General features: G+C 40.3%; 1 protein-coding gene across 7 annotated transcripts; it reads left to right on the top strand.

Annotated features, from left to right (window-relative positions):
- The first annotated feature begins 18,028 nt into the window (after positions 1–18,028).
- On the top strand, positions 18,029–105,615 carry APC (APC regulator of WNT signaling pathway). 7 transcript variants are annotated; one of them, XM_062604227.1, is made up of 17 exons: positions 18,366–18,505; positions 51,820–51,972; positions 67,551–67,635; positions 68,567–68,768; positions 73,534–73,642; positions 74,401–74,514; positions 77,596–77,679; positions 80,048–80,152; positions 83,514–83,636; positions 90,543–90,921; positions 92,095–92,190; positions 92,986–93,125; positions 94,392–94,469; positions 96,744–96,860; positions 97,497–97,711; positions 98,154–103,959; positions 104,368–105,615. In XM_062604227.1, exons 2-17 carry the CDS (start codon positions 51,838–51,840, stop codon positions 104,716–104,718), a joined length of 8,139 nt encoding a protein of 2,712 aa, XP_062460211.1. In that variant the 5' UTR covers positions 18,366–18,505; positions 51,820–51,837; the 3' UTR covers positions 104,719–105,615. The 7 variants fall into 7 exon arrangements, with proteins under 7 accessions (XP_062460206.1, XP_062460211.1, XP_062460210.1 ...); XM_062604222.1 differs by lacking the exon at positions 18,366–18,505 and adding an exon at positions 18,029–18,165 and having other exon boundaries at positions 98,154–105,615; XM_062604226.1 differs by having other exon boundaries at positions 18,367–18,505; positions 83,514–83,612; positions 98,154–105,615.
- Positions 105,616–112,578: the final 6,963 nt, after the last annotated feature.

Raw genomic sequence — 112,578 nt, 5'->3', positions numbered from 1 at the left:
TAGATTGTTTTATGAAACTGAATCCAGGACAGAATGTGTACAGGAGACAACCCGTCTACTAAGATGCAAACTACTCAGTGAAAGTATTCAAGAATCATGTAGCAGCTGAGACAGTGCCAGACGTAATTAAACTGAGGTTCTAAAAATAAAAAAAGGTGCACTGCGATGCACCCCATATATGATTTCTCTTCCAGCAGCTAATTATGCAAATTTATTCTGATCACTGTTACTTAGACTGGAATCTTTCTGTTACATATTCCTATCAATAACAAAATTCCAGTCAACTAACCTGTGCTTTGCTTCTGCCAACCTTCTGACAGCTAGGGCTTCTTGTACTGGTTTTGTAATGGTGTTACAAACTAGATAACACCAAGGATGTCAACAGTCAGTCACTTGCGGGGGGAGGAGAGGCCAATTCTCTTGCTCATGTTACCTCCATTTGTTAATGTTTGGTTTCTATCTATTTGGTTTTGCATATTCCAGATCTTCATTTAAGACAGGGATAATGTCCTTGTCCTGCAGTCGTAGTTTGCAGGCAACCTGAACACACAGATGTATAGGCATATATATCAGTGTTTGGAGATATTTCTCATAGGACTTTTAAGCTATAATCACAAACAGCTGTAAACCTTGTTTTTACCGGAACACTTTCAAGGTGAATACACATTCTGCTTCACTTGTAAACAACAATCCTAGTATTATAGTTAGATCCAAGATCATTCGATTTTCTATTTTTCTGTACTTATTAAAGATTTGTTTATTACCTTCTGCATCTCAAAATAGACATGCTTCATAATGGTCAGGAGGTGTTTTTATCTAACTACAGAAAACCACAGAAAAATATCAAAAATGTGATTATTCATATTTTCTGCCTAATTAACTAAAATTGTCCAGGAATAGAAATCTCAAATAAGTATTACTTAGAATATTCAACCGTGATGTAAATATTAAGCCATCTTTAAGCAAAGTTGTTTCAGAACTCTAAAAGTTACAAGTACTTAAATTCTGCAGTTTGATTCAAGCACATTCAAGGTTTTCAAATGGACTTGAAGTATATACTTATTAACTTCGTCCTACTGCACTATCAGCACCTACTGCAGAACTGTAACTTTTACAACATTCCTTAACAGGGACTTACTAACATGCAAATATCCTTGGTCTATCAAGTTCTGCAAGATTTGTCTCCACCAATTCCTTAGATTTCACAAGCATTTAGCATGTTGTCGACATCATCTACCAGGACTTGTGCAAAGAGTTTGACACTGGCTCACATGACATCCTTGTCTCTATCCATTGATGGATGACTTGGCAGGTAGAGAACTGGCTGGACAGCCGCACGCAAAGAGTTGTGGTCAATGGTTCAAGGTCCAGCAGGAGGCCAGTAATGAGTGGTGTCCCTCAGGGATCTGTGTTGGGACTGATCTTGTTTAATATCTTTGTCACTGACATGGACAGTGGGATTGAGTGTGCCCTCAGCAAGTTTGCTGACGACACCAAGCTGTGTGGTTGGGTTGATGTGCTGGAGGGAAGGAATGCCATCCAGAGGGACCCTGACACGCTTGTGAGGTGGGCAGATGCCAACCTTATGAAGTTTAACTGTGCCAAGTGCAAGGTCCTACACCTGGGTTGGAGCAACCCCAGGCACAGCTAAAGGGTGGGCAGAGAAGAGATTCAGAGCAGCCCTGCAGAGAAGGACTTGGGGGTGTTGCTCGACGAGTAACATGAGCCGGCTTCAGTGTGCGCTTGCAGCCCAGAAAGCCAACTGTACCCTGGGCTGCATCAAAAGGAGCATGACCAGCAGGTCGAAGGAGGTGATCCTGCCCCTCTACTCTGCTCTCGTGAGACCTTACTTGGAGTACTGTGTACAGTTCTGGTGTCCTCAACATAAAAATGGAACTGTTGGAACAAGTCCAGAGGAGAGCCACGAGGATGATCAGGGGACTGGAGCACCTCCCGTATGAAGACAGGCTGAGAAAGTTGGGGCTGTTCAGCCTGGAGAAGAGAAGGCTGCATGGAGACCTCATAGCAGCCTTCCAGTATCTGAAGGGGGTCTGTAAGGATGCTGGGGAGGGACTCTTCATTAGGGACTGTAGTGATAAGACAAGGGGTAACAGGTTAAAATTAAACTGGGGAAGTAATTACAAGGGAGAAGTTCTTTACTGTGAGGGTGGTGAGGCACTGGAATGGGTTGTCCAAGAAAGTTGTGAATGCTCCATCCCTGTCGGTGTTCAAGGCCGGGTTGGACAGAGCCTTGGGCGACATGGTTTAGTGTGAGGTGTCCCTGCCCACTGCAGGAGGGTTGGAACTATGTGATCTTAAGGTCCTTTCCAACTCTAACTATTCTACTATTCTATGATTCTATGATTCTATACCTGAAATGAAATGATTGTTTCCTTGAGCTGCTGTCTTGTTTATTTGATTGATTATTTTACCCTTCACATAAGAAAACCCAGAGCCTCAGTATTTCTACTGACATAGCAATTGCAGGGAGACATAGAAGTCACTTTTCCAGCCCTTTCATATTGTGCCTGCTCGCTTAAGAACACATTTTATCTATCAGCATTTGCATTCATTATTGCTTCCTTGCTATGAACAAAATGTCTTTTCTGTGAATAAATCCTGAAGATTAGTAAAGGGAGGTAGTCTCTTGGAAATAAGAGAATGGTATCTGGTATTGAAGTGGGAGAGGGGGATGAAGTGACCTGGTGTACTTAATGAGTAATCATCCATACTCTTTTTATGATATTATGTAATATAGGAATGACATAAAGCACAACGGGTGGTACGTTTCATGTAAAAATTAGGTTAACCTTTCCCAGGAGGAGACCTTCAGAGCCCTCAGAAGTTTCTATAGGTTCTGCTGCTGCTTGGTGGAGTGAGAAAATCTGAGCACCACAAAAGCCAATGCTTTTTATCTTTGGGAAGTGGAGTTTTCCCAGTCAGTGCTGCCTTTTCACCCCTCCTAGACAAAATAAACAACTAAATAAATAAATAAATTAATTAACTGCTCCACCACAGAAGCCTCTAGCTCACACCCCCACAGGGTATATAATTTATTCATCACTTCCATGGTAATGTGCCTCTGGAAGCTTAGCATTGCTTCTCTTCCCCCTGAGTGACTGATTGTTGACATCCTTGGCATTGACATGGTTTAGTCACCCAAGTCATCAAGTTGGAACTTGCTGATCTTAAGGTCCTTTCCAACCCTATTCTATGATTCTATGATTTTCTCTCCTGATGAAAATAAAAGAAACATTGTCCTGGGTTCAGCAGTAGCAGTCATGTTTCTCCTTCATGGTAGCTGGTGCAGTGCTGTGTTTTGACTTCCAGCCTGGGAACAGTGCTGGTGATACCAATGTTTTTGGTTGTTGCTAAGTGATGTTTACCCTGACCAAGGACTTTGTGAGGCTCATGCTCTGCCAGGGAGGAGGGGAAGCCGGGAGGAAGCAGAGATGGGGCGCCTGACCCAGACGAGCCAAAGAGGTATTCCATACCACAGCACATCATGCCCCGGGGGGGGGAGGGGGGGCGTAACTGGGAGTTCCCCGGAAGGACACGGGCTTCTGGGTCGGACTTGTTTCTTGGCCGGTGGTATTGTATTCTCTTCCCTTGTTATTTTCCCTTACCATTGCTGTCGTTGGTGGTTGCAGTGGTGAATTGTGTTGTACACTGGTTACTGGACTGTTGCACTGTTTCGATCCTCCTCACCATCCCTCCGGGAGCGGGGAAGGGGAGAGCCCGGGGGGGGGATGGGGCTCAGTTGCTCTCAGCCCGGCACCACTCACTGGGAGTGAGGGGTTGAGATAACGACAGATCTGACTGGATTAATAGTCGCTCGTCACAATGCTGATTTACTGGCTCTCATGGTTGTTCCTCTTGATCTCACAGTTTCAGTGTATCGTACCTCACTTCGAGCCGGTATTTGCTGTATTAGTGTTTTTCAAGTGTGGGGCTTGGGCTAAGGTTTTTGTCTCATTGTACTTTATGGTAATGACTTGTAATACAATAGAATCATTGATCATGAAACTGATCTGGCTTATGTTCTCAATGTGGTCACCACCTTTATACTTTGGGAGGTATATAATAGAAGTGCTTAGCAATTACACATCTTTTTTCTCCTTCTCGGGTGGTCAACCTGTGAAGGAGACATCCTTTTACCCTCCCAGTCCTCCCCCCAGACCATTTACATTTGAGAGTTTTGAATTTTTTGAATGGCCTTTTAATGCTGTTGAGACTTGTTTGCTGATCGTGATGGGAATCACCATGCTGGCATGCATACAGAGTGTGTTTTGCCCACGACTGATTTCACGAGTTAAGCAGAGTCAGGTTTGGGTCTTGTCTGGGGTCAAACGACGATGTAGGAGGACCAAGAGATTTTCCCTGAGGCTGGACAGCCATGAGTGGCAGGGTGTGTGGGATAGTATGGGCAAGTATCTAGGTCAGTGGGCCCCTCCAGTACTTTGGAATTTCACTACCGAACAACTGCAAAATCCAGAAGAATTAGTAAAACACTTAAATGAGGTGTATGGTCATTCTGGCCAAACCCGAGACGGACAAATCATGGCAACGTGCTGGGGCTTGGCGTACGCTTACAGGGCCTTGTTCAACACTATCCAGCACCTTCAAAAGGAAAAGAATGTTGGCGGATCTGAGGGCAATGCAACAGTCAGGGCAGCTACTCCAGCTCCAGGCACAGCAGCTTCACCACCCCCAGTGACAAGTACAGTCATTACTCAAACTTTGGCTGCAATGAACAGTGCAGCTACCCCAGTGGCAAGTACAGCAGCTGCTCAAACTTCGACTGCAAAAGACAGCGCGGCTACCCCAGCTCCAAGCACAGCAGCTACACCACCCCCATCAACAAGTACAGTCACTACTCAAACCACAGTGATAATCACTGCAGCCAAACCAGAGGACCAATTCGTACCAATATCGGTTGCCCCTGTACGCAAGAGAACAAGCAAAAAGGAGGCAAGAAGGGTGAAGCGAGATGAAGAAACAATTCTTCACTGGGTATTCACCACCCAGTCTAGCATCTGAGCAGGAGTCGTCATCACATGACGAAGAAGAAGAAGAAGAGGTAACTTCTCGACCTCGGACCTCAACCGAGCTACGGAATATGCGAAAAGATTTTACCCGTCAACCAGGGGAGCACATCATCACCTGGTTACTCCGATGCTGGGACAATGGGGCCGATGGTCACGAGCTAGAAGGTACAGAAGCCAAGCAGCTGGGATCACTTGCTAGAGAAGGGGGAATTGACAAAGCAATTGCAAGAGAGAAAAAGTACCTCAGTCTTTGGAGGCAGCTCTTGGCAGCTGTGAAAGAAAGGTTTCCATAAAAGGATGATGTTATGAGTCGTTCAGCCAAGTGGACTACTATAGACAAAGGCATCCAGTCTCTGAGGGAATCAGCCATCGTAGAGATGACCTGTCACATGAATCCGAATAACGGGGATACACCCATAGATCCAGATGAAGTTGAATGTACACGACCCATGTGGCGAAAACTTACATGGAATGCACCGTCATCACATGCCTATTCATTGGCAACAGTAACCTGGAATGACATAGTACCACTAACAGTGGATGAAATGGTTCATAAACTCCGAGAGGTCAAAGACAAACTCACGCCTTTCATCATCTCAGCTGTGGAAAAACTGTCCCAGGACCTCAAACAATTGAGGGACGATCTATCTGATTTATCCAGCTCCTCACGTGTACCAACACACATCTCAGCTATTAACAAAAGGTGTTCGAGAGAGGAGATACAGGAGGTATATGCCACAGGCTATCCTATGGTTTTACCTGCGGGATCACAGAGAAGACATGACAAAGTGGGATGGAGAACCTACTTCAGCTTTGGAGGAACGGGTGAGTGAACTGAAGAGGGCCAAGACTGATAGTCCCATGAGAGCTACGGCTTCAGTCTCTGGTGAGCAGTTTCCCAGATGGAGTGGAAGAGCTGATTTTACTCCAGCTCCTGTGATAACGAAGAATAATCCCTTTTACTACGACTTAAGTGTCCAGCGCTGTGATGACCATTAGAGGGGCCCTGCCTCCAGCCCGGTGGAGGTAGGGGACAATCAGATTTACTGGACTGTGTGGATCAGATGGCCTGGCACATCAGTCCCACAGAAGTATAAGGCTCTAGTAGATACCGGTGCACAGTGTACCCTGATGCCATCAAGCTGTCAAGGGGTGGAACCCATCTATATTTCTGGAGTGACAGGAAATAGACTACCTCAAGAGAGGGTACTTCAAAGACCCAAAAGGGTACCAGTGGGCTTTTGGTATTGCTGCTTTGGAGACTGGGGAAATTGAGCAGCTGTCCACCTTGCCTGGTCTCTCAGAAGATCCCTCTGCTGTGGGGTTGCTGAAAGTTGAAGAACAACAAGTGCCAATTGAGACCACGACAGTGCACCGGCGGCAATATCGCACCAACCGAGACTCCCTGATTCCCATCCATCAGCTGATCCGTAGACTGGAGAGTCAGGGAGTGATCAGCAGGACCCGCTCGCCCTTTAATAGCCCCATATGGCCAGTGCGAAAGTCTAACGGAGAACGGAGACTAACAGTAGACTATCGTGGCCTGAATGAAGTCACACCACCATTGAGTGCTGCCGTACCGGACATGCTAGAACTTCAGTATGAACTAGAGTCAAAGGCAGCCAAGTGGTATGCCACGACTGATATTGCCAATGCATTTTTCTCAATTCCTTTGGCAGCAGAGTGCAGGCCACAGTTTGCTTTTACTTGGAGGGGTGTCCAGTTCGCTTGGAACCGACTGCCCCAGGGGTGGAAACACAGCCCTACCATCTGCCATGGACTGATCCAGACTGCACTGGAACAGGGGCAAGCTCCAGAACACCTGCAATACGTTGATGACATTATTGTGTGGGGCGATACAGCGGAAGAAGTCTTTGAGAAAGGGAGGAAAATAATCCAAATCCTGCTGAAAGCCGGTTTTGCCATAAAACGGAGTATGGTCAAGGGACCTGCACAGGAGATTCAATTTTTGGGAATAAAATGGCAAGATGGAGGTAGACAGATCCCCACAGATGTGATCAACAAGATAACAGCAACGTCTCCACCAACTAACAAGAAAGAAACGCAAGCTTTCTTGGGTGCTGTGGGGTTCTGGAGAATGCACATCCCAAATTACAGTTCAATTGTAAGCCCTCTCTATCGTGTGACCCGGAAGAAGAATGATTTTAAATGGGGCCCTGAGCAACAACAAGCCTTTGAGCAAATTAAACATGAGACGGTTCATGCAGTAGCCCTTGGACCAGTCCGGACCGGGCCAGATGTAAAAAATGTGCTGCACACTGCAGCTGGGGAGAACAGTCCTACCTGAAGCCTCTGGCAGAAAGCTCCAGGGGAGACTCGAGGTCGACCCCTCCGCTTTTGGAGTCAGGGATACAAAGGATCTGAGGCCAGCTATACCCCAACTGAGAAAGAGATACTGGCAGCCTATGAAGGGGTTTGAGCTGCTTCAGAAGTGATTGGCACTGAAGCACAGCTCCTCCTGGCACCCTGCTTGCCATGCTGGACTGGATGTTCAAAGGCAGGGTCTCCTCTACACATCATGCAACTGATGCTACATGGAGTAAATGGGCTGCACTAATTACACAACGAACTCGAATAGGAAATCTCAGTCGTCCAGGCATTCTAGAAGTCATCATGGACTGGCCAGAGGGCAAAGATTTTGGAATGTCACCAGAGGAGGAGGCGGTGCGTGCTGAAGAGGCCCCACCATATAATAAACTGTCAGAAAGTGAAAAGCAGTATGCCTTGTTTACTGATGGGTCCTGCCGTATTGTGGGAAAGCATTGGAGATGGAAGGCAGCTGTATGGAGTCCTGGACGACAAGTTGCAGAAACTGCTGAAGGAGAGGGTGAATCAAGTCAGTTCGCCGAGGTGAAAGCCATCCAGCTGCCCCTGGACATGGCTGAATGCGAAAAGTGGCCAGTACTTTACCTCTATACTGACTCATGGATGGTGGCAAATGCCCTGTGGGGGTGGTTGCAGCAATGGAAGCAGAGGAACTGGCAACGCAGAGGTGAACCCATCTGGGCTGCTGCACTGTGGAAAGATATTGCTGCCAGGGTGCAGAACCTGGTGGTGAAGGTACGTCATGTAGATGCCCATGTACCCCAGAGTCGGGCCACTGAAGACCACCAGAACAACCAACAAGTGGATAAAGTGGCTAAGATTGAAGTGGCTCAGATGGACTTAGATTGGCAACATAAAGGTGAATTATTTTTGGCCTGGTGGGCCCATGACACTTCAGGGCATCAGGGCAGAGATGCAGCATACAGGTGGGCCCACAGTCAAGAGGTGGACTTAACAATGGACACTATTGCCCAGGTTATTCATGAGTGTGAAACATGTGCTGCAATTAAACAAGCCAAGCGGTTAAAGCCTCTTTGGTATGGAGGACGATGGTTGAAGTATAAATATGGGGAGGCCTGGCAGATTGACTATATCACACTGCCACCAACCCGCCAGGGCAAGCGCCATGTGCTTACCATGGTGGAAGCAACCACCGGGTGGCTGGAAACATACACTGTGCCCCATGCCACTGCCCGGAACACTATCCTGGGCCTTGAGAAACAGATTTTGTGGCGACACGGCACCCCAGAGAGAACTGAGTCAGATGATGGGACTCACTTCTGTTATAACCTTATAGATAGATATTTGGGCCAAAGAGCATGGCATTGAGTGGGTATATCACATCCCCTACCATGCACCAGCCTCTGGGAAAATCGAACGGTTCAATGGGCTGTTAAAAACTACACTGAGAGCAATGGGTGGGGGAACTTTGTGAGGCTCATGCTCTTCCAGGGAGGAGGGGAAGCCGTGAGGAAGCAGAGATGGGGCGCCTGACCCAGATGAGCCAAAGAGGTATTCCATACCATGGCACGTCACGCCCGGGGCGGGGGGGGGTAACTGGGAGTTACCTGGAAGGACACGGGCTTCTGGGTCGGACTCATTTCTTGGCCGGTGGTATCGTATTCTCTTCCCTTCTTATTTTCTCTTATTATTGTTGTCGTTGGTGGTAGCAGTGGTGATTTGTGTTGTACACTGGTTGCTGGACTGTTCTTGTCTCAACCCGTAGGAGTTGCACTGTTTCGATCCTCCTCCCCATCCCTCCGGGAGTGGGGAAGGGGAGAGCCCTGGGGGGAGTGTGGGTCTCGATTGCTCTCAGCCCCGCACCACTCACTGGGAGTGAGTGAACAAGCTGTCTGGCTAGGGTTTAAACCATGACAAACATTTTATTTATTCATATATCTATTTTTATACATGGAAGATTCTGTATAACATTCTTTATTTTTAACATAATACAGTCAATGTATGAAGAGCAATGAATTTTTTCAGGGAGGGAACCGATTCTTTTTTAAACTATGAGTGCTTTCATCAGCTTAACTATATCTTTACTTTATCATAAATCCAAGTGTCAGCAGACCACATTTAGGACAAAACCAAAGTTTTGGAACAGTATCAGATCACCAGGACACAGCGGCATTCACCCAAGACCTCTAAAGAAACTGAAGGATATTGCTGACTGACTGAATGCACAATGTCTTTTCAATGGGCCCAAGCATCAGAGGACTGCACAATGGTCAGTATGACACTGACTTTTGAAAAGGCTTACAATGGATATGCAGAAGAGGAACTACAGAGCAATAAACCTGACTTCTGCATTGAGAAATTGGTGGAAGCCACTGAAAAGAATAAAATTAATGGGACTGTTGATAATTCTTGGAACTGGGAAAGAATCAGTAAGAGTACTGTATGTGTATGAATTCTTTTCATATATGAATCCAATGCCATTCTTTGCAGGAATTGGTAATCATGCATTACAAAGGTCCTGCTGATATAGACTACCTCAATTTCCAAACAATGTCACTGTGCACCTCTGTAATTGTAAGGGTAGGCACAGATATAGTGCCTCTGTGGCAGAATATATATATAGTAAAGCTTGAAAATGAGGTATACAAATAGGTGTAAAAGCCATGGTACACCTTCTGTACTATGGCTGACTAGCTCAACTACAACAGTTCACCCTGGGAAAAAAAGATGACTGAAAAGGCTTTTTTGTATAAGAGAGGATTAGTAGAGAAAACTCCTTACTATCTCTCTGAACACATGAACTAAAGGGCTTCAAATAAAACCAGCAGTATCCTTACTCAGAATATACAGAATGGGTTCGCCAGGGTGACCATAACTAAGCCACACCACATTCTTACATTTTTAGTAGATGTGGGTCACTGATTGATTCTTGATTTCTGTGGAAAATATACCATGGTTTTACAAGCAAGCATTGCTTCATAGTATACATATGCAAATGAAATTAAAGAAGATTGCATAGGCAAACTTTAGATTTTGTAATATTTAAGTGACTGTCTTTACAAATCTTTTTTAAGGTTGTCTGTACATTGTGCCTAATAGCTCTTACCACTCTGTGAAGTGGTATATACTGACTTAAAAATTATTGCAAATGACAGCATCCTGATGCATAAGAAACATAAATCACTCCAATACTCCTGCATCATTACACTGCAGTTTTCAACTGTTTCAGAACTGACTTACATTTGTGACTTTCATTCTCCACAAATGCTTCTGTCAGCTGTGCTCCTGCTGGAATTTACAAGTGGATCAGCACTAGTTGTGACCAAACAGTGCCTCAAAATAATCCATACTGTAGCAACACCTGTGAATGTGGAAATACTGTTTCCACTTCATAATCTAGACTCTACTGGCTTGTTGGAACAGCTTTTTCCAAGTAACCATTGGGCAGCTTCCTAGAAATACTAATTTCTGAATTGCAAGTAAAACTATTGCAGTTTATCTTCCATAAAAACATGAAACACATGAGCACAGGATACTAGAAATCTTAGTTGAGCTGAAATATCCTGCCTTTGGCCTATAAAAATACTTGGTTTACTTCTAAAATGAGATTATGATGTATAGGTCTAGAAATAGACCATGAATTTCAAAAGTGGTCACAGATGTGACCTTTTTTGAGGTCTTCCCATTAATGATGAATTCAATAATGCTTATATCCAGAGTTTACCTCTAGCCAAAGATATCTCTTTTTTTTTTTCTTGGAAAATTGCTAAACCCAGCTGGCCTCTACAGCACAAGAACAGTTATGAAGATGTGATTCATCAAATGGGTGCTGGTACAATTTTGAGGGCATAGCGTAACCTAAAACAGTGTTTTCTCCCTAATCTTTCCTAAATTCATACCATTACTCAATTCTTGCCACATGTTTATAAGGGCCCTGCGTGCATCCCCTCTCCTGGCTGGGGCTCCAGACCAACACTGCTAAGCTAAGGGCTGCTGCCCTGCCAGCCAGTGACTTTGGAGTAAGGCTTCTAGGCAGGGCTGAACCCTGTCCCACAGAAGACGCTTTCAGCTGAGGCTCCCAGATAAAGATCACTTGACTTCAGAATAGACAAATGACAGCAACAATCAGAAACATCAACATTTCAAATTTCAAAATTTAGATCTTTTACTCTGTCGTGCCTTAATCCCAGACAGCAATTAAGTACCACGCAGCTGTTTGCTCACTTCCCCCACCCTGGTGGGATGGGAAGGAGAGCTGGAAAAAGGTAAAACCTGCAGGTTAAGATAAGAACAATCATAATAAAATGTGAGATAAGAGAGATAACAAAAAGAGAATCAAAACTTGAGAAAAACACAAGTGATGCATGGTACAATTGCTTACCACCCACTGACTGATGCCCAGCCTGTCCAGAGCAGCAATCAGCCCCTGCTGGCCAACTCCCCCAGCCTTACATGTAGAGCATGCTGCCATATGGTATGGAATATCCCTTGAGTCAGTTAGGATCAGCTGTCCCAGCTATGTCCCCCCTAACTCCTTGTGCACCGCCAGGGTGCCTGCTGGCAGGACAGTGTGAGAAGCTGAAAAGTAATCGACTTGGTATAAACACTACTGAGTAACAACTAAAAACATCAGTGTGTTACCAACATTATTCTCAGACTAAATCCAAAACACAGCACTCACCAGCTACTAGTAAGAAAATTAACTCTATCCCAGCTGAAACCAGGACAACTGTGCACTGATGTCCACCAGTCTTATATTCCTGTGGGTCTGATGTGTCAGGCTACCTGACCCACACAGTCTAGTAAACCTGCCTGTTTGTCTCTTCCACCTAGCTGGAGGCAGGGCCCTCTAGTCCCTGTCATAGGGTTCTCCACCTAGTTCTTGTGAAAACAGATCAGAACTCCTTTCACAGGATCAGGAGTAAGATCAGCCCTTCCACTTTGTCTGGGAAACTGCCCACTGGAGACTGGAGCAGCAGCTTTCTTGGAAGAACCCCCAGTTGTGATTGTTTTTCCTCTGGGGTAGAGGTAGATTTTCCAGCCCACTTCCTATGTCCTCTCTGTAGTCCCATAGGTAAAACCACAGGTTATTCCATGGTGTGTAGCTCCTATATTCTCCCTCTCAAGTGAAAGGATGCTTTCCTTTCACTTTTTTCACAGAATTTAGTAGCTGAGATGTGGCTCCATGCAGTTAGGAAGTAGGATGTATCCTGGTCGAGTCATTGGAAGTTTCTCCACTGCTGAGACAAAAAAGGAAGAGATTGCTCCCATATTCCCAAAGTTAACAAACCACTTCATCCACCCCAGCTGAAACCAGAACATACACAAAATCATCTATGCATGTTGATTCTTACATAGCTTGCTAAAAGTGCATTATCTGCATTTAGTTATTCAATTATTGTATTGGATCTTATGTACTTATATGTGAGACAAGATTTGTATGTTTTCATTTTAAAACAAAAATGCTAGACATTTAAGTCTAAATTGTTTCCTCTAGACTCCATTTATAACCACTGGACAGAAACAGGTAACTCTAGCAGGTTATTTAACTTAAATCTGTAAAATAAGCTAAATTAATTGCCCCATGTTCTATCTCCAGTGCAACTTCAAATGCCAGAGATGAATCTTACATAGACTGTCCAAAAGCATGTCCTGTCCAAACAGCATACTGTATTATCTGCCAAATTTCCTCACATTTCACAGAAATTGAGGCTTAGTATGGAAAGAATTTTTAGTATGTACTGGAGCATAAGCATGTTGAAACAAAGTATGAAGACTTTCACATAAAATGTCATATTCTGGAGAACGCTGAAAAGTCATACCCCATTCGCCTCCTATAGAAGGGGAAGAAAGAAAACTGCAAGTGTAGGTACCAGAAGTGGTAGTTTATTTCTTCTACATAACAACCAATTGAGTAGCATGTCAAGCCCAGACTTTTGCATGGTTGCTTCCCCAATAAAGAACTGTCAAAAGTCATAGCTGATCATGAGAAAAATTTGAGGAACAGAATGGAGGTTTGCTTCATATAGAAGAATCCATAAAAATTTGTTCAGTAACAATGCCAATTCTATAGAGTTTAGGGCTCATTTGAAATCCATATTATTCCTTCTGTTTGCAATAAGAAATTACTTCTATACACAGAAGAACAGAGTCAGATTTTAACACAGCAGTATTTTTCTGGTTTTGGAAATGACCACATAAGCAAATTCATACATCTTTGTAAGTTCAGTTTTAGTCTCTCCACTGTGTAAACTGGTTACCACTACTATTTGTTCTGTGCTGAGGTGTTAGCAAGCAGATGGCTGCCTGTCTTTACTCATAATACAATTTTTGTTAATATGCTTGCAGTAGCTTAGGGTACCATGTGTGATTCTTCTGTTGATCATGGGCAATGTTTTAGATGTAACAGTCAGATTCTAATTCCCCAAAGATTATATCACTTGTGTCCTGGCCTTTAGTAGCAATGGCAGACTTTTAACTAAAATTCTCAAGAGCTTCTTTTGCCCACCTGTTAAGTACCATCTTCTCTAATTTTTTCAGGTCTTTTGAGTAATCCAAGAGGAAATTTCTGTCTGCCTTTCCTACTGAGTGCTCTTCTTGTAAATAAAGAACAATTTAAAAATATTCTAGGTTTAACAGACTTTGGTAGGTAAAGCACATGAACTGGATTTGGTCTTTAGGATCACTCTGTTCTTCCTATCTCCAAAGGGAGCTCACAGTGTTAAAGATGCAGACATCCAGCTTTCACAAAAAAAAAAACCAACTTCTTTCAGAAAGTCAACGATATTATACTTGGAAGTATAATTCAAAATTACTCATTCTCTGGACTAAAAGCCATTTTTCATGAATATTCAAGACCCTTACATCTCTTTTTTTTTTTTTTTCCCTTTAATTCCTGCACAGGAAACTTGGACATATTCCATGAACCTACCACTTTCCAGACTGACAGGTTAAAATTAACTAAAAATTATGTGGCTTTAAGAGAATTCTCTATTTTTAATCCTATTACTCCAATATGGGATTTATTTTCTGCCACTAGTATCTAGGTGTTTTTTCCTTTGCTTTCTTCCAGAACTGTGAACCTTAACATGACTGAAACAACCAACCAATGATTTGTAACATGCTTCATTGCTCCAAGTTCTCTAATTAATTCATGGATGGATACTTAACCACATCAAAAATAATAGGAAAAAAAAAACCAAACCCAAGCTATTTAAGTGGTTCTCTCTCTCTCTCTCTCTAGTTTTACTTACTGAAGGTTCTCTGGACTTGCCTTTGTCCTGAGAGGTAAATATTGCAAAAATGGCTTATACAACACTGCAAAGTTCCAACTGTGAGAAATGTTTCCTCTTCAGAGTGTGGAGAATATGATTCTAATTAATAATACAGTTAACATAATTGACAAATAATTTATTTTTTATGTATTTAATTAAAACTTTAGTCAACAGAATAGCTTTTCATACTGAGCACTTAGCCCCTGCTAAAGCACTTCTGAAAATGGTTCATCTTATGACAAATACCTGTAGGTATCGTCCAATAGTAGAGACCTAAGTAGGGTTTTATGTTTATTGATTGAGGGCAGGACTTGTGTAAAAGCGTCAAACATTTACTGCAATTGAATACTAGCTTGATCATCATCTGAAGATGCTCTGAAAACTAAACTTCAGATAAGTGACTGGTCAGCAGGCTGAAAGACAAGAAAGACTATTTCAAACGCTATATTAAGCAACATATTCTGGTCTGCTACTTTTATGCTATCACAATATACCATATGGCCTTATTCAGTGAATTCCCCTGCGGAAACAAAGGTAAATACTGTGTTTACTTCTGGAATTGCAGCAGCACAAGGAACAATGGGAGGGAAACGAGAGGTCATAGGTAGGGCAAATTCTTATTCTTTTCTAATAACATGTTTCCTTATGCCACACTTTACAGCAGCTATCACCAGGTCACTTGAGAATAGTAACTAGTTACTGTTTTTCTCTCTACAAGCCAAATTAGCTCAAGCGTCTGATACATCGCCCCGCTATTCCTTTCCTGGAAGCAGATGGCGTGTAAGCCAAAGTTCCTTTCTTTGCTACCGGTGCAGCGGGTGTTCAGCTACAGGGGTCAGGGAGGAGCTGTAGCTGCAAAAGCACCACAGCTGCTGCTTGAAATACTCTCAGCATACCTCTGAGCTGTCAGGCAGATTGCTAGGGGACATACTCTCCCCTTTTTTTTTCCTGTGGAGACAGACCTGATTGCAGCACTGCAGCACAAAGGTGCAGCTCTTAGTGAAATACATGTTTACTTTATTATCTCAAGGAACCAAGGCATAGCAAATGGTAAATGACTACTGCTGTTGGTTTATTCAAGTTGTTTCAATTTGGCTTGCTTACAGTTTCTTCAGCAGAGACGCTTTAGGAAATACTGAATAAGAAAATATAAACAGAGATCCTACCTCGTATTGTTATTCTCTTTTCAGTCTCCTTGAATGAGATAATTTTAAGATTAACCTGCTTCCAACAGTAGTTTTCTTTGTATCATTACAACTCTCCATCTAACACTCAAATAAATCATAGAATGGTTTGGGTTGAAAAGGACCTCTAAAGTTCATCTAGTCCATGGGCAGGGACACCTTCCACTAGACCAGGTTGCTCCAAGCCCTTCCAACCTGGCCTTGAACACTGCCAGGCGTGGGACATCCACAAATACTTTGGACAACCTGTTCCAGGATCTCACCACCTTGTCATAATAAATGTCTTCTTTATGTCCAATCTAAAGCTACCCTCTTTTAGTTTAAAACCCAATGCCCCTTGTCTGGTCACTACAGGCCCTGGTAAAAAAATCTCTCGGTATCTTTCATATAAGCAAGTCCCCTTCTATATTGAAAGGCTGCAATAAGGTCTTCCCAGAGCCTTCTCCTTCCAGGCTGAACAACCCCATCTCTCTCAGCCTTTCATATTAGAGAGGTGCTCCAGGGCTCTGATCACCTTCATGGCCCTCCTCTGGACTTGCTTCAACAGGTCAGTGTTTTTCTTGTACTGAAGACTCCAGAGCTGAACACAGGTGGAGTCTCACCAGAGCAGAGTAGAGGGGGAGAATCATCTCCCACAATCTGATGGTTATGCTCCTTTTGGAGCACACATCGGTATGTACATACTGGCTTTCCTAAACACCTGTTTAACACTAACAAACACTTGCAGTTTGACAGCAGCTTGTGCCAAACCCTCATATGATCAGTCCAAGAGGAGTGAGAGAGAGCTTGGCACAGAAATTTCTTTGGTGCTAACGAGGGGGTAGAATTTGTTTATGCCCAAATGAGAACAGAAAACTGTAAAACACTGCAGGTCAAATCTAAGCTGGAAATGAAGAGGACTAAAAAAGAATTTGAAAGGCACCTTGCAGAAGATGCTCAAACTGGTCTTTATATACATCAAAAAGAAGGCAGTTATAAAACTAGTGAGCTCGCTTAATGACAAAAGTCTAAAACGGGGGGGGGAGTGTCAAGGATGGCAAAGCTACCAAGGTAGCACAGAGAGAAGCTCAGAGTTGTCTGTCCTAGACTGCAATTAGGGCTACTGGGTTCATAACCCCACACCTCCTTCACACTGGGGAGACCAGAGGAATAATATCAACTTGAAGTAACTTTATAGGGAATATAAGCCCAAACAGGGAAATGGAAAACAGGGCGTATTGACCTGTCACCTGGAAGTGGAGAAAGTCACTTGAGCCATGTGACAGTCAGCCACAAGTGATGAAGGAGCTTGGCTATCAAACTGCAGAACTACTGTTCTTATATTCTATGTAAAACTCCCCCAGCACAACTTGAGGCCATTCCCCCTTGTCCTATCACTTCTTATTTGGGAGACGAGACCTGCTCCCAACCCAAGCTGTGCCAGAGCCCACCTTGAGGAGAGACTGACCTCTCCCATTGTGAAGCTCAAGCACCTACGGTAAATGCCACCCAGCACATGGATAAATACATGTTCAGAGGGAAGCATGTTATCTTCTGTGAAGTGAAACTGCCTGTCTGCTGGGTCAGGGTGCTACAAACACATAGAGAGTACACCCCACGTTTGCCTTCACTTTCCATGCTTGGCTGCACAGTACATTACTCTGCAGTCAAGCCACACCATCTCTCAGGAATAGAATGAGAATCAACTTGGTTGGAAAAGATCTTTAAAATCATCAAGTCAAACCATTACCCCAGGAGTGCCCAAGACCACCTCTAAACCATGTCACTAAGGTCCTCATCTACAGAGTTTTTTAACACTTCTAGGGACAGTGATTCCACCGCTGCCCTGGGCAGCTTGTTCCAATGTCTGATGACCCTTTTGGAGAATTTTTTTCTTATATTCTATGTAAAACTCCCCCAGCACAACTTGAGGCCATTCCCCCTTGTCCTATCACTTCTTATTTGGGAGAAGAGACCTGCTCCCACCCCACTACAACCTCGTCTCTAGTAATTGTAGAGTGCAGTAAGGTCCTCCTGACCCTTCTCCAGACTAAACACCCCCGGTTCCCTCAGCTGCACCTCATCAGATTTGTGCTCCAGACCATTCACCAGCTCCACTGCCCTTCTCTGTACCCAGCCCATCATGGCCCTCAGCAGCGCAGACTAACAGACATCAAACGCCGAGACCTCTCACTAACTAGCTCCCCACCCGTCCGCCTGCGTGCTACCACCGCGGCAGGTGTACGCTACAGGGAGCGGGCGAGGCAGCTCTCGCCCTCACGCATGCGTGCAGCTATTGCTGCGCCTGTGCAATCGCTTCTCTCCTCGGACAAGATGGCGGCGGGGAGACCAGGCCGGGAAAGCGAGTGAGGGGTGCGGCCGGGGACCAGGGCGGGCGGGAAGAGGGCCCTGGCGCCGCCGCTGAGTGTGTCTAAGGGAGGTGGCTGCCTGGCAGGGGTTGGGCTCTGCAGGAGCTGGGGAGGAGGCCGGGGCTGCCCCGGAGCCTGCTGCGGGGGTGAGGATCTGGGGAGACGGGTCAGGGATTGGTTCCCGCCGGTGAGGAGGGAGAGAGGCTACGCCGGCCCCGCCCGTTGCCTCTGCGCGCCGGCCTGGGAAGGAGGCGCAGCTTTCGGCTCCGCGGACCCGCTCCGGTGGCGGGAGGCATCGGAGGAGTCGCGGCGGCGCTGGCGGGCGGGGAGAGGAAGGCAGACAGGTGAGTGTCCGTCGGCTGGAGCGCCAACCCCGGTGGAATGTGCCCGCTTCGCCGGGCCCCTCTCACCAGTTTCTCGGGCAGCACTCGGTAGCGGCAGCCTCGGGCGGGTCTGAAGCTGGCTAAGGCTTGAGTGCGCCCCTCCTTGAAGCCGCCTGCGATTTGACGTCATTTAGTGGTTTTGTTCTTCAGAATTTGTCTGGAAGTGTTCAGGTCCCTGGTAGTTAAGATGCCGCTTGGAATATGAAAGCCATTGGGTCAAGGCCCAGCAACCAGGTCTTCGGAATGGCTTGGCTGCTATATTCTATGGAAAGATACTTAGTCTTTGACCTGCAGAAGCCTTCCTGTAACTGTTAGATGAGTCTTTAACTTCAAAACTCGGTATTAGCAGGGCTTATTGCTTCCGTTATGTGCTCTCTCTGACCTCTTGTAATGAGGGATGGATCTGCACAGGTATCTGTGACTACAGTCTCACTTTCTGAAGTCGTTGTAGCCTCAGTGGCCATTCATAGCTTAAGGAGTGATGTAATGTAAACTAAAATACTTCAATTTCCATAAATGTCAGCTTCATTGTGTAACTGCAGAGTAATGGAGCAGTGAAGATGTAAATGTGCTAAACTACATAACTGATTTGCTTTTCGTTGCTCCCCCTATAACTATAAACAATATGATGGTAGTGATGTCTAAAACTGGGAAGACAAATCTTTTGGTAAAGCTCTCAGAGAAATCTTCTGAAAAACAAGGTTCTGCAGAAACTGTTTTCATGTACATGCTTCTACCAACTTCTGACTGAACAAGGGAATATTTTGTGCTATGTACCAGTGGAGAAGCACGGCTTTGAAAGCTTTGCTTCAGGAGTACTGCTAACATTCTGGTAAGTTAAGGCTATGAGAGTTAAGTAAGATTAGATCACTAACTGAAATGCAGAGAAACTGAACCTTTTTGTATTCAGGTGCTGTAATCTTATATTTTTTAAAACTATGTTTGAAAAAAGATTGTTTGCCAGATGGGTTCATCCAGTCCTAAACACTCAATATTAGTCTTACTGAATGTCATGAGATCATTGTTATGCTTCAGTTCCAACCTCGTCCATGTGTTCTTTTACATTTAGTTATAATAAAAGCTGTTTATAGAATAGCTCTGTCCAGTGAGAAAGACCTTGCAAATACTTGCTCTCCATTGATGCTTTAGGTTTAAAAAACAAAAACAGCAGCCAACACCCCCCAAAAAAAGAAAAAAAAAAAACAAAACAACAGCAAAAAAAAACAACTCATGTATGAAGACAGGCTGAGAAAGTTGGGACTGTTCAGCCTAGAGAAGAGAAGGATGTGTGGAGACCTCATAGCAGCCTTCCAGTATCAGAAGGGGGCCTATAGGGTTGCTGGGGAGGGACTCTTCATTAGGGACTGCAGTGATAGGACAAGGGGTTACAGGTTAAAACTTAAACAGGGGAAGTTTAGGTTGGATATAAGGAAGAAGTTCTGTACTGTAAGGGTGATGAGTCACTGGAATGGGTTGTCCAGGGAGGTTGTGAGTGCTCCATTTCTGGTAGTGTTCAAGGCCAGGTTGGACAGAGGCTTGGGTGAGATGGTTTAGTGTGAGGTGTCCCTGCCCATGGCAGGGAGGTTGGAACTAGATGATCTTAAGGTCCTTCCCAACCCTAACTATTCTATGATTCTATGAACTCAGCTTATTTGGTAGAAGGTATTCATACTCAGGAAAAAAAACCAACCCAAAATGTGGAAATCCAAATGGTGATATGGGTAAGGATTTATGTGTTGTTTTTTTTTATTTAATTTCTAAATAATGCAATAGGAGACACTGCTTTGCATAAGGACATGTCTTACTGTGTCTGTTATTTCAACGCAATGAAATCCATGCTCAGGTATGTTGAGTTTTGATACCTAGGCATCTGTTGCACAAAATATTCATCAAATAATAACTTCACAACTACAGTTCCTTGAGAATGCTGATGACATTCACTGCACAATGTGCTGTGTCGTATGCAGAGTTTCTGGTACTCTGTTTCATCTATGTTAGTGCTAAACTAACATCTGTTGGCCCCAATGAACACCCACATTTTGTGTTTACAGTATCTTGTGTATGCTTTCAAAAATGTGTATTTGTATATACATACATACCTTCAGTAAAGACCTGTAGATTATTTATTTCTAGAATCTTCTTATAGCTAGATATTCTCTAGAGTAAGAGAATTATATACTTCGGTATTTAAAACTAAATTGCATAGTTAACAACAAAACTTACTTAATCCTGTAATGATCAAAAAAATTTTGATTTGGCTGACTTTATTTTAGCTAGACTCTAAGAAGTCTTTCTTTGAGTAAAAGCAAAGTAGTTAAATAGTTTGAGTTGTTTTATAATAGTTAATTTTTCTTGTTTGTTTCAAACAGTTCAGTAATGATAAAATTATTCACATGGATATATATGCTTTTGGAACTATTTTATGGTAGCAGGTTGTTCAGAAATGTCAGGAGTGGCAAGTGAAAGCACAGTACTGATTTAGGATAGTATGCGTCTTTATTTCCACTTTCAAACTATGCTGCAGAAGTTGTTTTATAGCATTACACAACAGAAATCCATAATTTCTGTGGTCTTCTCTCACCCTTATAGACTGAAAATCAGTTTAAGAATCTTCTTGTTCTTGTGCCTCACATATCCTACTTTGAATTGTCTTGCATTTTGACAGTAGAAAACGATGTGTGCTTTATTTATATCAAGTTATCCTTTTTTCACAGCGTGATTTTTAGTAACTTGTAGAATAGCATGGAATAAGCAATGGTTTAATAAATTGAAATTATTTAGGTAACCAGCTTGGTAATTACCTACATAACTGCTAACTTCTAATGTTTTAGTGCAAGTATCAGTATAGTGAATGTCAAAAGGAAAAAAAAAGAAAAAAAGAGGTGTATCAAGATTCATTTGTTAGCTTCCCTTTCAACAAAGTCTCCACTGTAAGTTTAAAAATGCAGTATGACTTTACTAAATTAATGTATATGGGCTCACCTGGGAAGTAGTTGTAACAGATCCTTAAATGGATCTTCTAGTTGCTGTTCATGTTCATATTATTTTCATAATCATAACAGTATTAGCAGAAAAAAATCCAATTTTACCCTATAGTCTTAGCTTTGAGTCTTCCAGATTCACATATCCAACTTCTAATGTTTTGATATTTAATACCCCGCATTGTTGGCATTTTGCTCCTAATAACTTGAATTATGACTACAAGTATATCTTTATTAAAATAGTGTTAAAATAACCTGTGACAATGATTTCAATGGCAAGTCATGCTGTACTGTTGTAGAACTTGGGTTGTTGGGTGACCACTATTCAGTTTTAGTTCGGTTTGCATCTTACTGCATCCATTGTAGCTGGATGATAAAGCTACTACGCAGTAAGCATTTGCTCAAAATATCAGAGGTCTGTTTTCAGCAGAGACGTTTCAGTGAAGGTTATGGGAGTGGTAGGAAGTTGGCAAAAAGAGTTATACTTGTCTGGTTTTGTTATCTAAAAATGCTACTGTACCAGTACCTCTGTTGGTTGCTGGTCATGGTCATAAGAGTAGTATATGCTAAATTGAATTGACTGCCAAAGATCAGTTTGGTTCCATGAGTATGTTCATTTCAGAGAACCACAGAATCGCTGGAGTTGGAAGGGACCTCTGGAGATCATCCAGTCCAACCCCCTTGTGAAGGCAGGGCTGCCTGGAGCAGGTTACACAGGAATGTGTCCACGTGTGTTTTGAATGTTTCCAGAGAGGGAGACTCCACAACCTCCCCCGGGCAGCCTGTTCCAGTGCTCTGCCACCCTCAGCCTAAAGAGTTCTTCCTCATGTTGAGGTGAAACTTCTTGGTTTAGTTGATGGCCATGGCTCCTTGTGCTGTCACTGGGCACCACTGAGAAGAGTCTTGGTGTCATCTTCCTGGCACCTGCCTTTGAGATATTTATATGCAATACTGAGATCCCTTCTCAGTCTTGTCTCCTCTAGGCTAAACTCACAAGAGAGATGGTCCAGACCCCAGATTATCCTTGTGGCCCTCCGCTGACTCTCTCCAGTAGCTCTTTGTCTTTCTTGTATTGAGGAGCCCAGAATTGGACATAGCACTCCAGATGTAGCCTCACCAGGACTGAGAAGAATGAGGGTCACCTCCCTCGACCTGCTGGCCACACTCAGTGCAGCCCAGGGTGCTCTCCCTTTATTAACGAAAAAAGGTTCTCAGGATCACATGAGCTTTTTCTCCTCTCTGAAATCCTTGCTATGGAGGTCCCACGTTGCTGCTGTTCTATAAAGGGCTTCAGCTAAGAATGTCTTTAGAACTAAGCAGAATTTTTTCTTATATAATAGTGTTTAAAATTGCAATTTACTACAGAAATTTAATACAGAAATTTAGTTAAAACTGGTTGTTACACACTGAATTTTATGACTCTGTTGTGCTTTGCTGCCATTTCTTGGAGTAAGATTTACGCCTCTTTTATATACTATAAATTGAAATTTGGAAGCATTTCCCTCAAGCCTTCTCTGGCCTTTTTTGTTGTGCTACTGGAGTTTGCATTTGGATTGCAAACTCTCTCTTTAGGTAGTGGGGTGTCACTGTCAGTCCAGCCTCAGTGTTGTGGAAGGTTATGGAGCAGACCATGTTGAGTACTGTCACATGGCCGGGACAGGACAACCAGGTGATCAGGCCCAGTCAGCATGGGTATGAAAGGCAGGTCCTGCTGGACTAACCAGATCTCCTTCTATGCCAAGGGAACTGCTTAGTGGATGAGGGAGAGGCTGTGGATGTTGTTTACTTGGACTTTAGTAAAGCATTTGATACTGTTTCCCACACCATTCTCCTTGAGAAGTGGGCTGCTCGTGGCTTGAATGGGTGTATTCTTCACTGGGTGAAAATCTGGCTGGATAGCAGAGCAGAAAGAGCAGTGGTGAATGGGGTTAAGTCCAGTTGGCAGATGGTCACACTTCTTCCCTAGGGCTCAGTATTGAGGCCAGTTCTGTTTAGTATCTGTATCACTGATCTGGATGAGGGGATCCAGTGCACCCTTGGTAGGTTTGTAGATGATGCCAAACTGGGTGGGAGTGTTGATCTGTCTGAGAGTAGGAAGTCTCTGCAGAGGGATCTGGACAGGCTGCATCAATGGGCTGTGGCCAGTGGTATGAGGTTCAAGAAGACAAAATGCCAGGTCCTGTATCTGGGTCACAACAACCCCATGCAACGCTACAGGCTTGAAAAGGACCTGAGATTGCTGACTGATGTCCCAGAACATGAGCAGGTTTGTGCCTGGGCCGCGAGGAAGGCCAGCAGCATCCTGTGCTGTATCAGGAGTAGTGTGGCCAGCAGGGCCAGGGCAGTAATCATCCCCCTGTACTTGGCACTGGTGAGGCTGCACCTCGAATCCTGTGTTCAGTTCTGGGCCTTTCACTACAAGAGAGGCATTGGGGTGCTGGGGCTAGTCCAGAGAATGGCAGTAGAGCTGGTGAATGGTCTGGAGCACAGATCTGATGAGGAGCAGCTGAGGAAACTGGGAATGTTTAGTCTGGAGAAAAGGCGGCTCAGGGGGGCCTTATTACTCTCTACAATTACTAGAGACGAGGTTGTAGTGAGATGGGAGAAGGTTTCTTCTCCCAGGTAAGAAGTGATAGGACAAGGCGGAATGGTCTCAAGTTGTGCCGGGGGAGTTTTACATAGGATAGAAGCAAAAAAATGTCTTCACCAAAAGGGTAGTTAAACATTGGAACAGCAGGGCAGTGATGGAGTCACCATCCCTGGAGGTACTGAAGCCATGTAAACACAGCACTTGGTTTGGTGATAGTCTTGGCAGTGTTAGCTTAACAGCTGCATGTCCAACGTAAGTGATTCCGCAGTTTTAAGAAAATTATTTGAATGCCTGAGTAAGCATGTCAGGATAGAACTTACAGCTGTCACTGAATATTCCAAAGTAGATTTCTGCTCCTTATTTTGTTTTGTCTCCTGATGTGATTGGTATATTTTTTTTTTGGGGGGGGGGGGGGTGGGGGGTGTCTGTGTTTTGGTTGGGTGGGGTGTTTTGTGTTTTTTTTGTTATTTGTTTTTGTTTTATTTACGTTTTGGTGTTTTTTTTTTCTGTTATGTTGGAGTATTTTTCTTAACTGATATTTGGGTGTATGAAAAGGTAGGTTCTAGTGTGACTAAGCATGATGCAGACAGAGGTTCTAATTAGATAAACAGGAAATCATGTTCAAACGTGGTGAAAATCAAGAGTGTTATAATATTAAATGTATCTCTGGCTTTAGCAGAAATTACCCATGAGATTAAGCTTGCAAGAATTTTTTTTTTATGAAAGTTCTGTAAACATCTTTAATCACGGACTTTATATTCAGGTATGTACAACAGAACGGATCTGAATTCATGTTGCTACTTGCATTAGCATTGTAGAAAAAGAATAATCTTCAGAGTGATAGGAGCAAAGTGTTAGCAACATCAGATTATTGCAAGGGCCTTGTTCATCCTACTAATTTTTGCAATGTGGCTTTGTGTCATAATTATTTCCTAGAAATTGAGGGGTATTAACAAAAACAATGAAATATGGCATATAGTGTGCAGAGATTTTTGTTGTTGTGAAGTGTTTCTTGTTTGGGGTTTTCAGAGTTAGTTTTTTGTAACTAGTCTTTGTAATGAATTTGTAGTTTGCTGGGATAGAAATGATGAAGTTCTTCTCTATAATTCAGTCATTATAATGATGGTTCTCCTGTTTATTATAGGCAATTGTTACTGTACTGGGGGTATGAAGTTCTTGCTCACAATGTCTTGCCTTGCAGCTGTTGTCTGTTCTCAGAAATTACTGATTTGCCAAGCCTGTGGAGTTTGATGTGAGTAAAGTTGCTTTTCATGCCAGTTGTGATTGAGTTTGGAGTAGAATATAAGAAAAGATGTTGATGGTAGAAGAGTATTTGTGTTGTAATGAAGATAAAGGAGCATTCTGCAGAGCAACTTAAAATTGAGGTGAGTATGTATAGCTGTACCTAGTTTTGGGGGGAAGAGCAGGGGAAGGTTTTGTTACTCCTTGCAGCACAGACCTGAAAATCAAACTTTCACAGTCTGTCACGAAGCAGTAGTATATGTTGATATAAGAGGAGTACATACGGAAATGGCTCTTTTCCAGATGTACATGGGTTCTTTATTAGGAATAGGATAGTCTTTTTTGCATAGATTGTGTATACTAATTTTTATGTACAAACCACTTAATATGCTAAATATACATTCTAGGAAGTCCTGATGTGTGGTTAACATTAATGTATGTTTGGATATGTTTAAGGCGTATGAAGAATGTTGAGGGAAATAAATTTACCAAGTTTATACCTATTTTGTGACGTTAGAATTTAGTAGTTTGGAGATTAGACTCTTCTAGCTCCTTTTTTTAGAAATGTTATTTCAGACATGGTAACAGTAGTGTTCTGGAATGTAGTAACTTTTGGAGTTAAGGTTTCGTGAGGTTATGGTATAAGAATTTGGACAGATCTGTTCACATTACAGAAGAAGTAGTCATGCTACTTGTAATCCTAATAGAGGGTTTAATGGTCAAGGCTTCTTGTAATGATGTGATATAACAACAGCTTAATATTTGAATGATGATGGAAACACTGAAACATTAAATTGTCATTGATTATATGATGTTTCTATATTTTAAACAAATTTCTGGAGTAAAAATGCCTGATTTATCTTTGATTTATTTTAATAATGCAGTTAATTCCTTGCTGGCTTAAACAATCTTGAAAAGAGGATGTTGGAAAGTGCAGCTCTTATTTTTAGCTGCAGCAGTGTCACTCGTCACTTCAGTCACAGCAGTTGCTTTGTGTATGTATAACGTACTTTGGAGTAGGTTAAACTGTAAAATGACATTCCTTTTGAAAATGGAGCAGAATAATTTGATCAGACAAGCTTATAACCTTACTACATTGTATTTTGTGTGTACAGTATCTAAAGAAACATACTGGGTTCCTCAGCTGATCTTCTTGGACACAGGTTGTGGTAGTGCTGTCTTTATTGATCTAAATTCAGGTACCACTCTTGCAAAGTACTTCCACTTTGCCTCAAGTTCAATACTGCTACTGTCTTACTAGTCTTGATTTGTGCTACTCAGATTGAATATGCTTTTTTTTGTGGTTACTTGTTCTCAGAACACCATCCAAATATCAGATGTGTTTTGAAAATACAGTTTAAAGAAATTTTTCTTGTTGCAAAGTCTTTTGGTACTCATGTTGGTCTTGATTGTTGGTCATATTGGTCTCTACTACTTGGTAAAAATTAAATGCAGTTTTAGTTAAATTCTCGAATTTTAGAAGCTTAAGACCAGCAATTTAGCATATCTGCATTTGTGAACTTTTTTTGTACAATTAAATCCTGACATCTGGTTCCCAAAGCTTTGAAACATTGTCAGAAGCCTGTTTAATGCCTTGTTAAGGGCCTAAGGAAGTGGGTGACGTTTGCACTGCTCTTACCTGTATAGTAAAAGCTACCTTTTCTGTAGCTGATCTACTGCCTGGTTTGAACTTTCAGTACTGTGTTGCAGGCTGCTTATTTCAGTGAAAATGCTGGCTATCTTATTAGTTTGATATTCAATAAAAGCTTCAAATAGATACATAGACACTTATTTCCATGAGAAAAGACAGCTTCTATCCTGAAAGTGAAATTTGTATTTTCAGTCCTGGTTTCGTGCCTTTCCAGTGCCCTTAATGCTTGCCTGAAGGAAGGAGTGTGTCTTTCTCAAGTTTGGCACTTCTTAGAGTAGGACATTCCTATTTATGATGTGCAAAGCATAAGTCAGAAAGGGTAAGTAAGTAGCTGTGGATCTTTTACTATGGTAAAAGGGATTCAAGCCCAAGTTCTTTTGAGCCCAAAACTTCCTTTTGTTGTTGCTGCTGGGGCTTAACCCCCCCTCTCCCCCCCCTTCCTTGTTTTGTTTTGCTTTTTTTTATGATTCAGTTGTTTGAGGTGAGAAAGGGGGAGATTTAGGTATTTGAATTAGATATTCCACAAAGGAAACACTGTACATGCGTTGAGTAGTGGGATTTCTGGAGATAAATGACTGCCTTGTCTTACTGTTTGCAGCTTCTGTATTTCCTGCTCAGAAAGATCTACATTCGGGATTTCTGCTCTTCCTGAGCTGTTTCCCACAGAAATTGTGATCCAAGGACTCATGGAAAATTTCCTTGATTACTCTTCATTAGTCATTAGAGGCATGGGTATGGAATGAAGTTTGGACAAAGCTGTTAGCTGCAGTACACCAGGATTTAGACCAACAAATAAACAAACTGATTATGTTGGAATTTACTTACTTTTGGCGTCAAAACTGTCATTGTCAGCAGTCTGGAGTAAAAGCTTTGGTGCCAGTAACCTTGACACTGATTGGCACCTGTTGCTGCTGAGAAGGTGGTGTCAACAGGCAATACTAAGATATGTGAGAATTTGAGGTTAGCAGAATCTAATATATGACCATATTCCTTCCACATTGTCACTTTATAACACAAACCTAAATTCATATTTTTTTTTAATAACACAACAAAAATTTTGTTTACAGGCATTATCCATACCCGGATTAAGCACAACTCTGAAAACGTACCAGTTCTTGTATGTATTTCTTTGACATTTCTTGGTACCAATCTTCCTCCTCCTTTCTATTTCAGCAGAATGAGCGTATTGGGATTTTGTTCTGTGGTATTCAAAACTTTTAACTACAAGCCTTTCATTTTATGGGACTGTAATTTTAGCCCAGTCTAATGGAGTGGTGACAGAAACTTCTGTAAAATTCTTGTTTCCACAACAGCAGGAACTAAAAAACCCCATAGAGTTCCTGAATTTGCTCTAGCATTTTTCTGTCTTTTCTATTTTGTTGTTACTTCAGTGAAAACTACAGATCTAAATAAGAAATACAAGCTCAAGGGCATTAGCTAATGTGGTTTTTCTGCTTTGGTTCAAAATACAGCGTGTTTGTTTATATGTGTTGTTACGTATGTTTGTGACTTCTTAAAAATTCTATATACTGAATATGACCTAGGGTAAAAATGCCAACATAGAATAATAGTACCTAGTTCACATCTAAAAGTCCACAAATATGCTTCAGAATTAGTTCCAGAGTGGTTTAAGATCAGGACTCAGCTTGGAATCAGTGAAATAGTTTTAATTTAATCAGATTTTTTTTTAATTGCATTCAGGCTACCAGGATGTGTGGAGTATGCCTAAGTCTCAGTTCATACGTGAATGTGGTTATTATATTTTTGTCTTGGAATATCCTTGCTAGTTCAGCATTTGTACACTGTAAATCTATGTCCTTGCATTCAGAAGTTAGACTGAATCACTATTGTGTTAATGCATGCCAGTGCAATCAAGGATCCAGGATATTAGGAGAATTCTTGTTAGTCAGTATAAGACTAATGAGATATTTGAATTGGCATGGAATTAGTTCTCCAACAAAAGGTTTAGATGCTAGTTCATGTGATCGCTCACTAATTAAATGTCTAAATGTCATTGTTAAGACCTTGAGAACTAGACTTGATTCATAAAGCTTTTTCCAAAAAATGTTTCCAGTGCTAGAAGTTGAAAAGAATGATTTGAATGGAGAAAGAGAGCTTGTCTTCCTCTAAAACCAGTGGGTTTGTGTATTGCTTTATTTGCATGAAAAAGTAGTTGTCAGTATGTGACTGTCTTTATACTGTTCAAATCTCTCTTGATTTTACTTGTGAGCAAGATGTCCAGGACTTTTTCTACAAGTGAAATGGTGTCTTGAATGCTGTGAAGGTCTGAAGAGTCCATTTGACAGTCTGGTATGCATGAAGCTAGTTGTAATGACAAAGCAGGTTTGTAATTCACTGTTTTATGTTTTAGAAATCTAAGGTGGTTTGAATGTTTTAACTTGTACAGAAAATAATGGCAAAACACTTACTTTCAACATACCAGGGTTACATAGCTAAGTTTTACAATTGCTCTGCAACTATATTAATTCTTGACTTTAAAGTCAACTGCTTTGAATATAGGTAGCATAGGAATGTATAAATTTGTTACTTAGTGTTTATTGCTTCAGAATTTTCTGACTTGTGACTTGTAAGCAATGAAGCTCACTACAAAGCCAAGTAACTGTTCGTATGGGCAGTTTGCTACCTAGTTTGCTGTTTGAAGGGGAACTGTTTATTTTAATCAGTTAATTTTCTTTGAAGTTCATTGCACCAGCATTTCTAACTGTGGACGGATAGTGCTTTTTGTAATTCTTGCCTCTGTCCTGCATTTCCCAAGTTGTTATGAAGCTACATTACAGGAGTCTCTAGGAGCCCTGTAAGCATCAGAATTGCTTTGTGTTGGCCAAACCTCAAATCCATAAAATTACACTGCTCGTAGCCTGCAGTGTAGAATGTACCAGGCATTTGAACTAGGAAATAAGGTTTTCATGAGGCTCACTATTAGCACTTGCCAGCATTTTACTCTTTGGAAAAGGGAAGGTAATGAACAGTAAATAAACGAACATCAGGAAAGTATCAGCCAGGTGTAGACTAGAAAGCCCCTGCTCTTGTAGCTCACTTGTTTTCAGTGAAATAGTGCTATACAGCCTTTCATGTGAGTGCTTGGACTTGGTGGAGTGGCTGTGCTCCATCACATTACTGAAATATAGGTGTACCCCTTCATGTGATGGGTGCATTTGACTTCCAGTCAAGTCGCTCATCCAGATGACTGTAGTCACATGCGTGTTTGATCACATGATGAATGAGTGCCATGATGCGAATGTCACATGAAGTTTCAATGGTAAGATATACCTAGTAATAAGATGGGGGAAAAAGTCAGGGAAAGTGGAAAAAGTAAAAAGTGAGGCTGATGAACAATTCATTCATCTTAAGTAAGAAAGTATCAGTTACTAACAGTTGTATTTCTGGAGAAGGACTTCAGTTTTCTGTTCATGTCACAATGACGTGATCTATTGTTTCTTCCTTGTCAGAAGACATAATGCCTAATATGAAGATTTCTTGTCATTCTGTTATCACCTGGGATAATTAGCTTGCAAAAATAACCCCTTTGGTGTTGTAAGAAATGCTTAAGATTCTTTGAATCTCAACATGCGTTGATTTGCAGGCACTAAATTTGCCTGCAAGACTACTTTATTTGGAATTCTTGTTTGTTTAGAAAAAAAAAAGAGTTTACTTGGGATCACTCAGTGCCAGGCAAACTTAGAAATCCTAGAAAGGGATTCAGTACTGGATTAAAAATATAAAGTTATAAATGGGTAATCCATCAATAAAATGCAAATCCATGCAGAGGAGGAAGATCTGTGTCAAACACGGTTTTCTCTAAATCTCAGATAGTTAGGGCTGGTGGTTTAGCTGCCTTGCCCTGGGGATCTTTGAAAACACATCTTTTAAGACTGAAGTACTGGGGTTATGCATTAGGAGGAAAAGGAGAAAAGTGTTCTCTAGAACACTTAGCAATGGGCAGTTTTTCTAAATATGGTTGTGATTATTTAAAATTTTGAATTGTACCTCCAGCCTGAGTATTGCAAGAGAGTTGCAATGCTATACACTTTAATCATGCAATTGTATCGTATCGTTCTAAGATTTAATGCACGCAGCATAAGTATTCTAATTGTCTAAGTAGCTGGTGGCTCTGGATTCAAGTTGGGAAGAGAAGCTGGCACTCCAACTATGCACTCGTATTTAGATTGAGGAGTTTAAAAACACTTCTGGCTTCTATGTTTTTGACACACTTAAGGGCTTTTATCTGTTTTGTTACTCCACTGATGCTTTATTTGTGGCATGGGTCTGGAGTGTTGGAATGGAAGGACACTTGCCCTTTGGGAAGGACAGGCTGGTATTTCACCCTCTATGTCAGTGAGTACCTGGAGTGCACAGAGTTCTGCCTGGGGATGGATGAGAAACCCACTGAGAGCCTGGGGGTCAGGATTAAAGGGAGGCCAGAGACAAGGACATTACAGTGTGGGTCTGCTACAGGCCATCCAACCAGGAAGACCTTTATAGACAGATAGGTGTGGCCTTGTGTTCACAAGCCTTGGTCCTTATGGGGGCCTTCAACCACCCCAGTGTCTGTTGGAGGAACAGTGCAGCAGGGCATAAGCAATCCAGGAGGTTCCTGGTATGCACTTATAATTTCCTTCCACAAGTGACAGAGGAAGTATGTGTCATAGAGCACTGTTGCTACAGCTCTAGAGCTTGGTACTGGAAGCAGCTTGCCTAGAGATATAACAGATGCTTCAATTTTGCTTTCCTTTTCTACTGAATTGGTAGGTCAGTTTCAAAAAGTATTGATGCTGCATGAATTCTAAACAGGGCAGCTTGTACTTGAAATTTTGTTTCTTACTGATTATTCAGCAAGCTGAACCTTCATTGTTAGGAGAAAATATCCTAAGAGATTATAGACTGCACAGTTTTTTCTAAAAAAATCCCCACCCCAATGGAAGCAAAAAGTTTTTTCAACCTCACTAGTGTTACAGTAAGTAAGATTGAAGATGCCGTTCAATCAAAAACCGAAAAGAAAAACATAACTCCCAGCACCTGTGAGGATGGAGGCACGGACCCAGAGGTAGAGTGCAAGCTGGATCGTTTATTGCAAAGATTACACAATATTTATATGCTTCCAAGCAATTAGCCAAGCACATCTGTGTTTGCCTTGTGGTTACATCAGGTGAAAGGTCTATCTGATTTTTCTTATTGACATCCTCTTTCCAGTTCTGACATCCTTGTTCCTTGCCAGTTCCAACATCTTCCAAGTACCAGTCAGGGACAGGTCACTCTTAATTGCCTACTATAGATGGTCACTCTTAATTGCCAGCTTTGGTACATTCCAACCCCCGCAATTCCCCCTTCTTGTTTTTGCAATGCAGTATACACATCTTTCAAAAGCTTGGGATAACATTTGCTGCATACATTGTAATAAGCAAGGTACAACGCATATAGTGGCAAAGAGAGCAAGCAAAAAGATCATTCCTCCCTTAACCAAAGTCAATAGCCACCCAGTTATGCCCCAATTAGAGAAAAGCGATGATAACCAATCTCTATCATCCTCCCTTAGCTTCATTACACTGTCTTTTAATTTACGGATATTTTCATGTATGGATTCTGAGTGGTCTGACAAATTCATGCAACACATTCTTTCCAAATTTCGCACCCATGTCCATGAGCTAAGAGGAGAAAATCGATTGCTGCTCTGTTTTGCAAAGTTGCGTGTCTTATAGAGTCAGCATCTGTGAGCAACGCAGAGAGAGCGGATGCTGTAACATCAGTTTGTTTAGCAAGCCAACATCCTAACTTATTCAAGTTGCCAAAGCTTGAGTGCTAGCTACGCTGGGAGCTAAAAATGAAGCAGCTATTATTTCACCTGGGTTCCAAAAATTTGCTTTGTCATCGCAGCTTGGTTGAAAAGCGTGTGTTGACCTTCAAGAACGCAATTTATTATCATAGTGTTAGTAGGGATAAACATGCCTAAAGTCCCTACTGCACACAGGCCATCCTTTATATGGGATAGCACCCTTTGCCAGGCTCGATCTTGTGGCAGCTGAGGCATGGACTCTGTTTCTGGCTACAAACAAAATCCCTTATTGAGTGAGCTTACAGGATTTTATAGTATTCTGCTTAGCGGTTAGTAGCGGTTAGTTCTTTTGGTACTTTTCCATCACAAAATAATTTTATTGATCACGCAGTCTTTCAGCCAACCACATTACTGTCCACACACCTTTGCATGAATAATTATTTCTAAAGATAGTTCTCTGCTATCACTACTCATTACAATCTCACTTCCACTTCCCCTTGGCTACACATTCTTTACCTTGTCTTAAGCATCCTCCTGTTTCCAAATTTACAGTCCTCAGAAATTATCTTGATGCTCTTTCTTTGGTTCCACCTGATGTTCTTTCTCCAGTTCTTCCCGACTTACCCCGTTCACTTCTCCCAAGGTTTGTGGCTGATAAGAGTCCAGATGTCCAGGCTCTGTCCGCCAGGTCTACTGGCACAGCTTCTTGTGCATTCCTCATCTCCCCCTTCCTTATAAACTAACAAAACATTGTTAATAGACTTAGCAAACAAAACGATTTATACAAGCAATTAAACAAGGAAGTTTGATTAAAATACACAGAGATTTTTACACAGGTTAATGCGATGTTAATAATGTTTTTCAAGCATGCACTGATGCCCTATTCTGACAGCAAACTTTCTAGCCAATTCCAGCTACTCTCCACTCGCAACTTCTTAACTCCGTCCTTTAGGTTTTGAATTGCGTCATGGACAGACTCAGAATGATCAGATAGATTCATGTAACACATTCTATCAAAGTCTTTACAACCATGTCCTTGAGCTAATAGCAAAAAATCTATGGCAGCTCTATTTTGAAGGGTAGCGTGTTTGACTGAATCGTTATCTGATGTTAACAGACCATTGCTGTGGGTGAAAAACCTCCGGGGCAGAGGCTGGGTTTCTTCCCGCCTCTCACCGGGACGAGTGAACCCCCCGCCGCCCAGCAGCGCGCATCTTGGCTGGCGCAGCGCGTCCCCGCGCCTGCCGGAGCACACAAAGGCGAGGGGCGGCCGAGTTATCACAGCCCTCTGCCCTCGGGCAGGCAGTGGGGGGAGCCCGCCGGAGCCTGCTGCTGCCGCCGCCGCCGCCGCCGGGCAGGTGACTGAGGTCGCGGCATCAGGGAGGTGGAAGCGGCGCGCCCGTGCTCCGCAGCTCCTTATCCCACCGCTGCCACCAGGCGCAGCCCCTCGGTCGGAGGGGAGCTCCCGCCGCAGCTTCCACCCAGCTCCTGCCGGAGCGCCGTTTTCCTCCCCACCGTCCAGCCCGCGGTTCGCCTCGTGACGGACGGGATGTGGAGCATTCAGGTTGTGGGGCTGGTTCACAGCACCTTGATTTTCCGCTTGTTTTTTAATGTTTTTCCACATATCATGCGGGTCAGGGCGGTAGAGGTCGGGTTCTCTGTAAGGGTCGATTGGTCCGGGATCAAAAGGGTCATCTTTGCTTGGCTCGTTTGCTGTTGCAGCCTGCCGGCGGACATCTTCCCACAGACTGATAAGCACGGGAGGGTGTGTGAGCACCAGCAAAGCTTGTGTCGCATGACAGCCAATGCCAGGATCAGGCGGGAATAGATCTGGCTCGGTTTCTGGGTCTACTGGCCCCGGGTGTAGAGGATCCGGAGTGTTCTCATAGACTGAGTGCCATATGGCCAGCAGTCTCGGGGCCACTGCGTCATCCCGTGTATCTGCGTCCCAAAGGCAGACCCCAATCTTGTCCCATACTCCCTTCTGATAAATATTAGTTGATGTCGCCTCTGGGGCATGGGCTGAGGCCCATATTCATCAGTCTTTCAGTTTATCTTCATTTATAGTAGCCCCCTTCTTCACTAGGAATTTTACTAGTACTCTGTACACCGATTTGTGCTCGGGGGATACTGAGTTTCCCATGTTCCCGTTCCCAGCTGTCTACCTCAGTCAGAGGTATGGGTTAATTGCTGCAGCCTTTCGGAGTTCGGCTGGGCTCCTCACCGGTAGCCAAGTCATGGCTCTGTCTTGTCCCTGTTTGGGTGCCATTTGTGAGGATGGAGGCACGGACCCAGAGGTAGAGTGCAAGCTGGATCATTTATTGCAAAGATTACACGATATTTATATGCTTCCAAACAATTAGCCAAGCACATCTGTGTTTGCCTTGCGGTTACATCACGTGAAAGGTCTATCTGATTTTCTTATCGACATCCTCTTTCCAGTTCCGACGTCCTTGTTCCTTGCCAGTTCCAAGTTCCAGTCAGGGACAAGTCACTCTTAATTGCCTACTATAGTTCCTCCTTCCCATGGTCACTCTTAATTGCCAGCTTTGATACATCCCAACCCCCACAAGCACCCATACCACCACCATCATGAAACCCTGTACTTTGAGGCTGTGGATTTTTTAACTTTAAGTAAATCCACTAAATTGTGTGCTGGGAGAGGGTGGAGAAAATTTTAGTATGCCACCAGTGCCTAGGGGCTTGTGTAAAAGTAAATTCCCTTAAGGACTGAGACCCAGGTCATCCAAGGAAGCCTTTTTATTGTGAATAAATAAGCTGAAGAGAGCAAGAATCTTTCCAGAACAAAAGCTAACTCAAAAATCTGACATAAATCATTATTCTTGGTGATGAATATGGCTGTGTGAAGGAAAACTGCATGCTGGTCAAATGTCTGGGGGTGTGCGCTACCTGGGATTACAGTCCATTCTGCAGGAATGGTGCTTCATACAGCAGTTTATCTCTGCATACACAGAGAAGTTCTGCATTGGTCCTTACGAAAGAGCTGGAGGAGTTTCTAACCTTAACAGACAATCAGCTAAATCTCAGTAGTGTGATTGAGGCTTGGTTAAAATTGTTACAACACATCATGAGCATATGCACATTGTGAGGAATTAAAATATCGCAGGAGTAAATTAATTGTGAACTTCCATGCATTTAAAGCCTGGAATAGATCCCAGCATTATTCAGTATGACCGTTACGTCAGAAGCTACAGAACACTAAAACTAAGGATTTATTAAAGAAATATCTTGTCTCACCGGGTGGGCTCAGTTTCTGTTAAACTTTTTTGATTTGATTAACCACTCCAGGAAATTCAGTTACAGTTTGTGTAATTTCCAGGTGATGGATTTCTTTAAACTTGTGACAGTTGGAAATTTTTTCATATACAGTCATAAAAAACAGCCTAGTTCTTGCTAAATCATCTGAGTTGTACTGCTTAAACCATACAGCATAAATCTTCTTTAACAAATTGAGATGCTTGTTGTGGTCCTTCTCAGAACTCCGTAGTAATTACTGTGGTATACTGAAATGAGGAATTTTTTTATATATTTAAGGAAGACATATGCATCCTTAGATTCCTTGTCAACACTTTTTCTTGTAAAGGACAGGTTTTTTTATCGATTTGATAACAGTTGTCATGCTCTACCTAAGAGCCGCTGAGGCCCAGGCCTTCATTTAAGCTCTTAAAAGATTAGAGTTATGGAGAGAGGACTCACAGCCACACTTTAGCAAGGTCTTTGTGTTTCTAGACCTTGTCACAGCTCTTCTTAATGCAGTAAGCTTTAAGAAACTTGCCTGTGGCTGGATGTGGTTAACACATTGTTTTGTAAAAGCTCTTTGCTTACATGATTCCACAAAAATTGATCTTCCTTCCTTTTCGGTATCTTGAGCAAAAAACTTGATGATCTCTAGCTATATAGATTTTTTTTTTGCACTGATTTATTACTGAAATGTGAGAATGCTTACAAGAAATCAGTTCTTGGATTAAGAACAGGTGGTTCAAACCAAACAAAATGGAAGACTACAAAGAAGATTGTGAAGAAAAAGGTGAATATTTCACTGAAGTGATAGAGCTTCCATTTATCAGGGTGGTGTGGAATTCTGGGATGCTCCTGTCTTAGCTATGAAGTGCTTAAAACCATGTAGCGTGCATTTTTTTAGCAGTGACCTCTGTCATCCACAGTGTAACAACAAACTGATTGTTTATCATGTACAAATGTGAATACTGCAGCTTCTTCTGGCTCATGCTAAAATATTAAGAAGGAAAATAATGCTTTGTCTTGTAATTCAGGCCACTGTACATATTTCAGGTATGCACTCAGTTTCTTCTACTGGGTCTGACCCTTGATCAGTCTGTAAGCAGCTGATGTGCTTATCTGGGTAGAAAGGTACATCAGAGCTGAGAGCTGTGTGACTGCTAATGACAAAGTATTCTAAAGCAAAGTGCTTTGATTACCAGAGATAGCTCTAGTGGAGACCAGGTAAATCCAGAGCCTGGCTCTCCCAAGACACCCTGAAAAACATCAAATTCTTGATCTTTCTCTAAACATTGAATATTTATCTACTCTATGGCCAAGATGGGGAAAAGAGGAGAAATCTGTATAAATCAACAAAGTCCTATAGGAAAAGCTTTTCCTCTGAAAAATAATTCCTTGAGAATCCCTTAGGTATGCTAGACAAGGCTTCTATATAGAAGATACAGTAAAGGATGTATAGTATAGGATTATAATAGTAAGGGATTTAACAAGCAGTTGATAGCTTTTCTGTACATCTCTGTATTATCTGTGAAATAATTAAATAGCATGTATTTCTCTGCTTTTCTCATTTAGCTTATTTTACATGACTTTCCAATAGTTAATTGACCCTTGCAAAAGACAGGTCTTTTCACTGTGTGTGGAAAAACCTTTTCAAGTTCAGGAACTTGTAGCATAGCCTTGGCTGTGAGGTGAAGGGGGAATAAAAGAAAAGAAAAAATATAGAATTTTAGTACATAAGTATAATAGAAGATCTTAAAAGAACAACTTTATTTTTGATTCTCTATTCTCCATACAGAAATTTCCTACTTATTTTTGTAGGATTACTGTCAGAAGACTAGTGTGCTTGTGTTCTGGATGATGCATTAGAAAGAATGACACAGTTCTTTCCTCCATTCTTTTTGTATCTGCACGAGAAAAGATGGTCCTTTAGTTTCTTGATCTGCAGGAACCTTCTTTGTGGTGTTCTTTCTAATGCTCAGAGTTGAAGGTCATCTGTATGGGGAAATAATATCAACATTTCTAAAAGAATCCTGATAGATAACGTAGGAATGCAGCTTTTCATGGTCAAAGCACTGATACTAGTGCTGATGGCAGCAAGTTATGAGTATTCCCAATGTGTGTATATACAAACTATTGCTGATCCTGGTTGCATGGCTAGGACAAGGCTCAAGAGGGAACAAAACACTGCTGTGATAGTGACAGAGGTGAAAGCAACTTCATGATTTCCAAAGAAATGAGAAGCAGAGACCATGTTCAGTTTCACTGATTTTTAAATTAATGTGAAAGGCAGGAGACAATCTTTGGTTATAGCAGCTGCTGAAATATCAAATCCTCTGGTAGAATGAAATTTGCATCTATGTAAAGCAGGATTTTTTAATTTTTTTTTCAGTTTATTTTGTTAATCAAATCTGTTTACACCACCTTTCTAAATGAGGTAAGTCAGTGTGTAAAACTTGTATTAGTAAGTAAAATTCTGAAGGCAAGATCCCTTAATTTGGCAACACATTTCATATTTATGAGTAATACCAACCATAGTGCTCGGCGAAAGAGAGAGAATTCAATTATTTGTTCAACCTGGAGTCTTTGAAGTAGGTAGCACTGTGCATGTGCAATCACTAATAATGAAATATCAATCACTTTAAATATATTAAATAGTGAAAAACTACTAGGGAGAGGGGTAGAGAGTAAGGGTTGTGAAAGCAAAGAGAGCTGCCTCATGTGTGAGCTGGTTTATCTATATCTAAACCCAGAAAACCTTGCATTTTCAGTTGTAATACGCTTGATTTTATGAAGCAGATATGTATTTGGGGGAATGTAATTTATGTTTTTTAAAATGTGGATCTTTATCTGATCGGAGGTTCTATTTAGCCCTACTTTGTGTGTGTTGGGAACATGGTTATGGCAATTTTTTTGGTCTCAAACTGGAGTTTTATAAATGCAGTAAAAGTTGGGCAATATTTAGAATATTTGATGTAATCCATGCACTATGAAAAGATTGCTGATTCCTTTTCTGGAGCCAAATTCGCATTTGGCTGTTTGAGAATGCTGTGCTGGGTAGACTGCAGGCATCTTGTCCAAAATAGTAAAAGTAATTCTGTTTTGAATACTGAAGCTGAGCTGTTATTTTTTTCAATACGAAAATTTTGTGTCCCTGGGATTTGATAGCTAACATGCAGAAATTTCATTCCTTTAATAGATTTTAAAGGTTGAGGGTTTTTTAATGTAATAAGGAGCAGGTATTACTAGATCTGTCCTGGTAATGGTAGTTTTCAAATAATGAAAAAGACATCTTGTTTCTTCTGCCAGGCAGAAAATAACTAACCAAAAATAAACAGTCTAAACAAGACTTTTCTTTGAACAGTTCTTTTCTTTATCTTATTTTTTCTGGAGAGCCTGACCTTTATTTGAAATTGTATCAGGTCTTTTACCAGAATCCAGTACTGCACATAGAAATTGGTTTTGAAAGAAAATAAGAGTGTGTTACAGTGCCATTCACCTGTTTGGCATGCCAACTATTGCTGTAATTAATAGAAGCTTTGTAGCAAAAAATCATATAGCCTGAAACACCCTTTAATACTGGCCCACTTAAGCTGTTGTAGTAAGACATTTCAAATTAAAATTAAGTGATACACCCACTATAGTTTGTCATGCTGATGAAGTCAAAGAAGATTTTGTGTAATACTATGCTGAATGTAGCAGATGACATAATGTTACACATCTCCTTAATCATGAAGACATTTGATGAAAGGTGATCTGATAAAGAGCGTTATTTCTGAGTAGAGTATTATTTCTATGGATGGAAAACAGAGCCACCAGAAAACAGCTGAAATTAAGGTAGTAGTAGTATTTATCTGTGGTGCAATTTATTGCATGCATACACAGGCCTGTAGTGCCTTTGTCTGGTCCCAACCACAAGGTATCATGAGCCTGCTCGTTTCATACCAGTCAAAGAAACTATGATAGGAAGAATGAAATTTCCACAGGCATATAAGAATGTATGTTTTTAATGAGCTATCTAGTCATGTATATGTTCACTTGTATAAGCACGTGGCTCCATAATTTATGTGAAGTGCCACATGGAAAGGTGTTCATTTGCTTTATCTGAGAAACTGTTGTGTTTCTTCACATTCCTTCTGTCAAGCACTGTCTGGATGGACTACACTGCCCACAGACTTATTGAATGCTTCTAGAGGATTAAAATGACTTAATATTGTGCTGTTTCTACCAAGTTGCCTTTCATATTAGAACTGGATTTTTTTAAGCAACATCCCCATAGTACCTGTTGTCTACATAGCCTTTTTTAAATGTGAAAGTACAGACTTCAAACTCAGACAGCTGAACTGTGTCTTAATTTCTGCTGTCTTCATGGTCATAATGTGCTTCTGTGGGGTTTTAAATCATATTCATGCATACTTTCTTATATCCTTATCCTTGGAGGGAGATTAATTCTGGAAGGCAATTTTAAAACAGTTTCATGAATTGATTTGCTTGTTCATCTGTCTTTTGGATTTTCTTTACAACCCATCACTAAGCTGGTACTTAGAGTTTTAATTTGGTATAGCAACAGATCGGATATAGAATCGTAGAATCAACTCTATTGGAAAAGACCTTTAAGACCATCAAGGCCAATCGTTATCACAGCACTGCCAAGTCCACCACTAAACCATGTCACTGAGGGCCTCTATATTTTTTGAACACTTCCAGGAACAGTGATTCCACCACTTCCCTGGGCAGCCTGTTCCAATGCCTAATCACCCTCTTGGTGAAGAAATTTGCATGCGTTTAAGTAGTAGTGACTTTATACTTGAAAAGCACATGAAAACAGTATTTTTACTGAATGGTAAATTAATCCTAGATGCCCTTGAAGGAAATGCTTACACTTGCCTTTTTTAGTAAGGAGTGTCTCCGTGTATTTCTTTAACATTTAGATGAACTGCATTAGCTTCAATTTTAGTATGTGCAGTACCTAGTTTCATTATTATATAACAGGAGAGTATTTTCCTTTATATTAATGTGTAAGATTGTGGTCCTAGATGGTATGTAGTCCTTGTGTCCTTTTATTGAAAGGAGGATGAATGATGATGATCACAACTAAGCTGCTACAGATGCTCCTGAGACAGTTCTTACGGCATGTGCAAGGTCTGTTGCAGCACTGGGGATGTTTCTGCCTCCAGAAGAAGGTCCTTGCCTGCCTCCTCGGCGGTTCATACCTCACCCAGCGACCGGCGCATAAGGCCGTACGCATTAACACAGCTCTGCTCTGCGTGTTACGTTACGCGTGCAGCCGGTAGTGGCCGGTGTCGGAGGGCTGGGGCCTGTAGCGTTGCTGCGGTCGGAGGGCGACCCTGTTTCGGAGCCGAGCCCTGCCGCAGCTCCCGGCATAGCATACCCGGCGGCGCGGGGCGGGGGCGCAGCTGTTCACCGTGATTGATGAAGGGTGGCTGCCGGGGAGAGGAAGGGGGCGGGCACATTCTCCAGGGCTTGCGCCCTTATTGGTTGCGCCGCCTCTCTGGGCTCACGTGATCATCAGGGCAGCGTTGGCCGCGGCGCTGGCGCAGCTGGTGGGCGCGGGTGGGGCCGGGCTCGGTCGGCGGGATGGAGGCGCCGTGGTCATGGGGTGAGTGCGGCTGCCGCGAGGGCGCGGGAGGTGCGGGGCGTCTCTGACAGGAGGGCGGCGGTGCCGCCGGGCGGGGGAGAAAAAAGCGGCTTGTGGGGGCTTAAGAAGAAATGGGGCTGCGGGCGCGGCGGGGAGGAGAAGCCCACGGCTGGGCAGGGCGGGAAGGCGCTGCGGGGGTACCGAGCCCCGGCCCACGAGAGACAAAGCGGCCGCGGAGCCCTGTGGCGGCCGGGAGGAGCAGGAGGAAGGTGGGGAGGGAAGGTAGACGGGTGAGTAGCGCTTGTCTGGCATGCAGAGGTGTCCCTCTGTGCGCTTTGAGGCGCTGCTCGCGGTGGCAGCAGCCCGGCTTTGTTAGTGACTGGGGCGGCAGTTTCGCCGCTGCCGCAGCGCGTCTGCTCGCCGGGGAGGGAGAGTCGCGGGCCGCGGGAGGCCGGGCGGTGGCGAGCGGGTCCGGGGGGCAGCGCTGCGCCTTCGGTACCCCCTGGTGTCCGCTGACTTCTTACACGTTTATTTAACACCACAAAGAAATGCTGGGGTCCGCGACTTAACCTGAATGCTGTGGGAAATCTTAATAAATTATGTATGAAGCAGTGGGTTCTTGCTCTTCTTTTGTCAGATACGCAGCTTTTACTCTGGTAATTAGGTCACTGCTAGCAGAACGCGCCATGCTTTTGCAGAAGTGTGTGGTGATCTCTGGAGGACTCATGCTGCCAAATTGTTTCATCCTATTCGTTGTTTACATCTTGTTTTAAAATTATTCTCGTTTAGGCATACAGAGGACCCTGGCCATTTTTCATTTGATAGGATTTTCTTCAGAGTATCAGTTGAAACCTGGTTTTGCCTTGGTTTGGTTAGTCATATACTGAAAGATGACTTTTAAAGGCATAGGAAGAAACATACACCTTCTTAGTTTGCCTAGAAGTCTTTTCCGTAAAATTACTATACACACGTGGATAATGCAGTAGAAAATACACGTAAACATACGTATTGAAAGTAGATTCCTGGAACCAAACTATTCTGTATTTTTAAGGCAACTCGAAGTAACTGGTACAATATTTTTTCTCTTTCTCAGTCCTAAATAAAGTGACGCACAAAAATGGTTTGATGAAAGCAGGTATAACTTACTGAGTTTAAATTTCTGCTTTATAGTAAACATTCTCTTAAAATATTTATATGCCAATATTTTTAATGATATATATATAGATTTATAGATATATCTGTATAGAGACATGTATAGATTTCCTGTCTGTCAGTAAGAGAGGCTTTGTTACATTTTAAAACATCAGTTAAGAACTTACTATGTAGAGTAATTGGTTTCAGAGTGTAAATTGGTGACACTAGTTGTTTCTCTGTAAAGTTCTGAAGGTTCATTACAGTTGCTTAAGTATTAGAAGATACAATAGATGCAGGGGTGCCTTCAGCACTTTTTTAATGAAAGAGAGTGACAAAAGTACAGAATGATTATGGTGATTATTGTGGTGATGCTTCTTCCTGTTGAAGTCTTAAAAAGAAACAGTGTTGTTTTGTTTAACAATCTAAGCAGTTCCTCTAAGAAGCTGTAGTCATGCTCTAAAACATGGCAGCTTGAATAAAACATCTATTTTTAAATGTAATACTTTATTTATGAGTTCAGACTTTCTTGAATATCATCCCTCAAATGCAACTTGCCAGAACATTTAGACAATACACTTGGCTATAACAAATGTTCTGATGCATGTTGTCATAGTACAGTATTAGTGTATCATCAGTGTGGAGTAATACAGGACTAATTGGAAATATGTATGCTTAAATTGGTTCCTTTGGTCTCTAAATTCTTTTGTTGTATTTCAATATGTGTCTTAATTCAGGTGATAAAATGTTTATGCTGATGAAACATGATTAATAATTTTTTGATCAATGTCATGAAATACTGTTTTAAATCTGCATATATTACTAGTGATATACTGGGACAGTAAGGTATTGTCAGTGAAGACAAAGTCTCTGTTGGTGGTTTTCCAAGATTTGTGCAGGACCTGTATGAACAGATGTCAGTACACTTCCTGCAACACAAATGGTCTTCTGTTCCCTACAAGTGTTGAAAAGAACCCTGAAGATGTCCCTGATAGGTCACCCAATGTGGGAAATATTTCTTTATTATAATTTTTTTTAAAAAAAGCTGATTCCTCTCATGTTAATGGTCTGGGGGTTAATTTGTGTTTTCGGGTAAAATTGGAAAATAAAGACATGTATTGGATTTTTTAATATCTTGAACTTTCTACAATTGAATCCTTGAAAGATTATGAGCAACATTAAAGTAAACAGGAGCAAGTCATATGCAGTGAGGCATGCACAGTTAGCCATGAATAGCAGAGATGGTCATCATAAAAAGTGAGTGTTCAGGCTTGTGAATCATCCTTGGTCCAATATAAGTTATGATTCAGATGATGTCTGAACTGCTTTGTGTTCAATACAGTATTTAAATACAAATCATGGTTTGTATTTTCATAGTTGTGTTCTGAATGCAGTATGACTAACAAGCTAAGGAACTCCCCAACCCAGAGTTATAAAGGAAGAAGTGAGAATTTTCTGGGCAGTGTAATAAAAGCTGAACTTGACTGTTCATAGCCTGAAATGTGTGACTTCTTGATTTCCCTGTTTTTGGTTTGGGTTGTTTTGGGGTTGTGGGTTTGTTTTTTTTTTGTTTTTTTTTGGGGTGTGTTTTTTTTTTTTTGTACTAACAGGATTTTTTTTTGACTGTTCACATTCTTTAGTAACAGTCTAAATGTGGGGTCATTTCTGTCTCTCACGCACACACTTGACCCCCATGATACTTGACCTGTAGTGAAGAATGCAGATGAAGAGTTCAGACCATCATCCTCTCTTTGCTTCTCCTGTTTTTTTAAGGAGTGAGAGCATGGGTTATTTATCATTTAGCAGCCAAGTTGTGTTTTGGTTAGGAAGAACAGATGATGGTTGGTTCTGCTTCTGCTGATGGTTGGTGAGTACAGGCCAAGTATTGAACTTAAGGAAATATCCCAAAATACAACAATGGATTGAAAGCTCTTGCCAAGATAAAAATTCATTTATGGAAGAACAAACCAAAAAAAACCTTTCTACCTCCTACTCGAAAGGGTTTAAGAAGGTCAGGTATAATAACATTTAAGTGTTCTAGTCTGCTGTCCAGAAAGATAACCTTTGTGTAGAAATGGATAGAAAAACTAAGAAAATCCTCTTGATGAAGCTGAGGTTTAGAGAAAATTGTGTGGTTTCCTTTTAAAGGGGCTAGCCCTTTAACATATTGCAGTAGCATAACTGATAATAGTAATGGCTCTGAAAAACCCAGGGATTCAGAGGGTACTTAATCTAGAGATTATAATTTGGTATAATTTGCTGTCAATTTTTTTTCAATGTAATCTTTTTCAAATGCATTAAAAGGAGTAGGGTTGCATAACTTGCAATTCTGTTTCTGCTGTCAAAGGCCTTGTTGCTAAAACAAGCTGAGGAAGAGCAGTTTTCCATGATGGCTGTGTTCTACCCTCTCCTGTGTCTCTGATGACGTGAGCATGCAGACGCAGAATTCTCATTTTGCACAGTGTATTTTCTTAATTCTCTTTAACCCCACCCAAAGCGTTATGGCTTTCAGATTGCTCATTAAGTTTGTGTGCCCACATAGCTCAGATGAGGAAAATCCAAACCAAATAGCCTCTCTTCTAGCTGATACTGACAGGAGTTATGAGGTTTATTCTTAAATGTGGGTAGGAATAGGAGGATTAAATATGGCAACAAAGCCATTCTAATAAAGAATAGGCTTGTCACCAGAAATAATGTAGTTCAGTGTGATCGCAGAATCATAGAATAGTTTGGGTTGGAAGGGACCTTAACATCATCTAGTTCCACCCCCCCAGCTGGAGAAGGCAGAAATACAATTTTTCTGCTCTGTCTGGAAAGAATCAGGTTAATGGGCTTATATAGTCTGAGGTTGATGGGAGTATTTTTCAGGGAGTAGGAGAGTGTTAAACAATGGCCGTGAAGGATAAATATTTTTCAGTCAGAAGGCCTGGAAAGCTTGCCCCAAACTGGAATGGGTAGGACAGTCCTGGCCTGCTGATGTTCATTTTTTATATGTTCTTAAATACAGCACTTGCTGATATTTTGCCTTGGTTGAAAAAGGACAAGCAGAAGGATATTTACATATAAACCATTTAACCTAAAGACAAGCTTCAAACAAAATAACAGAAAAATTAATGCAGTATTCAGTCAACGGAGAAATTGCATTAATGTAAATTGGCATGGTTTGATAGGTTCAAAATAGAAATAGCCAAACCCCCTCTCACTTTATTCTCTTTAGTGTACTAATAAAGGTATCTATATGAAAATGATCCATTTAAGGCTGAAGTTAGTAAGTGGGGCTGGCTTATTAGAATGGCTGTGCTGTATTTTTTGTCTCTCTTTGTCAGCCTTGCTTCTCTTTTGGAAATCGTTGTGTAACAGCTGATGAAGCATTGTGGTTACTGGCCCAGTATAGTAAGTTAAACCGACACCTATTTCAGTTTACCTTGGTGGTCAGGCACCAATCTGCAGTGGCTTAGGTGCTGCCACTTGAGCAGCTGAGCCCTTCTCTCTTCCCTGGTGGAAACCTTGTGGAGGTGGGTAGGGCAGGCAGCTAGGGGCAGGCACCAGTGCAGCCATCCCAGCATTAGCGCTATCTCCTGCCATGTCAGAACTCCTAGACCTACCTAGCACTTCTAAATCTCATGACATCTTGCCCCCGAGTTGAGTGATATGCCCTTGAAGACACAATTCCCCATTATCACATGGGAATGAATGGTAAAAATTGTCAGAATAGTCAAGAATAAGACACTGGGCTCAGCACTGAAGAATTTGGTAAAATTTGTGGATGTAGGAAGAATTGATGGTCCTTTCTGACCTTACTGAATTATAATCTAGATACTCATAGGTTTTAGGTGCAGTGATTACAAGTTAAGAAGATAAACTACATTGTGAAAACTACTTCAGTTACAGAGCGGAGGAGCACATCTGCTTATTGGTGGTCATAGCAGAATGCTAAATTCTGTTTGCTTATTAGAGACTCGAACATCTGATTTGCTACTCTCAACAAAGTTCATCCAAAATCAATTACATGAACAGGAGCTTTGGTTGATGTTGGGTTTTGGATTGGGGCTTATTAAAGGAAGGAATTTGCCTCTCTTTCACTGAATTTGATGTCTGAAGTAGCCGTATAACTTACTTGATAATACAGAAAGTCACCCTTGGGCAGTTGCTGTAGGTAACATAATAATTGCTCCATTGAAGATTTCTATAACTGAAACAAATAGGGTGTTGTTATCTAAAAATGTTACCTATCTTTCAAAACATACACTGCCAGGTTTCTGTCTCTTTTGTTGGAAAAAAAAAAACATCGTGGTAGGGTTCAGATTACTCTTAGCCTCTGTTCTCAAAAGACTTAAGACTGGTCTGTTCTGCAGAGTTGCTTTATAAAAATAGGATGCTCAGATAACAGTGATAGCCTTTGTGGATGAAAAAAAAAATAGTGGTGGGAGTCTGAAATATTTTCATAAGGAGATTTAAGTAATAGATCACAAATTGCTGGATTTCTTAAGCAGCACTTCATGCTGAGTATATATGCTTATTCATTTCAAAGAAAAGCTCCCATCAATGAAAAATTGTAAGTTTTTATTGTAGGTATTTTTCTTGTCTCTTGGGATTTGAGACTAAAAAGAATGTGTCTAAATTCAAGATTTCTGGACAGTTGATAGTGGTACCAGTTGATACTGGTATCATAACTTAGAAGAAGGCATATCTAAATCTTAACAGTATGTTTGCATAAATTTAGACTTATAATTGATTTTAGTGTGTAAGAGTTGTGTTGAGCTTTAAATTCTTTATGTGTATATTCATGTCAAGTGCTGATTCAGTGAAGCATGAATTTTCTTATCATTTCACCTTACTTTGATAGGAGATGGAGAAGAAACCTCTTAATGATGAGAATATGGGCAATGATGAGAGAGTAGGAGACATAGATTTTATGTGATTCTTACAATAAGGGAATTAAATTTAAAAATTTCTGTATTCCAAGAGGGTTATTTCTTGGAGCATATCTAGAGGCAGGGATATCTCTATTACTCCCTTTGAATGTTGACTACTCTGCAAATAAGAAATTCGGTTAGAGTGCAAAAGGGAGCTTGACTGAAGCATAATAGTGAACTCTTCAAAGGTGGGTTGTGTTGCAGATGTCATGCATTTTCCCTTGGGCTGAGTAAAATGTGAAACTGGTATTGGAGGCCAGTTATTCCTCTTCCCTTCCCCTCCACACCCTCATATGCCCCCCACTGCAATGGTTTGGTACAGCCTTTTTGTATTCTTGCTTCAGCTGATTCTGACCCCAGCAATCTTGAATATGTTTGTGCAGTGGTACAGCTTCAGACTAGTTGGCCACATGCAAACTATTCCTTGTTTTCCTTTGGGCTGGTTACTAGTTACTTCTGCTGTTCCTGAGGTGGTATGTGCCTGTGAACCCTGTCTGGCTGAGAGGATCCAGAGTTTGACTCTTTTCCCAAGGCAAGTGTTTTGACCACTGAGAAATTACAAGAGGGGGGTGCAACGATGCAGTCAGTTTCTATTGATGACACCAATTCTTGTGTTTAAAATTTTCTTAAGTATTTTTATTTTTTTTTCAGTTAGATCATTTGGAGCATAAATTCAAGGTTCGGATTTTGGGACCTGAACTCTTGATACTGTATGTCTAGTTTGAGGCTATTAGCAAAAACCTTTTTCTAGAAGAGAGGCAAATTTTAACTTTGAGGGTGTTCCTTCAATATAAATGGAACAGCTTGTGTGTAATGGAGCCTTTTGATTTCACTGTACAAACCAAGGGCCTGAGAGTATCGTATTGTTTAGCATCAGAAAGCCTAAGTTGCTTTGTAGTCATGCATTATCTGTGTCTGTTTCTCACATTTTTTTAATTAAATAATGGTATCTTTTGTGAAATGCTTTGGAGTTTCATTATTTCAGTAGAAAAAGATACATCTTGGAGAGATGAAAGTAAGCACCGTACTCTTCCATATTGAACTTCAGGAATACAAGATTGGATTTCTGAACCACTAAGTCTAGTTTCTTCCTGTGCAGTGAGCTAGGCAAGGATGTTGAATGCTCCATCCCAGAGCCTTGAGTGACATGGTATAGTGTGAGGTATCCCTGCCCATGGCAGGGGCATTGGAGCTAGATGATCTCAAGGTCCTTTCCAACCCTAACTATTCTATGATTCTGTGATTTACAACTTCTAATGAATGCTGGCCAGCCTGTGTTGATAAATGAATATTCTATACCCATTTGTTCTGTGTCAGAGTTGTGTTTTAACTTAATATTTTTTTCTCTCTTGAGCATAATAACAAAGTGTAGCTGCGTCTTTCCAGCCTTTGTGCTGAGGCAGCAAAGGCTTGCTCATCAAGCCTGTTCCCATATGACAGACCCTTTATCCCCTGATCGCTTAGCGTCTTTCTCTACAGCCACTTAAATTTTTGTCAAAGGACTAGATAACTCCAGGTATTGTGCTTGCTTTCCATGCACCAATATCGTGTTGGCAGTGTCTGGGTACCTCGTGGGCTGGCTGTTGAGAAGCTCCAGTTGCTTCTCCCCCTACTTCCATGATGAGATTCCTACATGAGTGACCTTATATTGTTATGCTGTTTAATTATACCCTGTTAGTTCTACTGCATTTCTCAGTTGATCAGATTCTATGTGTACCACATCTACGCTTCTGACCTTGTGAAGCCTCGAATTTATGGGAGAAAGTTTTGATGCCACTTCTTGTGCCCAGGTCAATAATGCAACAATTTAAAGTACCTGTTGCAGACTGATTTCGAAGGAACTTTGGTAACAACCTGCCTCCAGCCCAACGACTGGACTTTCAGCACTGCCCAGTGTCATCTTGTCCTTGAGTTACCCCTCACCCATGTACAGTTTCTCTGCTCTTCTCTATTAGTGTAACTTTATTACATGATTTTATGCGTGAAACTGTATCAAATGATTTGATGCGGTTGAGGTAGGCAAGATCCATTATTTATGAAAAGCAATTCACTGTTTTCTTCAAATACATGGTAATTCTTTCTTTACAGGCAGGAAAAAGAAAAATTATGTTGGAGGGCCAGGGAGGGATGTATACATCTGTGTGTCCCCAAGAAGTCCCAGATACCTCAGCCGGTGGTGTAGAAGGCATCTTCAATGCACATGCCTGGGTGGCTCACAGTGTATTGCTAATGTGAGAATAGCTGCCTCCAGTCCAGTTTTCATTGTGGATGTACTGAATGCAAACACACTTTCCCCAAACCTCGCCATGCTCTCAAAACATGAGTTTTTCATGTGCTTTTTTCACCCTCTGTTCCCTGGGGGTTCTCTTTAGCATTCTTGCAGTTTCCTGGGGTGCAAATGTGAATACCCTGGTGGAAAGAAGTTGTCAGGCATTGCTGTGATTCCTGTAGGTGAGGGAGTCTTTCCGAAAGCACCTCAGCATCCAGTAGAGCTGTGGTCAGGTAGTGTGACCAGCCAGAGGCGGTGCGGCCAGGTGGTAGTTTCTGTCTGTGGTGGGTGCTTATTGCCCTCTGCGCATCTGTTTAACAAAAAGGTGATGTTTTGGGTCACCCAGCTTATGGTAATCAGCTAACTCAATTTTTTTTTTTTAACCTAAAAACCCTCAGGGTAAAGCTTGACATTTGAATAAATCAGAAAGTGACAGCAGAATGCTGGTGATGATGTCCTATTTTCATGTTATGAAAATAAAAGATGCAAAAAGAAGTGTAGGAACCTAGATCAGGAGGGGCAGAAGACAAAACAAACCTCCCATTCAAAAACTGGATCTGTACTCATTTAACATAAGTACATTTAAGCTTATTCTGCATTTGAAGTGTCAGAGCTGTGCAGTTGCTTTCTACTGTAGGTCCTCCAGTTTTCTCTATTTTCTTTGTGTGTGCATGTGTCTTAATGTGGCTAATTATTTTAAATTCCCAGTTTTTGGATGAGAATTCCTTAGGGTGCACAGAAAATGGAAAAATTTGATTTCTTTTATCATTACCAGCCCTTTCATGAATTAATAATAATGAATTAAAATTATGAGAGAAAAAGATAATCTAGTTAGGATCAAAATGCATGTCAAGTATAAGGCGCACAGCAGCTTCTGTAAATTAGATGTAAATGATTAACCGTGTGATATACTTGACTCAAACCTAATACATTCAATATGATGCAATACTAATTTATGACAACTAATATGAAAATGTTTCCACTTTCATCTACCTTTCCTTGGGCTTGTGCAGAATTGTCCGTTCTGAAAAGAAATGTGAACTACACCTGTTGGTTTTATTAGTAAGAATTGAAACTGTGACTTATTAAATAAAGATGGAATAGAAGCAGTCTGCCCTTTTTGATTTTTTTTTTCCTGTATTGTTACAGCTCTCCTTGACAGCTTACCAACTTTTAGGTGAAACATCCTGACAGTAAAAGCACAGAATTCACAAAATAGAGTAAATGTTTCAGATTACTTTTGTTTTTCAGGAAATGAAGTCTCTCATAACGCATGACCAAATTTTGAAAAATAAATTTGTTAGGGATTTTTTTCTTCAGCTTCTTGGTAGTGTCATGGGAATCACAACTCTGTAAGTGGCAGGCTTCTTCGTCCTCCCATCTTTAATGATGACAAGTGCATGAAGACTTGCTTCTTGAAATAAACTCGTATCAAATGCACTACAGCTTTTGTTATTGTACCTGTGTTTAATGGTATATATTCGTTGTTACTTTTCAATGAGTTTAAATTTAGAAAGATTAAATACAATTTTCAAAACTTGTATTGAGGAACTAAAACCTTTTTGAATAATTGTACGTGGTTTTTAGTAGGCAGAATAATTCAATTAAGATTTGTCTGGAAGAGCAAAGTTTATTACATGGATATACACTAGCAGTAAGGTTAAAGGCATAGCTCCTGAGTGTTAGAACTGAAATGCGAATACTGAGGATGATTTTGTATGATGTTAGGATTTTCTTTTCCCTTCCCCTACTGCCTTATGAAGTTCTTGATGAACTTGCTTTGTTTGCTTAATCATGTGTATCAAATAGAAGCCGCTGAAATGTTTAATATTTTCTTCTACCTTTTTTAGGGCTGAGGCTAGCCCAGGATGGCTGCAGCTTCATATGATCAGCTGCTAAAGCAAGTTGAGGCATTGAAGATGGAGAACTCTAACCTTCGGCAAGAGCTAGAAGATAACTCAAATCACCTAACAAAACTGGAAACTGAGGCATCTAATATGAAGGTATTGCATGTTCTGTGTCTATGTACATCAGTGTTTCTGTTGCTGCCTTTTATGTCATGGACTGGTAGCTGCTGAACAAGTTTTGTGTGCTTTTAAATTCCTACAGAAGTCCTTTTCTAGGCTGCGTAAGGCAAAACTACCAAATCTACTTGGTGAAGAATTTTATATTTTATTTTTTCTCAAATTTGAAAATCAAAATCAAAGCAGTTCTCTAGAAACAGCTTCTGGTGTTCACAACTTTTTCTGCTGTGCCATGTGATACTTCCAGTTTAACACAGCTGTACTTACCAGCAGGAAGCCCAGTCTGTTGATATGGTTTGGCAAGGCAAGTATTGTTCAGCTCTTGAAAACACAGGAAAAAATTGAGGTTTTCAGTGTTTTAAGGCGAGTCTAAATATTTTGGTGTTTACTACACTTGAAATATTTAACATCCCAAAAGGAAAAGTTTATTTTAAAATAAGACCACAAGTTCTCCAGCGTCTGCCAAAGCTGAAATTCATACTTAATAATTTGGTCCAGATCTGTCCTGGTGTTTATTTGTTGACTGGGTGTAGGCCTTTAGAACCATCTGTTCATGACGAAACACTAGGCTCAGCTGGAATTTAGATAGATTTTGGCCATTAGGAAGATACTTACAGAGCTGCATCTGTGTCATCCATGACGCTAAACAAGGCAGGATTTCACAAGCATTGTAGTTGCATTAATGTAGTGCTCTTCCTAAGCTGACAAATCCTGATACTTACTGCTAACAGCCAGCAAAACCAGACTGCTTTGGGTACCTCGCTTACTATGGCTCAGAAACTGCTTATATTTGTCTATAGGGTAGGCATTTGTATGTCCATCTCCTTGCATTCCAATCTTTCTGTCACAGATTTACTGTTCCTTTATAATCTTTGTTTTTAGCAATTAAAAACACTTTGAACTGAACTTTTCCTCCAGCATGTGCGTTACCTGTATATTCACTGTAAGAAGAAAAATCTTCCTGTGTTCTGAAACCCTGTAACTAGTGACAACACTTGAAAGAAGCACCAATTTTTTGAATATATTTAGTCCTTGCATAGCAGTGTAAAATGAAAACAGCTCTGCTACCTTGAAACTGAAATGGAATTATAGTCCTCTACACCAGCTACTTAAAATGGTGGTTGGCATAGCAGCTGTGGAGAAAAAAGTTGTTGCTCCATTATACTTGAAAGCTGGTTCTGTCATTTATACTGTCTTTCTTAAGATGATACTATAACAACTTTGCAACTTTGTCAGTATCTCCCTTTCTCTCCCTTTCAGTCAAGTAAGGTGGGGAAGAGCAGGAGAGATTATCTTCTTCATAGTTTAGAAAAGGAAGAAGGAAGATGAGGTTGGTTTTTTGGTGGGTTGTTTTTTTTTTCCCTTCTGTGTCTGTGTACAGGTTTTGGTTTTTTTTTTCTACTGCTATATAAGCTGGTCTCTGAGGCATTAATTTGACATGTGGAACAGCTGTCCTTACTTAAAACCTGGCAGACCACCAAAAGGAAAGTGGTTCTATCACAGTTCACAGAGGAGTGCTTATGAGTGTACTCAGAGTAGATGTTGCATATTTTCCTCTCCTGAAATGCCATTCTAGATGTAAGGAATTTATCCTAAATACTGTTCAACTCAAATATCAAACTCAATATTTGTTTCTTTTCATTTTGGCATATCAGAGGGGAGGAGATTGTTCAGACTGGTTTGAATTTTTTATAATTCATGATCTATGGAGACATCCTAATCAGTGAATAGAATCCCAAATACAAGTGGGAGAAGGGGAGCAGTGGGCAAAACAAGCTTTGGTTTTGTGGCAAACATCACTGTTCTTACACCATGAATTTTGATCTGTGGGCTAGTGCAGAAATGTCGCACAGTGATTCTTTGGACAGTTAATGTGTTTGCTTGTGTCTCTTTTGCCTTTAATCAGTTGTGAAAGGCAGCGGTTAGGAAGGGCATTTTAAAGGCAATATTATGTCTTTAAAGAAGTTCATTTTGGAAGCAGTAGTGTTAAAATATTGTTTAATTGTGTTCATCTTTATAATCACTCCCTAATCATATTGGAATTAAAAGCTTATCATGAGCTCATCTTGCACATATGTTTATTATAAACTGCCACTGACCTATGTAAGAACAATGTCTGAATGCTTCCTGTTTAAAGCTAAATTTCATATTTAAGAGTGAAAGCTGTCCATTTGCTGGCCAGGAAACAGCATGATGGATAAGCAAAGATAGATGTGATAGAAAGATTTTGGGGGTGCCAAAATGAATAGCAGAACTGCATCCACTTTGTTTTCTAATTTGTGTTGTCCTAGGAATTCACTGTTCAAACAGAAGAAATCCCTCAGAGTATTCTGACTGATTTGGGAAATTCAGTTGTGGCTGTTGGCTTACTGTTAGATGAAGTACGGCAGTTCGGTAGGATAAAATGTTCTCTCTGAATCAGCAGATATGCTGTTTGATGGTCAATGAAATAACAGTGTTGGCCTATAAAAGAAGAAAAAACGTTCCGTGTCTAGATGTAGATAGTAACAATAACTGCGTAAAACACAGACTGTGGACAAATTTAGGAAAAATATGAACAGAGTTTGATTGGAATTTGAAACCTGTAAAATTCATGAAGAGACAAAAAGCAGTCTAGTGTCAGTTATGCTACTTCGTGCGTGTAAATGTAGACAACTTTTTGTCAGACTCTCATGCTTGGTTCTTGTAAAACAAAAGGATTTTTCTGTTAAGGGTGTGGGGTTTTGGTTTGGTTTGGGTTTTAGTGTTGTAGCTAATTCATATCACCATTTTTCCACATACAAAATCTGTGGGAAACAGGTACATGCAACTTCAGTTACTCAAGTTGTAGTGAAAGAATGTCATGCTTGATTTCTACACTCACTCTTTAAGTGCTTTGATCTTTCAGTAAATGAGTAATGCGTGTTATCTTGTGTAAAAAAGCCGTCTTTATCATATGTGATGCTCTGTGGGTAAAATGTTCCCTCTTTCATCTTCATATAGTACATTAAAAACTATATTCGACATACGATCTTCCAGCTTATTTAATGTCCTCTGTGTTGTGTCCACACATTGATAATAAAACTGAGACTGTCAGTAGAACTGATTTGGATTCCTTGAATGTTTTTGAGAAATGTTCTAACCAGCTGAAAATACACTGTAAAGAAACAGGGAAATGGTTAAACTCTTCTTTTCAGAAAATTATGAGCTGCCTGTTCACTGGCTTTTTACAGTTGTTTGTGAAGGATGGTTTTTCAGCAGATCATAGTCCTTATTATATAGCATTGGTTTAGTTTCAGTAATTTTCTTGGTTTTTTTTTTTTGGTGGGTTTTTTGTTTTTGTTTTTTTTTTTTGGTGTTGTTTTGCTTGAAGGAATTCAGATTTAAAAGGCAAAGTCCTAGAGAGATAGTTACTGTCGTATTCATTGAAGGTCTGAAGAATGGTGTATTTTTGACATGGATGGTGTTTGTAGGTTTCTTCCACTAATTAGACAGCAAGGTAATAAACCTTGTGATGCTGTAACTTTAGATTGGAATGGGGTTTTTGGCTAAATGAAAAATCAAGTGTTATTTTAAGGATTTTGATTTTTAATTTGCTTGTGATTAGCTTACAAACTGTAAGCTAAGCTAATTTAATGTTTCTGCAAAAGAAGTTTTAAACCTATAGAATATAGTATTTCAGACTTACTGTTGTGCATACTTTGTGCGGTTGATTAATTAATACTCAGATTATGAGAATTAAAGGTAAAAAGTGTACTGAAGAAGATGCTGTGGCGCCTGTTTCTCAGCTTGTTTCTGTGATGGATTTGTGAGAATATGAAAAAGCTTGTATCCTGTTAGAACTGTGATTTTATAATTAAATACTATTAAGTTGCATTTTATTTTGTATGGAAATTTAACTTCTCTAGTATCTTTTTATATTTTTTTAAAGGGATGAATATAAAAATCCTTCTCAGGAACAGCAGGCTGACTAAAAAGTTAGCAACTTACCAGTTACAGTACCTTGTTTGTTTCATTAAAAAGAGGAAATCTGAAAAATGTACTGCTTCCAGCTTTGAGTTTGTTAGCATAAGTTTGTTTATAAAAACAAGATTGATGTTCAGAATGCTTCAGGCACTCGCTGGCTTGCAATGTTTTGAGGATTTGTTAACACTTCTTGGACATGAACTCTTCGTCAACCTTGCGGAAATAGTGTTTTGTGATGTATAAGCCGTAAGAGTTTAAAAAGAAGATAAATTTAAGCATGCTGATCCTTTACATCAGGTATACTAGTGGCTGAAGTACATTCTTTTTTCTAGAAGTTTACACTTGTGGCGACATAAGATTCTCCTTGCCTAAGTTTTTGCTAAGGTTTGCTTTAAAATGGCAGTGCAAGGATGATTCTCTTTTTTCAAATGTGTGACTACTTTTATCAGATGTCTCCTTGATTAGGTAAGCAGACAATGACATTTTCTTTTAACTCACCAAACCCCATTTTATGGTTATACAATTTGCTTAGCCACCATTTCTTGATATTTAACCTTGAAAACCTTCTTTATTCTAGTCAGCCATCTCTGATCGTCAGTATTTAGTGAGCCTCATTGAAAAGCACAGAAGATGTGCTAGGAGGTATTTTTGTAATGGCACAAGAATTTTTATTTCAATGTATTACAATAAGCTAAGGGCTTGCAAATTAGAATTTAAAGTCTAAAGTGGGGAAGGTGAGCGAGTGGCTGTATGGTTCTGAGTTACTGGCTGAGCTTAAACCACAGCAATAATCCATGCTCTTGTGAGACCTCACTTGGGGTATTCTGTGCAGTTCTGGTGTCCTCAATATAAAAAGGACATGGAGGTGTTGGAACAAGTCCAGAGGAGGGCCATGAGGATGATCAGGGGTTATCTCCCATATGAAGACAGGCTGAAAAAGCTGGGGCTGTTCAGCGTGGAGAAGATAAGGCTGCATGGAGACCTCGTAGCAGCCTTCCAGTATCTGAAGGGGGCCTGTAAGGATGCTGGGGAGGGACTCTTCATTAGGGACTGTAGTGATAGGACAAGGGATAACGGGTTCAAACTTAAACAGGGGAAGTTTAGATTAGATAATAAGGAAGAAGTTACTTACTGTGAGGGTGGTGAGGCACTGGAATGGCTTGCCCAAGGAAGTTGTGAATGTTCCATCTCTGGTGGTGGTCAAGGCCATGTTGGGCAGAGCCTTGGGTGACATGATATAGTGTGAGGCATCCCTTCCTATGGCAGGAGGATTGTAATTAGATGATCTTAAGGTCCTTTCCAACCCTAACTATTTTATGGTCCTGTGTTATGGCAACCTTACTGTTGAAGAGAGATCTTCTGTTAGTAGGTACCCCTTTGCCCCGGATATTTTTTACCAGCATGTTTCCTCTTGCTTCCTTATCTATCTTTCTTTATTTGTGTGTTAAATGTAATGATGTGCTGTCAAACTGTAGAATTCAAACTGAAGAAAGTGTAGCGATCTTTTGTTCCGTTTTTTGGTTCTGTGGTTTAGGTTTTTTTCTCTTCCACCAGGTAGATATCTGCATTGCTTACCAAATTTGTGTGCGTATATGTAATTTTTAGGTGGAGAGAGCAGGAAGAGGACCAGGATGGGAAGAAGGTTGTTGAGTTCTAAAAAGATAATAAATGACGTGAGGAATGCTGACAGGGAATGGTTAGTCTCTGTCAATACCAGATCTAAGGGGCATAGAATAACATTATGAGATAGCAAGTGGAAGACAAAACAAAACAAGGCTCTGTTCTCATTGTCTTTGCCATGGGAGCATTTTGATGCCAAAAGGAGGTAGTACCACCGGAGATGGGGTTTCAGGAAGTCTGCAGGTCAAGGGCAGCTGAAAGCTGGGGAGACAAGAGACAAGAGGCATGAGAAGCAGGTTTTGGTTTGTTCATGTGTACTTACTGGGTCCCTGCTGTTAGAGGGAGGATATTGGTCTGTCTCAGTGTTAAATACAGTGTTTGCTCTTTGTTCTGTTCAGTTTTCTCCAGCTGAGTTATGCTCCTTTAAGAAGGTGGGGTGGGTGAGGACAAATTTCCATCTGTTCTAGAACTCCAGGGGATTATGAAGGAGAGTGAGAGGGGCCTCCACAGGCTGGAAGATGGGTGGTTTTGGTCGGGGGTGAAGGAAGGATGGGATCTGCAGCAGCCTGTGAGCCCGTGGGTGAAGAAGACATCCAAAGAACCTGCACAGAGTAGGAAATGGAGACCTCTACATATTTGTGATGGAGAGCCCTTCCTCAGTGATCGAGAGCCCTTCCTCAGACCAGGTAATGCTCTGCAGTTCACATCTGGTCAGAAGGGTGCAGTAAACCATGGCTGGATTGTACTGAGGCTAAAGAATAGCCTTGGAAGTCTCTCCTGAAGTAATTTTTTCTTTGTTTGAATGGCTTATATTTTTAATTAAAATATTATGTAATTATCTTGACCTAATAGTTTAGCATTTTGTTTTGTTTAAAAACTTGTCAGCCTTCTTTGGGAGCTCAACAAAATGTGTTAATGAAAAGGTCTGAGCAGATCCACCACAAAGCTCTGGTCACCTGAAAAGTAGCATGCTCTGCAGTGTGTTACTTTTTATGTTCCTGGAGAATGCTGTAGTAAAGAATTTGTGAAAAGCATTTTTGGTGAAAATTTGTTAGCTGGGACTAAAATGTGTGGTCGTATGACTTAAAAAATCTGGTATGAGGTGGCACTTTAACTTTGTCACATCAAAAAGCACTAAGTTTGGGGTGATGGATCCTGGTTTTGTTTCCTAGGAAACCAGAGTTGTTAGATTATTATATAAATGCCCAGAGAATTTGGATAATTGAAGTTGGCAGTATGCTCCCATAGTTCCCTTAGAATTTATGAAGCAGTTGCAGTGCATCACGATTATCCTGTGATGTCAATACTATGTCTGCTGCTGTGAGTCAGCAGACACGTTACCATTTTTTTACTGTTACCCTCAGTTCTGGCATGTGTTTTTTTAGCACTGTCCTAGTTCTGCCTGTGCATGCCTGGCTTACAGCTATTCAGAAAAGAATCTCATTTACCTGAACACAGATGGTAGTAAAAGAAACTTCTTTTGGTTGCTGCTAGCAGCAGTGGAACATTAATTTTCCTTAATTAGCCTGTGTTTCACCAACTGATGAGAACTTTCTAGCATGCTCTTCATTTGCTCATTGCCATGCAAGTAGTGTATGACAGAAAATGGTGCCTCTCTTAAGTCTGCCCTTGTCCTTGCATTGTTTCCATGCATCTTCCAGCCAAGTCTAATGAGTCAACTTCATTTTGTCTGTCTGATTTTTCAGTGTTCTGTCTGATGTGGCCAAATTTAAGGGAGCTTTTTGTACTTTGTACTCCTGGCTCTTAGGTTTTGCATGGTATTGTGCACTTTGCTGATTTAACAGAGCTTGTTTTCATTCTCTTCTCTAAACTTCCATTTTTTTTAAAGCTTGTTTTGATACATGCTCTGTCTGGGACACAGAGGCTTTGTCTTGACTTCTTTCATACTTCACTGACTTTTGTGTGGCCCAGCTTTAGCGGGGCTTTAGGCATGAACATAAATTACAGCAGACGCTAAATGGAAATGAAGAAGTTTTGAAGTACAGCTCAAGGTGCAGTGGTAAATGAGGAGTTTATATACAAAGTTTCCTTCCTTTTGAGAAGGAAGCTGTGGGAAGGAATCAATGAATCGAAAGCAGAAATTAAAGAAATTTCTGTGCAGTTCTTGTTTGTGTCAGTTTACAGTGGTGTGGACGTTGCAATGAATCTGACCCCCAGATCTGTACTCTGCTGCTGTCACAACATCACAAACATGTGATAGAAATAAACTACAAAAAAGTAGTAGTATGGACAATAGAGGGTTTTTTTTTCCCTTTTAGGTGAAAAAAAAAAAAAAAGGCATTTTATTTGGGTTTGCACATTCAGACATTAGGGAAACGACAGCTTTAAGGTAGACAGTGCACCCCGATTTTGTCAGCTGGTTTGTACATCCTGATAGAATTTCACCTATTCTACTAAAAAAAACTTTTAAAGTTAGCATGCTCAGTGGTCACAGTGAATAGAAATATGCCCAGGCATAAAATTGTGTTGTTTTCTATTTTACCCCTGTAAATGAGGTCTTTAAACACAGATTCTCAGATCCTCATATACAGAGAATCTGAGAGCCAGGTATTTCTCTTGAAAGTTACTGCTTGACCAAAATACAGTCAGGGGGTGGGGGTGGGGAATCCAAACCCCAAAACTGCCCCCCCCCCCCCCCCCCCCCCCCCCCCCCCCCCCCCCCCCCCCCTCATTTATTTTTCTTTTTTTGACAGTGTTTAATCTAAAACCCTGCCCTCTCAGCTGGATTTTTTTGCTGAACCTTGAATGAGCTGTGATCTCACTACGGTCACATAGTTCATGGAAATCGCATGACTGCAATAACCTTCAGAAATGGTCTGGAGACAGCTGATCTAGTAGGAATGAATTCAATGAGAATTGAGATACAGACTTCGCATAGCACTGTGAATTCAAGAAGGACAGTGCTCAAAATCCAATTACATTCAGTACAACCTACCAAAATATTTTGGTTCAATAATAAGATATATTTTGCATTCAATGTTTTATTATGTTTTATATATTGAATGTGTTATCAATTAATTATGTTTTATATTCTGAAATAATACAGATTAAAAGAAATCATTACAAGCTGACTGCCTTTGTTATGCACAGTAATGAATTAGCTAGCTGTAGAAATTTCACATTATACCTATTTGATAATGCAATGGATAGATCCTTTAAAAATAAAAGTAATCTTGAAGATACTAATGTGTATTAGTCATTTGAGAAATTCTAATGTGGGAGTGGAAGAAACTACCATAAGATGAACTGATTTTTACAAATCGTGTCAAATGATGAATTCTGGGCAGTAGTTCTTTTCAGTCACTGCACAATTAATACAGTTAGACATTTGCAAATAATTCTTTTTAAGCTCATGTGAGGAAAAATGTGGTTATAAGTCAGTTATAATCTTAGAAACAACAGATTTAAAATATCAGTGAATTTATATAAGCAAAAATGAAGCAGCAGGGGCATTATATTGTGTTTGATTTGTGTCTTTTTAAATCTGTTGCTTTGATTTCACAAAAAGTAATATTTTTAGCATGATCTTTGTGATTTTAAGGATTCTACCAGAATCCAAATTGGACTGAAAATGGAATAAAAGATTTTATTTTTAATGTAGAATCATAGAACAGTTTGGGTTGCAAGGGACCTTAAAAGCTCATCTAGTCCAGCTGTAGTGGGTTCAGCAGTAGCAGTCATGTAACTCCCAGTTACATCCCGGGCATGACGTGCTGTGGTATGGAATACCTCTTTGGCTAGTTTGGGTCAGGTGTCCTGTCTGCTTCCTCCCAGCTTCCCCTCCTCCCTGGCAGAGTATGAGACTCAGAAAGTCCTTGGTCAGAGTAAACATTACTGAGCAACAACTGAAAACATCGGTGTTATCAGTGTTGTGTGGAGGCTGAAAGTCAAAAAACACAGCACTGCGCCAGCGACTAAGAAGGAGAAAAAAATGACTGCTACTGCTGAACCCAGGACACCAGCGCACCTGCGGTGAACAGGCACATCTTCAACTAGGTCAGGTTGCCCAGAACCACATCCAGCCTGGCCTTGAATTTCTCCAAGGATGGCACATCCATCCACGACCTCTCTAGGCAACCAGTGCCATTGTTTTACCGCCCTCATTGCAAAGAATTTATTTCTCACATCCAGCCTGCATCCCCTCTTTTAGTTTAGAACCATCACCCTATGTCGTGTTGATAGAAGACTCGTTTTACTGATTGTTAGCTGAAGCAAACAGCCAAGTTGAACCTTAAGCATAACCATACATATGTCAAGAAGAAACAAGACAAAGGGTAAAGAATATTCTTTGTCTGTTCAGCTCATTGAACTGGGAACCATTCCTCAGAAAGTCAGAACAAGGTAAGAGAAGCCAACCTAGGACCATAAAAGGAAAGCAATGAGAAGTTCAGCCGAAGGTCAACAAAGATAGAACCGCCACAGGTCCCGTAGACCCTTGGGGCCCTCACTCAAGTTGCACATGCTGTAGGGGATAGTAACCTGTGTTAATTGGTTCTGGGAAAAAATTATAACATGTATTAGATTTCTAGGAATTATAGTGTATATGTATGAGATCAGTGCTTAGAAGCAAGAAACCTGTAAGAATTGGCATGCACATTAGGCAGAAGTATCCCCTGTGCATCTGGCGCTGCAATAAATAATGCCTGCTTGTTAATGCTACATTGGTATTAAAGAGTTTTCTGACTTTTGGTGACAGTAGAGGATCTCCTCCATGCTCTTGCCAGGAACAGAGTTGAGACTGGCTGGCCTGTAGTTCCTTGGGTCTTTCTTTTTCCCCATTTTAAAAAGTTCATGTTATCCCTTTTCCAGGCAGCGGGAACTTCACTAGACTGACACAACTTCTCAAATATGACAGATAATTCCTTGGCAACTTCATCCACCAGTTTCATCAGGACCTGTGGATGCATCTCGTCAGGTCCCATGGACCACCAGGTGCACCGTCAGGTTACTTAGATGTTCTTGAACCTGATCCTCTCCTGCAGCAGGTGGTTCTTCATTCTCCCAGTATTTGAATTTGGCTTCTGTGACTTGGGCAGTGTGGCTGGAGCTGTTGCTGGTGAAGACCATTGAGCATTTTGGTCTTTTCCGTGTCCTGTGTGACCAGGTCTCTCATTTCCTTCCAGAGGGGAGCCACATTTTTCATTTTCTTCCTGTATTCCCAATGTACCTGTAGAAGTTTTTCTTGTTGCCTTTAATGTCCTTGGCTGGAATAGCTGGAAGTCCTTTGTACTGCTCTTCATGCGCTTGCTTTCTAACCTGTGATTACTCCCCAGTTTCTGGGCATCTCTTGCTGGCACCCGCAGCAGACTGATAGAAGCAGGATGGATTGAGGTTCCTGTCCCCCAGCAACTTTAGTTTAAAGCTGCCTTCACCCGCTTGGCCAGCCCGTGGTGAGGGATGCTTTTCCCTTTCTCTGAGAAGTGGACTTCAGTAGAGCAGCTTTCTCAGAGTAAGTCCCATGATTAGGTAGCTGAAGTAGTTGATCTGTCAGTGGGCTTGTGCTAAAAACTAAATACAGTAGTTACAGCAAGTGACAGCTCTTGATCGTGATGGCACCAAGTGTATATTTTTCTGTCAGAAAGTGATATTGTTTGAGATTAAAACGAACATCATCTTTTTACATAATAAGTGCTTTCCTCTTTCTGCAAGGTTAATAGTTACGTTGCTCCATGGTTTCACCTCAGTCAGCAGTGCTGTCATCATTGCTGTTGTAATTTGGGTTGAGCAATCAGAGCAATTGCTTGGCAATTTGGAAGGCTCTCACCAAGCTTGATTAAGCGCCAGTGTAATTTTCCAGAATGCATAGGAATAAAGGGCCTCTTCCATAGCTCTCGCCAAGCCCCGGAGAGTCTTTTACCATGTGTGATAGCATTATATCAAGGTCATATTAAGCTCCAGTAATTCAAATTTCATATAATTAAGTTCCTATCAGCCTTTTATGATGACATGGCAAGATGGGTTGATGAGGGCAGAACAGTAAATCTCCCTGATATACCTGAAGGCTGTGCTGCCATTCAGAGGGACCTCAGTAGGCTGGAGAATTAGGCAGAGAGAAACCTAATGAGATTCAACAAGAGCAAGTGTAGGGTACTGAACCTGGGGAAGATGAACCCAAAGTACCAACACAGGCTGGGCTTGACCTACTTGAGAGCAGTTCACCTGAGAAGGACCTGGGAGTAATGGTGGGTGACAAGTTGATCATGAGCTGGCAGTGTGCCCTTGTGGCCAGGAGAGACAGTAGTGTCCTGGGCTGCACTGAGTGTGGCCAGCAGGCCAAGGGAGGTGACCCTCACTCTGCTCAACCCTGGAGAGGCCACAGCTGGAGAACTGTGTCCAGTTCTGGGGTCCTCAGTACAAGAAAGATGAGCTACTGGAGAGAGTCCAGTAGAGGGCCACAAGGATGAACAGGGGTCTGGACCATCTCTCTTACGAGAAGAGATTGCAGGAGCTGGGCCTGTTTAGTCTGGAGGAGACAAGACTGAGAAGGGATGTCAGTATTGCATATAAAAATCTCAAAGGCAGGTGCCAGGAAGATGACACCAAGACTCTTCTCAGTGGTGCCCTGTGACAGCACAAGGAGCAATGGCCATCAACTAAACCAAGAAGTTTCACCTCAACATGAGGAAGAACTCTTTAGGCTGAGGGTGGCAGAGCACTGAAACAGGGTGCCTGGGGAGGTTGTGGAGTCTCCCTCTCTGGAGACATTCAAAACCCATGTGGACACATTCCTGTATAACCCGCTCCAGGCGGCCCTGCCATTGCAGGGGGGTTGGACTGGATGATCTCCAGAGGTCCCTTCCAACACAAGTGATTCTGTGGTTCTGTGTTTAGGAAGGGTCATGTAAGACCTTGAACTTAAGTTTATGATACCTGTAAATGCATAGAAAATATTACTGTGCTGTCCGTTCATCATACTGTTTCAGCATCTAAGTCTTTCCTTGAGTTTGGGTGATGGATGTTCTTCTAGTGTATGTTATCTTTTTTTCTGCCCTTTTAAATAATACTTGAATCAATGTGCAGCAGTGGCTTGAACTTCAAAAATCACTTCCAGTTTAGAGTGAAATTGTATGTAAAGTTTTCAGCATGTTACGCAAAAATATGAGTACAGATGTTCCATCAATATTCTCATTTAAAAACACTGCTGATGTGGTTAAAAATAATAGTTCTCAGTCATTCATTATGCACATTCCCATGCTATATGTTGCTAACTTTGATGCTTGTTTACTATCTGAAATTTTCTATGTCTGTGCAGTTAAAGATGTTTTTATATGGAAATGTTGTAAATGTAGTAGCCAAGGTAGGCCTCACCTAGAGAAACCAAAATGAAGGATAACTCAATTTGTGTTTGTTTGCAAACATTGAAAGAAACACAAAGGGGGGTGTGGGTGTGTGATAGGAATGTTTCTTCATATGGGCCCAAATATAGTTACTAGCTGAAAAGGAGAAACAGCTATGAAGAGTGTCTTATTAGAAAATGATTGATACAATAGCTTTTATTAGAAGTCTTTTAAAATACAGACTGATGCTTACCTTTAAAAGATAAGTAAATTTCAGCTGATACTGGTCTGTGGATGTATCTGGCATACTACAGCTAGTGATTTTTTGTATTTAATTATCATGATGATTTTCATGCATTTTGGCATTATCTGAATACACAAACTTTCAGGAAAGTGCAGACAAGTAATAAGACTTACGCTGTTCAAGGCAGGGAGCAAGTAGTGTATACAGAAGACCAAATGTCTGTGACTTGTGTGAATTGTTATCAGTGCTCCTTTTCCTGCCAAAGGAGATAAATCCGTCTAAAGAAGAAAATCGTTTTATGGATACCATCTTTTAAAACATTTCTGTATGTGGTTGTTAATATTTATACACAGAGTTCTCAAAAAATTGAATATACTTTTAAATCTTGGGATTTTAAATCTGGCAGTGTTATTTCTCTGTAATTCCTTTCTTTATTAGCAGTTTGAGTAAATTCACAGCCCTTAAGCAATTCTACCACTCAGCTGAGTGCTAAGTACTGGGTGTGTACTATAAGTTAAGGTGCTTTTCTTAGTGATTTTGCAGTTACTTGCTTATAGGACTGATCTTTTTTATTATCCGTAAAGTAGTTTTAAGGTCAGGACTATATTCATAGAGTCCAAGTAACAAAATGACATTGTTTCTGTACTTCACAGACAGTGAATACAGTGACTTTTTTAAAATAATGGTGAGTCATAGGGCCAGTTCAATTTCCAAAAGCATTCTTCTGTACTTTTGCAGTAGGAGGAGATACACTAGGTTGTATTTAAGTGACCGTTAAAATAATTTGACTTGCATTCTTGGAAAGAACAGAAAAAAAAATCTGCAGCCTTCCTTATAAATGCTCTTAGTTTGCATATTTTTTCAGTAAGTCACTACTAAGTCAGGAAATAATTTGCTTAGAATAATGCTGTAAACTGCTTCTAATGTGCAGTATTATTTCCACAAAACAGTGTAAACATAATTAGTGTATCTGCATTCCAGGATTCCTCTTCCAAGAGTACCAGCGCCTAATTATATCCTGGGTGTCTGTAGTGACCATGCTGCAACCATTTCCTCTGGGTCTAGTGCTTGGAGATATTTCCCCAGAACCCTGTTCTTTACTCAGAATCCTTTTACTTTCTTCCCCTTCCCGCCATGGTACAGATACTTCAAATACTGAAAAGGTCAGTAGTGTATTTTTAAAGAATATGTTGACTTTTTGTAGATGCCATTTTGTCTTCTTTGGAAAGAGCAAAATGCATTTAAACCAAAATGCATTTGAAAGGTATCTTTTGTACAAGCTGCAAGAGATAAACAGGTATGGTAGGTTCTTAAAAGAGCAAAACGGTGATCTTTTGATTGGAGAATCTTTTGAAATTGTCTAAACTTAGTTTTCAGATCTGACCAGAAGCACAATTCTGGGCATAGAATCTATGTATGAAAAGTATGGGAGTACCTTTCATTATTCAGAATTGTTTTCGTTTCCTGACTGTTGCTGCTTCTAAAAATATTTTCCATGCTACAGTATGAAACATGGTATTTTAAATTCCAGTAAGGGCTTTTTGCCTTGTGACCAGTCTTTTGAATTTGTTCTTGCTATTGATGTATCTGCCGTTGTGGTACAGAAAAGGCATTCACTAACTTGCATTTAATTTCCTACCTGGATTTAGGCCACTGAGCATTAGGGACCTGCGGGCTTGCAGGCCTCTTTTACTGTAGTAGTCATTGTTTACTGCGAATCTTTTTGTGCTTTAGAAGTATGTTCCTTCAACTGTCATTTTGTCATACATAGTGTGAATAGTACACAACAATATTCTTGGCTTTGAAGCTTCAGCTGCAGGAAGGATTCATAAATCTCTTGTAGGCGTGGTGGTAGTACTAGTAGTAATAAACCAAATAGTAGGGCACCATAGGAAATCCCAAGTCTTTTCCTCATAGATGCAAAGATGGTAGCAGTAAGAATAATGACTTTGTGTGCTTATTTACAGTTGTGCTGGGGCCTCAGAGATAATAAATCCTGGGGACTACTTCTGCTCTCGTATCTTTGAGGTTTTAAAAGTGTGGATTTGAAGATACTTTTGTAGCTTTTAGTTATGTATCCAAATTTTATTTTTACAAGACTAATTTTTGATACATTGGTGGAGAAATTTGACTAATTATGCTGTACATCTATTTTTTCATTTGTAAATTTGAAATAACTGGCATTCACTTTGAGAAGAGCTTTTAAATAAAACAACAAATAGACTGGGCTACTGGAGAGGATGAATTATTCAGGATATACTTTATAGTGTGACAGTGCTTGGGGAAACACAATAGAACATACATGATGACAAAATTATGACAGTTGATCACTGCTCACATGAAATAAAGTTTACATGAGTATCAAAATAGCTGTTACATAAATGTGCCCTTGAGGACAGAGTAAGGTGTATTATTGTAAAGACTCCTTAATTAAGCTCAGTTTCTTACAGGAGGTGCTGAAACAGCTACAAGGAAGTATTGAAGATGAGGCAATGGCATCTTCTGGACAAATTGACTTACTGGAACGACTTAAAGGTAAATCTAGAATTATGTTTTAAGTGGGTTAATTTGTTCTTCTGTTACTTTTTCTTTGGGATGAAGTTTTCTAACTGAGCTGCATCTTCATTCCAGTGCTGATTTTGATGGTTGGGCATAGTCTCAGTGCCTCTTATTTTCACCAAGCATTTTTAGACACACTCTCAAAAAAAAAAAAAGTGTTCTTTGCTGCTTTTATGCTTTTACTACTGTTAACCTAGAGCTTCATATAAATTGCTTTTGATGGAACTTACATTTCATGCAGTTCTTCAGAAAGAAAAGATAAATTGTTTAAGTTAATGGATTAGTTTCACCAATTGTCTAAAATTGTTTGCATGCCCTGCCCTCTCCATATCATATTACTGGAATTGTATCTGTCATGCTGTAAACTGAAGCCCCCTTCCCTAGAGCAGATGCTGGAATGTGTATCATCAGATTACATGGATGTGCAGAGCAAGCCCAGACTGCTAACTTTCTGTATGCATCCATTGTACCTACTACTGAACTAGAAATACCACAGCAGATGTATATATTTAAGGGCCCTGTTGTGAACAATACTGTCATCATTTACGAGACAGTGAAGCATCTGCAGGATCTCTAAGAAAGAAACTATTAGAAAGTGGGCCAGAGGAACAGTTCATATGACATTTCTGCAAAACTCTTGTCCATTCCATAGGTCCTCTGGGCAAGAGGCAGGCAGGCTTGTGTGGAGATACTCTTCTGGTTGTCAAGATTGCAGTTTGGTCATCTGCTCAAATGTGTACCATCAAGATTTTTTTTTTTCACATTATGTTCTTCTGATATCCATGCAAAATTTTTCCATCAAAAAATCATAGATTTCTGTAGGAAAGAAGAAATTAAGATGGCAAAGATCTTTCAGATTTATGCTGTTGAACATCACCTCTGGAAATGTTTGCTCTTTATTATCCAGAACTGAACTTGGAAAGTACCAACTTCCCTGGAGTGAGGTTACGGCCAAAGGTTTCCGTGCATTCATCTGGGAGCCGGGAAGGGTCTGTGTCAAGCCGTTCAGGAGAGTGCAGTCCTGTTCCCATGGGATCATTTCCAAGAAGAGGATTTATGAATGGAAGCAGAGAAAGCACTGGTTATTTAGAAGAGCTAGAAAAAGAGAGGTAAATTCCTTTGTTTATTTATCCAGTATGAATTGACTTCTAATTTTATCATGAAAGTTTACTGACACAGCTAGTATTTAGCTGTCATGCATATGCTTTGATCACTAGTACTTTTATCTTGACAGGTAAGGAAGACAGGAATGTACAGCAAATATATATATTAAAAATATATACATTAAAAAAGAATGCACACCAAAAATATATATATGAAAAAAATATTAAGACACATCGTACAGTTTCTCCCGCTTCTTCCTGTACGCGTTTTGTTGTCATTCTTTGTTGGCTGAAGGTTATTTTGTTTTATCAGCAGATTATCAGCATGTGAGATATACTTAGGGCAGGCAGAGCATCCCAAATACTGCCATATCTCCTCACCACTGTTGACAAGGGCTGAAACTCTAACAGTGTGATGGTGCAATCTTTCTCTTTCTTGCAAAAGCTTGTAACTGCCATAATTGGTTGATCAGTTATTTAATATTAGCAGAAACATACCTGGTGAGTCTTCTCTCAGGAAGAATGTCTGCTGAACAAAAGTATTTACTCTTATCTTCAAGATGAGGATTCCATCTGATGTTTTGAGTTGACAAAATCATGGAATTTCTTTTCTTGGAAGGTGGTGGTATCCATTTAATAGGAAGAACATACTTTCAGGACATAATATAGATTTGTAGGACTTTATCAATCACCTAAAAAGGAAATGTGAAAGTAAGAGACATGCAGCACTTCTCACTGAAGACATCTTTGTATGTTAAAACAAACCTGACTGAAATCCCAGATGTTTTCAGAAGCCTGTCTGTAAGATATGGTTTCTTGAAGATTTGGTCATTGACTGCTTGTCCTGGATTCAGCTGTAACAGTTATTTTTCTCCTTCCTAGTAGCTGGTGCAGTGCCATGTTTTGGCTTTAGTCTGAGAACAGTGGTGATAACACACTGATGTTTTAGTTGTTGCTCAGAACATTTACCCTCATGAAGGACTTTTCAGTCTCTCCTATTCTGCCAGTGGGGAGGATCCCAACAGCTGACTGTGTTGGAGGCTGAAATCAGCCTGATTGATGAGAAGGATTCTGAGGTTCTTTAGACATTTTTCTCCATGGTAAAGACAGCTTAGGCAGTGAACTGGTCTTTGTTCCAGATAACAGTGAAAAAAGGGATAAGAAAAATTTAATTTCACATGAGCTTAGGCAGTGTTACTGTCACAGCTGACAGGGTAAAGATTTGTGCTGTAGAGATGATCTATAGACACATGGCCAGATCTCATCTGGCTTTATTATTAGTGACATGATGGATAATCCAAGCTGCCCTATTTTTTGTACTGTTTCAGGGAACATGTAAGAACATGTAGTGCATAGATGTGGACCCTGGGTAGCCACATGAATCAGAAGAGGGTGGAGTGTAGGGGTGTAGTGTAGGACCATGCATCTGAAATCACTAGCTGAAAGAAAATTATCCACTTATTTTCCTATACTTAGCATCTGAACTTGTTTGGCATGCTTACTAAGTTTCTGTATTTCTGAGCATATGTATAAGTGTGGTGTTTCCTGACAGAACGTTTTTTGATCGCTGACATAGACTTTCAAAGAAGTCATGGAACCTGACAAACCTCAAAATATTAAATGATTTAGAATAAGTAACATTTTTTGGAAACCTGCAGCAGGGGAATGTTTCCACTCGGTATCTTAAGACAGTAGCACAATGCATGCTGCTCACAGGCAGTATGGGCCAAATGGTGTATTAACTGTGTGTCATCTTGGCAGATTCATGAGAAGTTTATTAATAAACTAATTCACTAGATGCTTATTAATGTAAACAAGAAACAAGAAGAAAGTACTGAAATTTGTTTTGGATTGGAAAAATTGGTTAGCTTGCCTAACTGATTTTCTAAAGCAAAGAAAATGAATCCAATGATTCAGTTACCAGAATGAAGGCAAAATTGCTTCTTTCTTGTTTGCTTATCTCTCCTCTAATCTGAAAGTCAAAAAAGAAAAGGGAAAAGTGGGGGTTATGTTTTTAGATTGCCAATTTAGAATACAATAGGCATTAAATGTCTTCTGCTTTCTGTCTGGTTATTTCCATGTGTGTTTGGTAATACACTTTATCAGCAACAAAACTTTTCAGAGTACACTGCAGATTACTTCTGGTGTTGGTTTGCCTTTTGAAATTTTCAAGGTTTTTTTCATCACCTGCTAATTAAAGTGGAAGTATTAATTGTAATTTACATAATGCAAGTTGAGTAGCATATAGTTTGTTTCTCTCTTTTAGCTGGGAATAACATTGGCATAACTATGCAGAAAAGATTTTCAAAAGAAGAAACCAATTTTCTGCAGTCATTCAGCTTCATATATTGTTGGGAGCTTCAGAAATACCACATTAGAGAAGTCTTTCAAAATTCCCATGCTTTAGAAAAAGCAGTTAAAATTGGAAACCTTTCGTTAACTGATAAAAATAGTGTTAAGTTCCAAAAGCTTGCTTCATTTGCCTCGCTGCATTCTGATTGAACTTGACAGTGTATGGGTGAGAACAGAATTTTCTCTGACACTGTGAAAGTCCTGATGTAGACAGTTTTGGGGTATAAAAAAATGGAATAACTGCACTGGGTTTTTCCATCAGTTCTTTTTCCATGACTAGTAACAGCTCTTCCACCTTAAATGTTCTCCTAACCACAAGAAGTTCCAGGAGGCTGAGAAAGTTATTCTGGTTGGTGTAGTATCTGATAGCAATATTAAGTTCAGGGTGCAGTTTACCAGACACATCTACAGAGACTTGCTGCCTGTTTTCAACGAAATTGAAGTGCAATCTGCTATACGTATATATACACACATGTACATATACACACATGCATACATAGCAACCTGCTACATGTAACCTGCTGTACCAACCCTATAATAGGCTTAGTGCTGAGAGACCTTAAAGACATTGTTAAAACCTTGGATTCTCAGAGAGCAGTGAGAAGGATTAATAATCTCAAATAAGCATTACTCAAGCAAAATTGCACTATTAAGTTAGAGGAGTCACCCTCAGGTCATGCATTATAGTCTTTATGGTGCACTGATGGTTCCTAAATTGTTTCCTTGCTTCTAGCATCCATTGTGCATGTCAAAGCATATTGAATGACTGTGTCTCCCAAACTGAATCCCCTTACATTTTACAACAGGAACTTAATCACACGTTCACTTAGCTGAAAGTAAACCTTCTGGGTAATACTACCAATTCTTTGACATCCAGGGGCAGAATTAGTCAGTCCTCTCACATTTGCAGATCCTTGTATGGTAAAAATACTTTCTGTAAGGATTGCATTAATAATGCTTTTGCAAATTTGATTTCACATACTGGGCTATGATGCGTTTCTCTTGCAGCTGAAATGAGGGACCCTGTCAATTCTAATTTTCCATTAGAATAGTAGACAGGTCACTTGCATTGGATTATAAATGTTAAATCATCAAAACTATTTTGAAACATTTTTAAAGCAGTAACCAAGACAGATCCTCTAAAACAAGTATTTTTAAATTCTTCCACATCAAGTTCTGTCTTGTTGAAATTTAATTATCATCTCAAATCATGACTGGGATGCCTTATCAAAGTAGTCAGGGGCTGTGGTTTTGTTCTTGATGACTTACAGTAATTATGCATAGTGTGTTCGTATGTTATGTAAAGGTTCATGTGGCTGTTGCTCAGTTTAGAGTTTAGAAAGGGGGGTGCAGAAGTTGAGGGATGGGAAATAATACTGGACAAACTTGTACTGCAGCAGTCTCATGGCTAAGTGTTGATTTTAGCTTTTCCGTTAATGACCGATATTAAAATGTCAGAAGGAAAAAGAGTGCTCTTGGAAGGTGTTTGTAAGAAACTAATAAATGTGTATGAAAAAAACCCAGCCAAACAAACAACTACGAAACCCAAAAAAAACCCAACAAACTGAAAGAGTTGCTTCTCGGTATATCCCTACTAGCCAGATTTTGCCTGGAAATGTTACTGTGTGTTTTGGAAACTTTTGAAACAGTGCTATAAAACTATATTGATAAAATTTACAACTATATAAATGTAGTTCATGAAGGATTTATGAAATAGTATGTAAAACTTCTTATAGTTTTTTTTCTTGGTAGTCTGCGTATATTCTTATATTTCTTACATACTACTTAGGTATGCTTATGATAACCATTTAAAATGTTTTAAACAGCTGTCAATGAATCCTTTCTATAACATTTGATGGCAAATACTCTTAAAGTATTTTTAATACAGAAATACCTTGGGTTTATGTGCTTTACTCATAGTTTCGGTATTGTTAACAAAGTTAGTTTGTAGACACTTGAAAAGGTTGATGGGATAATTTAATTCAGTAATGTGATTCAGGGATATATATGCTCCTGTAAGAATTAGGGCTTTTCTTAAATGTAGTTTGATGTATTGTACAAAGCATATTGTCTAAAAGAGGCAGGACACAACATAGCACACAGCTAATAACTGGGTTTTGGTTTTGCAGAATGCCTCTTGGCATTAGATTTCATAGTTTTGTGGAAACATACAGGTATTTTCCTCTTCTATAGCTATGGACCTGATATACAAGAAACTAGTGACTTCCTTAGCATAGAAAAATGGGTGGTGTTTTGGGCCAGGGAATTGCACCCACCTTCCCAAATGTCTTCTTAGTGCTGCCTTCAAACCTCGTTTCTCGTTCAGTCTTTTTTTAATGGGTATCAATGCCTGTTTCTCTACTTACATGTGTTAATGAGGTCTTAATAGCGAAACATTTCCCACTTCTGTTTTTAATAGATCTCTTTTGCTTGCTGAGCTTGAGAAGGAAGAGAAAGAGAAGGACTGGTATTATGCCCAGCTTCAGAACTTGACTAAAAGGATTGATAGTCTCCCCCTTACTGAAAATGTAAGCAGCTTCAGTTTGCTTTGTCTTGTATCTGGCGCTATGATCTCTGTTTGGATGCTGTGTATATTTAATGAATTTGGTAATGCACTCTACTATCATTTTAATCTACAAAAAATTTTATTTACTATGTAAAGCTAATATAGCCTAAATAATGCATTTTTTTCATACATAATTTTACACATTACAATTCACAACTATCAGTATAAATGTCAGTGATAGAGGGGAAGACTGAAAAATCCTTTTGAAAAATTAATTACTTGTCAGTCTGCTTCTTCAGCTCTGTCCCCCAAAGGTCTTTTCTCTATCCAGTCTGTTACTTAGTGGATTATTTTAGTTTTGAGAGGCAATATTAGCCTAAGAGACAATCTACACAGGAGCTCTTAACAGCAAGTAAACTGGAGCTTTAGCCTATGCAGGTATTGTTGCTCCAGGCTTTTCCTTTGGTGTCTCCAAACTACTCATAGTCAAGTTACCATTATCAAGGATAATGAAGATGTCCGACTAGTAGCCAGATGTTCCTGACTTGTGATGAATGATAACTGTCTCAGTGTTTATCTTCTATATTTATTATTTGACAAAACTTGCAGGTATATATTCTTGTTTTAATAATGCAGTCTTATTTTAAGCACCTGTTAATTATGTTTTGTTTGTTTATGAAGTTTGCTGTGAAAAAGTAACTGTTCTGCTTTTGTTCAGAGAAGTACATAGTTTATGTAAATGCTGTTTGCTAAAATGCCTTCTCTGTACTTCAATTTCAGTTCTCCTTGCAAACAGATATGACCAGAAGGCAGTTGGAGTATGAGGCAAGGCAAATCAGAGCTGCAATGGAAGAACAGCTAGGTACTTGTCAGGACATGGAGAAGCGAGCACAGGTATAGTTTGCCTTTCATTACTAGAAGGAATAGAAAGTTTTCCTGCATTTTTCTTAAATTATTGGTAGTTGTATTTTAAAACTGTGTGTAAACACAGTGATAGCCTTAGAGAATTTAGTTAGCCGTTCAAATACAGAAAGAGGAATCAGAATATAAGTAGCTACTCAGCAAAAAGCAGCCTCCTCTGCCTGTTTAAAAGAAGACCTTGCGTAGACAATTTCTCCAAAAGAATATATTTTTAATGATTATTTGCTTGTAGTTTTTTCCCATTTCAGCTTCAAACAAACATGTAGTTGCAATTGCTTTATTTTGCATCACTCATGATGGGTTTTATCATGTTTTAAGTTTAAAATAAAATCCAGCTATTGTTGTTAGGTTTTCTTAACCAAAAAACCATGTAGCGAGGAATCATTTTTGAAAACAAGGTATTCAAGTAAAAAATGTCGCTCACATACAAGTCTGGGAGTTGTTTGCTCACCTAGAGTTGTTTGTGTTCATAATGAGGTACAATTCCGAATGCAAATCATGTTACATACATCTGGACATACAACGTAGAATGTAATTGTATGGAACCTGTAAATGAAGTAATCAGTTGTTTGCTGGTTATAAAAACTATACCCCCACTGCAGCAGAGTGACAATTTGAACTATTTGTTACCAGTTATTTCCAGGGATGATAAATAACCAGCTTGGTAAAATAATCCGTTTTTTTTTTTGTTTTTTTTTTTCATGGCAAATATTACAACAGTAAGTCCTTTCAATAAAAGTAGTCTTCTTAGGCTCTATTTTTCTCACTAGGTTTACCCAACACAAAATATTGCTACCTAAGAAACATTTCAAATTAATTTTGTTTGTAATTAGAAAAACTGCCTGAAATGTTAAAGGGAGCAATTTAGTAGGACTTTTCAGAAAATTCCTATGGTTAGAGCAAAACAAATACCCTGTAATTGTCAGTTATGTAGTTAAAGGCTGTGTAGGAATTTGTCTCTATAGATGTACTCAGACAGACCCAAGTTTAATCTGCCTGGATATAATAACTGGCTCTGATCTGGAAGCCGTATGGCTGTATTACTGAGGTTTAGCAGCAGTGGTGATGACCTGCATAAATTCAGCTGTGCAACTTGTATCATCCAGTCCTGAGTGAAAGTAGAGCAGACTCAGGATTCACTGTGGATGCCTAGATAGCCCTGTTGTAGAAGAAAGTGTTAGGACATTGACATGAGAAATTCCAGGAAAGTTCTGTTGTTATTAACAAGTTTAAACTAGAGTGAGGTGAAATAAGCTAAGTAGAATAGGCTTGGCTGCTGGCAAAATTCTGAATGCACTGAGGCAGAGAATAGATTACGTTTTCCAGATAAAGGATTTGACTATAGTTATGTAACTGTGTGTCGTGGTTTAAACCCAGTCAGGTAACTCGTTCACTCACTCCCCCCCCCCCCTTTCTTTCCTCCCCCTACTCCCGGAGGGACGGAGAGGAGAATCGCAAAGAATGCAACTCCCACGGGTTGAGATAAAAACAGTTTAGTAACTAAGGTATAACACAAATCACTACTGCTACCACCAATAATAACAATGATAAAGGAAATAACAAGGGAAGAGAATACATCACCTCACCACCAGCTGACCGATAACTTGCCCCCCCCCCCAGCCCGACCAAGCACCGACCGACACCTCCTCCAACCCTGCAGTCTGAGCCCTCCCGGCTAACTCCCAGTTACATCCTGGGCGTGACGTGCTGTGGTATGGAATACCTCTTTGGCTAGCTTGGTTCAGGTGTCCTGTCTCTGCTTCCTCTCCGCTTCGCCTCCTCCCTGGCAGAGCATGAGGCTCACAAAGTCCTTGGCCAAACCAAAACATCATTGTTATCAGCTCTGTTCCCAAGCCGAAAGTCAAAACACTGCACGGCACCAGCTACCAAGGAGGAGAAAAATGACTGCTACTGCTGAACCCAGGACACTGTGAAAGCAGTTAAGTTGTCCCTGAAATAGTTGTTTTTAATTATGTTAGGGAAAAAATGGCATCAAGAAGATACTGAAATGTTTTAGGGTTTTATCCTTTCATTGTCCACTAGATACACAAAGCCTTTCCTTTTTTAGTATAGCATTGTAGATGTTAATCAGGTAGAAGAATTGGGATTTTTTTTTTTACCTGTGTGTCCATTTGATTAACACATAATGACCCCTGTTTAATCAGTTTGGTGTTCATATCAGCTAGTGATATGATTTGGCTAATTATTTTCTCTGCACTTTTAAAGTCAAATACTGTCAATACAGTGTTTTGTACAATTACATTATCAAGCTCATATAGGGATATTTAACTTTATATGCCTACTGTTTCACAGAATCATAATGCACCCTGTGCTTTGCAGTACAACTTGGATGGAGGATATGTATCCCGTAATGTTTGGGGTTTTTAACATTCCCTCTATTAACCAGAGAATGGTTACAGTGGGAAACGAGTAGCAATATGGCTGCAAAAGACCCTGATTCAGAGATGTCTGTAAAATCCCAGACAAAGCAAAGGAGCAGTATATAATTTTCTTCATATGTAGCCTGTTAAATTACTTGAAATTTGTGGAAGCTGAGTGTTCAGAGGCTGTGCATAAGCAAAACTCCCAAATCATTATAGTAACTCAGTGTAATAAAACTCATTTGGGATTTCATACCTTTGTGACACTCTGTAAATACAAATTTATCTCAAATCTCTGTAAGGCAAGTAAAACTCTAACATTTGGGATGAAAGTCAAATAATTTGCTAAAGATCCGCACAAAATGCTCGTTTCAGAAACAGGAAGATTGTGGAAGTTAACTGCCACATTTTTTTATTTCAGTGTGTATTGTGTGATGACCTGTTATGTACAAATGAGTACCAGTTTTATTGGAAACCCAGCTACTCACTATGTTTTGAATGCTTGCAGTCATGCCTGTGTTTTATTATGAAGGACACTTGAATTATCACATGAATGAAGTAATTCTGTTTTGTAGTCAGCAGTATTTGCAAAGAGCTCTTCATATTGTTGTTCTGTACAATAAGTAAATGGAGTTTTTTAACAAAATCAAACACGAAAATGTATTCATTTCAGGCAAGGGTGGCAAGAATTCAGCAAATAGAGAAGGACATTCTCCGTATACGACAGCTTCTACAATCACAAGCCGCTGAAGCAGAGGTTAGTGAGCAATTATTTGCCTTTGATTATGGTATGTGTCTTTTTCTAAAAATCAAAAAACCCAAACAAGTAAAATTATTTTAATGAGGTCTAGGCAGGATTATTTCCATCAGCTAGTGATGTCACAGTTAATCAACTAGTCCATATATGTAGGCTCTTAATTTGCCTTCTTACCAGCGAACTGAGGGTAGAATATTTGGTCTCAAGAGAGCAGAGTAGAGGGGCAGGATCACCTCCTTCGACCTGCTGGTCATGCTCCTTTTGATGCAGCCCAGGATACGTTTTGCTTTCTGGGCTGCAAGCGCACACTGAAGCTGCCTCACGTTCATTTTCTCATCAACCAGCACTCCCCAAGTCCTTCTCTGCAGGGCTGCTCTGAATCTCAAGTAAGAGTTAGTAAGCCCGTGGTACTGTAGTGAGTTTAATCACCAACCAGGTAAGAAGTTTCAGTGTATGGACATGGAAGCACACAGAAGCTTAATTTAATAAACCAAGTGTAGTTAAACACATTAATTGAGAGGGATTCAAGAGCATTGTTTGTTAAGGTTGTAGATTCTTGAGTCTGAAAAATTAGTTTTGGGAGCAAAACTAATACTTTGAGAGTCATCATGCTTTCATAGAATCACAGAATAGTTAGAGTTGGAAAGGACCTTAAGATCATCTAGTTCCAAACCCCTTGCCATGGGCAGGGACACCTCACACTAAACCATGTTACCCAAGGCACTGTCCAGCCTGGCCTTGAACACTGCCAGGGATGGAGCATTCACAACTTCCTTGGTCAAGCCATTCCAGTGCCTCACCACCCTCACAGTAAAGAACTTCCTCCTTATATACAATCTAAACTTCCCCTGTTTAAGTTTGAACCCATTACCCCTTGTCCTATTACTACAGTCCGTAATGAAGAGTCCCTCCCCAGCATCCCTGTAGGCCCCCTTTAGATACTGGAAGGCTGCTATGAGGTCTCCACGCAGCCTTCTCTTCTCCACGCTGAACAGCCCCAACTTCCTCAGCCTGTCTTCATATGGCAGCTGCTCCAGACCCCTCATCATCCTCATGGCCCTCCTCTGGACTTATTCCAACAGTTCCATGTCCTTTTTATGTTGAGGACACCAGAACTGCACACAATATTGCAGGTGACGTCTCACGAGAGCAGAGTAGAGGGGCAGGATCACCTCCTTCGACCTGCTGGTCACGCTCCTTTTGATGCAGCCCAGGATACAGTTGGCTTTCTGGGCTGCGAGCGCACACTGAACCCAGCTCATGTTCATTTTCTCATTGACCAGCACCCCCAAGTCCTTCTCTGCAGGGCTGCTCTGAATCTCTTCTCTGCCCACCCTGTAGTTGTGCCTGGGATTGCTCTGATCCAGGTGTAGGACCTTGCACTTGCCATGGTTAAACTTCGTCAGGTTGGCATCAGCCCACCTCACAAGCGTGTCAAGGTCCCTCTGGATGGTATTCCTTCTCTCCAGCATATCAACCCAACCACACAGCTTGGTGTCATCGGCAAATTTGCTGAGGACGCACTCAATCCCACTGTCTCCTTTCGACTCCAGATTTGCAGTTCCATAGACAGGGTTATTCATGTCTCTGAAAATTTGAAGCATTTTAAACACACTCATTTATATACTTCATACATTTTCTAATTGTTCAGTTATTGTATTTGCTTTATTAAGATACTGTATTTAAAATACTGATTTTTGTGTTGATCTCATGATCCGTATCAGTGCAGAGATGCCAGTTTAATGTTCATTTAGATGTATAGAAAATTGTGTCTCCTGAGAGATCTGAAACATGCCTGTACCGGCTTGCCAGATGAGTTGAATTTATTTTGATAAATATAAAATGGAACAATATTGGGCTGTATAATTTCTCTCTCCATCAAAATGGTTATTCTGTACTGTTTGTCTTTAAAATGCTGAAGGGTTCTTACACTGCAGGTAGCTTTCTGTTAATGCAGAAATTTCTTATCTTTGAATGCAAAGCTTAATTGAACTATGCTAGCTGTAGTCTCCAGTAAATGCACAGCTCATGTGACAGTGCAGAGAATACAGTTGTTTGTTCCAGTTCCATTACATTCCTGATAGCAATGTGAGCACAGCTGGTGGAAGATGGTGTTTCTGTGTGTCATCGCAAATCCTTTGTCTTGCAGGGCTGTAATCCTCAAGAGGACGTGCTTCACTTTCATCTTGCGGTTTTTTGCAGTCAGTCTCATCTGTTAATTTTTGAGGCTTAGGGTTGTGAAGTACAAAGTACTGTTCAATGGCTTTGTGAGGATGCAGCACTGATATATTCACAATCTGTGTAAAGGTTTGAATGGTAAAGAATGCATCATTCCTATACCTAATTTCATAAACCCTTATGTTAACAGAGAGCACCCCAAACCAAGCATGATGCAGGTTCCCATGAAACAGAGAGGCAGAATGAAGGTCAAGGAGCAGCAGAAATCAGCGTGGCAACTAGCAGTACTATTCAGGTAAATTGATTGTTTTCTTTGTTGATTGTATAATTAAATACTCAAAATATACAGTGCTTCTGTATTGGTATATGCCTCATAGCATTTGTATGCCTGCTCATTTTAAAAATATCTGTGTTTTTCTTCCGTCTGTACATGAGAAATTTCTTGTACTTGTTGGAAAGAGATGTTTTAATAGTATGACGTAGAAATATTCTATATTGCAGGAGGCATTTCTGCTTTGTTTAAATAATTAATGAGCCTAATGCTATGAAGGAGGTAACAAGAGTTACTATAGAAAATGTATTTTATTATAGATGAACTGTAACACTAGAAGTATGACTTAGTTGTGCAATATTGTTCTAATTTTCACTTTAGAAATTATCACTGAAATATCAGTAATTAAAAAAAAAAAATTAAAAAACGGAGAACCAAATGGTAGGTTTATCATTAGTGTTTCATTAATACTGTTTTACATAAAGCTTTGAAACAGTAGTATCAATCAGGTAATCTGGAAGTAGGCTGAAGGGTTAGTTGAATGCTTCTAAATATATTGTTCCTTTTACTAGTGAAATACATTAGTGGGGTATTTTGAGGGGTACATTAAATTCTTTACTTGTCTTTTTAAAGAAATATTTATCAAAATTATGACTTCTCCCTTTGGCTAAATATACTTTGATTTATTTACTGTGTGCTAATGATCACTCCCTTCATGATTTCCAACTGTAGCTGACCATTCCCACTAGTAATTTGTGTTCTTAAAACTTCACGCTACAAACTTAATAGTTGAATCCATAGGCAAAATATTTTTGCTGCTCCAGGGAAGTAGAATTATTTAAATATTTGTGAAAGTGTGTTGTACAAGAAAACAGAATTGTGGTTTAGCTAACGTATTTCACTTGATTAAACATTAAGTACAGCCCATAGTTTGATCACAGTTTGGAGTCTAGTTCTATCAGCCGTATCTGAGCAATTGCTTGAGGCTCTGACTCTAATTCTTATGACAGCTTTATTTTTTTGGAAGACAATAATTCAACACGCTTTGGGGCAGAAAGCATAACGTATTGAAATAATTCATGCATTGTGGCTGTATCATCTATCTTCAGTGAATGGATCAGGGTTTTTTCTGGACAACATTTTACAGGGAAGGAAGAAGAGACTGTGATGTCTTGGCAGACTTACACAAGTGGAAGATTTATTCATACTTCATTTGAGGTCTTATGTCGAAGATTTCTTCAGTTTTGACCTTTGCCTCATTAAAGTGTATAAAACATGCATACTTGTTCCTTCTGGTGGTAGGTAGGGCCAGGGCGCTGAATCTGTGTTAAGATACACATCTGGGGATTATTTACTTTTAGTACAGGTCCAGACAGAGGATATTTGATGGATTTGGCATAACATTTATTTGTTATATACTTTAAACAATTGCTGTTCAATGCAAATAAGGTTTTAACCAAGCCATTTGGTTCTAATGGGTTTTGTGGTCATATAATTGACATTAATTGAAACACTGCTTATTGGATCCAGGTTTTTTCAGGATTCAGTTATGTCCTTTTCTGCACCATCTTTCAGCTTTCTTCTCTTTTCCATTGCCCTCGCTATCCTGCCTTTAAATTTTTTTCATACCTTTGTTTTGCAAGTTTTGTAAAGGAATTTAGTGATACTGTCTATTTTGGTAAGAAAATGTGCCACAAAGTAGGGAAGGTAACCTTACTGACAGAGTTAAATAGCAAGCATAGTAAAACAATGAGTGAAAGACAGTAAAGTATAAAAGGAAAAAACAAGATGAAGAAGACAGATGGGGGAGATTTTGAAGGAGAAGGTTCTACACAAGAAAGGTCTATGTAACAGCTCCTTGTCATTTCCCATCTTCTCAGATGAGTGGCTACACACCTTGCATTAGTTCTTTCATGTCAGTCTTTAGGAGCCAGTAGGGAATGTAGTTACACTTCATATCAAAGTTGATACACTTTACACAGATTGTTTAAGTGAATAACTGGGAAAATCCAATAGAGTTTTTGGTCTGAGCTTTAAGATTGTAAATTTTTCCTATATTTAAGAGAGAAAATAAGGAAATCTACATTAGAATAAATCATGTGAATTTAAATCATTCTAGTTACACTCTTTTAGCATAACACTTATTCTGGAGTGTGCATAAAATGTTCTGGATTCAAATGGGAGAGTGAAATGAGTATAATAATGTGTGTTTAAATATTCCAGTATAACTAGAAGTTTTTCCTATCTAGGCAAACACTACATAAAGTTATTCTACCTTTCACTTAAAGTCACTTTCAACTTAAGATGTTGAGCTGTATGAACAGCAAATATTGTAGAGGACTATTTGTCTTCTTTCTTTTGGTGCACCTAGGAAAAACACAGGCATTATTTCTAAATGTCTTTCATATGTTTTTATTCAGTGTGCTTCGTATTTTTATTGGGAAAAAAAGAATATTCTCAGGATCCAGATAGCTTGAAAACATTGTTTTGCAAATTAAGATGATATTTTAATGGGAAGGTTTTAGCTTTTGTAGAGGATTAAGCAAAGACTGGTGACTACCTCAGTAAAACAATGCTCTGATACCGAAAGTGTTCTAGTCAAATGTATTTTTAAGTTCCTCAAAGTGAACAGAAAAGTAGGGATGCAAGGAAGAAAACCTCCAGATAGGAAGCAGAGAAAAAGAAAGCAAGCAACTGGGGGGAGTGAGTGAGGGCAAAGAGAGTGAGTGGATAAAAGATGGTTAAAAACAAAAGGAAAATATAAATATGCAAAATTGGGCCCCCCCCCAAAAAAGGGGCAAAGATGCCAATAACTGGGTCTTATTACTCCAGGTAGAAGCATGCTATTTATAGTATTTTCTAGAAAAATTATAGAAAATAGGGGCATCATTATTTTATATTTTTTCATTTTAAAGTGAAAGAGATTCATCCACTCTTAATTTGCTTTTGATACGGACAAATTTAAATAGGGTTACTCCTTGTCCAGATGAATCTCTTCTTGTCGGTTTTAGCATACCTGGTTGTGTTCTGAAGTGGTACAGGCTTACCCCAATTCACTATGTAATGTGACGTAAAAGTTGGGGCTGTTTTTTTCTCTCTGTAAAAATTATAATCCAGTGTGTTGCAGTGTGAAAACAGTAACTACAAATTAAGTCCTTTGAAAACACAACTCTGTTGAGACTTGATTTCAGCAAAAGTGGTTAACAGAATTGTTTAACAGTGACCTCTAATTTGTGTTGGGGCAGAGAGGACTGAACAGAAGTTGACAGTTCATTACTATCAGTATGATTTCATGATCTAGTGCTGAAATTGAATCAGCCATTAGTTGTTTTTCCACTCAGACCTTTTTTTTTTTTTTATACTGAAATGTTTTTTAAATTTCTAGGGTTCTGCTGCTCGAATGGACCCCGAGACCGCCAGTGTTATGAGCTCTAGTAATAACTATTCTGTTCCTCGCAGACTGACAAGTCATCTGGGTACCAAGGTAACCGAAGATTACAAAGCACAGGTCGCTAATGCTACATTTTTACTAATACAATAATCTCGTTTCTGCCAGTAGTACTAATATTACCTGAACGATCTACCTGATTTTAAATCAGAGTTAAAATTTTAGAGTATTTTTAAAATTTTTAAGGTACATGCACAGAGTATTTTTTTTTTACTTACTGATCATCAGTTAAGAGTTGTTACAGTAAGGAAAAAGTGATTGCTGGAAATAACTGGAATATCTAAAAAGCCTGTGGTGTTGATTTGTTATCCATGATGAATAGTACACCTTTTCAAGAGCAGTTTTTAAATACTTTTCCAGAAGCCAAATCCACAAAACAGAAATGCAATTACTAAGAAATTAAACTGAAAAAAAAAAGAAGTAAGTCTTTCATGGTGATAAATACGCGTTTACAAGACTGTGCTCAAAGTTTTTGTGCAGTATGAAAAGAGGGGGGAAAAAAGGGGCAAATCTGTAACACAGCATTAAGTTCATGAGCCACTGGAGTTTATACAGCCTTTGGAATCAGCAGCAGTCTATGTACTATCAGTGGTGTGTTGAGCGCAGTCTTCTGGGCCTATTAGCTTGACATAGTATTAATTACTTCAAGCCTTAAACCAGTGTGATAATAATGTCATTTCAGTCCTGCACTCTATGCATGTGCCAGTAGGCGGTGACATCAGCAGGTCTGTCTGTGAGTTTTCATTGGAAATTACAGTATCACAGTATGCTAGAGATTGGAAGGGACCTCGAAAGATCATCTAGTCCAATCCCCCTGCCGGAGCCTAGATAATGTTACACAGGAATGTGTCCAGGCGGGTTTTGAATGTCTCCAGGGAAGGAGACTCCACAACCTCCCTGGGCAGCCTGTTCCAGTGTTCCGTCACCCTCACTGAGAAGAAGTTTCTTCTCAAGTTTAAGTGGAACCTCTTGTGTTCCAGTTTGTACCCATTACCCCTTGTCCTATCATTGTTTGCCACTGAGTAGAGCCTGGCTCCATCCTCGTGACACTCCCCCTTTATATATTTATAGACACTTATAAGGTCACCCCTCAGTCTCCTCTTCTCCAAACTATAGAGACCCAGCTCCCTCAGTCTTTCCTCATAAGAGAGATGCTCCACTCCCTTAATCATCTTTGTTGCCCTTCGCTGGACTCTCTCCAGCAGCTCCCTGTCCTTCTTGAACTGAGGGGCCCAGAACTGGACACAATATTCCAGATGGGGTCTCACCAGGGCAGAGTAGAGGGGAAGGAGGACCTCTCTCGACCTACTAACCACCGCCCTTCTAATACACCCCAGGATGCCATTGGCCTTCTTAGCCACAAGGGCACAGTGTTGGCTCATGGTCATCCTGTCGTCCACTAGGACCCCCAGGTCCCTCTCCCCTACACTGCTCTCTAACAGGTTGTTTCCCAACCTATACTGGAACCTGGGGTTGTTCCTGCCCAGATGCAGGACTCTACACTTTCCCTTGTTATATTTCATCAAGTTACTCCCTGCCCAACTCTCCAGCCTGTCCAGGTCTCGCTGGATGGCAGCACAGCCTTCTGGCGTGTCAGCCACTCCTCCCAGCTTAGTGTCATCAGCAAACTATTCATCAATTCCCTCATCTAAATCACTGATGAATATATTAAATAATACTGATCCCAGTACTGACCCTTGAGGCACTCCACTAGTTACAGGCCTCCAACTAGACTCCGCCCCATAGACTACAACTCTCTGGCTTCTCTCCTTCAGCCAGTTCGCAGTCCACCTCCCTACCTGATCATCCTGTCCACACTTCCTCAATTTAGCCGTGAGGATGCTGTGGGAGACTGTGTCAAATGCTTTGCTGAAGTCAAGGTAGACCACATCCACCGCTCTGCCATCATCCATCCACTGTGTTATTTCCTCATAAAAGGCTAAGAGATTGGTCAAACATGATTTCCCCCTGGTGAAGCCATGTTGACTGCCCCTCATAACTCTCTTATCCTTGATATGCCTTAAGATGGCACCAAGGATAAGGTGTTCCATCACTTTCCCAGGGATGGAGGTGAGGCTGACCGGTCTATAGTTACCCGGGTCCTCCTTCTTGCCCTTTTTGAAGACCGGAGTGACATTTGCTTTCCTCCAGTCCTCAGGCACCTCTCCCGTTTCCCAAGACTTGGTAAAGATGATGGAGAGTGGTCTAGCAATGACTTCCGCCAGTTCCCTCAGCACCCGCGGGTGCATCCCATCTGGACCCATGGATTTATGGATGTCCAGATTGCTCAACTGATCTCTAACCCATTCCTCATCGACTAAGGCAAACCGCTCCGTTGACCTGACTTCATCTGAGGTCTCAGGGGTACAGGGCTCTTCAGGACTGCCTGCAGCAGAGTAGACAGAGACAAAGAAGGCATTCAGTAACTCTGCCATCTCTGTATCTTCTGTCACCAGGGCACCCATCCCGTTCATCAGTGGGCCTACATTACCTCTGGTGTTAGTTTTGTCTGCCATGTATTTGAAAAAGCTCTTTTTGCTGTCCTTGACCCTTCTCACCAGGTTTAATTCTAAGGATGCCTTAGTCCTCCTAGCTGCCTTCCTACATCCTCTAGCAGCAGCCTTATATTCCTCCCAAGCGGCCAACCCCTCCTTCCATGACCTGTAAACTCTCCTCTTCCACTTGAGCATACCCAGCAATTCCCTATTTACCCACGCAGGTCTCTTGGCCCTCTTCCTTGACTTCCTACGTGTCGGGATGCTCCGATCTTGAGCACGGAAAAAGCAGTCCTTGAATGTCAACCAACTATCTTGGGCCCCTTTACCTTCAAGCAGCCTTGCCCATGGGATTTCCCCTAGCAATTGCTTGAAAAGGCCAAAGTTTGCCCTCCTAAAGTCCAGGGTTGCAATTCTACTTGGTATTCTACTAGTCCTACCACACAAGATCCTGAACTCCACCATCTCATGGTCGCTGCAACCAAGGCAGCCCTCAACCCTTACTGCTTCAGCCAGACCCTCCTTGTTAGTGAGGATTAGATCCAGCAGCGCTCCTCTCCTGGTCGGCTCATCCACCATTTGCAGGAGGAAGTTATCATCCACACACTGGAGGAACCTCCTGGACTGTGGCTGGGTTGCTGAGTGGTCCTTTCAGCAAACATCAGGGAAGTTAAAATCCCCCATGACGACCACGGCCTGTGACTGTGAGGCCGCTCTCAGCTGCCTGTAGAAGGCCTCGTCAACTTCCTCACCCTGATCTGGTGGTCTGTAGCAGACACCTACAACAGTATCCCCCCTGCCAGCCTGCCCCTTAATTCTCACCCACAGACTCTCAACTCGCTCGTCATCTGTCCCTGGACAGAACTCGGTGCATTGTAGTTGCTCCCGCATGTAAAGAGCAACCCCACCACCCCTCCTGGCTGGCCTGTCTTTCCTGAAAAGGACATAGCCCTCCATGACTATATTCCAGTCATGTGAGCTGTCCCACCACGTCTCTGTAATTGCCACCAGATCATAGTCCCCTGACTTAACACAGGTTTCCAACTCCTCCTGCTTATTTCCCATGCTGCGCACATTGGTGTACAGACATTCCAGGGAGCGAGCTGAGCACACCGATTTCACCCTAGGATTATAGGAGGCCTCCCAATCTTCATTAATTCTGGAGCGCTGCCCTACTGGGGCAAGCCCAGCTACAGCCCCATCCCCCTTCGAATCTAGTTTAAAGCTCTCCAAATGAGCCCTGCTAATTCGCGCCCCAGCATCCTTTTGCCTCTGTGAGACAAACCTTTCTCACTTGTCATTGTCCAGACTGGTGCCCTATAAAACCAGCTGTTATCAAAGGATCCAAAGCCCTGCCTGTAGCACCAGTCTCGAAGCCAATCGTTTATGAACTGAATCTTCCCATTCCTTCCCACATCATCAGTGGAAGATGGAAGGAGTGAGGAGAAGATCACTTGAGCCCCAGACTCTTTCACCATCCTCCCCAAGGCCCTGTAGTCTTTCTTCATCCCCCTCAGACTGCGGGAAGCAGCTTCCTCCCCACCTGTCTGGAAGACCAGCAGCGGGTAGTAGTCTGTCGGGTGCACCAGGCTGGGGAGCGCCCCGGTGATATCCCTGATCCGGGCTCCAGGCAGACTACACACTTCCCTATGATGAGGGTCAACTCTGCATATTGAGCCCTCTGTTCCTCTCAGAAGGGAATCCCCTACTACAATGACCCTTTCTTTCTTTCTTATCAGAGGCAGTCTTGAGGTGAGAAGTCGATCGCCTTTTCCTATGTGGCCTTGGGGGCTGGCCTTGCCCCACATCCTCACCTACCTCTCCTTCAAGATCCAGGGCCTCGAACCTATTACGGAGGGACACCTGGGGAAGCAGGGCAGGAAGGGGGGAGGGTTTCCCACAATGCTGAACTGGAACTCGCTTCCAACCCTCGTCGTCTTTTTGGTCCCCTACCTCTGTGCAACAGCTACAGGGCAGGGGCTGTCTCGGGCCATCCCCCTCTGCCTGAGAGGGCAGGGGGTCCTTCCCCTTTTGGGGGGTATCTCCCTGGAACCGTTCCGACCGGCACGCCAGGGAGTTACTCCACCAGTCGATCTCCCTTTCACACTCCCTGATGGTCCTCAGCGTCTCAACCTCCTCCTTAAGTCTTGCCACCAGGCTAAGCAGATCTTCTACCTGCTCACACCTCACGCAGGTGGAATGCTGTCCTCCCTCCCCCGGCAGCAGCAGGCTCTGGCACTCCCTGCACTCAGAGACCTGAACAGCCACGGTTTGGGACGGGGTCTCTGTCTGAGTTGCTGCAGTCACCTTACTGCAAGCTCTCCTTCTGGAGGCGACCATATTGGTCAGCAGCCTGGGACACCAGCAACAGGGTCAGCAACACGACCTGCTCGCTCCTCCCTGCGCCCGGTGGGCAGCCGCTGCCCTCTCTGAGGCTCTTCCGAGGCAAGGGGCAGGGGGGTGGTCGCCGTCACCGTGGGAACGCCCCCCTCCACGTCAGCCGCTCTCTCGCAAGGGCTGCTGGGGCTTGGGGGATCGGGAGATGTCGGGAGCCGCGATGTCTCTGCGCTATCCCCTCTGATTTTCCTCATCTCCGTTGACCCTCGCGGTCGCTGAAGCGTGCCGGCTGCGGCTCTAGCTGGGCTAGCTCCCATCAGCTGACTGAGTAGAATTCCCAAAAGCTGCAGACAGTGGGAGAGCCCTGAAGGCAGGCAAAGGGTCTGAGCATGGAAGGATACAGGCAAAGAAATTGGTGGAGCTAAGTGTGTTGTCGGGTAGGAAAAGCTTAATTTTAATGACTGAGAAGAAGGGAAACTGGTAGAGATTCTAAGTAGAGGAATGCATTTACAGATGCATAAAGAAATGTGTCTGTGTGTATAAGGAGACAGACAAGCCCTTTTTTAGTTTTTCCTGTTTTTTTTTTCTGCAACTTGGAGGCTGGATTTTGTTGGTTTCTTCAGCTCTGTTCTTTGAGGAAAAACTTTGCCTTCCAAATCCAAGCAACACTGGATTAAAGCTGCCACTTAAAATACCTATTAAGAGACATGCATGAAGCAGTTTAAGTTCGCTCTCCTTTAAGAATTCAGGTGGTTGGTTTTAATACTGTATTTGATTTTCCCCAGACCAGGAAGGCAGGATCTCCGAACTGGGATGCTAGGCTGTCATAATATTAGCTCCAAGACTGTTTCAGTGCATTTTGCATGTAATCATATAGCTTCCCAGATTCTAGGATTCAAGACTTGCTGCTTAGTCTACCCACTTCTATCCAGTTTTTTTCTAACTCCGTATTTGTGGTCATCTTCAGGCACATTTGAATTGCCTGTGAAGAAACCAAGTAAAATCATTCATAGGTCTGGTAACCAATGCAAGTATCTAGTTACTCGTAGAAAACTTTGTCCAAAGAAGAATGAGTCCAAAGTCTCATTTCTTCCTTAATTGGTATATTACAGAGGAGCACACACGCTGCTACTTTACAATTCCCTTTGATAGTTTCTTTATGTTGTGCTTTGATTTTGAATGTTCCTGTTTATCCTGACTTTAGGAGTTTGGACTAAAATCATCCTCTACATCCTGTTAATCTGCTAAAAGTTCGCTGGAAGAACCAAATGCATTTCTTGATCTAAAGCTATTATTGAAGAAAATAGAGTGGGAAAGACAAAATAGTGTGTTGATCACTATATAAATGACAGCCAAGGGAATCCCTCAAAATTTGCTGGTTTTTAATGAGCAGTTTCATTACTCCAAATTAAATGTGTAATGCTAGGTTTTCATGGCTTGATTTAATTTGACAAATGCTCAGTATTTTACATATATTAAATGAGCATTTGCTCTACTGGTTTTATCCCTGTAAACTTGAAAAAAATGTGAATTTAACAATTCAGCTTTGCATTTGCTGTAAATAATCTGTTCCATATGCAAGTCGATCGTCATAACAAATGTTTACTTAATCTGAAATAGTTTTAAAGGAAAACTTTACATGGCTGTCAGATTTTTTAAACACAATATAAACTAAAAATTTATGTAATCATTCTTACCCTTTGTCTAGACTAATTATATTTAATACCACATGACAGAGTTTTCCACTTAAGCATCTTTACATGAAAGTGTGATTGTTATAGAGCATTTTTTTGATACAAAATTAATGTAAAATGTATTTTAGATTTCTCAAACTGGAACAATTTCATTAGTGTGTTTATTTAATCTTTCTGAACAGTGAAATTTAAAAGTCTTTGCCATTGCTTTTGTAAAATAATACATTTACATACAGCTATGACCTACTTCTTCTAGCCATTTAACCACTAAGTGAAATGAATAACAAAGTAGTAGTAGTACTTTAATATTTCTAAATAGCACAAATATTTGCACCATTAAAGAAGGGGTTTTTTTTGCTCTTGTGTACCGTTCAATTTTCATTTTCATTTAATGTGTATTTTTTTAAATGTAACTATTTTTAAAATCATTTGACCTGCAGGTGGAAATGGTGTATTCTTTGTTATCAATGCTTGGTACTCATGATAAAGATGACATGTCAAGAACATTGCTAGCAATGTCTAGCTCGCAGGACAGCTGCATAGCCATGCGTCAGTCTGGATGTCTTCCTCTCCTCATCCAGCTTTTACATGGCAACGATAAAGACTCTGTCTTGTTAGGAAACTCTCGTGGTAGTAAGGAGGCCCGTGCCAGAGCCAGCGCAGCACTGCATAACATCATTCACTCCCAGCCTGATGATAAGCGAGGCAGACGGGAAATTCGCGTGCTCCATCTTTTGGAGCAGATCCGTGCTTACTGTGAAACGTGTTGGGAATGGCAGGAAGCACATGAACAAGGAATGGACCAAGACAAAAACCCAAGTAGGTTCTGGAAGCCGTATAAAAATGTTTCAAGGATATGTTGCAAACAGTGGATTTACAGAAAGTACAACTTTAATCAGAATTCTTATTGAATGTATGTGTGTTTTCTTATATATGTGCGTGTATAGATATATTTTTGCGTGTATAGATATATTTTTAAGCAGAGGTAGTGGTAGGAAATAGAATCAACTACAGATACGCAACCCTAGTTGTAAACTTTTTATTTAAATCATAAAGCTTGGTATGCTTTCCAGATAATAATTCAAGCAGTTTGTACATGTAATCTGTAAGTTAATATCGAATATGTACTTATTCCCTTCTACACTTGAATCAACGTAAATAATCCCAAATTGCTTTTCATGAAAATGTATTCAGTAGATAGCACGTTTCTTTTAGGAGAGGGACAGAGAGTACAAATTAAATCATCTCAGTCTATTCAGTGTAATACAGAGTGTTACTTACAATGTTACATATAAGAAATATTTTAGTATTAAAATACAAAAGAAGTGACAATGTAAGTGAATACGAGTTTTTTCAGGGAACACTCAGAAAAAAGTTTTAACCTTCTGGATTGCTTAGCTGCTTTTCTGAATTGAGGGCAGTTTGTAAATACAGGCTGTTAGGGATCATCTATGACAAAATGTACTGCTGAAGTCAGGGGGAGCTTACAAGGGGAATCATTTGGCAGGAATGTGGCTCTGACCAAGGTATACCATTACCAGTTGTGCATTAGTCAGAATGTAGCTCACAAAAAATAGAAATGTAAAAGCTTCTTGGTTATGAAATGGGAGTTAATTAACCATTCCTGAGGACCCAGGAAGCAGCTTCACATTAGGTGACATATTATTTAATGCCACCAGAATTTTTGAATTTACTGACTTGTTTCACTAAGATTATTAATTTTTAGAAGTAGGATAATTTTTTTTTATACTGGGAGTCATGCTTCTTACTTAATACATACATTCAGGATTCTCCCTAAGCATCAAATGTATTTCTGGTTCACATTTGTTAGTAACATTCTTAACTAATTGTCTGTTCATGGATTACTGGGAAGATACAAACCCTGAACAAAACTGCAGCTGATTTATTTTAACATTAGATTCACTTTGGAAAACTTGTGATCTAGACAAAAATCACCTAGGAATGCTAATTATTTGCCTGTTTCTGGATCAGTGCCTGCTCCAGTCGATCATCAGATCTGTCCTGCAGTGTGTGTTTTGATGAAACTTTCATTTGATGAAGAACACAGGCATGCAATGAATGAGCTTGGTAAGACCAAATGTATTCCTCTGACTTCCTTTGAGGAGATTGCTGGAAACCGTGGCACTCCTTGTGTATATTAGTGGATATTTTTTATGACTAGTTTAAGTAGGTCATCAGTTTATTTGAATCAGTTGTTGCCTTCAAAGTGATGAGTGTTGTTTAATTAACCAGACCATTTCCCAGTGGATGAATTTTGGAAGAGTAGTAGTAGTATGGAAATATTTGCAATTTTAGAGGTATTGGACTTAAAATGGAGACTGGTTGGGGGGGGGGGGGTGATGGTGGTGGTGTTTTGGTGTGAGTTTTTTTTTTTTTGTCCTGAGTTTTTTAGTCCATGCTTAGTAAATTCTTTGCATGCAATTTTCCTTCATTTTCTACTTTTCATTATCAATGAAAATATTCTGTGTATTTTTCTCAGAAAATAACATTCAGTGATAATGATCAGTAATTTACTTAATAGTCTTCATGTAACAGGTGCAATTTCATCTGTCAAACATGATTTTGACTAGTTGGAATTAAAAGATGAGTGTGCTTCTTAACTCCTAATAATTCCACCTGTTCCTGTTTTCCCCTGGAATCTCAATATCATGCTGTCATACCTTTCACCTGCTGCTAAGCACAAGATTCAAGATCTGGAGTCAGTATTTAAGAATTTATTTACCTTTCTGAGTCTTCTGGTTTTCAGATTTTTGAGATTTGTTCTGTGAGTACAAATGCAGTTTGCTCCTTGATATGTGTATACCGTACTTGTGATATTAAAGTACAGATCTTATTTATTTTCTTACTTGTTTGCTTTTAAAGGAGGTTTGCAGGCCATTGCTGAACTGCTGCAAGTGGACTGTGAAATGTATGGACTTACAAGTGATCACTATAGTGTTACCTTAAGGAGATATGCTGGAATGGCTCTGACAAACTTGACTTTCGGAGATGTGGCAAACAAGGTAAGAGTAGAATTTTAAACACACAGTAATTTCAGTTAATAGCTATGTTTGAATTGTAGTTCTCAAGACAGGTGATGGAAATCTTCATGATAGTATGTTGAGTTTGAGCTCAAGACAGAAGTTCAAGATAACCTGTGTCATTCCATCCTGTTCCTGACAGAGAGCACCTCAAACTGAATGTTACACCATGCAAGTATAGTATGAACTCTCAAATTAAATGAAACCACTTTTAATTTGTCACTAAAAATAAGGATTCTATCTATTGGATTAATTTTTTTGTGAGCATTGGATTAGTATATCGCATACTGATTACAGACCGGTGATTACACATAGTAACTGATTTTTCTGAGGATGTTGAACTAAAACTGCTTATTGAGTCAAATTCTGTAAAGTTGTCATTTAACAATACTATTACTTCCTCATGAAATTTTGCAAACCTCTTCAGGCTGGAGCTTGCTTTTGAACATTTAGAGCATATCAAGTTCATATTGGGTACTACTTCAAATTATTATAAGGGCAAATAGTTTACCTAATATCTCTCAAGGACCATGCCTTCAAAAGGTAAAAAGTTTCATGATTTCTTGCCCCAGAGTTTGCCAAGCTATGGATCTTGAAATAACTTTGTACTAGAAGACTTTTATCTTTCTGCTCTACAGGAAGACATTTCAGGAGCCGGTGGAAATAAGAGTCTTCTTGATTTTTTGGTCCAAGTTTTAGACAAGAGTAAAGCATAAATCCTTGGTGCAAATAAATTGTTTCACAAAATACTGGCTTTTTACAACATGCATTCAGTAACCACTACAGGGAAGCAGTTCTTTGGTTTCTAGCATAAACTCAGCTCCTCAGAGATGTAAATGTACCTGCTGTCCAGCTGAAGAGTAGTACAATACTAACACACCTTGTGGTTTTGAGTAATTTTTAATTGTGCTTTGTCACAATTTTCAGTGTAAGCTATACAGTTTTTCAATAGCTATTTTTATTTTTAAAGAAGGCCTCTAAGGTAGTAAAGTTCCAGATTAAGTCCTACACATGTTGTAAAAGATATGAAATTTAGCACAATTTTACCACTTAAATAACATCCAGAATACAAAACTAAGTGTTGCACTTAACTTTTTAGCAGTTGTAAACCAAATATATATTGTTGGCAGCATACTTTACTAAGCTTGTCTTGCGCTTTAGATACGATTAGCTTGAAATATCAAAACATTGTGCAGAAGCAAGCCACCTAACCTGTCATTTAATAATATTTATTTTTTCTTTTAACAGGCTACATTATGTTCCATGAAGGGCTGCATGAGGGCTCTTGTAGCCCAACTGAAATCTGAAAGCGAAGACTTACAGCAGGTAACATCCTTTAAATTGAAATATTTTTTTAGCTTGGACATTTCCATCACTGTCCTTCCCATGAATTTCATTGTATTGTGTTAAAATACTGTATTTCTGCTCTCTTTCCCTAATATTTACCTTCCTTCTATTCATTTGGCCTTAACACCAGTTATTTTCATACTTGAATTCTGTCATTTTAATGAATTTTCTAGTGTGCTGTCCACAGCTAGCCTTTTCTGTTTTCTTAAATTAGGCTCTCTCTTTGAAATATGCATCATTTGTCTTGTTTGGGGGTATTTATTTGTAATTATTGTTCTTACGTTATCTCGTCTGCCTTTGATGAAAAGATTGTACTTGTACTCATTCCACAAATCTATGAAGTTCAACTTTCTTGTAAAAATACTTGTCTGTGGGTCATACTGTTTTTTTTCCGTTGTTTTTTTTTTTTTACCAAAGCACATATAGCACGTGGGCGGTAGCACTCACTTTTATGACCCTGGTCTGTTAGTGAAAGTCCCAGTTTTAAAGATAATTTTGAGGAGTCTTAGATTCTCTAATTTAGTTTATCAGTGATGGTGCTAATGCACTGGGACCACCCAGAGGGTTCATACAGTATTGTGTCTCTTCGTTGGTATGGAACTTGTTTAAAATTGTTAAATGTTAAATTGTAGCCCACTGTAATTAATATGTACTGTAAACAAACTGGAACAGCTTTTGGAAAGAGAAACCCATGCAGCTTGAGTGAACCACCAGATAAAAGAACAATTTTAAATAAAAATTACTTTCTCTTTTAAAGCTAAAACTTTTTTCACTAGAGGAGGAGCTAGCTAGTTATGATGGAGGAAACAATTAGAATTACAATAGGGGTTACTGGGTAAACTCCAATTTGGTATTAAGGCTGGTATTAAATACATCTAGTGTTCTTGAAAAGAGTCATGGACACGTGGTCCCTGTGACCCGTGGTGTGTCTCCAGCCACTGGCACGTATGCCTCCATACACATGCACACACACAGCAGGAAGACCCTCACTCAAGTTATAAATGATTTAATAATTAATAGTAATATGGTCGTACTGTGCTTGGCAGACAGCCAACTGTTCAGATGCAGCTCTCTCCCCTTATCTCTATGTTTTTCCATGCTTGAACCTCACCTAGATCCGTCCCTTCTGGTGCCTTTGGAACTGTTAGGTCCTTCCATCCCATAGCAAGTCTTCTGCAGTTCCAGAATGCTCTTCTCTTGGATCCCCTGAAGTGTCCCACACCCCTAGGCCAGGATTTCTGGAGTGACCTTCCTCAGTCCAAAAGGTGCAGGGATCTGCTCCCATTAACTTCTCATGGTGGGTGTTTTGCTTAGGCCAGTGGGCTGCAGGTTTGCAGGGAGAGCCCTGGAAAGATCCTGGTCAGGGAGCCACCTCCTCTGAGTCCTTGGTTTGTATTCCACCTGCCTTTAGCCCCCCCTGCTCCTCTGGGAACGTTGAGATGTGCTTCTGATGGGCTGATGGTTCCTGCGGTGCGCCTGGGGGTGGCCGGGGCAGGGTTGTACTGAGCGCCTCCATCTGTCTCTGGCTCCCTGTGCTCCCTGGGGGTGAGCAGGGGAGCATTCATCACATAACCTAACAAGCTTGCACAATTCTCTGACAAGGAGAATATCCACAGGTTAAAGTTTTATACCAGGTATATTTCATGATGCATTTAAATGCTTAGTGTAGCCCATAAATAGATGGAGTTTAATATGTAGTGACTGTCCACTACAGTGACAGTCTGTCTCAGTCTAGCTGCTGCCAGGGACAAGGATATTGTCTGAATTGTTGTTCATCTTCTGTAGGTAACTGTTCTGATTGTATAAGACACAGTGTATTTTTAAAGGACTTTAAAAAGTTTTATAAACATCAGTCAAAGTAATCATACCATCTGAGAGACAGGCAAGTGTTATTGTTCTATTTTACAAGCAGAAAAGCTGAGAAAAAGGTGATACTAAATTATCAGAGTAGATCAGAAATCTGAGGTTTTGGACCAGTTTTTCAACCAGTGTGGAAAGCAGGGAGCCTGATTCAAAATTTTTCTTTTAGGTACCCACACACAAAAGCCAGTGCCTTTGATTTAACTTGATACTGAAATGTTAGGACAGTCTAGCAGACAACGAAAAGCAGATTTTAGCAAATTTTAGTTCAGTAGCTGAACATGGGTAATGTTCATTAATCTGTAATGTTCCAGAAATCTATGAGGGAAGTCTGATTAACCTGTTAAAAAGTAGCTATACTGACATACATTATTTTTCTTTCACATTTTGCAGGTCATTGCAAGTGTGTTAAGGAACTTGTCGTGGCGAGCAGATGTAAACAGCAAGAAGACTCTAAGAGAAGTTGGAAGTGTGAAAGCATTGATGGAATGTGCTTTAGAAGTTAAGAAGGTATCCTGTATAAATGATTGAGATAAATTTTTGAGAGATGGCATTTGTTTTACAGAAACCGCAAATATGTTCTGTTTTTATAAAAGCAGTTTGTCACATATATGGGGTGGTTTAGGTAGCTTGCTTTGAAAAAAGAGAGTTGCTTTGACTTAACGTAGCAGCAAAGCACCATGTAGCAATGACATCTCAAAACTACTAGGAGTTCTTTAATGAGGGTTGACAGCTTTTGCTCTTCAGTTGCATGAGCTCTGCTGTTCAGACAGACTTTTTTATAATTTTGCAATTTAATAAAACCTCTTTTGAGTTACTGAATAGGTAACTACCACTTCTGTAATCTTCTGGATGTATCTTTGGTATCCAGACAGGATTATATTCAATTCCAGAGTTTCCTGCCAGCTAGTCTTCAAGCCATTTTTACCATTATGGCTGCTAACAAGTATTGTGTCACAGATTTCTGAAAACTCTGGAGCAAGAAATACCAATATGTGTGCACTGCTGCCTGCACACATAGATTATCAGCCCAAAACGCAGAAATTGGAACACACGTAACACCTTGAAGCTAACTTACGTACTTATGAGAGCCTGTGATCAATAGCTGAAAACTTCTCTAATTCTACCATTTTGTTACTTTCCTAGGAATCCACCCTAAAAAGTGTTCTGAGTGCCTTATGGAATTTGTCAGCACACTGTACTGGGAACAAAGCTGATATATGTGCTGTTGATGGTGCTCTTGCATTTCTAGTTAGCACACTGACATACCGGAGCCAAACAAACACTTTAGCTATCATAGAAAGCGGAGGAGGAATATTAAGAAATGTTTCTAGCTTAATTGCTACTAATGAGGACCACAGGTGGGTATGCTTTTTTTTTTCTCTGAAAATCTTAGCAGTTCCACATGCATATTTAGTAGACAGTTTCTAAGACCTGAGTTTTATTATGAATGCATGTATTAAGTATAGTAATCAGGTACAGATAATTCTAAATGCATTTGATAAGGCAAGTATTTATTTCATCTGCATAATGATAAGAATAAGAATATGCAGACATATTAATACCTGCTGCTTGTTGATGAGGAACTGTACTAAAAGCTAACTATTCATATTTATAATAGGATTTGATTAGCATTCAGATGAAAGCTAGAGGAAATATGAGATAAGTTTGCACTGGAGAATTCATGATTATACTTTCTAAGAGGAAAACTTCCCTCTAGTGTAATAGGTTGTTGTTTTGCTTTCTCTCTTACCCTTTTGAAATGCCACTTACTGATGTTTGTTTCCAATTACTCAACAACAGGCAAATCCTGCGGGAGAACAGCTGCTTACAAACATTGTTACAACATTTGAAGTCACATAGTTTAACAATAGTCAGTAATGCGTGTGGGACCTTGTGGAATCTTTCTGCAAGGAATGCAAAAGATCAGGAGGCACTGTGGGACATGGGAGCTGTAAGCATGCTGAAGAATCTCATTCACTCCAAGCACAAAATGATAGCCATGGGTAGTGCTGCAGCATTAAGAAATCTCATGGCAAACAGGCCAGCAAAATATAAGGATGCCAACATTATGTCTCCGGGATCAAGTTTACCATCTCTTCATGTCAGAAAACAAAAGGCACTGGAAGCAGAATTAGATGCTCAGCATTTATCAGAGACTTTTGACAACATAGATAATTTAAGCCCAAAAGCATCTCACCGTAATAAGCAGAGACATAAGCAAAATATATACAGTGAGTATGTCTTGGACTCAAGTCGGAATGATGATGGTATATACAGATCAGAGAGTTTTAATGCTGGTAATGTGTCTGTACTTTCAGCATATTTAAATACTGCAGTATTGCCCGGCTCCTCCTCTTCCAGTAGAGGAAACACAGAAAATTCTCGATCTGAGAAAGACAGAAGTCTTGACAGGGAACGAGCAGTAGGCTTAAATACCTATCATCCAGCTCCAGAGAATGCTGGGAATTCCTCTAAGAGAATGGGAATGCAGATTTCTATTGCTACAGCTCAGATCACCAAAGTTATGGAAGAAGTAACAACAAGTGTGCATATTCCACAAGAAGACAAAAGTTCTGTTTCCACTTCTGAAATGCACTGTTTGACAGAAGATAGAAATGCCCAGAGGAGATCAACCACTGCCCATACTCACTCAAATACATACTTCCCTAAATCTGAGAATTCAAACAGGACATGTCCTGTGCCTTATACAAAAATGGAATACAAGAGAGCTTCAAATGATAGTTTAAATAGTGTCAGCAGTAGTGATGGCTATGGTAAAAGAGGCCAAATGAAACCTTCTGTTGAATCTTACTCTGAAGATGATGAAAGTAAATTTTGTAGTTATGGTAAATATCCCGCTGACCTGGCACATAAGATTCATAGTGCAAATCATATGGATGACAATGATGGAGAGCTAGACACTCCTATTAATTACAGTCTTAAATACTCAGATGAACAGTTGAATTCTGGAAGGCAGAGTCCCTCTCAGAATGAAAGATGGACAAGGCCTAAACATATAGTAGACGATGAAATGAAGCAAAATGAACAAAGGCAGTCAAGGAGCCAAAATGCAGCCTACCCTGTGTACACTGAAAGTGGAGATGATAAACACATGAAATATCAGTCACCTTTTGGACAGCAGGAGTGTGTTTCTTCCTTTAGGTCAAGAGGATCCAGTGGTTCAGATCAGAACAGAGTAGGCTCAACTCTTGGAATAAGTCAGAAAGTAAACCAGTCTTTGTGTCAGGTGGATGATTATGATGATGATAAACCAACCAATTACAGTGAACGTTATTCTGAGGAGGAGCAACATGAAGAGGAAGACAGACCAACTGATTACAGCATACAGTACAATGAAGAGGAACATCATGTCGATCAGCCTATTGATTATAGTTTAAAATACTCAACAGAAGTTCCTTCTTCCCAGAAGCCATCTTTTACTTTTCCAAAGACTTCTTCAGTGCAGCACAGTAAAACTGACCATATTTCCTCAAGCAGTGGGAGCACATCAGCCCCCTCAGCTGGCTCAAAGAGACAGAACCAGCTTCACCCAAATTCTGCACAGAGCAGAGGTGGTCATGCACAAAAGACTGGCTCCTGTAAAACTCCCTCTATTAATCAGGAAACTATACAAACCTACTGTGTGGAAGATACCCCAATATGTTTTTCAAGGTGTAGCTCTTTGTCGTCTTTGTCATCAGCTGAAGATGAAATAGGACGTAATCAATCCACACATGTGACAGAAGCTAGTAACACATTACAAATATCAGAACTGAAGGAAAACAGTGGGGCTTTATCTACAGACGGTGCAGTAAATGAAAGCACATCAACATCACAAAACATCAGAACAAAATCTAGTAGACTTCAGAATTCCAGTTTGTCTCCTTCTGACTCCACTAGACATAAAGTTGTTGAATTTTCTTCAGGTGCCAAATCTCCCTCAAAGAGTGGTGCACAGACTCCTAAAAGCCCACCAGAACATTATGTGCAGGAAACACCACTCATGTTCAGCAGATGCACTTCTGTAAGTTCCCTTGATAGCTTTGAAAGCCGTTCAATTGCTAGTTCGGTTCAAAGTGAGCCTTGCAGTGGAATAGTAAGTGGTATTATAAGTCCCAGTGATCTTCCAGACAGCCCTGGACAAACAATGCCTCCAAGCAGAAGTAAAACACCACCCCCTGCTCAAGGAGTTCAAGGGAAAAGAGATGTAGCTAAAGGCAAAATACCTAGTGCAGAAAAGAGAGACCCTGGTCCTAGACAGGCAGCTGTAAATGCAGCTGTTCAAAGAGTTCAGGTACTGCCAGATGCTGATACACTATTACATTTTGCTACAGAAAGCACACCAGACGGCTTTTCTTGCTCTTCTAGTCTGAGTGCTCTGAGTCTTGATGAGCCGTTTATACAGAAAGATGCAGAGCTAAGAATAATGCCTCCAGTTCATGAAAATGAGCATGGAAATGAAGCAGAACTTGAACAGTCAGATGATACAAAGGATAGTAAAGAGGAGAAATCAGAGAAGCCTGTAGAGGCAGAAAAAGACATTCTGGATGATTCTGATGATGATATTGAAATACTGGAAGCATGTATTATTTCTGCAATGCCAACAAAGTCTTCACGTAAAGCCAAAAAGCCTTCTCAAGCGTCTGCTCCAAAAATACCTCCTCCTGTAGCCAGAAAGCCCAGCCAGTTGCCAGTTTACAAACTTTTGCCTTCACAAAGCAGATTGCAGTCCCAAAAGCATGTGAGTTTCACACCAGGAGATGATACGCCACGGGTATATTGTGTTGAGGGCACACCAATAAACTTTTCAACAGCTACATCTCTGAGTGATCTCACAATAGAATCACCCCCGAGTGAGTTGGCCAATGCAGACAATGTGGGTACAGGAGTGGAGCCTGGGGAATTTGAAAAGCGAGACACCATTCCTACAGAAGGTAGAAGTACTGATGATTGTCAGACAGCAAAAATTTCAGTCGTGACTTCCCCAGGCCTGGATGATGACAAAACAGAAGAGGGTGATATTCTGGCTGAGTGCATTAACTCAGCTATGCCAAAAGGAAAAAGTCACAAACCTTTCAGAGTGAAGAAGATAATGGATCAAATTCAACAGGCGTCTTCATCTCTAAGTAATAAAAGCCAACCAGAAGGTGAGAAAAAGAAGCCAACATCACCAGTAAAGCCTGTACCCCAAAATGATGAATACAGAGCACGTATAAGAAAAACCACAGAGCCTAAAAACAGTATTAATAATGAAAGAAGCTATCCAGAGAACAGAGACACAAAGAAACAGAATCTTAAAAATAATGCAAGAGATTTTAATGACAAATTGCCAAATAATGAAGAGCGTGTAAGAGGAAGCTTTTCATTTGATTCCCCTCATCATTACACACCTATTGAGGGAACTCCTTACTGTTTTTCACGGAATGATTCTCTAAGTTCTTTAGATTTTGATGATGATGATGTTGACCTTTCAAGGGAGAAGGCAGAATTAAGAAAAGGAAAAGAAACAAAGAAAACAGAAACTAAAGACTGCACTAATCCAGAACAGTCTTCAAATCAGCAGCCAAGTAACAGAACACATGTTTGTCAAAAAAATGCAACAGGCAGAAGCCAGGCCAAAACTTTCTCTCAGTCAGCTAAAGAGATTCCAGACAGAGGAGCAGCTACAGATGAGAAAATGCAGGATTTTGCTATTGAAAACACGCCTGTTTGTTTTTCTCGCAATTCATCTCTTAGTTCCCTCAGTGATATTGATCAAGAAAACAATAACAACAAAGAAGGGCAACCTGTAAAATCTACTGAGACTCCTGATTCACAGATGGAATCAAATAGACCACTGACTTCTGGTTATGCACCTAAATCATTTCATGTGGAAGATACTCCTGTATGTTTCTCTAGGAACAGCTCTCTGAGTTCTCTTAGTATTGACTCAGAAGATGACCTTTTGCAGGAATGCATAAGTTCTGCTATGCCTAAAAAGAAAAAACCCTCAAGAATTAAGATTGAAAGTGAAAAAAATAATTCCAGAAATACAGGTAATATACTGGCAGAAGATTTAACACTGGATTTGAGAGAGATACAGAGGCTGGATTCAGAACATGGTTTCTCACCTGATTCAGAGAACTTTGATTGGAAAGCTATACAAGAAGGTGCAAATTCTATAGTTAGTAGCTTGCATCAAGCTGCGGCTGCTGCATCGCTGTCTAGACAAGCTTCATCAGACTCTGATTCTATCCTTTCATTAAAATCTGGTATTTCTCTAGGGTCACCATTTCATCTTACCCCAGACCAAGAAGAAAAACCTTTCACTAGTAACAAAGGTCCGAGAATTCTTAAGCCAGGAGAAAAGAGTACGCTGGAGTCTAAAAAAGCAGAATCCGAAAGTAGGGGAATCAAAGGAGGGAAGAAAGTGTATAAAAGTATAATTACAGGAAAAGCTCACTCAAGTTCAGAAGTTTCAAGCCAGTTGAAGCAACCACAACAGACAAGTGTGCCTTCAATTTCACGTGGTAGGACAATGATTCATATTCCAGGAGTTCGAAATAGTTCTTCAAGTACTAGTCCTGTTTCCAAAAAAGGTCCCACACTCAAAAACACCAACTCCAAGAGTCCCGGTGAAGGCCAAGGTTTGACTAGTTCTCCAAGAGGAGTCAAGTCATCAGTGAAACCTGAGCCAGCTCCTGTAACTAGGCAGCCATCAGGGTTGACCCAGGGCGGGTCAAGTAAAGGACCTTCTAGATCAGGATCTAGAGATTCTACTCCTTCTAGACCTCAACAGCAGCCATTAAGTAGGCCTCTGCAGTCTCCAGGCCGAAACTCTATTTCCCCAGGAAGAAATGGTATAAGTCCTCCCAACAAACTGTCACAGTTGCCAAGGACATCATCTCCTAGCACAGCTTCCACTAAATCTTCAAGCTCAAGTAGAATGTCATATACATCACCAGGCAGGCAGATGAGCCAGCAAAACCTTACAAAACAAACTGCCTTACCTAAGAGTACCAGTAGCATTCCACGAAGTGAGTCCACTTCAAAGGGGTTAAACCAAGCTCTCAACAGTGGAGGATCAAACAAAAAGACTGACTTATCCAGAATATCATCTACAAAGTCAAGTGGAAGTGAATCTGACAGATCCGAGAGACCTGTTCTTGTTCGTCAGTCAACTTTTATTAAAGAAGCTCCAAGCCCGACTCTGAGGCGCAAATTAGAAGAGTCAGCTTCTTTTGAATCTCTGTCTCCTTCCAGGCCAGATTCTCCCACAAGGTCCCAGCTACAGACCCCAGTTTTAAGTCCATCTCTTCCTGATATGTCTTCATCCACTCATGCAACCGCCCAGGCTAGTGGTTGGCGAAAATTACCCCCTAATATGAGCCCTTCTACAGAATATGATGGGAGACAAGCAAAACGTCATGATATAGCTCGTTCTCATTCTGAGAGTCCATCTAGATTGTTGATCAGTAGGTCAGGAACGTGGAAGCGTGAGCATAGTAAGCATTCCTCATCACTTCCTCGTGTAAGCACTTGGCGAAGAACAGGAAGTTCCTCCTCAATTTTGTCAGCTTCTTCAGAATCCAGTGAAAAGGCAAAAAGTGAAGATGAAAAGCAACATGTAAGTTCTCTTTCTGGACACAAGCAATGTAAAGAAAGCCAAGCACCAACAAAAGGTACTTGGAGAAAAATAAAAGAAAGTGAGATTCCTCAGATAATGAATGATCCTCAGCATTCTTCCTCAGGTGCCACAAGTGGCTCTGATTCCAAAAGTCTTATCTATCAGATGGCACCAGCTGTCTCTAAGACTGAGGATGTATGGGTAAGGATAGAGGACTGCCCAATTAACAATCCTCGATCTGGAAGGTCCCCAACCGGAAATACTCCTCCTGTTATTGACAGTGTTTTGGAGAAAGGGGGTGTGAGTTGTAAAGATTCTAAAGAGATTCAAGAAAAACAAACCCCAGGGAATGGAGCTGTTCCAGTTCGTACCATTGGTTTAGAAAACCGTCTGAACTCTTTCTTTCAGATGGATAGTCCCGATAAGAAAGGCACTGAAACAAAGCCTCTGCCGAATAATCCTGTTCCTGCACTAGAAAATAATGAAAGTACTGTAAGTGAGCGTACACCATTCAGCTCCAGTAGCTCAAGCAAACATAGCTCTCCCATCGGTACTGTTGCAGCAAGAGTGACTCCTTTCAACTACAATCCAAGCCGCAGGAAGAGTAGTGTGGACAACAGTTCTGCTCGGCCATCACAAATACCAACACCCATAAATAACAGCACAAAGAAACGTGACTCCAAGTCTGAAAATCCAGACTCAAGTGGAACTCAGAGTCCTAAACGGCACTCTGGCTCTTACCTGGTAACTTCTGTTTAAGTGCAACAAAAAATAAAACTGATGTATTATATACAGCAGCTATTTAGAAGTTTTGTTTCAAATGAAACTTTAAAACAATGGGGATTGATTTTTTTTGTTGTTATTTGTTGTAAATAGGTTTGATTCTTGTTAGAGAGTCCTTGTTCTGGAAGCCATATCTGATAGTATACTTTGTCTTCACTGGTGATATTTTGGAGGAATACCTGATTGACAGTTTGGAATAAACCTGCTATCACAAGTGTCTTTGTACAGTATGTTTAACATGTATTTAATTAGCATCACATAATCCTTTAAATATTGCTTGCCATTGAAATCATGGAACATTGCAGATAGTGTTGATACAGTCATACTGCTGCATTGCTTTGTCAATCATTTTTAGATTGCAGACTGGCTAAAGTACATCAGGGAAGAATTGGTATAATTTATGCAAAAAAAGTATATTCAGTTTTAGTATTTGTGAGTCCATCTAACCCAATATTAATCATGTGGCTGTGAAATTCACAGTAATATGGTTTCTGCTGAACAAGCTCTCCCAGCCTGCTTTTCTGCATGAATGGAACTGATGGTTTATTTTCTGAAGTAATGATTAACATTTCTGTGGTCACATAATGTGCATAGCTAGTTATGGTGTCACTATTTACACTCTCTTTGTGCTCTGGAAAAGAAAAATTAAAAAAAAAAAAAAAAAGGAAAAATGTGTAACTGTAAAAAAATTATTTTACCTGAATCCTGAATTAGATTTTATCTTAAAGTAGGTAGAAACTTTTTGCTATGCTGTAACTTGTATATTCTGGTATTTGAGATGAGATGGCTGCTCTTTTATTAATGAGACATGGGGGTGATGTCTCAACAGAGACTAAAATGAACATTTCAGAATAAATTATTACTGTATGTAAATTGTGTGTGTTACTTATACATTACATAAATACACAGTATTTTGAGATTTCAGGATATACTGTGTTGTATAATGCACTTACACTTAAGGCCTGATAGAGCAGAATCTTGCACCTCCAATATTTGTTTCTCCTTATCACTGACAAATGGCTGTTGTAGGATCTTAGCTACAGGATCAGGCCCTAAGTCTTCTGTAATATATTTGTAATTGAGACAGTTTCACACATCTCAGGTGCATAACAAGGCTAAACGCAGGGTGTTTCCAGTAGCCAAGCGGTATAGTTGTTTTCATGACTGCAAGCCTGAAACAATACTGTATGTATGAAAACAATATTTGTGAAATGAAAGATTTTTAAAATTTGGGGATATCATGTAGAATGTGTAATAGTGACTATAGAATTAATTTTTTGAGCTCTTTGTGCTTTTTTTAAAATTTATTTATTTTTTAAAAATTATGAAGGGGAAAAAATACTGCTAGAATCCCATGGAAGCAAGAAATTTGTTACCATAGTAGAAAACCAGGACATTTGCTTCCTCAAGCCTTTTTGATGGGAATATGGTTTGTGCTAGGACAGTGCCGAAAAGACAGATTTCTGCTTCAGAAATACAAATGCAGTCTGAATTCAGATGGGAATTGGTTTAAAGTAGAAACATGAGAGAATAAAACATGGATCATTCTGTGCATGATGGAACAAACCACAGAACACTCTTGTCAGTTTTGTTGTATCTCAAATGGACTATTCTAAAGTTAGCATTCTAAATAATTGATACTGAGGATTCAGAATACCCTGAAATAGAGCAATTTACCTTTAGGGTAGCTTTAACAGAGTTTCAGAGTGTATCAGATCTGTGGCTTCTGTAGTTCATCTGATATTGAAATGAATCAACTTTTATCTTGAATTCACCATAGGATATACACTGCTGAATTAAGATACTACTAGCAGCCAGAAGTCAATTTAGATAAAAGCCAATACCAAAAATATGTCTTTATGAGAAGTGGTATCTTATGTGCTCTTGTGCTTTGCTTCCTGTCAGATTTGCTTAGAGACATGCCATGTTTCTACATCATGTGATGAAATCTGTTAATAAGCAGCACTTCTCATGTTATCATCTGAAATATTTTGTATACGGCATCTTCACAAAACTTCCATTATTAGTGTCCTCTTAAAGATGAAAATGAGACAGATTACGTGATGTATTCAAAGTCAGAACTTACTATTAGAGAAGAATATAGAACTCCATCCTTGAGTTTAAAATGTAAGAACATTTTTCTTAAAAATGATGTGATTTTTTTTTTTTTTTTGCCTTTAACTGCTAATATGAAGATGTACCACATAATCCAGCTTTACATCTGAGTCCTGTCAATGTAAGAATTTAAAGGTAATCTCAGTAAAGAAATTCTGATTTCATTTTTATAACTGAGGGGATTAGAGGAAGATGAGGTAAACCAATAATTGTATGTGTATCAAACACCAGAATGTCTTTGAAAATTGTAGTGGCTTCTCTAGATAGCCTTGGAGATACTTCATGATCATTATAATTGGGGAGTTTCTCTTAATATCCTTGTAAGTAACCTGCATTTGTAGCAAAGACAGATGAGAAAAACTTCTCAACTATAAGGGTAGTGATACACTAAAATATGCTTCCCATGGGAGTTGTTGAATTTCCGTTATAGAAGTTCTAAGAAGAGGTTTATGAAACATCTCATAGGGATGGACTGTAGAGATGGGCTTCAGTGATCCTTTGAAATCCCTTCCAGATCTACGTTTCTGTGATGCTTTATCTGAAATACTAAGTACCCACTAAGAGCCTTTTAGAATCTTCTAGGACATTGATGATGTTTGATTTATGTTAATGATGGGGATATAAAGTTATATTCTAAGTTTAACCATAAAAACAGATCCCGGAAATACAAAATAAGTTTTAAAAAAGAAAAATGTCTGTAATTATGTTTGGGCTTGGATTTTGTTAATGCTGTCTAGACTCACGATTTGATTTGTGCTGCTAAACATTTATTCTGGGTTCCTTGGTTTTGTTTTTATGAAGATGCCACAGAGGGTGGCATCTTCATAAAAGTAAGAGGACATTATGTCAATGCAGAACAAAGTAAAACAAGGAGCCAAAGAATCCAAGACTCACTTTACTGTTCTGGGGTGCACTGCCTTTCTACAGATTTTGGTGGAACCTTTGTGACTTGTGCTCGTATCTTTAGTTGTCTCCCTGAATTAGCTTACCATATCCAGAACCTATCAAACTTGTATTTTAAAAATAGATTATACTGAAAGTACATTCATAAAGCATGTTTCAGACTTAAAGCTTTGTCCTCTTGATGTGAGTAGCAAAATGTGACCTCCCCATAAACTGTGATTCATTTACTTTTAAAAACGTACATTCATTTCAGTTCCTTGCAGTGTGCCACAGTTAAGGTTATTACTCAATTTCTGTGAAAGCTCTTCTGAGTATTGCAGACTTTAAAGGGGATCTAATCTATTTCTGTTTTTCATATGCAGTTATCTATCCAAGACTATTTTTCCCTGAAAGCTTAAAAATAATTCTCAAAACTCTTACCAGAGGTGACAACTTAAAAATTGAAAGCCTTACCAGGATTTCTTGATTAGATTGGAATATTGTTTCAAGCAGGACTTGGCTGCACAGTACAAGTATAGTTTATGCTGTAAGCTTCAGTAAATATAATTTACTTAATTAGTAATAATTTTAGTTAATATAAATACAACAGTATTCTTCAGCACAGACAAGTGATGGCTTTAGGAAGTTATTTGTTGTGTCTTGGGTAAATAGAGATAGAAAGAAAAGAGACAGTTTTGGAGACTCAGCCATATTGTCCCAGGGATGTACTTTCCAGTAAATAGCATAAACTGCACAGGAGAGACTATCTTGTCCGTAAATTAATGAGGTTTTATTCTGAGAGTATACCAATAGACCACAAAACTGCAAAACCTGTGATTGATGATCTGATAGCTGAATTTTTGGATGGTTGGTTGGTGTACTTCCTAACTGTCTGTCTCAGAAATTGAGATTACCAGGAAGGTAACAGTGTATTAGCTTCCTCATTTTTCTTAAGGATAAAAATCAATGAATCTAGATCTAGAATCGAAGAAATGGCATGTGCCATGGAAAGTTTTCTCATCCTCCTGGCTGTGAATCCTCGCTGACCTGTCAGTGGACTAACTAACCTTTACCTAACAGAATTGGTAAGTGCTGCATTTAGTATGCTGAATTTGCTCTATGCAGGGTTGGTCAAATGCCACCTGACCCAACAGAAAAGAAAATACACAGCTAGGGCTGGTAGAAAGAGTTTGGGATCATTTCCTTTATGGATGGTCAGTGGGTTGGATGAAGCCATTACACGGCATTTTAAGCCAATATGCCACATTTCAGACCTTCACCCTTTTTTGAGACAGCAAAAGCAAATTAAAGTTGGGGTCTTTTTACTCTTAATTATTGCTCACCTAATGGGCCCTGGTGCTTTGCATTTGTCTCCTTTATGTTTGGGTAGTTCTGACAACTGACTTCAGAAGTCTGCAGTTTGTGCTTGTGGAAAAGTATTGATTCATCAAAAATACCCAAAGAGCCTATCTTTCTACCATAAAACTGTAAACTTCTAGGTGACAATCTTTAAATTTGTGATACTAAACTCAATGCAGTAAATAACTTCCAGTAAAAAGACTTGCTGCAACTAGTTTTCTGGAAGAGGCTTGAAGAAGGAAAGAACACCTCCCTTCCTTAATGAAGACAGTGCTACTTGTAGGGATGATCTGGAAAATGTTTAGGTGGACTCTTACAAGCTCTACTATTCTTTTGTTACTAGGTGCCTCCCAGACTGACTTATCTAGCTTTTATTAAGTAGTATGAACAGTCATAAGAGCATCACTAACAGTCACATGTAGACTTCCGCCTAAACACAACTTTGTATCTCTGCTGTAATGCCTTGCAAAGTCACATCAACCTGATACCTTTGTTACTGATAAAATGCGTGATTTGGATGAAGCTGTGAATCAGAAGTGAAGCATCCATTAATGTGAAGCATCCATTAATACGAAGCATGAATTCCTTCACATGCTTAAAACTTGGAGAACTTCCTTCATACCAAATCACACAAATGTATTCACTCTCTGGTTCCACAGCCATCTCCTTTGCACTTTTAACTAGAAGAGACACCCACATTTTTATTTTTCATTTCAAGTCGCATGTAGAAATATGATTCCTGCTTCATAGTTTTCTATATGCAGAATAATGCTATATCTGTAAATGTGTTTATAGAGAATGTTACGTAGTTGAGTTTTTAGAACGGTAAATTAACTGGTTACATGTTGTGTTTGGGTACATACTGGAAGTGCAGGGGAATTTGGTGTGGTGCAGAAAAGGTGAAGAGTTCACAACAGTAGGTGTGAACTGACACCATGCAGGTGTCAGTTAACATGTGATGCCAAGATTAATATATAGAGTGTGTATATATACCCAGGTTTTCTGGTGTCAACTTAGTTTACCAGATGTGCTGGTTTTACTTACACTGAGACTGGGTAATGCCTCCCTAGCGTAGTTTTGCAACTTAACCTTTCTTAGAAAATTTCCACATAGTTACAGGCTTATGTATTTTACGGATTTCTACCACTTCCAGATTTCATGAAATTACTCTAATTTTGCTGTTGTGAAAACATCCTTTGCTTGAGTGGCTGTGGAATTTCAAGGGGGTAATCAGGAAGACATAGAGGGAGCTTGTTTACTCAGTAAAATACATTTCTGTTCAGACCTCTAAGCCATACATACAGGCAGTATCTCTAATGTCCTGCTCTTTTTTGGGATTTAACATGAATAAAACTTGTGCTCATTCTTTGCAAGTACTTAAATTGTCTAAGATCAGATGAATTTTCCTGTAAATGTTGTTTCTCTTGAACAAACTCAGCCCACATTTAGCTTTCCTTCAGTTTTGTTGTTCACTTCTGCCTGAGATGCATTACTGTTTATATTCTAACTCTGTAATTAATTTCTTCAAATATTCTAATGTATTTTGTTTCACAGTATACTTACTCTGAATTTAGTCTTGCTATGCATAAATTATTACTTGCAGTGTTATATAAAATTTCCTCCTGATTGCACCTTGTCAGAGTGGAATTGTTTTCTTGGCTATTACTGAAAGTTAATTGTCTGTTTGTGTATTAGAAATACAATTTCATTTAGAAAGGAAGTTGCTGTTAAGACACTTCAGCAAGAATTCAGCATATCAGAACAAATGCTCTAAAAATCCATGCGGTTTCATTTTGGTAGTGGTCACATTTCAGGTAAGTACAAAGCTCAGAGACGTGTGGTTCAAAAGCTGAGCATCCTGTTTCCGTGTTTCCGTTTAGAGCAAACTGCAAACTATCCCAATGCAGTCCAGTTCCAAAATCTGTTACTTGCAAGAGGTTCACAAGACGGCTTGTTTCATTATGACTTGTAAGCACAGCCAACTGAGGCAATTCTGAAGTCTGCCTTTTCCATAATGAATACATTCTTTAGTCCCTAGTTAGAGGCTACTAAGGGACCCAGATTGATTAATTCCCAACACACACAAACATATGTATATATGCATATTTTGCACTCATGTTCACTTCAGGCTTTAACACAGCTAGAAGCATTTAAACCAAAAAAAAAACCCAAACAACCCTGTTGCTGAGTTACAGAGATCCTTTGTTTCCTAGTATTTATAGCTCTCTGTGTCATATTTGAGATGAGTTCTAATTTCAGGACTGATTAGCTGGTACCTTATTTTTGAAGTGTTCTGCAGAAAGATGCACTTAAGCCTTAATTTATATGCAGAAAAGGAAATCCCCTCGCTAGCAAATCAAACATTTTTATTTATTAAAGAAAAAGCATTACTACTGTCACCTGCAGCATAAAATCAGTAGGGATCATAAAAATTATGAGATTTTGAGTGATTACATTTAATTAAAACGAAGGTAGATCATGCCTGATTTTCTCCCTTCTAACAATCCTCTGTATAAAGAGTAAATTGGCAGGGGGGGAAAGACAGTTTTGAAACACTGTAACACAGAATTCAGATTTGCTTGTGCATCTCACCACATTTAGAATGAACTAGCTATGGAAGAGCAAGATGGTAGACATAACAAGACATAATACAAATAGTGAGAAAACCTCCCTTTTTTTTTTAATCTTTTGTTGTTGACATTTTCTACTGTGTCATGAAAGGGAGTTGGCATATTTTTTTTTTCTTACTAGAATTGAGAAGTTGAACCACCATGACCGATTATTTGACACATTTTACATATTTTAAGTGTCATGGTTTAACCCCAGCCAGCAGCTCAGCCCCATACTCTGTTCATTCATTCCACACCCCCAGCACAATGGGGGAGAGAACTGGAAAAGTAAAAGTGAGGGAATCCATGGGTTTTGATAGACTTTAATAGGAAAGTAAGAAAATAATAACAGTGATGCTAGTAGTGATAATTAGAAACCACAAAACAGGTGATGCACACAAAACAAGCAACTGCTGACCACTCACCAACTGATGCCCAGCCAGTTCTGAGCAGCAGCCACAACCACCTTTTCCCCCTAGATTATACACTGAGCATGATGCCATATGGTGTGGGATATCCCTTGGATCAGTTAGGGTCAGCTGTCCTGGCTATATTCCCCGAACTCCTTGTGCACCCTGCCTGCTCACTGGTGGAGTGGGGTGAGAAGCTGAGAAGTCATCAAATTGGTATAAACGCTACTGACCAACAACTAAAACGTCTGTTTTATCATTGTTATTCTCAGACCAAATACAAAAACACAGCACTGCACCATCTACTAGTAAGAAAAGTAACTACCACAGCCAAAACCAGGACAGAAGTAATTTGGAATTCCTAAAAATGGAAATCCTCTCTCTTAAGTGGAAGTGCAAATAATGTAGTGTTTCACACACTGATGACTGTTTCCTTTGATCTTACAAACTGCACAGCTGTG

Source organism: Pezoporus occidentalis, unplaced genomic scaffold (genome assembly GCF_034315485.1).
Source record: "Pezoporus occidentalis ecotype Australia unplaced genomic scaffold, CSIRO_AGI_Poc_V1 ctg84, whole genome shotgun sequence".
Lineage (NCBI taxonomy): Eukaryota > Metazoa > Chordata > Aves > Psittaciformes > Psittacidae > Pezoporus > Pezoporus occidentalis.
This window is presented reverse-complemented; position numbering and strand designations above follow the sequence as displayed.

What these genes read in the sequence shown, in the direction of transcription:
- APC (XM_062604222.1), top strand. Translation starts at nt 51,838, where the DNA reads ATGGCTGCAGCTTCATATGATCAGCTGCTAAAGCAAGTTGAGGCATTG. An exon ending in CACAAGCCGCTGAAGCAGAG is followed by an intron (nt 77,680 to 80,047) that starts GTTAGTGAGCAA and finishes TTATGTTAACAG; the next exon opens with AGAGCACCCCAAACCAAGCA. An exon ending in CCGAAGATTACAAAGCACAG is followed by an intron (nt 83,637 to 90,542) that starts GTCGCTAATGCT and finishes TTTGACCTGCAG; the next exon opens with GTGGAAATGGTGTATTCTTT.